Consider the following 144,179-nt stretch of genomic DNA (forward strand, 5'->3'; position numbering starts at 1 on the left):
ATTCTCTCACTTTTTTTTATCTCGAACCTCTCTTCCATTCTTCGATGTTTGTCTTTCTACTTATCTCCTTCAAATTCATCATCTCACACATTTTTTTAAAACAATCAGATCTTAATTTGAATATAAATATTTAGATATGTAAGAAGAAAAGGCAATAAAGAACAAGTACAAAAAGGAAAAAAAAAAAACTCTCACAAAGAAAAACACTCATGTTTGAACAAGATATATTCAAATATATCGAAATTAAAAAAAATATATATCAAAACATATGATTTGAATTTATCGTCTAACATTTTAATTTTTTTTTAAATTTTATGTATTTTTTAGTGTGGTGATAATATTTATTGTGGTGCCAATGATTCTATTTTGATTTGTCTATGTTATGCTAATGTATCTTGAGTCTAATTTTAAACTAATTTTTAATTTTTAATGTATCTAAATATGTAATTATTATACTTACCGATTTATAATTATTCAAAAATATTTACTAAAGTTTGATTTTTTCTCTATGCATTAAAATATTCATTAATCGAGTTTTTTTTTTAAATTATATTATTTTTGTTAAAAATCTAAGCAAATGTGCTTTAAATTTGCTCCTGACCTAATATATATATATATATATATATATATATATATAAGGCAGGGCTACCATGCCGCCCAATATTTAGTGTTGGGTGTGCAGCTCAATTATAATTTTTTTATTTTTTTAATATATTTAAATATTTTTAAAAAATAAAAAAATACATCAATGTAGTTAAAATTATTTTTTTAATTACTAAATAAAAACAATAAAAAAAAATATTTTTTATTTTCTAAACGATATACTTGAATGATACTGCCCAGACGACGCAACGGCATTTTCCCCACACACACACGCGTACATACATACTGTTATGTATGGATATGACATAAACGAGTACCCTATTGTGAACAGTAAAAAATGAATGGTGCCCAGAGTAGTAATTGAGAAGAGCTTTTTGGGCATGTTTTACTCTTGTCGTTTTCCTCAAGTCAAGAGCCAAACAATATGCTTCTTTAAATAAATGATTTCACCATTTTTTGTCAGCTTCTGTTACACAGTTCTTAGTGGAATGCTAATGATGCTTTTTGAAAGAAAGTAAGCAAATTACCGACAATTTTAAAAAATAAAAAATAAAAATAAAAAAACAGAGAGAATTAAACAGCTTTTTTTTTTTCTTCCAAGAAGAAAAGGTAACGTGAAAATTTGTCAGAATCTCTCTCGATATGTCGTGTTTTGTGATCTTGAGTATGGAATGAATGAACGTGTGGGTCATTCCTCTTCTACTTTGCCCACCAACCCAAAAAGAAAAAGAAAAATAATTGCTGAGAATCACGTGCAAAAACTCTTTAATGAGTCTGTTTTGATCCTAAAAAGGTTTGAAAATTTTACTTACGTGCTGCAATTATTTCGACTACCGGTTTATATGGCACATTTTCGATGAATTCTTCGAATAAATAAAAATCGAGAGACATATAATCGTGAAATATGTAAATATTATATAATTTTTTTAAAAAATATAAACTTAACTATTAAAAATTATTGTATATATTATATTTATACATTTTAAAAATATATATATATATAGTGTTTACGTACTCTATAATTATAAATATAATTTCTATTTTGTTAACATAAAGTAGATACAATATATCACATTTACAAAAAATGCAACCAATTTATAAGTTTAGTTTTGAATGAACAATGTTGAATATAGTCATGTGTGTCTATGTCCCGCGCATTCTCAAGCCTACCACGATAATATGGATTATTTTTTTTTGTGAATTTCATATTCATTTTAAGTTTTTTTTAAAGAAAGCGTGCGAAAATTTTACACAAATTATATATAACATTACAATTTTTAAAATAGGTAAGATCCAGTTCTTGAGTGTGTAATTCTTACATATTTTATTTAGAAAAAAAAGTAAGATTTATTATTAAAAAATTATTTTTCATGTATATTTCAGATTTATCCACTTTATTTAATGAGAATTTGTGAAAGTTTAACTACAAAGAAATTGCAAATATTATTTATTTTTTACAAATTTAATTATTTAATTTAAATTAATACTTCTTTCTTAATTTTTTAAATACTTTAGACACAAAAAAATTATATAAAAATAATTTAACAAGCTAATATAATTTAATGTGGTTCATTAAATTATAAAAATTTCTTCTATCACAAAATAAATATGATAAATCATATAAAACTACATTATTTTATAAAATTATTTTTATTCAATTATTTTATAGCTATATCACTTCTCGTATTTCTTTATTAGAAAATACTAACCATAAGTTAATTATATAAAAATAATCTCATAAATTAATATAGCATAATGTGATTTATTAAATTATAAAATTATTATTTATTATAAAATAAATTATATAAAATTATTTTTGTATTACTTTTCTTTCTATTACTTACGCAGTCGCAACAAAACCTAAATCACGAAATGCTAAAAAATATCTCTGTAAGTTTTAGGAGCGGCAACCGACACGTGGACAAATCACTACCGCAAGGCCCACACACGATGCGCCTCTAGTAGGACCTATGAAGATACGACATGTGTCCAATGCCTCTCTACCAAATCACCGCAACGAGACGAGACAAGAGCAGTGCACAAAGCACAACTGTTTTCGGTGCCGATTTATCGGCAACCACCACACTCCGACACCTCTTCTTCTTCTTTAAATCTCTCTCTCTCTCTCTCTCTCTCTCTCTCACGCTCCGAAATCCGACGAGAATTTCTGAAATAGAGCCTGCAAGCACAAAAGAAACCCTAATCTTCGAGACCCCGAGGGGCTTTTATTTTTTTAATTAATTTAGCGATATGCTGTTTTGGGTTAGAATAATATACTGAGAGACATAGAGAGGAAGGAGGAAGTATTTGGGTGAAGAAAGGAGGAGACATGTATCGAGAGAGAGGGCTGGGCAGCTCCAGGTCCGAGGTGGGACCCGCCGCCGATCGGAAGCACCGGATCAACGAGGCACTGGACAAGCAGCTTGAGCGTTCCTCGCCATCCACTTCCCGCCCTATTGTCAATGGCAAGGATAAGTCCGTCTTCATGTCTAAGCCTCCACCCGATCAGAGAGACACTCTCGCCAAGACCAACTTCTCCGATGGTCTGTGTCTCTCAATATTTTGAATCTTTGTTTTGCGTACTTGTCTATGGACATATCTTTGTATTGTAATATGGGTAGGTGCCTAGGTGGGACGGGTCTTAATATCGAAAATACTTTGGTAATCTTTGTTTTTGTCTTGTAATTGAAAAGATTAAGTTTTGGATTCAAGGAACGAAAAAAAATCTACAAGCTTAATGGCTGTTGGATTGAATTGATGTTATACTATAACCTATGTTAGCTCTTATATTATAAGAAGAAAAGAGTATTCTTTTAGTTAGTGGCTACTCATCCTCAGGGTGATGAAAAGGAGGTCTATTGTCCTTAAAGCCGAGCGCTCAATTTCTCAGTAAATTATTTTTTGGGTCATGAAGACAGTATCTATTACATATTCATTTGGATCCTTGTTACTGATGGTTTCTATGAGATTTTTACATGTTTACATTCGTTTATTAAGATTTCTTGGTGGTTTTTCTTTCATCTTTATCAAGCGATCAAAAAAGGAAATCTACATTTCTATCAAACTGCAATTTTAATTTTAATATGATGTTCTGGGGCCTCATACCTATGAAGATCACTTCTTGGGTAACTGAAGTTCAGAATATAGGCATTGGGATGGAAAGGTTACATCCTTGCATTTCCATGTTTTTGTTACTAGGACAAACATGGGGCAAAGATACGATTACATTGGCATTACTTCTTTTAAAGTTCTTTAAGAATGGGACCAAGATTGGAGAGGATGTATTGATAAATTAAGCAAGTGTTTTGATGTAAGATACCAGTATTGGCCTAAGTGCATTTGTGTGCTGTTGGTGCCGTAAGCTGTGGTGATGGACAATATGATCTTAGAATGTATAGAATGACAGAATAATATAAGTGGTCAAGCCAATTTAGTTGTGGTTAGGGGTTTTTTTCTTGGCTTGGGATTAAGGATCAGTTGAGTCCAGTTTTATAGTGAAGTTGCAGTGGAACTCCATATATATACCTCAAGAAGATACTTATAAAATATATATATATATATACCTCAAGAAGTTCCTAAATTTTATTCACTTTTTCAATTTTTACTTAAGTCTCTCTCTGTCTCCGTCTCTGTCTCCCTCCCTCCCTCTCTCTCTCTCTTGTTGTGAAAAACGATGACAATAAAGTGAAAAATAATATGGAACGAGAAAACAATCACACACGACACAAGATTTACGTGGTTCGGCAAATTGTTTACGTCCACTAGAGCTGCAGAGGATTTTATTATTGAGGAATCACACACTACAAAGATGGGGCGATCACTGTAAATCCACAATGTTCTGCCTTACTGTCATATGATTTAATAATCATATATATAGTCAAACGGCGGAAAAAACCCTAGATCTGTATAAAATACATGTTCGCTCGAGCGGCGTGTCAAGCGAACTTCCTTCCAGCATCTGCTCGAGCTCACTGTCGAGCTGACATCGAGCGTTCAACTTTGCCTGATTTCGCTCGAGCGGCCAATGCCTCCGCTCGAGCCGTGTGGACTAGACTCCACAATACTCAACAATTTTTCCACTTGGAGACTGGTACACTCGCTGTATCGCCATTTTCCTTAAACATGATATTCTCCACCTCTGCAACTCACTGCCGTTGTCTTCATGCTAGAAGACCAACTGAAGTTACGCACAACTTCAATTTCTCAAGTGTAACACTCTTCGTCAACATGTTAGCAGGGTTCTTGCTTTCACAAATCTTCTCAAGTAACAACTGTTCGTCATCTAACAATGATCGTATGAAGTGATACCTGATTTGAATGTGCTTGGTCCTGGAATGAAATGCTGGATTCTTGGTAAGGAATATGACACTCTGACTATCACTGTAGAGAGTGTCTTTCTGATTCTTTTTACCCAATTCCTCCAAGAAGTCCTGTAGCCATAGCATCTTCTTTGCAGCCTTTGATACTGCAATATACTCAGCTTCTGTAGTAGACAAAGAAACCGTTTTCTGGAGATCAGAACCCCATGACACTGCAATACTACTAAGTGTATAAATAAAGCCCGTGGTACTCTTTCTGCTATCAATATCTCCAGCTAAATCAACATAGCCCTGCACCTCCAAACTCTCTCCAGAGAAACACAAATAGGTTTCTGAGGAGCCTTTTAGGTACCTCAAAATCCATTTCATTGCTTCCCAATGTTGTTTTCCTGGGTTAATCATATATCTACTCACAACTCCCACTGCATGGGCAATATCCGGTCTTGTGCAAACCATATCATACATAAGTGAACCAATGGTTGAGGCATAAGGAACCTTACTCATGTAATCTTGTTCCTCCTCTGACTCTGGTGACTGATTCTTGCTGAGTCTGAAGTGACTACCCAAGGGTGTGATAACTGGTTTGGCCTTGTCCATATTGAACCTGCTGAGTACCTTTTTCACATACTCAGCCTTTGAGAGTTTTAACGTACTTCTGACTCTATCTCTGACAATTCTCATGCAAAGGATTTGCTTTACAGTTCCCAAATCCTTCATTGCAAAGTGCTCTGACATCTGCTTCTTCAGATTATTAATCTCATCAATACTAGCCCCTGCAATAAGCATGTCATCCACATACAACAACAGAATAATGTAAGAATTTTCAAAGTGCCTGACATAGCAATAATGATCTGCCTGACATCTGATATACTCTGCACTATGCATGAAATTATCAAATTTCTTGTACCACTGTCTAGGAAATTGCTTCAGGCCATACAAACTCTTCTTCAATCTACAAACTGAACCTTCATTTCCCTGTACCACAAACCCCTCAGGCTGGTGCATGCAGATGTCTTCTTCAAGGTTTCCATGGAGAAAAGTTGTCTTCACATCTAACTGCTCAACAAATAAATTTTCAGTGGCAACCATAGCCAGTACCATCCTGATGGTTGTGATCTTCACCACAGGAGAAAAGATCTCAGAGCAATCAATACCCTGCTTCTGCTGAAAGCCTTTTACAAGTAGTCTGGCCTTGTACCTCTTACTGCCATCATGCTCAGTTTTCACCCGGTACACCCACTTGTTGTGTAATGCCTTCTTCTTTGATGGAAGTTCTGTCAACTCCCATATCTGATTCCCTAATAGGGAATCCATCTCATCTTTCATGACCAGCTTCCACTTGCTAGAATTTTCATCTTACAAGGTTTCTTCATAACTTTGCGATTCTCCACCATCTGTCAACAGAATGTAATTCAAAGTAGGTGAGAAACGCTGTAGAGGACGTATAGTCCTAACTGACTTGCGAACTGTAGCTGTAGGAGTGGACGGCTCTGAAACTGACTGCGGAATAATAGGAATGGGTGCACTGGACCCACTCTCCCCATCACTCACATCTCTACACTGCATTGTGACCTCTAGTAGGTCATCCAATTTTACAAATTCGGACTTTGAGGAGCTACTATAGAAGTTGTACTAGACTTATCCTTGTACATAATTTTCTCATTGAAAATCACATTCCTGTTTTTTATGATCTTTCGACCCAAATCATTTCAGAAACGATAGCCAAATGCCTCATCTCCATAGCCAATGAAATAACATTTCTTTGACTTAGTCTCAAGTTTACTACGAGCATCAAAATCAATAAGCACATAAGAAAGACAGCCAAAAGTTTTAAGGTGAGAAAATTTGACCTCTTTTCTGCCCCAAACCTCCTCAAGCAATCCACAATCCAGTGGAACTGATGGCCTTCTGTTTATCAAGTAAACGGTAATGCTGACTGCATCTGCCCAGAAAGTGGGTGGTAGTCCAGCGTGTAACCTCATGCTTCTAACACGCTCATTAATGGTTCTATTCATACGCTCAGCAACTCCATTTTTTGTGGTGTTCCAGGAATGGTCTTTTCCATTTTGATGCCCAGAGCTGTACAATACTCCTTGAACCCACCATCAACATACTCACCACCATTGTCAGACCTCAAACATTTCAGTTTCAAGTTTGTCTCTGTCTCAACTATGACTTTCCAAATTTTGAACACATTAAATACATCAGATTTATGCTTCAAAAAATAAACTCATATCTTCATACTATGGTCATCAATGAACGTGACATAGTAACGAGAACCTCCAAGAGATGCCACTGGGGAAAGACCACACACATCTGTGTGCACTAGATCCAGTCTTCCTGTCTTAGGCGTTCTGCCATTTTTCGAGAAGCTGACATTCTTTTGTTTCCCCATAACACAACTCTCACACATACTGAGATCAACTGATTTTAGTTCTGGTAGCTTACCTCTAGACGGAAGTTCTTTCATACCCTTCTGACTCATATGGCCAAGCCTGCAATGCCACAAATCTGCTGTGCTCTCTGCAACGGTAGTAGAAATAGTGTCAATCAAACTAGTAGTCATATATAGTGTATCAGTTTTTTTACCCCGAGCTAGCACCAATGTCCATTTTGTGACCTTCCAGGTGCTATATGAGAACACCACTGAATGACCACATTCATCGAGCTGTCCAACAGAAATGAGGTTCTTCTTCAACTCAGGAATGTGTGTGACCTTTTGCAAGGTCTATTTGTTCTTGCCAGGGAGTGCAATATCAATGTCTCCCATTCCCACTACGCTCAAAGCCTCTCCATCAGTCAAATACACCTTTCCAAAATCACCTGCAACATAGTTCCGCATTAGCTCTCGGTGGGAAGATGTATGGAAGGAAGCCCATGAATCCAGTATCCAGTCATCAATTGGACTATGAACTGCAAGCAATAGTGCATCTTGTACTTCTTCAATTACCACATTAGCACTATCATTCTCGGTCTTCTTAGGGTTTTTGCAATTCTTTTTTATGTGGCCAGCTTTGCCACAATTCTAGCAAGTTGCCTGTTGACCAGGCCTCGACTTGCTCTTGCCTGTACTTTGATTTTGATCTTCCTCTGTTTGAGTTTCTGTCTTGTTATCTCCTTCGAGAATCAAAATTTAGAGCTGAACTCAAATCCGATGTCTCACTTGAATCTTTCCTGCGCACCTCCTCAGCCAAAATCAAATCACGAATATCATCATATTCAATTTAGATTTACTAGCAGAATTATTGACAGTCATTCTCATGGCTTCCCAACTATTTGGCAGTGAAGTCAATAGTATCAGTGCACGTATCTCATCATCAAATTCAATTTCAACAGACGACAATTGATTTGTGATAGTATTAAAATCATTCAGATGTTGTGCAACAGACATACCATCTGCCATCTTCAAATTGAATAACTTTTTCATCAAATGTACCTTGTTATTCGCTGACGGCTTTCGGTTGCTTTCCCAATAGTGGAAGATAAAGTTTCTTCCCATAGAGATAGTTTTCTATTTGCATCCTCCAGTATCCAAAATCTGTGCCATCAAACTTCTCGATCCCCGATGCCTTCACTTCATCTCCAGCCATCGTTTTTCCTCAGACCCGAACCTTGGCTCTTGATACTAATTGTTGTGAAAAACAATGACAATAAAGTGAAAAATAATATGGAACGAGAAAACAATCACACACGACACAAGATTTACGTGATTCGGCAAATTGCCTACGTCCACAGGAGATGCAGAGGATTTTATTATTGAGTAATCACACTACAAAGATGGGGCGATCACTGTACGTCCACAGTGTTCTACCGTACGGCCATAAGATTTAATAGTCATATATATAGTCAAACGGCGGGAAAAACCCTAGATCTGTATAAAATACATGTTCGCTCGAGCAACGTGTCAAGCGAACTTTCTTCCCGCATCCGCTCGAGCTCACTATCGAGCTGACATCAAGCGTTTAACTCTACTTGACTTCGCTCGAGCGGCCAATGCCTCCACTCGAGCCGTGTGGATCAAACTCCACAATACTCAACACCTCTCCCTCACACACGCACAGAAGAAAAAATATCACTTTAATATGATGGATCTTAACCATTTTATGTGTAGTTTAAAGGGGACAAAGGTATTTGGTAAACATTCTTCATTTTATGTTGGTGTTATGAGATAAGATTTCATTGAATGAAATATGCTAGATTGTAGCTAAACCATGTATAAAAGAGCCTTGTTAAATTTGGTGGTTATATTCAAGTAGAAGGTAGTGAGTCCAGCTCGGGTCCAGTAGCAGCTGGAGCCATTGGGTTTTTGCCACATGTCTCGTATATCTAGTTATGGACACGTGGCAATAATTTAATGGTTCTAGTTACAACTGGAACTGCACCCAGGCTGGTCAACTGAGATAATAATACTTCTCAAAATGGCTTAGAGGGTTTATAGTATTCTATAGCTTCTAATATTGTGTATTTGAGTATAGGATACCGATCCAAAAAAAAAATATTGTGTATTTGAATAGGGTAATTATACCCTTATACCTCATTTACTACTACTTTACTACTCAGCTATTGTTTTTTTCCTTTTGCTCTTTGAATCTAGATTAAAAATCCCAGAACATAACCTTCTTGCATAATCTAGAAGAAAATAAATTCAATTAACCAATATAATCATGTAATTTAATTAAAAATAAATTCAATTTTATAAAAGTATCTTCTATTTTAATATAAAATTATAAAAAAATTGTAAGTTTGATATTCTCCTTATAATTTACAATATGTATATCACACAAGTGCTACGAAAAGGGGCATATTTCTTTCTGACAATGTATTTGAATTCAAAGAGCAAAAGAAGGTCGATTTTTATAAAATTGAATTTATTTTTAATTAAATTACATGATTATGTTGGTTTAGTGAATTTATTTTCTTCTAGATTATGCTAGAAGGTCATGTTCTGGAATTTTTAATCCAAATTTAAAGGAAAAAAAAAAAAAAAACTGAATAGTAAAGCAGTAGTAAAGGCGATGTAAGGATATCATTACCCATTTATAGGATTGTTTCTTTATCATGTCAAACCCGTAAACTCTGCCTCAGTTATATGAATGATTGTTGCTTACACATTATGTCACTGTCGCTTCCCATCCTTGTTTTAAGTGCAACTTATGTATTTATTTATTTTTTGGAGTTGTCATCTTGGAAATTAATTCAGTGTCCTTTCAGCAACATTATTCTTGTGATTTATGTAATTCATGCTGCACTATTTTGGATTAGATTTTTGCAACTATGATTGGTTTTTGCACAATTTGCTCTGCATTCTATTAAGTCTGGTAGTTCGTGAAAGAAATCACCATCTTGTTGTTTGTGTATATGCATATGTATAGACATTCATACTCGGTTACACTGTATACTGTGTTTCTATTGGTTTTGTAAGCTTTTTTCATTACAAACTCATGATTTTAGGCTACCATTCTCGTCAATATTTGCTGATTTACATCTTATTTACATTTGTAGAGGAATCTGAAACAGACAGTGAAGAATCAGAAGTCAGTGGTTCTGATGGTGATGACACATCTTGGATGTCATGGTTTTGCAATCTCCGAGGAAATGAATTTTTTTGTGAAGTAGATGATGATTATGTACAAGATGACTTTAACCTTTGTGGGTTAAGCAGTCAAGTTCCTTATTACGATTATGCACTTGATTTGATTTTGGATGTTGAATCTTCCCATGGTAAGCCTATATTCTTGCTTTTAGAATTTGTTGTTCATGAGTGATATCTTGGAATAATGATGATCTCGTCATGTTGAAATTATGCACTTTAATGCTTGTACTTTGTTGGAAGCAGTTTTCGTGTTTACAAAAGAAATTAAAAGAAGAGCAGTCACAAAACAATACTATCATGAAATTTGCTCTTTTTTCGTGACTGCTCTTCCTGTATAATTATTATATTATTTTTTATAAGTAAGAAGATATTTTATTGATATAAAGATAATTAATTTTCTCTTTCTCCTTTTTTCCTGTCTTTTTATTCCCTGATAGTTAAAATTATATGGTGACATGTGCATAGCCAGAGTCATTCATTCAGTTCCCAATTTTGAATAATTGCTCTCACTTGGTTGGAATCTACAGGTGATATGTTTACAGAGGAACAGAATGAGTTGGTTGAATCGGCAGCTGAGATGCTCTATGGTATGATTCATGCCAGATATATATTGACAAGCAAAGGAATGGCTGCTATGGTGAGATTTAGTTCTTGGTATTCTATTTGACATTTCATGCATCCATGTCTGTAAAATTTGGGCTCTGGCTAGAATCACACTTTTGGAACTTTTTGCAGTTAGAAAAGTACAAGAACTTTGACTTTGGGAGATGCCCAAGAGTTTACTGCTGTGGACAACCCTGCCTTCCAGTCGGCCAATCAGACATTCCTCGGTCAAGCACGGTAAAGATATACTGCCCCAGATGTGAAGATATCTACTACCCTAGATCCAAGTATCAAGGTAGTATCCTTTATACAGTTGAATCTATACTTTCCACTGCTTACTGCATATATCCAGGTGGTTTCAACATATGCTTTTTTCCACCCCTTTCTACTCTTTTTTTTTGTCCGGCACTTTGCACTTATGTGCTGTCTATTGGTCGCACTAGAATGAGCCTTGTGCTGTTATTTCTTTTAATCACCTAGTGTTGTTATTTTTTTATTTATTATAATTATTGTTTAAAAAAACCAGCAATAACACTATTGTGGAGGTCCAATTCGTTTTTGGTGACCCAATATCGTCCCGGGGGATTTGCAATATTTCCTAAGTTTCTTTAACTCTTTCTAGACATTGATGGAGCCTATTTCGGAACCACATTTCCTCACCTCTTCTTGATGACATATGGGCACCTCAAGCCTCAAAAGCCGTCACAAAGCTATGTTCCAAGAGTCTTTGGGTTTAAACTTCACAAGCCATGATGCTGGAATTCCAAGCTTCCGTTGGGGTGAGAAGTGGTATTGCTCAGCTTCTGTATCTCCATGCAGAAGCGGTGGACTTCACAGGTCTCCCAAATTGATCACGACTGAAGCTTCTTTGTTTTTCTGTGTTTTAGGGAAAACTGTAAAGCTATTGCCAACCATGCAAAGCGAGTATTTTTTTCAATTTAGCTGCTTATCGGTGATCTTCTTCAATACTTTGTACTTTTCGGTAGTGTAGATACTGAAAATGGCTTTGTAGTGGATTATTTCATCTTTGGGTTTTGTACTTCTTTTAGCTTTGCAGTGTGATTGCTGGTAGTTAAAAAACTGTCCACTTATTTCCCTGATCCTCTCCAATGAACAGATTTTTATCAATTCTACATCATTTTTGTTTTTGAAATCAATTAATTTAATCTTTAATCTTTTTCTTTGTTATGATTCTATTACCATGTGAATATGGTATTTTATGTGGGTGATGTAGTTCTCTTTTCTTTGTTTTTAGTGTAGCTGTCCAAACATTCTGCTTGTCAATCTCATGTACAGGAGGGAAAAACAAGGCAGGACAAGAACTAGAATTGTGCTCAAAATACATAAAACTATGTATGTATGCCATTCCCAATTGTTCTCCATATTATAAACTACTAGCTTTACACGAGGAATCTCAGGAGCCATCCTGGTGCCACCAGGTCAAGGATCTATTGGATTTGGCACTGCCACTCTGTATTCCTCGGAAAAAGGGAGGATAAATGTTGGGCTTGCAGAAAAATCATGCAACTGTATCTTGCTGTTTTTATTGTCGAGATTAGATATCTTGATGCATGAAATCATATGAATTTTGGGCCAAAGAGAGATTTCCTATAAATAATGCTACCAGTGTCTTTAGCTCTCTTTCTCTGAGCCTTCTCAACTTCCAACTTGAATCTTGTGGCCAATTATGCAACTTCTCCCATATGATTCCCCCAAATTGAATCTTGGACTCTTCACAAACATGACATATACAATCTCCATAAGTGTTATAAATTATAGTTACAAAGACATCTTATAAAAATAAATTCATAAATTAACGTAATTTGATATTATACGTTATATTTACTTTATAATAAAACTACCTTTATAATATAAATTTACTTTTATATAATATTTTTGTGACTAGGAAGGGCTTTTTCCTTTACTCTTTTTTTTTTTTTTTTTTTTTTGACTTTTTGATTAAGACAATGAATATAAGAGGTTGTAGGACCTTTTCGAAAGGGAAAGGATGCCCTTTGCACCATATTCTTTGTGTCATTTGTTTTCTCCCCTTTGGAGAGTAATTTGGTTCCATTTTTCTTCCCTTTGGAAGGAGATGGCACCATATTCTTGGTGTCATTTTTGTCCCTTTTTGGGACATAAAAAATGTTGCATATCTATTTATTTTATCAGGAAAAAGCTGCCCCTTTTAAGTGCAAATGTCTCTTTCCTCGATCTACGTTTTATTTTACTATTATTTTTTACTTTTTTTAATTTTTTATTACTATTTATTATTATTTAATATTTTATCGATATTTTTTTACAGAATATTTAAAATCATCTCATTACCTCATTACCTACGTAGCTATGAGACTCTCTCTTTCCCCGCTATGGCATTTGGCAAGCCTGGGATTGCCCATGAAAAGCTTCATAGTGTTTTCTCTTTCCCGTTGTTCTAATTTCTTGGTTAAAAAAAAATAGCTGAAACGATTTCTTATCCCACTTACTTTTGATTATAAGCCATGTACTTTTATCCGTACTTGCACAGAAATTCCCTAATTCTCTGCTTGAAATGATGTATCGACCTATCTTTAAATTCATATAAAGAATTGAAAATAATCTCTATTTATTATAGGCTTGTAAGATTCTAATGTCTAGCAACAATAAAATTAAAAAAATACTTTAATTACAAAGTAATTATATAATAGGAATCTCAAAACTTATGTAACCTTGATATAGTTTGTTAGATTGTAAAATTATTTTTATTATAAAGCAAATATGATAGATCACATGAAATCACGTCAGTTTATAAAATTACTTTTGTATAATTCATTTGTAGCTGCACCACTAATAATAAAATTATCATCTTTTAGTCTATAACTACCAAGAAAATGGCATATTTGTCATCGTATTAATATATAGTGCTACACGCACAAATGGGTTATATAGAAATAAATTCACAAAGTGGTATGACTTTATCCAATCTGTTAGATCTACTATATGATAAAAATAACTTTATGAATTTACTTTTATATAATTATTTTGTGATTAAAGTATTTATCATAAATATATAATGCATCCTCTTTACCATTTAGCTTCCCTCTAACATGTGATTGATAGGAAATGTTTATTTTTATATAATCCCTTTATGATTAAAGTATTTATCATAAATATAAAATACATAATCTTTATGTAATTCGCCTTTACCTAACATGTGATGAGAATTATTATAGACACAAAGAGATTATACAAATCAAACTCGCAAACTAATGTGGATTAATTAAATTATAATAAAATTAACTTTATAATTTGATACAATATATCAAATCACATCAATTTATAAATTTACTTTTATATAATTTTTTTTAATTAAAGTATTTTCATTTTTAAGGTATGAGCAGGCCCGGTCCCATAATTTTGGGCCCTCTTTCAGACAGGAAGAATCTGTAACTTGAGCCTATCCCAAGAATGCCTCAAAATGGGCAGTCTTAGATTAATAAATCATATATATATATAAAAGTAGGACAAACTGACAAAGTGTACTTCTGGTCAGAATGTTGGATTTCTGACGAGGGTTTCGGCCTATTGATATGTATGTATGTATGTATATTCATCATCAAATAAATGGAGATGCCCCTTTGTCCCTTTATGTGGCAGTCTGTCCAATTTGAATTTACCCACTTGTTTGAGCCAATCCCTGTCCCTGTCCCTTTCAGCCAAATCTAGAATGCAAAATAACGTTGTGCTTGCCCTGGAATAGGATAAGGATATCATGCTGTGCCTTTCTGCTTTGTTCGATCTGGTCCCATATTGATTCAGTGACTTTTTTTGATAGAATAGTTTAGATTTGCACTAATCCTAAATGCATTGCACTCACCCTACTCTGCCTGTCCATGTAATCTTGAATCTTCATTAGGGTTTCTAACCCACAGAGAGAAAAAGAGAGAGTAAATTTGGTAAAGATCTATAAATAATATTTGTAATTTTAAAGTGTATAAATTTCGCGTACTTTAAAGTGGATAAATATGATACTCATATAAAAAAATTATTGGTTTATTGGTTTAAAGTGGTTAAATACGAGACTACCATATTTTAAAATTATATATAGCATCATTTTATGAAAAAAAAAAAAAATCATTTTCTAGTTATGGACCCAACATTTTTTTTTGGTCGTTTCTAGTCGTTCTTGATCTCCTTCTATAACCCATAATGAAAGAATTACGGAAGAGATAGGAGGAGGATGTGAAAAATGTGGTTGGAATTAGTTTAGAAACCCATAATACATTAGTCTGACCCACCTATACATGTTAAAATCATGATACTCAAGAACCTCAATCATTTTCATGCATCAACGTCACAGGCGATCTCAAAATTGCATTCAATATCTGGGCAAAGTGACATGCATAATTGTTTGTGGAACTATTGTTTGAATATATAGATGTTTAGATTCCTGGAGATGCAAAAAACCAAGTAGAAAGTGGGTATTATTCCAAGGTATCAAACAGCAAGATCCCATTTCTGTCAATGATCTATCGTACGTACACGCATGTATACTATTAATCGTCCATTCCTTATCTTTAGTCGCAATCTAATATATCTTCTATATAAATATAAATATATATATGTGTGTGTGTGTGTTAATGGACAGAACTACTGTCACATGTATAGATCAGTGAGTAATTGTCTTTGTTTTTTATTTTCCGTTTCTTGAAAGCGAAACTAATAGGACAAATTTTGGATAAGGACAAATTTGGATGTAGATATCATGATCAGCCGGCTGACTACCTCATCATATGGCATAAATATTTCAGCTATATGTAAGCTCCAAGTAACAATGATAGAGGAAATATCGGTTACAATTTTCCCATCTTTTTTAAAGTCTTGATCATCAAAATAGATGGATTAATGCCCAATTTGCGCCACCCAAGGTCGACCATCGTGTACCACCTTCACGGTGGCCTAGTTAAGACCACCGCTAGGTGGCTCTTGGGTAATTTGGTCTAAGTTACCTAAAGTTGGCTTGAGTCGGCCTTCTACCACACTTTCTTCCACGAGTGATTTTTTTTAAAGAAATTTATCTTATACGTAATAATAGGTGTCATCGACTGATTGGTGTTAGCATGATGTTTTTAATAGTTTATTTATAATATTTAATTAAGAGAAATGATATTTACAGTAATAGATCGAATAGATAAATACCGCTCACTTTTTTTAAAAAATATGAATAAATATAAAATTCTTATTAAAAAATTAATTTTTTTTAATGACGATACACATTAATTTAAGTACAAGTATGACCTCTTAATTAAAAAAGAAAAACACCAAACAAAGCAATAAGACGTGTGCATGTGAGTTTTGTCCTATGTGACATGTTCTAACATGAAAAGATGACTTGGTAGGATATATCGTTTTGTTTTTCTTTATTATCACAACAAATCATTGGCGCACAATAATTAATAAATTATCCAACTCAATACCTTCATATAATAAATAAAATATTTTCAATAATAAAAAAATTATTATTTAATGATTATATATACGGGATTAATGCATAAACAAATTGTAAAATAATTATGTAAAACTTGCATTTCTATCATTTTTCAGTACTCATTATTAATAATTGTATGTATAGCCTCCAATTTCTCCTTTCAATACTCTCTCTCAAACTTATTGACACTAAAATATGAACCCTAGAACATGCTATGATATCATGTAACATCTCTTCTGCAAATATTTGATTAGGATTTGAACTCAAAACCATTATATTTTAGGAATGGTCAAAAAGTAATTTTTATTAAAAATAATACTAATTTAAATTTTAAATATAAAAAAAATCAGTATTAATACGCAGATTAGTATGTAATTTTACTTGTACATAGTAAAACTCTATCTTTTAACATTGAAAATCATCAATCATTTCCAAATACTTAAACTAATAGGCTGTTTTTTAGTGGAATAAGACATGACACCTTAGTACATTAACCAGACAAGTATTTGAATTATTATTGGGCAGTCTACAATTTTGACTAATTCAATGACCCCTATGTTCATGAGTTCTATCATTAATATACATCTTATCTTAATCATTCATTTTATTGCTCGAATATCATTGTTTATTATAGTCAATATATCCAATCAAGTTGATCATCCAAATACATCAATAAGTGGGTTTGAAGTCGTAAAAATATAATCATTGGCGTGAAATCTTGGAAATTAAGATATGATAAATTAATAATTATATAATAAATAAATAATCAAAATATTTTATTTATATATCAAGCATACCACTGATTTGAATGTCCGTCATGTCATTTAGAGCAAAAATATTTATATTTTTAAGACACAATAACAAAATCTTCGTCAATTTTTCTCGTTTGATTACACAGATGAAATGAGATGAAATAAAAGTAAAAAATTAAATAAAATATTGTTAGAATATAATTTTTTAATCTATTTTTTATTTTAATATTTGAAAAGGTTGAATTATTTATTATATTTTGTGTTACAATTTAAAAATTTTGTAATGATTATATGAGATGAAATGAGATGAGATAGGAGTGTACAAGAACCAAGAGAACGAGCTGGCATCGATGGGAACTGGCCACTAGAGTAAGAAATCAGTGGAGAATCGGTCAGGAGGCGGTGGCAATTTGAAGAAACCGACATGCGCCGGTTTGGTCCCGGTATGAACCTGACCAACTGATCTAATATATATATATAAGTAAAATGATGCTATTTCACTTACTGATCTCATTTGGAATTAGGGTTCGAATAAACCCCTTTCCTCAATCTTCTTCTCCCTCCCAATCTCATTTCTCTCTCGCTTTCTCACTCCTCACTCTCTGAGCTTTCTGTTTCTCATTCCTCTCTCTCTCTCTCTCTCTCTCTCTCTCTCTCATCGCACCACTGATGATGCCAACGAACTGACCAGAAGAAAATCAAGACCAACATTGACTGCTTTCTTCCCCTTCACCGGTAGATTTCAATTGAGATAAACACATTTTCACCTTATCAATGCGGTTTCAGTTTTGGACCAAAACTGCACCATTTTGACAAATTATAGGAGATCAAAACATTTCCACGATGGTTCCTACTCTTGTGAGAACATTATGGCCAATTGTCTCTCCTTCCCACACCACTTCAAGAAAACTTCAAAAATTTTCATCCCAAAATGATTATCATCCTACATTGGAATATTGTCCTCTTTTTCTTCTATTTTTTTTTTAAAACAAAATTAATTTGGATTATAAAGTAAGAGTATATCATTATCCCGCATCTCTTTTCTATTTGTTCTTAACACGCAAAGTCTCGGTGAAATGGTGATAAAAGTATAATTATGATCATATTGATAAGATGTTCTCTTAAGTTACTGAAGTTCTTGAATTTTTAGTCCACCACAACAGATTTCAAGCCAAGACATGTTTCTACCTACACATCAAGCAACTTTTGACGATCATCATCATGTTACTGTATAACTTTTACTATTATTTGTCAGGTGTAATTATCAAATGCACGGCTAAGAAGCCTGTATAAAAAGAATAATGTTAGCATCATCCTTACACCACACCTCACACATAATTTGTTATCTTTTTATTATTTTTCCTTAATAAATATGTGGTATATAGATAATAAGTAAAATAATTTAATTAGTTCAGTAGGAATAAAATAAAAAAAAATTAAAATATATGTAATGTGCGTGGAATGACATTGATGTTGTATAGAATAGTGATTATTCTGCAGGCTAGTTACAACAAATAATTGAAACAGAGAAGATAAGAGATTCGTCTTCAACGCAAAATTTGGATCTAGGTACCCCATATCAAATTAGGTTTGTATAAGATATGTAGCAAAAATCCAAAAACGACCTTACAATTATTTATATATATATATATATATATATATTAAAAAATATAACTAACTTACATATTAGGGGGGTTCGGTCTAGTCCCGTCCCAAGGGGTTTTGTGGACAAACTAGACCTATTCGGTCCAGGATTTTCCCATCCTGGACCGGATTAAATAGCCATAAGGACCGGTCCGTTCGGTCCAACTCTGTTCCAAATGGGTCAATGGCCCAATCTTTATATCCCATATTTTTATGCCCAACAGTGAAAGCCCACTAACAATTTATTTAATTTTAAGCCAAAAATATCAAAAAAGAACTTGAAAGAAAAATAAAAATAATCACAAAAGAAAAATTGTCTATATACAATAAACTTGAATAAAAGATTTTACTACAAACAAACAAAAATTTTCTATATCCTTCCAAACAATTTAAACAAGGTTATCAATCATAGTATTTTATATTTATCATGTAGCAAACTAGCAACTTATTTACTATAACGATTAAATAATTTAATATATATACACATATAGTATAATATATATATGTACATATAGTATACTATGATATATATATATTAGTATAAATGTAATACTATTAGTCTATTAGTATATAGTAATAGTTATTGTTTACTTTAACTAATAATACTCTATTACACTAGTACTAATACTATATTAACTAATAACTATACTAGTAGTTTTACTAAAATACTATATGTTAATGATAAATTAGTGATACTATATTAAATAATAGTAATGCTCTTATTACTAATAATCTATGTAATTATAATAATTAAAACTGACATATTAAGTTAACTATACTAATACTATCATAAATTTATACTATAACTCTTTTAATATGTTAATATATTAATATATACTAGTACTATATATTATAGTTATACATTAAATAATATAATAATACATTGATACTAAATAAATATAATTATAAACTTATAGTAATTTAGTTCTTATGATTAGTATAACTATATAATAGTATTAATATTAGACTATTAGTATAGTTATATATTAATAATATTAGTTATAGTGAATCAGTGATTTAGTATAACTATATATTAGTATTATTATTTTTTTGATACCATATTAGACTCTTAATATTAGTACAAATATTAGTATTAGTTAATAATTATATAAAAATTATATAATTAATTTATACAATTATTTATATAAATAATATATAATAAAATTTATATATTTTTTATTTTTTATTCAGTCCGATCCAGTCTAACTCGGAGGAAAAACTACTAAATCGAAATAATGTTACGTACAGTCATAAAATGTACAAATGTCGCACAATCATTTTGAAAAAAAGTGAGGTCCACGATTAAAAAGTTATTTTTTTTAAAAGACTGTATGATATTTACATAATTATAATTGTAAATATCATTTTTCTATGAAAAAATCTGTCCACTAAATTGAGTAGGCTTTGCCTACTTCTTCCGTTTACTTTTTTTTTTTTTTTTTTTAAGGCTACTTCTTCCATTACATCGTTGAAAAGAAAAAGCTTGAGTGGCGTTTCCGTAAATTCAGTACGGAAGTGTACCCTTTCCCCTCTACTTTATTATTATGTCGATAGACGGAATAGTTAACTGTTAACGGGAGCTTCCGTTTTCGTAACGGCATACCGCAGTAAAGGATCTCAATTGGTAAGTGCCAAGTGGTAACCCGCAAGACGATTCAGTCCGAGTTGAAGGTAACCTGCAATACCTTTAGGATATTTACCCTTTTGAGTCTAACTCTATTTACAAAATTGCCATTCTACTTTCTGAAGATCTATCAATCTTCAACCTTTCCTCGCACAACGCCACCCCTAATTATGATCTGTTATATGTTTAAAGATTGGTCCAATAGTTGGCATCACAAGTTACAAGAAAATAATAAAAATATATTTAATAAGTCATGATCTAGAGTATATAATTAGAGTAATGTTAAATATAATATTAGATTTGAAAAAATATAATATTAGATTATTTCAAATCTTACGTGTTTTATTTAAAAATAATAATGAGATTTATTATTAAAAAATTATTTTTTTAATATAAATTTCGCATTTATTATTATTTTTAAATAGAGTGTAGAATTTACAAATCTTAAACATGCAATGAATAACTAGATGCCTTAAATGTCAAATTGAGTAGTTTAAACTTCAAAGACTTCTATATGGTTGGAGAAGTTTTAGGGCAGGTTTGGAAAGTGGGATGAAATATAAAATTTTTATCTAATCATTACAATATTTTTAAATTTTTATACAAAATATAATAAATAATTCAATTTTTTTTATTCTGTAATAATAATAATAATAATATTAAAAGATAATATTTTAAACATGCATCTAAAACTTAAAATTTTTATCTCATTAAAAATAATAATGAGAAACCCGACAGCCCTTCTAAGACAAACACAGAGTTGATGCACAGCATTTTTATTATATGCAATTGCATCAGAAAAAGCTTGAAACTCAGCATATCGGTAGAGAAAGCAGAGGCATCGCTTCGGATTTGAAACTAACGTACCCAAGCACTTTTCCTTCCTACCATCCACCATTAAAGAACCTTCAAATCCAAAGCCAATTGCAGAACCCAACAAAGCACCATCACCCACTTCAATAATTCCAACCAAACCAAACCCCACACCCTCATCTCACACTCCAAAACCCACCAACATAACCCCACCCAAAGGAGTTTCATTATCAACCCACTTCCAGCAATCCATCAGCTTCACAAACCCTTCATTCCTCGCCCCCACAAGATGCCTTTAATGACCCAAGCACCTTCCGTACTTTCCCACTCTCCTACACTGTCCTCTCTCGACAATTATCACCACATAAATTTAAATGTACAATCTTCATCACCATCTTTTCCATGCTCGAATACTTCATATACGTTTCCTTTTGCCAAACTATCACTGGCCCTCAAGTTTTTCCGCCACTTACGATGTGCTCGTTTGATACGAGCTCGTTTTAGTTTTCTTATTTTCCTTTGCTTGCCTACCCTCTACTTCTTCATCTCCAACCCTCCCCGCTCTTTTACCCTCGATTTCCTTTCTTTGCTAGCTGTCTCCGCTACCCTTTTGATTTCTCTCAATCTCGCACTCCCTCGCCTTCCCTCGATTCGATTGTTCCTTGGTCGGTCGTTCCCAATTACGCTTTTCTCATCTTCCTGTCCCTCAAGGCCATATCAGCCTATTCTTTGGTCAATCGGGTCGAAGCCCAAGACGGTTAAAAGGCCAAATTCGGGATCTTCGGTGAAAGTTTATAGTAATGGGGATGTTTATGAGGGTGAATTCCATAAGGGGAAGTGCTCGGGAAGTGGAGTTTACTACTATCACATGAGTGGCCGGTACGAGGGGGATTGGATTGATGAGAAGTATGATGGGTACGGGGTGGAGACGTGGGTGAAAGGTAGCCGGTACCGTGGGCAGTATAGGCAGGGCTTAAGGCATGGGATTGGGCTGTATAAGTTCTACACCGGCGATGTCTATGCCGGAGAGTGGTCTAAAGGGCAGTGTCATGGGTGTGGAGTTCATACTTGTGTGGATGGGAGCCAGTATATAGGGGAATTCAAGTGGGGTGTTAAACACGGGCTTGGTCGTTACCATTACAGGTAAAATATCGTGACTTTCGTTCCTTTTTTTTAATTTTTTTTATAATTAAGAAAATTTATTCATCCTCTTAATCAGGCATAGCCCAATCAACAGACAAAAAAAAGAAGCATACAAGTCATTAAACTATCCCCTCAAATACAATAGCCTTAGCCTAAAGTGACTTTCGGTCTTTTAGTTAATGTTTTCCCAACGGATTGTATTGGAGATGTATGATTTTTAGCTTATCCAAACTGCAGTGTTTACGAAATTTTAATTTCTTGATAAGCACGCCAGTTTTTCTTTATAGAGAGAGGTGTTAATTTGTGTTTTCTCCTTCAGTTAGGATTGTTAAATTGTAGAATCTCGTATTATGGAGTTAGATTTTGTGCCCTGGCTGATCGATTCATTGAAAGCAGTGTACGAAATATGTGTTTGCATTACATGCCTATATAGGTGGAATTAACATTGGGTAGATGGCCTAGATGATATTCTGCACATTTCCTTCTTTTAAAACTTCCCCGCATCTCCATTAAATTCTCTTATACTTATCAAAAAAAAAAAACTTCCCTAATTGAGAATGTCTTTAATAAAGAACATGGAAAGACTGTTTTGTTCAGGGCTACAGATTTAAGAGGTAGCTAGTTTATTGTAACAACAGATCAGGAATCTAGATCAAATTTTTGCTTTCATTCATGCAATGGATCCTGCACATATTTTGTAGACTTCCCTGTTTATGTAATTTTGAAAATTATCAGATCATCACTTTCGTTATCACCCACATATATGTTAGAACCCCCAATGTAAATGTTCTCTGGTTTTAAGCATTACTACTCTGGACTTTGTGCTCTTCAATTAAGTTTTCGATTACTTGAAATAAAAAAAGCATTCTTACACTTGACATTTGTTAACCGCTATTGCCATTCCCCCCACATATTCGTTGAAGGGAGTACCCATTTTTTCCTTTATGAGTTTTCACTTTTCTTTTCCTGCTTAACATGATTATGGTGATTGTCTGAGGTTTGAACTGGTTGCTGAAGTTTTGATGAGTGTTGTTTTGTTTACTTGATGAAGTATTCATTTTTTTAACATGCTGATTGCTGAGGGAAAATTATTAGTTGTTTTTTTTGTAAGTAGAAAACTATTCGGTTTTCTACACTGTTGTTAGTAGTAACTAATACTTAATCTTAATTAGTTTTTGTAACTACTCAGCAGCCGTTTTTGTTGTCTTAGACTAGTTTGTAATTGACTTTTAACGGCTTCTGAACTGATTGTTTGATACCTTCTACTGTAGAGAAGTGCTTAACATTATGCTATTTTCTACTTGACCTGCCCGTTCTTATCAAACATTTTCTGGGTCACAAACATTGAAGCTCTTTGGGGACCATATTTCAACTGTTGAGTGTTGGCATTTTTTGTTGCTTTTTGTTCATTTTGAAGATGCTGAATCAAAAAGCTTCATAGTTTCTGATACCAGCACCTCTCGCGGAATCCCAGATGGTCAAATTGCAATACGAGCACTTACATCTCATCATGGTGCAACATAAATGGATGGCCAAATGCAAATTATAATATGTATGATTGAGCATCTTGCTAATATGCTTTGTATGATAATGTAGGAATGGAGACACATATGCAGGGGAATATTTTGCTGACAAAATGCATGGTTTTGGAGTCTATCAGTTTGGAAATGGACATCGGTTTGAGGGAGCCTGGCATGAGGGAAGAAGGCAAGGACTTGGTTTATATACCTTCAGGACTGGGGAGACAAAATCTGGTCAGTGGAAAAATGGGCTTCTTGACATTCCATGCATGCAAGTTTCCCATTCTGAATCTTCCTATGCTGTCAACTATACCAAAGTTCTTAATGCAGTCCAGGTATCTGTGGTTTTTTTCTTGCGGTGAAAGGATATTCCTAAGCCATGAAAACTAGAATAATTGTTGTCACTGTTTGCACTCACCTCCACTGCTCTAGTTTTAGGAGTGGATTCCCCCAAAACATGAACAGATGTTCTCTCTCTCTCTCTCTCTCTCTCTCTCTCTCTCTCTCTCTCTCTCTCTCTCTCTCTCTCTCTCTCTCTCTCTCTCTCTCTCTGTGCCAATGCCTCCAACCAGTGTTGCCATGTGGAAAATTGCCAGAATAATGCGCCTGACCCTAAGCCCACTCATTTTTCAATTCCTGGTCACTAGTGGTAAATGGTTTTAATGATGCGGACAATGGTATGCTACTTTGAAATCATTATCTTTTTTTTTGGGCGATTAATAAGAAACTCACACATCCCAACTTGAACCATGAGCAAACCCTTTAACCCATTTTTACGAGGGGATAGAACACCATCTAGACCAAAGGCCATTGGAATTGTTAGATTGTTAATCAGGATATACTCTGTTGTGTATAGAAATCACCAAAATTGAATGCCAACCATAAAATTCATGTGGATGTTCTGTCAGTGTCCAATCTTGATGAACTTTGAGAATTTTAGCTTTATGTCTATTTTAACTCCAAATATGCTCCAAATGGGTGGGAAGGATTTGTACACTTGTTCGGTGAAAGGGAAATTCTCCCATTTTATTTTATTATATATGTTGCTCTACTATCACAATCTCAATTGTGTCCATGTTAATTTTAGATGCAGAATATATCTAGAGGCTAAGCTGAGATTAACATGCTGGCCGAGGTTAGAAGTTTTGGCCTCTACCCACTAGCTAACTGACTAGAAAGAATACAGTTGTGTTATTTGTCTGGTAAATGTGTATTGGGCAGTCGAGAAAGGCAGGACATATCCCTGGATTGTGGTGTTAGGTCTTTTCTGAACGACATTGAGATGATGATATTTGTCTAGATTATGCATGGTTTGTTTTACAATGAGCTAAAAATGGCTGACCTGACCTCCCATTAATCGTGGAGACGAGCCTATTAAACTTAGACAACCTTAATTATTAAAGTGTTATCAACTACTAATGGAGGTGTGTCATGAACAGGAAGCACAGCGAGCTGCTGAAAAATCATTGGATGTAGGAAAGGTGGATGAAAGAGTGAGCAAAGCTGTAGCAGCAGCTAATAAAGCGGCAAATGCAGCAAGAGTTGCTGCTGTAAAGGCCGTCCAAAACAAAGTGCATGTCAATAACGACATTGATGAGAGACCAATTGCTCCTGTCTGATTCTAAGTGACCTTTCCATGCTTCCACTACAAAATGCTTAACCCTGCATTAGCTTTTACAGCAGAGAAAGCAAGAGAAAAATACAGCAAAAAAGTTTACAACTGCATCTGTATTTGTTGCTCTCTTTATTTTGACGGTAATCCTTTTCAGAGCTGCATACGCCAGGTACCTGCTTGGAACCCCATTCAGTCACTGGAGTTGAATGGCTGATTGAGGAGCAAACGGGCCAAGCCATTTTTCTGGCTTCAGTAACAGCGTACATAAGACATTTTTAAGTTTACAAGTTAAGAGTAAAAACGGGTACTAGGTTGCCTGTGTATATATAGTATTAAGGTTTATCTCAGCAGCGCACTCGAGAGAATGGAAATTATTATACGCCATGTCTCTCATCCCACTTCTATAACATCGTTATGATGTGGTTGTAATTTTTACTTTTCAAGAAAACAAATAGCAATTAATGGGCAACACCATATTAGAATGTTAATGGGATATGACTATAACATATAGTACAATTTCCGAGAATATAGGGATTAAAAGGAACAAGAACATTGGCAACTACTTGTAGCCTTTAACTCTAGCTTGAAGTCATGAAAATTCAACTTTAAAGAGTTATAACATTACCAGAAACCACTCCGCCACAGAACAAAATGAAATTCTCATATTAAACTCAACTTCCATTTCGGAAAGAACGAAAGGTTAAAATAGTAACAGCCACAAATTTTAAAGTAGATTTTTCTCTAAGGTGCAGATATCCAAAATAAGATAGAATAGTCTGATTGCAGCTCAACTCTCAGTTTGTTCCCTCAGCCTCCGGATAGTGCTCCTTACGGTCACAGCACTAGCAGTGCTGTCAAGAAAACAGAAACAGCCATTGGATTGTTATCTACAAGTGTTAAAAAAGAACAGAAAACAGCAGACCATTTCAAGTTAGGATTCTTACTTCAACGTGTAGGCACCACCTGCCTTGACCTTTCCACAGTCTTTGCAGCCCCAAATACCCACAGCCTTCCTCTTCACTGCAAACTGTAACAGGAAATCAATAATCAGTAGTAGAACATGCCATCTGATAAAAGTGAAAAAAGGAATACATAAGAACTGATTGACACCTTACCTTCCCGCAAAATTCACAGAAATATTTGCTATGCTGACTGACTTCCATCTTCTTAATCTGCTTTCGCAGACTAGCACCATAACGGGTACCTACAATAAGAGGCAACATGCTGTATTAAAAAATCCCCCCACCAGAAGACATCCATAAGGTTAGAATAGTATGAATATTTTCAAACCGCAATATTTCTCATGTGTAATGCAAGTAACAATGGATAGTGCAAATCATAGATTTCAATTCTGTTCCGTTCCGTTCCACTTGGAATTTTCTATTCCGGTGTAGTACCCGGTACACTATACTTCTTCCGTTTTGTTCCAAATTTCAGCCCGTTTCAGCCATTCCGGTCAAATTCTGGCCAGAATTGGCATTCTGGACCGAAATATTATGTTCCAGTGCTTAAACTAGAATGATCACCAGAATGGTATTTAAAACATCGATGCAAATTTTCAGCTTACATTCTCCCATAAAGTAACTTGCCTATATATTCAGAAATTTATAAGAGGAAGACACACACACATAAACAGAGAGAGCAACTAAATACCGTGAAGAAACAGGACATCCAATTATCAATGACTAGTAGATAAGCTAGGTTGAATTTAACTTCAGTATAACCAAAAGCACAAAATTTACACACTTAATATAAAGCAAATGTCATAATTTCAACAATTCCAAATAAAAAGCACTCTGTACTTCAACATTAATGTAAAAACCATATATCCCACCTTTTAGCAGTGGGAATATGGTATACCCCACATGCCAACCATATAGCAGCCCGTAGCTTAAGTAGGCGCTAAAAACAATAAGATCAAAAAGCACTAGTAGAAGAGGTTCTTTTCTGCCCAGGATAATTGTATGTGAAAACTAAAAATATATTCAAGGATGATATTATAGACTAATTCTCAGTTCAGCCTTACGGCCAGTAAGTAGGAGGCACTTTCAAATCAAGAACATTGAATCAAAATGCAATCTCATGCTTACAAGGAAAAATCAATTCTGAGGCATATATGATTAAAAAAGTACACGTACTGAGCAAATCAATAAGAAAATTGAATGGCACTTACCATACTTTCCGACAATACCCGCCTTCTTAGTTCTCTTGGTCTGCATCATAAAAAAGCATCATTAAATGATTAGTCCAAAGATAGGTCAATAATTTGGATCTTTCCGTTGCAATCAAGTGTTAACCAGACTATATATTAGCTCAGTGAGCTAAAATAGGGGGCTTATGTGGCATAAACTACAGGCCATAAAAATCCTTGACACCCAACATTGAGCATGTCGCGAATTCATAATGATGTGAGCCAGAGAACCGCTTACTCAGAAAATTTAACAGCCTCACTTTATTAGATATCAAACATGCACCGTGCAGGCCGTCAAGGGGTAATGCCAATGACAGGTCCTAACAACCCAAGCCCTATCTCTTTCTCTCTAAAGCATCAATTATGTGCTTAATATTTCCATCTTAAACGCCAAAAAGATAAATTGCAAACAATAGATTTAGCTAAAAACCCAACGTGCCTACCAAAATTGTACTCCCTGAGATGATCCTACTGGTTGAACCCCAAGTAACAATGGCAAGCAAATTCGACATAACGAGCGAAACCGACGATACATTATGCATCTGGGACCATTTATCGTTTTGTTCTCTAGGTGCCATAGCATATACTAACCAAAAAACGATAAGAGGGATAAAAATAAAATACCAAATGAAGCATGAAATAAATCTCATCGTTCTTAAAACTGTAGCTAGTATTGGGGAACTTCGTAACAAACCATTTTCTGAAGAAATAAAAACATCCTTAGCTTCAAAATATGTACACATCAAGATAATAAAACGGTGTATTTTTCAGTGAAAACAATCAGAGCGTCGATGAACATATATGCCTAACATACAGCTAGAAGTGAATGAATGCGAGAGGGAGAAAGAGAGAGTACCATGATGGCTGGATTTGAAGGTACTCACTGACTGCGAAAGACAAGGAGCGGCTGATTGAGAGCGAGCAATTGGAGAAGCCTAGAGTTAGGGTTCTTGATTCGGTTTTATTCTAGTTTGTCAGAAATGTCTTGTTAACTATGTTTAATTATATTATTTTTGGTCAGAAAGAACAAATCCGTTGTAGTCTAGTTGGTTAGGATACTCGGCTCTCACCCGAGAGACCCGGGTTCGAGTCCCGGCAACGGAATTTTTTTATTATTATTAATTGTTAAGCGTTTACATAGATTGCTAAACTCATCTCTCATTCCATCGCAGGTTCAGGTTGATCCATTTTCTTTATTTTTAAATTTCAAATTATTTTAAAATAATAATAATAATCATCATACAACCTTTTTTTTTTTTATAAGTAATAATAATCATACAACTTTTGCCAAATGTCACCTTCCTTTCAAGAGCTGCTGGTTCATTGGTAATCCCGATGCCTAAATAAATGAAGGACCACCAGGAAGGCATCTCATCTCATAGTCACTGGTGCCTAAAATAAGTACACTTAGAGAGAGAGAGAGAGAGAGAGAGAGAGAGAGAGTTTTCTCATGAGTTGAAGAAGGATTTCTAATAAAGATTAAAAAAATCCAATTCCTGAGTCTTGATGTTCTTGACATAGAGCAAAGTAAAACAACATAATTTAAATTTATATTGGCCTAGACCCTAGAAAAATATGGAAAAATTAGAAAATTGTAAAAGTTAGGTAAGTTTGTTGAAGTTACTTCAGCTATAGGATTAAAAATAATCAGTCAGAAACTTACCTAAACAAAACTACAATTTTTTCCAAGGCATTTGGAAAGGTCAAATGCATGATATCCCTACTAATTTAAGCAGAACAAGAGAGAAATAATTGTAGACTGAAATGGTCTCTCTCTCTCTCTCTCTCTCACTCTCTCTCATTCTTCTTTGCCTACAACATATTCAACTCATCACATTACTGATGATCCAGAGTCACATCCCAAAAGTCATAATAGTTTTGTGTAGCTAAGCATAACCCAGAATCACAATCCAGTTCCACAATAAACTACATGCTAATGACTCAACTCATCACACGCACATGCATATAATTTCAGCACAAGATTTCAGCTAATTATCATTCGACAACGCAAATTGAACCATTCATTGAATCAGATCTCAAGAAATTTCTGGAGTGATGAAAATTGATTTTATCACTCCTACAAGTGAATGTGAGCACAGGGGAGATTACAGGTGGAACATTGATATCATGATATGCATCAAGCCTTTGAATAAGCTATAAATTGTGAAATCTAGTTAATAATACTCAAAAGTAAAAGAACTGAGAATCACCAAGTGTCGACTAGGAATGAAACATACCATTTCCATTATTTATGGTCAGTTTTTACAAAGATTTTCAGGAACTTCTAAATGCCACCGGACACTTGAACCAAAAAAAGAACGACTTCAGTTGCATGGACTAAATGGTGATCATATAACTGGTCTCTTCTCCAACAAGGTAAATGTTTCGATCAGTTTAGACTCTTTCTGTTGGTATGCTATCTTCTCAAAGATATGTTCAAGTTTCTCATGTTTAACCATCTCTTCCAAAATCTCATCTTGTAGATCTGTAGGTGGGAGTTTCTTCCGATCACCACTCCTGTCCGAAGGAGAGAATACCAACTCAGACAACCAGTCCTTCTCAACTTGACGATAATATTTCTCCTCTTCCTTTGTCCCGAAGACAATGAGATGGTAGACGTACACTACTTTTTCCTGCCCAAGCCTATGTGCTCGGCATATAGCTTGTCTTTCGACTGATGGATTCCATACAACATCCAGTAAAACAACCCTTGAAGCCCCAACCAGATTTATACCTTCAGAACAAGCCCTAATTGACGCAAGTAACACCCTTACTTCACTTGTTGGATCATTGAAAATGTTAATTGAGGACTGGCGCTGCTTTACATCTAGCTGTCCATCCATATACAACACCTCATTCCCTTCAGTCCAATTAAAATGAGATTTAAGCTGGTCCATTACAAAGATCAACGGGTCAAGATATTGGCTGAAAACCAAAACTTTTTCATTCATTGCCTCACTGAGTCGGATGAGTTCCATTAGAAACTTTGTTTTTACTCCAGCGTCAGGATTTAATCTTTCTAACTTATCCCTGTCAGAAGGAAACTTTTCTTCCCCACATTTGAGCAAGAGTGAAGGATGGACAGAGATCAAAGACTCGTAGTACTCAAATTTAAAATGGTTCGTCAAAGCACGATGACAGAGTTCATCAAAAAGGCTCTTCTGCAGTTGGGCTGGCTGTAATATAACCACAGAGTCCCTCAACCCTGGAAGTTTTTCTTGTAGGATGGAACCTTTGTGTACATGTACAAATGGCTCGATCATATCTCTAACCTTTTTCAGTTTCTCACATCTCATTCTATCATCAGTGGCTTTGGCAATTGAACTTGTAAGAGATCCCCATTTATGTCTTATGTTTGCGAACTGTGGCCTTGCCAAGCAGAGAGTATTATATAGCTCATCAAAATTATTTTGAAACGGAGTTCCTGAAAGAATAATGCGCTTTTCCGTTTTTATATTTGATAATGCCTGAAGGATATTACTGTCAGCATTACGGGGAATGTGTCCTTCATCAAGGACAACTAGACCAGGAAGCTCAAGAAGGACTTTCCTGAGCTGAGAATGTTCAATATTTAGCCCTACTTCACCCTTTCTCTCAACTTCTCCAGTAAGTTGAGCAAACAGTTTGTAACTTATCCCCAGAATGCTTCTATCCATTTTCCAAGAATATAACTTCAAGATACGGATATCTCTTTGGTCAAGATGTCCAACTTGCCTCACAATGTAGTCAGTCAACCTACTTTCCTTGCCAGACAACTCCGACTTGTTCAGATTGTGAAAAGGGATGTCAAACTTCCATTTATGAAACTCCTCTTCCCATGTCAGCAGCATGCTACAAGGAGCAACAATAATAGGCCTGCATGACGGATAGAACTCCATGTATGTTTGGAGAAAACCAATGGTTAAACGAGTTTTCCCTGTCCCAGGTGCATGAGAAATAATACACCCATTTCCACCATGAAATGCTGTTTGGTTTTCCAACTTATCAACATAAATTCCTCCAGCTATGTTCTTCCAAATAAATTCAAAACCATCACGCTGATGTGGATACATACTACTTTTTATACCAGGAACGATGTCCCACACTGTGCCTTCAGCATGAGCTCGGGTATCACAGTCAGAATAGGAATCGCAACCAGAATATTGAGAACCAAACTCATTGAAGATGGAGTGGTTCATTGCTCCTCCAGCGTCCCTCCTGTCTAATTTTCCACAAGAATTTGTACTCTGGAACATGCAAAACCACATTAAAGAAAAGAACAGTATTCTGATGCAATATTTTTTTTTTGTAAGTTCTGAAGCAAAAATTCTCTATCACAACTCACAAATTTTTTTGAAAAAAGGTTTGACACAGATCACCGCCCTTTAACCTTATTTAGAATCATAATTCTTATTATGGTCAGTGCAAAACCCAAATCAACATGTGCCAAGTTACTTCTGTACATATAGAACTCTGTGTGTGTGGGCGGGCGTGTCCTACGAGGTAACATCACTGAATATTTTCTTCCAGTACAGTCCTTTCCAATTCAAACAAGGAATTCCGTTATCAAGTCAATGCCCATACCATGTGTGTCCTGCTAGAAACCAATGTCTCGTGTCCAAGTGTGGCAGAACTTTTTATTTAGAAGTAGATGTGGCAGAGAGTTATCTTATGTTTATTTAAATTCAACATTTCCACTGTCATTGTACATTAAACCATCAAAACATATTAACGTAATTATATCTCATGGAACAGAGGGAGAGAATAGATAAACTAACATAAACAATCTTGATTATTACGAACACGACTAAGACAAAATTGCATGACTTACAAAAGATGGTAGAATATACTTGATCTCCATTTTCACATATGAGCAAAATGCACATCTAAGTCCAACTTGTTCATCAAGAATAAGCCGATGATTCCCTAGGTGACAAAGGGTAGCTCTATCAATATCATCTTCAGGAGGAAGGGCATCTTCATCTTCAACCTGTTGGTCAACATCTAACCTTTCAAGTCTCATTGAAACAAATACACAGATGAGGTGCTAAAAAATCACAGGTAGGGCAAAAAGAAAAGCAAAAAGAAAACCAAAAAAGAGAGATCGTCTAGATTAGAAATTGAAGAACCTGTAAATATGGTCATCATGTGTGCAAATAAGGCCAGGGGAAGGGGAACTTGAAAATAATACCAATAAATGTGCAAATTTTAACCTCATTTTCAAAACACATGCTTTAGGCTTTTTGTGAATTTGTTTAACCAGAAAATTTTATCATCCAAAAATTTTATCATCCATGGTGCTATGTTCATTTTCAAATCATGCCAACAACATAAGTCCAGTTATATTGGAATCTGACAAAATAAATACGAAACCGGCCTACCTATTATATGGCAGACGTGTCTTGGATATTTCTATTGGCCCAAAATGACTTTCCACCTACTGTGAATGCCGTGTCCATGGACCAACAGAATTAGCAAGGATGAGAATTTGTATCCATATGCAGTATAACAAATTTTGGTATTGGAATTTGATACGCTTGATCCTCAATACGAGGATGCATAGAACCAACCAAATATACTGACTAATCTGTAAGCCGTGCAAAACTTAGTCCCGACTCTTAGTTCTTGGCAACAATGTACATCGTGACTATTTCAAAACCAAATACTCAAATTCATGATTTCACCAAAACAGAGGTCTTTTACATATCATACCCATTCAGTATTTTTGATAGCCAAAATAAATAGGTTTCCTATAACGGATCATTGGTTAATCGATTAAATAAAACTTCATGCAGAACGGAAAGGAAAGCAAAGTTCCTGCAGCGCCTCATAAAAAGGTTTAAAGCAATATATGAAAGAACAGAATGAGTTGAAAAAAACAGCATTGTTTCTTGGCCTGTTCCTTCACAATACCACCATACCTTAGCAGAATCGACTGAACCAATTTCACTAGCTCTGAGAGCAAGCTCCAGCTGAGCCCAAAGTTCATCCATTTCTTTCTCGTCTTCTGATTTCTCTGGTGGACTCGACTCCTCAATTCCAAAAGTGAACTTCAGTGGTAGAGTTGTCTCGGCAACTGGTGGATTGCTTTCATCTCCGGAAATTTCGTTTCTAGAACAATCCAACTCTTCCAGAGGAAATTCTCCCTTCTCCAACATGGAATCTACAAGAATCTTCATAAAATCACAACTCTTTACCAAACGGATACATTTTCCCTCGGTGGGCATCCTCAGCTTGCCTTTGTTAGTCTTGCACTTCCCTCTCGTAGACGCAGCTTTCTTACCGCCAAGATAAGTCTCGTCATCACTCAAATCATCTTCATTCTCGTAATCAGACCCAACTTCCCCTTCATCACCACTATCATCACTGTCATCACTATCATCACTGTCATCACTGTCATCATGCCCAGATAAAGATTCCATTTCCTCCTCATCAAGACAAAAAGGGCGACTTAATGTTCCGAGCTCCATTTTTTTCTTTCCCCATTTCGAGGTAAAATGCGAACGAGTTCTTCCGGCCACACAATCGAACTCTTTACTGGGGTTAACAGAACAGCAGCCTTTGTCATTATTAATATTGCTATCTTTGTTGTTTTGAGAATTAAGCAACACATCTAACCCAGATTTTCTCTTCTTGAATCCATTGTCGATTCCCCTTGGCCTTACCCTCTTATGATTTCCTCTATTCTCGTTTTCCACGTAATCTTCCTCTTTCTCTTCCTCTTCAGCCCTGCTATCCGAGCTCGATGCTGCAAAATTATCACAGCTTTCCAATTTCAACGATATCTCAAATCCATCTGAATCAACTGAAACAACATTATCCCCGCCATCCTCATCCACATTCCTTCTCAATCCATCAGAGACAGTATTGCCATCACCATCCTCGTCCGTATTCCCTTTCGAACCATCTGAATCATCCGATACAGCATCAACACCACCATGCCCGTCTTCATTCCCTTTCAACAGTCCTAACCGTGACCAAGTCCTGTCATCACCACCATCCTCAATTTCATTCATTTTCAAAAATCCTAACCGTGACTGAGTCCTGCCCGTCACACCGCTACTCTTCCTGTCGGGCAAAATTAAGCAACCACTCTCAACCTTTCTTTTCAACGATGAAATCATTTCATCGTTATCTCTCTTGCCACTGGAATGTGGACTACCGCATTCAGTCACATGTTTCCCGCTCAAACCATTCCCATCGTCAACTTCAATGCAAACAACATCCTCGTCTCCCTGCACCCCTAATTTCAAACTTGAACAATTCGAGCTTACCCAGTCCAAACCTACCCCTTCAGGCAAAACAACCATCTGTTCGTCACTATCATCCACCATAATCTCCTCTATATTGTTCATTCCCTCAAAATCTGTCTTAGAGTTTTCGTCATCTTTCAACCCCATACTCTTCCTGCCCACAAAATCCCTCGATTCAGTTCTGCATCCTTCAACCGAATCATTCACGTGAATCTCTTCCACACTGGCCTCCTCACTTCTATCAGACACAGAAACAGTCTCAGTCTCTGTCTCCGCTCTACAATTAGTCCCTAATCTCTGAGAACCACAAACCCCTTTAATATTATCCTCCATTAATTTCTTCCGATTACCTCTACTGGGTCTGCGGGAACTGTACGAGTTAACCCCATTATTCTCCTCCCTCTCGTTCTTTCTCTTTTGCTCGGAGTACTCCTTGTAAATTAGGGCTTGCTTTTGCCTAGTTCTCCTCGCTATCGGCAAGCTATAGTCTATCATTGCGCCTCAACAAAAAGACGCAGTCTTTCTCAACGCAAAGCCTACAGCAAAAAAACGAATACGAACCCGAAATAAGAAATCAGGTCACCAAAGAAATAAAAAACACGCATATTTATACAACAAGTACATACATAGAAAACGTACAGAGTACGTCCGATTCAGGGAGAGAACTACCTTCAACAATCAAAGCCCGAGTTCGAGAGAGATAACCCGAAGAACACCGAGACGGAACAAAAGAGAACGACAGAGAAAAAAGAGAGAGAAAAAGGGCGCGAAGCTTGCATGCAAACAATGGTGAAAATGTGTTGGACTTTTGGCTTTTCCCTTGCGACTCAAGGACTTCAAGCTGGCAACTAGAGTCTACCGTCTGTCTGGAAAAACTTTTACTTTGTCTTTATGTATAGAATTGTCAACATTGCCCTTCAAACTTGGTGCCTGTTTCCACTGGGACCCGACAATCTGAGTGAAAATGTTGTCTTTTGGATGTTCCATGCCATGCGAACGATCCTTTTTATGAAGTGCGTGGATTATCCTATCTGTAATTAATTTTAAAAAAATTTATTCATTATTCTCATCATATATAATGTTTTAATTTTTTTATAAAATATATATGAGAAAAAAATTAAATTAATTTTAAAAATATATATTAAAAATAAATAAAATATATAATATATGGAGATGATAAGTAGTAAAGTCTATAAACTTTTCATATAATGCTACTCATCATTTTAATTTTTATCATATTTCTATTATTCCATGATGTAGTATTAGATAATTAAAAATTATTTATTATATTTCACTTGTAAATATATCATCTAATATCTTATCATGAGATGATGATAAAAATTAAGATGATGAGTAGATTTTTTCTTTTTTTAAATACAATTAACATTTCTCTTATAAAATTTAATTTCCAAAATTATACTATTAAACTTTTTGTTTTTCATATTTAGCTCGCTTTTTTTAAGAGAGTGTTTACTAATTACTATTCACGAATATTTAATAATTTTTTATTATTATCCACAACATATTTAAAATCATTTGCCTATTCAACTTTAATACACGTGTGACAATTCACTATAAATTATAGACGATGCGGACCCATTAATGATTGTGTTTTATTTTCCTCATCAGTTATCAAACTAGTAAAAGTTTGCAAATTTTGTGCAACTTTTCATTAAAAAAATGAATTTTAAATAAAATAATAGATTTAATTATACTATTTCATGATGTGATTTTTTTTTTTAAAGATCTGTTTAAAACGTGTATACTTGGACCTTGGTACTTGTTTAAATTATTATTCAATTTTAAAACCGGTCTTCTTTTTTGTTTTCTTTTTTATTTTATGAAGTTCATCCTTTTCAAGTTTTTTTTTTTTTTTAATTTATGTATTTTTTTTAAATGAAGGGCAAGTGCATCTTTTAAGCTGCCCATTAGGAGCTTTTTGCCTTTTGCCATTAACTTTTATTTTTTCTTTTGAACTTTCTCGATTAATGGAGTTGTTTTCAATTTCCTAAAAGACAAATAAGTTTTCATCAAGATGGCTATGCACATTATTGGGTTTGTGGAATCTAATTTATTAGTCTGGTGGCCCGACTTGAAGATCTGACTCGAATATAATTTGCTACATTTTTTGAGTGAATTTTTAATGAAAAATTTAGGCATTATTTTTTACTTAAGAAGCGCCAAGACAATATGTTCGCTAAACTTTCAACTCAAGTGAAAATTAGCTAAAAAATTTGCATGAGTCTCGTTCGATAGTATACTCGAGTGAAGTATAAACAAAGAGTTTGCTTGACTCAAAGCTCGAGCAAAAACCAAATAGAGTGTTCATTCGATGCACGCTTGATACTTTGCTTGAACAAATATCGTAGAAGAAAAGTGAAAATTAGAGTTTATGTCATGTAACCCTGTAAATATGCTTATTTTGAACAATATATTTGTTCTGAACAATGAAAAATCGTCCCAAAATGTATTTTGTGATTTTTCAATATAATAAAATACTCTGCAGTTCCGTGGACGTAAATACTAGGTATGTTGTTGAACCAAGTAAATTTATATCATGTGATTAATTGTTTGATTATTTTTTATTTACTTTTATTTTATTATTTTCGTTTTACGTAAGAACACGGATGTCTTGCACATTTATTGGAAAATCTAGAAAACTTACCCATGTTGGATATGTAAATCCAAATTTAGATAGTTCAGCTAAATGTAATTTTGGTGTTTTTGAATAGAAAAGTTTTGCACATCATTCTCATACACTACACATAATTTTTTTCTCTTATTAAATTTGTGGTATATAGATGATAAATAAAATAATTTACTTAGTTTATAAAGAATAAAATAAAATAAAAAACAAAATTAATAAATTAAAATAAGTGTGATTTATAGTATATGAGAATGATGAATAACAAAACTATAATAGAATATTAAGAATTCGTTGTACTTCATTTGTCTCTTCTTTTTCTTTCTCCTTCACATTGGGCAATAGAGCCTGATTCTTACTTTTGATGAACTTGTAAGAAGACATTTTATCCTTGAGTCTAACTTCAAATAGGTCGGGTGAATAGAGGAGATTTACACCCTCCAGTAATATGTTGACACGTCTGCATATTAAGAGGAGAAAAATACAACCGCCCTCACCTAACTATTGCCCAAACAATCCCCCAGCCCATCATCTCTCTTCCGCCCAAATGTTTGCTCTCTCTCTCTATCTCTCTCAAGTCTGAAGATCAGATTTTCTCCCCATTTCAAATTTTCGCGATGGACTTTATGGGAAAGAAGTTCCTTTCGCGACTGTCTTGGGTTTAGTTTGACGCCATCATCTATAAGAGAAAAATGGAGCAAGTTCTCTTTCTCTTTAATAATATCTTTTGAAGCTCTTCCACTAAACATTAAAACAAGCTAATCTTTTCTTGGGTTGGATATGGTAAACTAGAAAATATTGATTTATTTATTCTTTTTCAATTCTACGTGCTCAAATAATAATTTCAATATTTGATTCTAAAAACTAAGCAAAAATGTTAGAACTTGTACTTGCTAGACTGGGTGGACAGATAGGTTTTTTTGCCTATGGTTATTTTTCTAGATGTGAGTTGGATCTTGTTAACTTGGACCGTGGCTATGTATCAAATGATTTGCTAGGTGGGGGCACTTGAGCAACTTACTGAGGTCCGGATCCCACTTGACTAAGGGCAGAGAGAAAGTGATGGATGATGGCTTGTAGGGAGAGAGACTGAGTGGTGAGAGAAAGTGGGCTTCGACTAGCTTGAGGAGAGACAGAGAGAGAGGAAAACAATGGTGGGAGATTGTGTGGGTTCTATTTACATGGAGACAGTCATATTTTTCTTTCTCTTGAATTGTAAATGATTCATTGTATTATTGGAGGGTGTAAATTCCTTCTATTCACACGTGGCCCTAATCTCGCTGTTTATCCTTTTGAACTCACATGACGTACGTGATAAGATCATGAGAAATGCTATTATATACGTCTCTAATTTATATCACTTACTTTGCTTTTTAGCATAATACCACAGTATAATATCAAGTGACTTAGTAAAAAATTTAAAAATACAAACATAAAAGGGTAAAACAAATTTAAGATTTTAATTTTTTTAATGTATTTTTGTATGATATTTTGTTTTGAATATATATATTAATATTTTTTTAATTTTGTAATAAATCACGTCTAAGAGACAAAGTAAATAGCATAAGAAAAAATATAGTTACAAGTACAATTGTGTACTAATCTGTGTATCAATGTGATGTGATTGGTCAAAAAGTAGATTTTATTAAAAATAGTGTTAATTTAAATTTTAAGTATAAATAAATCAGTATTAGTATACAAATTAATGCACAACTATACTTGTATGTAGCAAAACTCATAGCATAAATTAGAAAGAATGTTAACATTACCCTTAAAGGTCATGTCGTGCGGTACTCTAATATCGCATGATTGGCTTTCTCAATGGCTATGATGTCATATATAGCCATCTACTTAATTCGAAGCCTTGTTATCACTTATAAAATTCAATTTCACTCGGTAAATAGTTAAAAATAAACTATTCATGAATAAGAAGTGCTATAAAGAGATTTTATAAAAATATACTTATAAGCTAACATCATTTTATATAATACGTTATATCTACTTTATATTAAAAATAACTTTATAATTTAACATATTATATAAAGTTATATCAATTTATGAATTTATTTTTATAAAATCTGATTATAACAAATATTTTCTCTTCAATGTATTTGTTAAGGTGTGTTTTGTATGTTGCCCACTAAAGGAGTGGTTTTCAACAAGCTACCTGCAAGAGGAAGCTTCCGATGCCGAAGCTGGGAAGCTTCTGATGTCGAAGTCAATAAATTCTCCTTTCGTTTCTTAATAATCTAGAGACAGAATATTGCTTACCTGTTTAATGTAACTTTCTACCTTTTTGATTGTTTTTATGGGCTTGCTTTTGCATTGCTCTTCGTGAAACATGTTCATCACGATCATTCTCCTCTTTTTGTAGTGACGGTCAGAAGCAATATTTAATGTGGCAATCAGCAATAGGCATTGGGCCCGATCTGATGAGAGGTCACTCAGAAGGGCATTTAATGCGGTTGATTTCTTGGTAGACTAGATCTTAAGTGGTCTTAATCCCATTAATGCACCGGGATGAGGAGAGGGGACGCGTCGCCGACCGAACCCCCCTCCTATGGTGGATGCCGTTTGGGTCCAATTTTTTTTAAATTCTTCTGATTTGCTCTTGTCACTAATGTTGGGCCCCATGGGAATAATATGGGCTTGGCCCAACGCGTTTAAATCTCCCTTCCAATATTTGTAATTGGCTGTATCACATTTTCAAACATCACCATGTTTATAAAACTTTATAAAAATGATATTTAAAACTTAAAAGGTTATTAAAGTATTTGACAAACTTAAAAAAGAAAGCTTACATAATACATGGAGCAGAAATGATCTACAATGACAGTGAAAGCACGAGGCTGGACTCCTCGTGGGTCCCTCCACCTCGTCCGGGTCGTCCCAGACATTTTTAGCGCCTTAAGCGGCCAAAATGTCGGTCTTTTTAATTTTTTAATTTTCGAGGATAAATCTCTCGCCCTTGATAGCCAACCTCCCGAGTCCCGCCCCAACCCCTTCAGACAAAAACTAATAATAATAAAAAGACGGAGGACGAGGAGCCCCTGTTTTGCAATAGTTTGTTGTGTTTTTTTTTTTTTTTTCAAATTTTCTAGATCGGCGATACTGGTAAGCGTTCGATTTTTCTCTTCATGGTCACTACAAGAACCTACATTGTCCTTATCGGATCCGATCCGAAATTCAGAAAGCTAACAAACGAATCTGAATTCGACTGGAACCGGGATTTGAGGCCGTTTTCTTTGGTTCCCATTCATTTTTCGCTGGATGCCTAACATTCTTGTTTTCCGGCTTTGTTTGAGTCCGCATTGAATGCGGATTGCGGTGTGTTATTCTTTACGGATCTGACTGGAGCTTCCCTCGATTGCTGCGGTTGGTTTAATCCACTGTGACTTGGTTGAATGCGGATTGCGGTGTGTTATTCTTTACGGATCTGACTGGAGCTTCCCTCGATTGCTGCGTTTGGTTTAATTCACCGTGACTTGATTGCTTTGGTGATTGAAATTGTCGTTTTGATTGGCATTTCTGTATATTAAAAAGCTAGTCTCATTTGGTATTTCCCTGGTTTAATCTTGCGAAACCCGAGATGGATCCTTTATCTACGATCAGCGAAGAGCTTGCGGAGATTGACGGACAAATCGGCGACATCTTCCGAGCATTATCGTAAGGGATCACGAGCTTCTTTTTTTATGTCTGCTTAGATTTTTTTGCAATCAGATTGCGGGACATTTGTAGTTTGCTTAACCTAATGTTCACCTGGAGGTTCCAGCTGTCGCAATAATTGCTAAGGAAGCGTTGGCTAAACTTGTTTTGGTGCTCAATTTGGATTTTAGAGCTACTATTGCCTTAGTTATGGATGAAATTTTAGCTAGGTCATATAAATGAAAAAACAAAGAAGAAAAAGGAGAAAATTTAGCTGGCTCATCAATATCATTTGTGAATTTTTTGACGCAATCTGTTTGCTCATGTCTGCTTGCGTAGTATAATGTGAAGTCACCAAAATGGTTTTCAGATGTTGAAGATTGTCTAGTGATGGATGAAAATTTAGTTAAATCATCACTATCATTTTGTGAATTTTCGGATGCAATACATTTTCTCATCTCTGATTGTGATATCACAGAAATGGATTTCAGAAGTTGGAGAAGGTTAAGGACTCTAATAGGCAAACTAGGCAGTTGGAAGAACTCACAGAAAAGATGCGCGAGTGTAAGAGGTATTTGACAGTGGACCTTTTTCTGTGTCTCTATGTAAATTCTGATCTGTAGGTTTCGTTTATAATATTTATAAGCAGCATTTACAAGCTCTACTTTGAATGTACTACTACACAGGTTTTTTTTTTTATTGTAGTGGGCTAAAAGTGATGTAATGCACTTCATGCTAAAGCTGATTGAAATTCCATGAGATTCTTGGCATCTGAAGATCATGGGCAATTAATTGAAGTATAGGATAAATGAAATTTTGAGGGTTTGTCTATGATAACTTTATAAAAAATAGTATGCTTAAGGAGTTAGGCCATGCTAAAACCTACAGATCATGTAATTTGCATATAACAATGGATGTTTAGTTTCTCACCAAAGTCAAGGTTGTACTTGACTTATCTGTCATTGAAAGTTGCAGCTAACAAAACTGGCCATCTGAGATAAATGTCTCATATAATGCAACTGCTGCTCTCTATGTGTGTTTGTATTTCAATTTCCTTTTGCCAATGGTCTTTAGATCAAATGGCATTTCCTTCCCTCTTAGATAGGTCTTCGGCTGAATCCCATTTGGGTGCTTGAGTTGAATCCACCTATAAAAGAAAATGTTTCCCCTTTCCTTTCTTTTTTTTTGTTCAATTTTCTTTTTCAGAAAGACAAATTTGGGTTGTCTTTTCAGGCTTATCAAAGAGTTTGACAGAGAAGTCAAGGATCTGGAGAGTAGAAATGATCCTGGCACTAACAAGATGCTGAATGAGAAAAAACAGTCAATGGTGGGTTATTACATGTATTTCTATTTAGCCTTTGGTACCCTAAAATTTTGCCAAAATTTTCTTGCTCATACCGATTGATTCCAAAAAAATGTGCTGATTGATGTTCATACTTTATGCAGATCAAAGAGTTGAATTCTTATGTTGCTCTCAAAAAGCAGTAAGTAACAACGGTTGAATTATTATTCAGTTCTCAAAGCACTAAGCAGCAAAAGACAAATCCATTCATCTACAATGCAATTGACATGTCATATATATTTATATATTACCAATATTCTTTTCTTTGTATTAGATTGCTTCCCTTTGTCCCAAATTGAGCTTCACACCTATTTGTGCATGCACACATGTGCTTTCCATGGCGTGTTGACTTGTAAAATTTTAAAGCATTGAAGTTTTAAACCTTTCCATATAATCTTATTTCAAATAACTTAAATGCACAAACCTTTATTGTTTTACTATGAGTGTAATTTTGTAAAACCACTCACTATAAGACATATAACGTGGCAATGCATTGAGCTTCTTGAATTTTGTTCTTTCTCAATCTCGAACATAATTTGTGAAATTGCGTTATTCATAACAGAATTTATATACATGCTAGCCTCTCCACTGATTCAGCTGTTCAAAAAAAAAAAAAAAAAAGCATTTTCTAAGTAACCTTTAGATGATACAAGTGTCATCGTTTGGAAAAATTTTCTCCAGTTAAAGTGAGGGTGGCACCTATTGTGCATTAAAAAGCCTTAATAAATGCACTATCATGAAATAGAGATTGCTCAAGTTGAACGAATGAAAGGGATTGGAGGGAGGAAAAAATAACGTGTGTAATGACATCATTTGTTCCGTTTATCGATCATTTGCATCATTAAACTATTTGTATGTTTCTGATTATTTCCTTAGGACTTAATTTTCATTTTGTTGAACATACAGATATGCATCCAATCTTGAAAACAAGCGAATTGATCTCTTTGATGGGGGTACTGAAGGACATGGGGAAGAAAATGTCTTGCTAGCTTCGTGTAAGTTTGTGTCCTTTCACCAACATCCTAATCTTAATTGATGCAATTCAGGAGTAAACAATGCATCGTCTTAAGTTTCATTCAGAATCAAACTGTGTTTGATATTTTCATACCTCGGGATGCACTTCAAAAGTTAATTTAGTGCAGTAAATATTTTTCCAATATAAAGTATAAGTGATGCTGACAGAGTCTTTATATTTTGCAGCCATGACAAATCAACAGCTAGTAGATAGTGGAAACCGGATGATGGACGATACTGATCAAGCTATTGAGAGGTCAAAAAAGGTTGGATTATCCCTTGAGATATTTTTCTTTTCTCCATTTGGTGAGGTGGACAGTGATAGGTTTTGTATGCTCTTTTATGGAGTGCTAATATTTTTCCTGTAATACTTGTTTTTCTCCAAAAAGGTTACAGTTGGACTATATCTTGTAGTTTCCCCACAAAAAAAGGGAAAAAAAACAAAGAAGGAAAGAAAGAAGATATTACACCGAAGTGAGTTCATATGTAAGACTGAAATTATAGCAAAGAAAAGTAACGAATCTCTCTGTTCATGACAGGTTGTTCATGACACTCTCAATGTTGGAACTGAGACTGCAGCAGCCCTAAAGGCTCAGGTGTGTAATTTGTCAGTTTTAAAGAAAATGGATGTCATGGAACTTTCTTGTACTGAATTTACTTCTCCCCCCCCCCCCCCCCCCCCCCCCAACTCTCTCTCTCTCTCTCTCTCGCACACACACACAATTTCTCACCATATTTATTTTTTATCTTAAAAAAATCTCAGTCCCAGGGTAACTAAAGATGTCTATTACTTTTATATTAGACTGAACAAATGAGTCGGGTTGTCAATGAGCTGGATTCTATTCATTTCTCAATCAAGAAAGCTTCTCAACTTGTGAAGGAACTTGGTAGGCAGGTCAATCTCCGAAAACTTCTTTTTCCTATTCTTGTCATAGATGAGTATTATTTGCCACTTTCAATACTGACCCCAATTTCATCAGGTTGCAACTGACCGGTGTATCATGGCATTACTCTTCCTTATTGTCATTGGAGTAGTAGCCATTATTATTGTTAAGGTAACATCTATATTTGCCTTTGTTTGGGCAACACCTTATTTTATCATTTATAACGTTTAAAGCATATAAAAAGAAAATCTCTGTTTGCCTTTGATTTAGTTTTCTCTAATACTAGATTTAGTTTTTCCTCATCTGGCTGGTAACCAAGTTCCTTCAATTTTTAGCTTCACAAGTACTCAGCCACTTTTTTCACTTTCTTTTGCAAGAGGCACTCAGACCAACTGTTTTAATATGAAATAGCGTCGTGATTTCTATCCTGCTCAACCTTCTTTTATTGTTTAATTAATAAGGTTGTTACAGTATGATGGCCTTAATATCCAAAATGTTGTTTGGTTAGCCTTTTGGGAGTTCTTTCATTCCTTTTCAAAGCAAAAGTTGTCTCATTTTACACTTAAAAGACAAGAAGTTACTTCAATAACGCCAAATGGTGCAATTAAATGTGGTGAATCTAAGTCAGTTTATCTTATTCCTTTTGATAAGTTATTAAAATTTCGCGAAAGGAAAAATACTTGAGTATATGAGGGATCTACTACAGTGTTGGCATTAGTAATGCACAGATTGTAAATGATGTCATCTTCAGGAGAACTCCATTCCCTTTCTCTCTGAACGGATTGCTTTCCATGACATGGATTGAGGAAAATAGTAATTTGAGTTTTCACGTATCAGTTTAATATAGTTTGATGGACACTCTGGATTTGGATAATTGAGTTGGCGGTGCGCCTATATGTTCTTCTTGGGGAAACAAGCTAAATTTACGCATAACATAGATAAAATTTTATAGTTTTTATTTTTCTTTTCTTAAACTCAAGTTGCACATAAGCTTGAGTTGGAGAATGGACTGCTTTTTCAAAATTTAGTGTCCAGAGGATGTATGTTTCATGGCCTTTAATATCAGTCTATACTTTCATGTTGACATGTCCAAACACTCTGTATAATGAAATGGTTTCTTAATCACAAAAAGATCACGTCTTTTGCAGTCTCTGCTTCCCTTAAAAAGCCATTAGTTTGTGAAACAAAATGTCAATATAATCCTTTGCAGTTTGCATTCTCTATGTCTATTGATCTGCTCAAATCTCTGCTTGTATATTTCAGCTTGTGAACCCAAACAACAAGGACATCCGGGATATTCCTGGTTTAGCCCCGCCAGCGATGACTCGGAGATTACTTTGGAATGCTAGTTAAATGTTAGAAAGGGATTATCACACGAGGTTGAGGATGATTTTACCATCTCATTGGATGGACGGATGCAGTTGGCGGCACCCATTAAACAGAATTGGTCTATTTGAGTGGTGGATTCATAAGTTTTCTCAAGAGTTTGGTCAACTTTCCTGAGTGCTAGGTAGTCCCTCAAAACTGTCGCTTATTAGGTTCGATTAGAAGTGTTCTATTTGATTATTTATTTGCCTTGACTAAAATATAATTTGTATTCAACAGAAACTCAAAAATGTGTAGATTTTGTTGTTTCAAACCATGTATTGTTACACTTGTAAGACTGTATTGGTCTGCTACACTATTTGTTCCTATTTTTTCCCTTTTTTTTTTAGTTGGTTATTCGGAAACATCATATGCAGCATTGAGACGTTCAAACGATCGCATAAATCCGACATGAAGAAATACCATTTCCCCGAGCAAAAACAATCCCGCTGATGACGTTTCAGTTTGTCAAAACAAACGTATAGAGACGTAAGAACGATGTAATCCCGAACTTGGTGGAATTGTAATCTCATGCATTTCTTTTGAAAAAAATGGGTAAATTGAAAATTTATATAAAATAATTATTTTTTAAATGATGAATTTCATTTTACACACCTTAAAATTGTATCCAAATTACTCTTATTATATATATATATATATATTGTAAAGATGGTAATGCTTTTAGAGCAGTGGGGGTTCAAATTCAGAAAAATCTTCTTGTAAGCACATTTCCTACATCAATTTGCACACTAATATTGATATATAAGATATATATTTAGCGAAACAATATGTATTAAAAGATGAAAATAATTTTTATGAAATAGGGAATTTTTTTTTTCTTTCAAAATTATATATATATATATATTAAATAAAAATGTTATTAATACACGAATTGATGCATGAAGTGCGCTTGTTCCTATCAAAACTCTTTAAAATACAAACCATCACCAATCAAGGTTAGAACATTGGGCCCACAAATCACGGCTTAGGATATTTGTAAGTCTTTTGTTTGTATTCCTAAGGGTTTGTCGTTAGGTAAGTCTTAAAAGTCAAGCACGAGAATTCCAACAAAACGACAGACATCATATGGAAATATATCTGTTAGGTGGGAACATAATTGTACCATTTTGACAACCTTTTAATTGAACATTTTTACAATGCTGGAACTTTCTTTAGGAAATTCCAAATGGAATTGAAGTCCAAGTACCTTATTATAGATAGGCTTGGAAACATAACTTCGGTCATATTGATGTCTTAATTGTGTATGCCATTGAAATTTCAAATGAAGTCACCAAACTTAGCTAGCTTGGGTACCAAGTCATGTTGACATTTTTATTTTTCGGTATCGATCATACGATTTGAAATAGGATTTCATTTATCTAATTAAAAGAAGGGAAAGAAAGCGGGACTATAAATAAAAGAAAGTCGCAACGACTTTGAAATGCGTTGTTTGCACGGATTAGAATAATTCAGAACTTCTGTCGAAACTTCAAAATCTAAAATAAATTAGAATACGCATTATTTATTATTATTTACAAGTATCTCACAAACAGATTGAATGGATCTTGATTCCATTTTTAAATATTTCATAATATTGGATTTGCATGCTTGGAGAAAGAAAGAGGGCTAACTTGCCTTTGATTTCTCATTTGATAAGATATTATGTGTTGGCAAGCGCGTGCGTGTTGGAAGGATAATCTTTCAAGTTTCGGTTGAAAAGACTAGGCTATCTTTTTTTGTGCCTTGAAACAGAGACTACAAAAAAATAATAGTCCCAATTAAATATTGGTCATCATGCATTAAATGTCACAACTTAGGTTATGGCTAAGATTCAACTAGATATGAAAATCTTCTAGTGTGCATTGAACAAGCTAGGGTTGGTTGTATGCTTAGTAATTTGGAGATTTTCATGGAAAGTCTTACAGTTAAGATATAAGTTTGATAAAGATAATAGAATAGAAATGTTTTAAGTAAAAAGAGATTTCACATAAATAATCTTACAAACTGATGTGGTTAAATATTGTATATCAATTTGTAAAGTAGATATAATATATCATATGAAGTCAAGTTAGTTTATGAATTTATTTTTATGAAATCTCTATGTATACAGTAGCACTTCGCATAAAAGAAAGGCCGATTTTAGTAAATACCCAGCTTTGGTAAATGAATAATAGTAGGGCAAAATTGTAAACCCTAATTCAGCCTTAAGGTTTGATTTCTCAGAATCTATGCACTTTTCTTTGGATTGAAGAACTAGAATGAGTCAATGAAATCCAAACCCCAATTTAAGTTTAACAAAAAACAAACATATACTTAATTCCTTCATTTCATACTATATTCACGTATCTTAGTGAATTTATTCTTGTCAATGGTCATGAACCTCCTCTTCAGCCAATGACGCACCAAGAATTTGTGTCACCCACTTCATAGACACAAAAAAATTTATAAAAAATAAAATTAAAGAAATTAGGACCATGGAGACCCCTTGCCAAGAGGCAAAAACAACTTAGAACTGTCCTCTGTACCAGAGTCAAAGGAAAACAAGAAAGAGCCATCATTATTAAACACTACGAACTATGAAGTTGTTGGAGGGCACCTAGACCTTCTTGGTTAAAAAAGTGAAAAAAAAAAGCAAACTGAATGATTGAAGATTGTTTATTATATTTTACTTATGAATCTATTATTTAATATTAGATCATAAAATGATAAGAGAATGTTAAAAATTAAGATGATGAATATATTTTTTCTTATATAAATCAGAGAAATGTTATTAGGATAAAAAGATTTTAGAAAAGTCAAATCTTAATTAAAAAAAATAAATTATTTAAAAAAAAGTCAAATTACCTCCTCGGACCATCTTCGACCAACGCCCTCGGTGGGTTAGCAACTTAGCACTACTCATTGGTTTTATATAACATAAGATTGTCTTTTCACCGCAATCTCCCATTTTCAATGCCGTCACTCACACGGATTAAAATACTAATCAGATCCAGACAATCGGTGCTATCTTTTGATCCTCTTCAACCTTCAATTCTACGTTGAACAATGTTTGAATTCTTTGGAATGAACCTTTACCAGTGTGAACACTATGACGACCCGAAGTATTCATCATCTATTTTTCTTTTATCATTATCTTATTATCAGATTAGATAATTGATTTACAAGTAAAATATAATTAGTCTTTAATTATCTAATATCATATCATAAGATTATGAGAGGATGATAAGAATTAAAATAATGAGTAGCATTACTCTTACTCTAAAACATGATCATATTTATCATATTAATCGGTCTGTCTCATATAATTATAAACATGGAAAATTGCCTAATGCTAAATATATTTAAGAAAAATTTATAACAAACTTAATTATTTGCATGTTAATTATTAAAATATGAGAAATGATATTTACAACTATAGAGTGTGTAAGTTTCGCATACTCATTTTGAAAAAAGTAAGTAAACATGATATCCATATAAAAAAATTATATTTTTTAATGGTGGGTTCCACTTTTTTTCAAAGGAGTACGCGAAACTTGCTTATCCTAGAACTGTATGTGACATTACTTTTAAAATATTAAAAATTATAAAATTTGAAATTCAAAACTTCAATTTAAAAAGAAAATTAATAAAATGAGTATTGTAAGTAAAATCGTAAATAAAATATAAGTACATATAACACTTATATTCTAAATTATCAGAATCTTACATTTTGCATCCTAAATTATTTTTGGGACGACGTTGACTAATGATTAGTCTGTATTCAGAGATGAGATAAGATGATTTTAGATAAAAGATAAAAGTTAAATAATATTCTAATAATATTTAAAAATAAGTTATAATATTTTAAGATAATTTTAAAATATTATTAGAATGTTATTTTTTAATATTATTAGTATTTAAAAAAATTGAATTGTTTATTATATTTTATATAGAAATTTAGAAAAATTATAATGATGAGATGAGATTAAATGCTATCTAAATCTAAACGAGACCTAACATGATCAATATAAATTAATCAAGCTATGTGGACCATTCTATAGTATTTAATCTTGAAAACAACGGGAGTGTAATTACCAATAAGATAAAATTTAAAAGCATGCTTGAAGTGCTTAGATTAATTTATATCTCTTAAATAATTAATTAATTAGAGGCCGTATCTCTCGTTTATAGTGTAATATCTCCCTTCTCAATTATATTAAGAAAGGGAAATGCTCAGCAGCCCTTTGGTAGCTTCCGCTGGGGTTTACAGCTGGCTTCTTCTTTATTTTTTTTAATGATTAAATAAGTATTTTTTAATAATATTATATTTTTAAAAAAATTATTTAAAAATATTAAAAAAATATATGTAAAAAAAAAGACAAAAAAAAAAAAAAACAACCATTACAACTAGTGATAGCTGTAGCGCTATTTTATTAAAAAAAAATTTTAAATATAAACTCACATATCATACACCATAATTTATTTTTATTTTTTTCTTTATCAAATGTTTGATATATATAAATAATGAATAGAAGAATTTAATTAGTTTAAGAAAAATAAATTTATAAAAAAATAAAAAAAATAATAAAAGTATGACGTGCGTTACATAGACTTATGAATAGTAAAACTCTTATATTAATATTACTTCATACAAAGTACGTAGGAAAAGAGTTGCACGCTGATGTTGCATGTCTTTGTCCATATCAATGACTTATCCATATATGCATAATTCCCATAATATTATAAAAATATTTAGCTATGGAACGAATGGTCGTGCAAAGAAAAATTTAAGGAGCTTGCGTCATCGTATTTAATTTGAAATTCAATACAAGCCTTCAATTTCAAAGTCTACGATCCAATGTATTCTGACATCAACACGTTAACAGGTAATTTTTTTAAAAATTATTTTTAGAAAGTTGCTAAAGTCAATAACAGATTTCTTACAAATTGACGTAAAGTTAGATATACATTTATGTTATAATAAAAAAAGAATAATGTTTTATAAATTTATTTAAAAAAAATAAATAAATATGAGACTCACGTGAAATAATTTTTAATGATAGATTCTATATTTTCTAAAAGGAATGCCCGGCACTTACGACTCATGCCATGTAAATTTGTTGATTTATTTTTGTAAAATTTTTTTATGGCTAAAATATTTTTTTTATTTTTAATATGATATTATTATTTGTTATCTATAATGCCAAATTAAAAAAATATATAAAAAAGGAACAATTTAAAAAAGGATAAATATAATATTTTTGGAAAGTTAAGTTCATATTTTTATGAATAAAAAATAAAAAAATTATTGCTCCACGACTAGCTGTTTTGTGATCTGTTATGCCCTCGTAATGGTCCAAGGATTGAAGATTTTTCAAGAAATAAACGGTCCAAGCCAAGGCAAACTGGGTACGAAACGCGGGAACGCGCTGCGTAATATGAATGATTCGATGGAAGCAAGGAGAGAGATATTGGGAAGTTGTTGGTCTTTGCCTTCCGTCGCTTTCTTTCGTTGTCGTTTACGTTTCATTCACGACACCTCTCTCTCTCTCTCTCTGGATATGGTTGTCTTTTTCGATCGTCTGGTTTTTGCCTGGTAGCTGAATTTGTTATTGGTTTATAAATTCCCATTTTTCAGCAGCACGGCTCTTCAAATTTCTAGTCCATTGTTGAGTTCCTTTTGTCTATCTTTTGTCTGTTTACAACTCTTGGGTGGGTTCGTGCCCTCCTATGCAAACTATCATGTGGAATTTCCTTCTATGGTCTTTATAATTTACTAGTTTTCCTTTGTTTTACATCCGGAGGAGGTCCATTTTCATTCAATACTTCTAGTTTCCCTTGTTTCCTTTCTGGGTTTTCTTTTATCTTCTGGGTTCACTTCCATCTCCACCTCTCTCGCTCGCTTGCAATACTACTACAACAATTTGAGTTTTGTCATTTGGTTTCAAAAGCTCAAGAAGATGAAGTGCTTCTTTCCCTTCAAGGACAAATTCAAGACCAAGAGAGGACCGAGATTCGCTCCAGAGCTGCAAAGCCAAAGTAAATCAGATGGTTCGGCTGCAAAGCGAGCAACCAAGTCTTCGAGTTCATTACCATCGACACGGAGCATACCCGAATTGTACAGAGAAAAGAAACACAATTTGAGAGTTTTCTCGTACGAAGAGTTGAGGGAAGCAACAAATGGTTTTAATAGGTTGCTAAAGATTGGAGAAGGTGGTTTTGGGAGTGTGTATAAAGGTACTATTAGGCCTCCAAATGGTCAAGGTGATTCAACTGTTGTTGCCATAAAAAAGCTCAACACTAATGGATTGCAGGTACTGGCTTTGCTAAATTTATTTATTATTTTTGTATGCTATTTTTGGCCTTAAAATATTGCATTCTGCACAATTTACTTCGGTGTAATAAGATCATGAATATTATCTGCTACCGGATTTTGTTCCTATGATAGTTAAGACCTTTTGCCAAAAAGACTTTAACTTGAATTAACTACTGTGTAATACGGGTATCAGGGGCAAGAGGTTTCCTGCCCTTTTAAATTTTCTTTTTGTTACTAGGTGAAAACTGCCATGATCTCCATACCTGCAGTCAACTAAAAGATCAATGATGACTCCGTTTGGAGTTGTACGAGTCAGGACTAAATGGCTAAAGAGTGGAGAAGCAGAGTTCTGTACCAATATGAAAGGCATTATGAATTATACTTAAGCTTGCTTCCAATAGTCAAATGCCCCTAGCCTTACGATTGATTAACAACACTTCGGGGTTTAGAATGTGCTGCAAACTTCTAATCTTACTTGGATATATATAGAGGAAGTGGATGAATTGAAGCTTCGAGAATTTGGTAAAATCTGATCTTTGTGTCATAAGGTTGATTCAAGATGCTACTTAAGAAAGCAACCTAATGCTATTGCTTTCTTTTATCCATGGAGTATAGAGCTTTCTTCCCCATATCTGCATTTGCAAAATTAACTCAATAAATAATAGTTATAATAGATCTGCTATAAATCACAGCATCTATGACTTCATAACCAATAGAAACTTGAGTTCAAAGTAGAGATATATCTAAATGGTTTTTTTCTCAAACCATGGTGCTGTTAAAATTAGTTGAATTTATATATTTTTCTTGTTTTTCCGAGTTCTATATTGAGCTTTCTTCAATAGGAAGCTAATGATGCACTTATGCAGTGATTCATTTGAAAAAGTGAATAACTTGTAGAGTCGTCTTGATAGAAAGGGGATATTCTAAGGGTGTATATTGATGGCTTATGACAAGGCGACTATTTGTCTTGTTATCTGTACCACTTAAAGGCACAATGCATCCTCTAAAATGTTGGTGCTGTAGACATTGGAGCAATCACTAAAAACTATTGAGTTGAAACTTGAATAAACTTCCTTCTATGAGATCCTAAAAACATCCCCAGACATGTCTCTGAAAGTATAGTCTCTTTCAAGTTTCAAATAATATGGAAAACGGATTGATGTTGCTTTTAGTGCTAATGGAAATTTTGATCTCAAGAATGGATTTTCTGCAGCCTTGATCCCCTTTCCCTCCACTCCCTTTTCTTTTCTGTTGGTTTATAGATGTATGAGCTTGTAGGCCCCACTGAATTCCCTGACGAGGAGAAAAACAGGGCTTTAAGTTGACTGATTGGTATTTCTATAAGGGCTGCTATTTGTATACACTTCTTGGCTACTCATAACTGGGATTATTGCCTTAAGATGATAAGTCATTTCTCTGTGCTTTGATGACCAAAGTTTTTTAATTTTCTGCTGCTCCATACACATCATGATAGACATGTTCCAGTTTAGTTGTTTGAGAAAACGAAAGTATAATCCCCTAGATATACTTCGTTCCAAACACACTTCTCAGTAAGTATCCATCTTTTACTTGTGATATTGGCATATTCATCCCTTGAGATTAGGATCGTATTGTTATTGTTCATCAAGATGTTTGTTTTATTTTGGTTGCCAAAATTATTATTAACCTGCACTGTCAAACAGATGAAAACCTGTTTCTTAGGGTTAATTTGTTTCTTGTACAGGACCGTCTTTTACTTGCAGTATTGGCATCACTTTCCTTATGTTAAGACTTGATCCAATATTCTAGTTTTAGTTTTTTTATCCGAGTTTTAATTGTATCTGATTGTGATTAGTTTGTCGTGCTGTATTCTTTGTTTTGGTCACTAAATTATTATAAATTATGCTGTTATGCCAATGAAAACCTGTTTCCAATGGTTACTTTATATTTTTTATAGGGTCATAAACAGTGGCTAGCAGAAGTTCTATTTCTTGGTGTTGTCAATCATCCAAATCTAGTGAAACTTCTGGGATACTGTTCTAGTGATGAAGAAAGAGGTATCCAGCGGTTGTTGGTGTACGAGTTCATGCCTAACAGAAGCCTAGAAGCTCATCTTTTCAACAGGTCATTGCCCACACTTCCTTGGAAAACCAGATTAGAGATTCTCCTTGGTGCGGCCGAAGGATTGGCTTACCTACATGGGGGACTGGAAGTCCAGGTACAATTTACTCTAATTCAGCTCATATAAATTCATGAATTTATCACTCATCAATGTGTGTGATATTGAATATTAAATGATGTAGAAAATCGAGCTTTAACTCCAATTTTGAATTCTTGCTTGTATTTTTGACTAGTGGGCACCATAAACGTATTCTAAGTCTTCATCCGAGAAAAGGGAAACAGAACATATTACAGCCAGTTGTGTAGTTTGTATCTTTAGGTGTTTTTGTGAATGCTCAATATTCGGTGGTTTGATCAAATTGGACCACTATTTATAAACCTACTAGTTGAAGTCTGATTCAAACCTCTCATAAAGATCAGATAGTCACATCTTATAAGGAAACTCAAATTTTGCCATCCATAGTAGCTCTATTGAATGGGGAATTCTCTATAATTACACCTGTAAAGCTCATAACAATATTTTAGCATTCTTCTACCCTTTGTAAAGAAGCATGGTTAATTCATTAACCAAAACTCCGTGTAGGGCTTACCTTCTTCAAATTTGTATGGTCACCGGCTATAGATATATTTAGGAATTCTTTTTAGTTGAAGGACGTCCAGGGTTCAAGGGGTTTGGTCTTCATTAATGAGGCATTGGGTAGAGCTCATTAAAGTGGTGGGTTCACTTGCTGTCTTTATAAGTTATGCTCATTGGAATGGTTGTATTACTGGGATACCTTTTCTATTGTGTCATGGATATGAAATTATATAACCCAATATGTGTAGCATCTGAAGGCGCCACTTCATTCTCTGGGAATTGAATTTTTTGCAACAAAAGATGGTATCAAATTGAGACAGCATTGTTTCTTGAGACTCCATTGTTGATAATATACATAATAGTGAACCGATGAATTTCAAGTGTTATAAAAAAAAATGAATTTCAAATGTTAAGCAAACTCCATTTGTGTGTAGTAAGGCACAGTGGAACCTTCGATTTCCATTGAACTAAATGATATTTTGTCCACATACTTATTTCATTTACCATCATCATATATTTGACTATTTCATGTAGAAGCTTATGAGGACAGGATCTTGTATAAATACACTGTCATTCATTTACTTAAATACTTTCATCCATTCTTCGTTATGCTTCATATATTCTGGTTCATCCATCTTATGCTCCCTACAGTTGACATTCCTGCTTTTACACCTTCCAAAATTGGAAACATATAGATGAATTAGATAAATTCATGGTTCGACACTGTAAGATTTAATTGAAACCGAGATAAGTTAGACCTTTCTTTGATTTTGATATATATAGATTCTTTATTCCTAATTTCTGCAGTACAGAAAAAAAATATTGTCCGAACCTATGTTTTATTTTAATTAGGTTTAAGTCTGACGAGAATAATATTCTACAACTAGCAATTCATTTATATTCAAACCGACCCATTTACTATCTATTATTTGATTGACTAATCCTTTATATTGGAATGGGTGAAGGGCCAAATGTTTTGGCAATTCCTCATGGGGGATGAATCAAGATAATTTTGAATCAAAGCTCTAGATCTTTGTTCATCCCTCGCTGTAATAATATCTTGGGGTTTGCAGCAATAACTTGGTATATCTACCATACGACCATTCACTAAAATATGTCTATGGTTAACCAATTGGCGGGCTTTGGGAATAGTTGAAGCCATACCCAATCGAAAAATGATGTTATCCAAACGCATTTCAAGTAATTGTAGTAAAACCTAACCTGTTGACCCTTTGGCTTTTCTGGCAATACGAACGTATTTAAGTAATTGTCGTTCTGTAAGACCATAATGAAATTGCAATTTTTGTTTTTCTTCCAAACGAATACGATATTGAGGGAGAAAGGAGTCAAAATACACCTACCATTAACTGTGATGGCCTTGAAGAGCCAAGTACAGTAGGAGATGCCTGATGCCTTGCTGTTATGGTGGTGGCTTAAAATCTAGTCTAATCCTTGGAGGTCTGAATTCTGTAGTCACCTAAATTTTCCTAGTCTTTGACTACAGAGCCCCTCTTCTCACTCTCTGCCTACATACTCTAAAAGAAAAGAAAAAGCAGCAGTAGATAAATCTTAGTAGGTTTTGGTCAATATTTTTCATTAAAGTGAAGAAAATACTCCAATCTATACTTTACTAAACGTCTAACTCATTTTTGTTTATTCTGGTTGAAAAGGTGATATATCGAGATTTCAAGTCCTCAAATGTGCTCTTGGATGAGGACTTTAAGGCAAAGCTCTCAGACTTTGGGCTTGCTAGGGAAGGGCCACGGGGTGACCATACTCATGTATCCACTGCAGTAAGTAACAGATGATATTCTTGAGCGGGATTCTTGCAGTCTGTAAAATCGGATAATTCATTGACTTGAAATACATAGTGTACAAAACCATCCTTAGTTGCAATCCTAGTTAATTTGGCTTAGTCATACTAATTTGGGTATGCTTTAATTTAAGAACAATGTATTAAATTATCCGTAGGGACACTTTGATGGCACTTGAGGTAAGTTTGTGAATTAAAAGATGTAACTAGGGGACAAATCAGTGACACATTTTTCTTCTTTATTTTTTTTAATACCTGCGGCAAGTTCTCTATGTCTATCTGGTCAGATTCATTGATATTAATCAAGTTCTAGCTAGCTGGTCTCATCTTATGGTTGCCAACTGCCCCTTGGCTCTCCAATTCGGGAGTTAGCATATATTTATCCAAAGACTGTGACAAGAGGCATGGCGTTGTTTGATCTCATTATTAAATACAAGTTGTATTCTGCTATCCTCACGGTGACTTTTTTTTTTTTTTTTTTTTTTTTTTTTTTTTTTTTTTTTTTAATATTGGGGATTGGGGAGGGGGATCGAACCCAAGACCTCTCTTATGGAGGCTGGGTCTCATGCCATCTGAGCCACAGGCTCTTGGCTATCCTCATGGTGACTTGACTTGACTTGTCTTTATCTTGTTATCAGGTAGTTGGGACATATGGCTATGCTGCTCCAGAATATGTGGAAACAGGCCATCTTACAACCCAGAGCGATATATGGAGTTTTGGTGTTGTGCTGTATGAGATCCTCACAGGCAGGCGAGCATTGGAAAGAAACCGTCCCACTTCGGAACAGAAGCTTCTAGATTGGGTGAAACAGTTCCCGGCTAACAGTCGCAGATTCAGCATGATAATGGATCCAAGAATCAGAAACCAGTATCCTCTTGCTGCAGCTCAGAAAATTGCCAAACTTGCAGATAGCTGCCTAAACAAGAATGCTAAGGATAGGCCAACAATGAGCCAGGTAGTAGAGATCTTGAAGGAAGCAACACAAATCCCAGAAACTACTCCCGGGAATAGTAGTTCTAGCTCATCTGGATCTAAAATTTTCCAAAGAAACCAAAATAGGATTATCAAATGAAGTTTGTGACATAGAGCCAAAGAAAATAAAGAGTAGTTCTAAATCATCTGGGTTTGGAATGTTAAACTGATTAGACTCGATTAAACCAAGCAAACCCTGGTCCTCGCTCAATCATCTATACGTTTTGTCCTCATATTTCAAGATTTTTGTATTGATGGAAGGAGGAGGTGTATAGATTGGTATGTGGAATGGTTGTAAATCTCTATATTAAAATTTTGCGTTCCGATTCTTTGGAGTTCAAATTTCAATATTATGATTTATAAGTGGAGCAATATAATGACTTGTAATGATTGGTTCTTTTCATTTCTAGTGTGAAAACTCTCATCCCTCCCACCCCTTGTTAAAACACGTTAGTCCTCAAAATTAGGCCCTCTTTTTTGCTTATGGATGTAATGTGAACTTCCTTGTTTCTTTGCAATAGATGAATGAGGGAAATGGAGAGAGGCTTCTGAGGTCATACGCTGTCTCCCAATATCAGTTCTCATACTCATGGATTAAACATCTTCAACCAACTCTTCCAATTTATTTGTTTGATCAAAATTTTATTGTTCCAACCGTTTTCTCGATAAACGGTTTTACTTTCTTTCTAGTCAACTCTCTGGCTTCTTAGATAAAGTTGATGCACTCTCTCCATTCCTAATAGGAATGAACAATGCTCAGCGTATAGAAAAAGAAAAAGAGTAAAATGAAAAGTTCCGACCTGCCGGATTCGAACCAGCGACCTAAGGATAGCTTACAGGATATTCCCTACTACAGTCCTCCGCTCTACCAACTGAGCTAAGGTCGGCTCACGTCTTGTTCGTATGCATATTTATATTTGTAGTTATTTTGACTCTGAACAGTTTCTTCTTTCCCGAATTCGTATAATTTACATCTGGTAGGAGGTGGAGCATGAATCATTACTCATCTTCGATGGTAGATGTTGGTAATGCGAATATGGGATTGAAGTTGACATTGTTATCGGTATGTAAACATTAAACCCAGTGGAGAAACCCAATTTCAGCAATCCGTCTCAGTGGGTAGGCGTTTACGTTAAGCCCTTTCTCTGTAAAGCCCCAACTTTTTCTTCTTTCGTTCCATAGAAATATAATTGGAATCGGGTAATAGAAGGCAAAAAATGGGGAAAAGCTTCACTCTGATTCAGACAGTCACCACCGCCGGAGCCTTTTCTGCCGTTTCCTTCTGGTAAATCCAAACTTCCGCATCTTCCTTCTCACCTTTCCGTCACTTTCTCGGGAAGTTAAGCTCTATGCAAACTCTCTCAGGTACGGGTTCATGTTCGGTCGAGAGTCTGCCCGCAAGGAGCTTGGCCACTTGATTGAAAATCTCCGCCGCGGAAACACTGATTCTGCTGCTTCTTCGCCTCCCCATTCCTAAATGGTATTCCTCTCTCTCTCTCTCTCTCTCTCTCTCTCTCTCTCTCTCGGTTCAAATTGCATTGTGGGTATTCTTGTTTTTTCAGTTTGATAGAAAACTTAAGCTAATTGGTATCTCAAAAAATGGTTCTTTTGCTTTTCTTGATTGTGTTTAAGGAGTATCACAATATATTGTGATGGAAGTTTGGGATGAGCTTGAATCTCTCTCAAGTTTTGTTTGCCGATAAAAAAAAAAAAATGGTTTGGGATGGGCTTGAAGTGGGTATTATTTGATTTGCAACAATGCTAGAGTTCTCTATATCGGATCTCACTCTGCAAGATTGAGTCCTGGCGATAAAGTGACGATAACATCATAACACAGAATGAATGTGATGGAATCATTATGTTGTGATTTGAATTACCTGGTTTATATTTTTAAAGGGTAAATTACCTGTTAGATTCTAAAGTAATTGTAATCAATCTTAGACCTTTTCAAAAAAGTAGCCTGTCTTAAGTTACAGATTAGGTTTTCCTCTTGGTTTCTCGGATTTTATCTTTCGAATTTGACCCATTTGTGGAAATCTAGAAAACCAAGTGAGCCTCTCACAACGTCATCCTACCTTCTTTTCATAAATTCAAGCGTTTGCACTTTTGTTCTACCCATGTATATTCTCATGAAAGATCTCAGTTTTTATGATGTTCCCTTCTAGGTTAATTGTTGGTCTTTCCGTATCATGGGTCTTAACTTCCTTTAAGATAACAAAAAGATCCTAGGCGAAAAATGAAGGATTTTGTCCTCTTTGAAGCAGATAATCTGAAAAAGAGTTTTCTTTTTTAGTTGCTCTTTAGTCGATGTTTTTTAATGGTGGTAGTGCTGGTGGCAAACTAGACTTGTTGCACCCAAAATTAAAGGATTTATAGGTTTTGTTTTGAGGTTTTGATCTATGTTAGCTTATGAATTAACATACTTTTCGTATACCTCATGTGTACATAGGCTATGCCTATTTCATTTGTATCAATAAAATTTACCTCTTACTTATATAAAAAAAAATGAATTAACATACTTTTCAATGGATCTTATGGTAGCAAAATTCATCGTCCTCTTTTCTTGAATTTCTGGGTGTTTACTAATGTCATGAACACACACTAGAAACCTTGTGGTGTGAAAATAATTGTATCAACCAAATCAATTTTATCTCATTGTTGCTACTAATAGTGACTGACCTGTTGAGAGGATCAAGATAATAATGCAATGTTTCATTTTTTTTTTGTTGTGCACTTATTTCCCTAGATGTGGATGAAGTCCATGACAAGTTATCAAAAACCTGTAGAGTTTTGAATCTCTACTTATCTAAGAAAAAAAAGTAAAATTTGAATCTTGGCATATTCAGATGCTTGGTCAAGGTCTACAGCATCAAGAAGGCAGAGGAGTAATTTCATCCCTAAAGCTTGAGCCTTGTGCTGATCCACAAATCCCTAAGGTATTAAGGCATTTGTTGTAAGCGATCTCTAGCCATCTTTGGCAGCATTTTTTTTTTTTTTTTATCTTTGCCTTATGTAATCCTCGAGGAGTATTTTGCCCTATAGATGGCAATTCTAAAACCTTGGCATGTTAACCTCACTCTGTGGATGTCTTCTAAAGACTACAGTTTCACAGATTACAGAATTGGCATCAATAGAAGTTATAACCCAATGTTTGTTAGTGAAAAGCATTCTGAATTCATGGTGTATTATTTTTTAATTGTTTAATTTATGGCCCAACGTCTAATTTATGATGCATGCTTAATTTTGTTTGGTAAAATGGGTTAACAATATTGCATTTCTATCCATGTGAACCACTTGGCTAAATTGTACCTTTAAGTAATGGTATCTTGAGCGTCAGCCTTTGTGCACTATTTGCACCTAATACGGAAAAAAAAATGTCCTCTATTTCATTGAACTATTACATGTATATGAGGAAATAACTCCATTTGAATTAAAATTCCCAGAGATAAAAAAAAGTTGGATCTCACCTCAAAGAACAAAATGGAAAATTTAGACAGCATAATAAAGCTTGAGCTTTTGATTCGAGGTGTATATATGCACAATCTAAACAGCTTAGACCTTAGCATTGAGAAGAAAATAATAATGAGAAAAGTCACAAGCAAATTAGTTGTTTGTCAAATGACTACCATGTTGTAGCCACGAGACAACTCAATGCCCTGAAAATTTTTTGGCCCCAAATTTTCCCAACATTAGCGTATTGCAGATCTCTTAACCTTCTCAGACCTAAGTATAGGAGACTGAAGTTAAAGTCTATATGTATCTTAGTTTTTTCCCATCTGTTTTTCTTTTTTGTCTACACTATAGTAGACTAAGCTATGGATTGTTACAAATGAACACACGCATATGCTCTTTAAACAAGAGCAACCTCTTTAATATTCTTCCCAGTCTTCTTTTTTATGAATCCAACGTAAAGGTTGCTCCCACTAGAGTCACACTCTGAAAGCTTGGTGTCTCGACCACCTTGTGACATGCTTTTTATGAAGTGAACTAGGTGCCTCCAATTCTCCCCTTCAAACAACTTCTTATTCATTCTTAAATATGTGAATGCACACAATCCGTTCCCAGAGTTTGACCTACTTGTCTCCAAAACTTGTCCATATGCACTTGCATCATACCTCTCTAGTGCATTCTCCCCTGCAAGTTCTATCCTAGCACTCCTAGTTGCCATCTTTACTTGCCGAACTAATCCTTCTGGCGAACTGTTTGCATTGCCGGGCTGTTCTCCATCTTTCATTTCCATGCAAGTGAAGTTAAATACGACTCCATGTTTGCCCATCATTCGGGCTATTGGAAGGTAACCATCTCTATGCCTAGTATTATAGTATCCAGCAGTTAGTTCAGCAGCATGTGACCTTGTTCTATAATGCCAGTGGATTCCAGCTACTTTTCCAGAAAGTTTTGCTCCAGTTCCTTGAAATATTCCTCTTGCAGCAAGAAGGATTCTATCACCATGCTCTAATAGCTTTCCTGAATACCACTCGAGAAAGAACTGTGCATACTCGCTGTTCCATGTTCCATCCCTACGGAAAAATCCAGTATCCTCGGGAAATTGATTATACTGGCCACAATCATGGGGTCCACTTGTTCCCCAGTCTCTTTTCCCAATCGCTTCTGCTGCTGCTTGCAGGGAAGTTCTCATATACTGCATGATATATATAGAAGCTTGTGTAAGAATATAACAGTGCTTAATTCTGTTCTGTTCACACATTTGTACTATGTCTCATTATCTGTAGTTACTTATCCAAAAAAAAAAATTTGTCTCATTATCTGTAGTTCTTTCTTTTCTTTTCAATTAGCTTTTGCGTAAATGGAAAAAACAAGCATGGTTGAAGGTAAGGTACTAGATTTTTTTTTTTACTGAATTGAGGGAGATCAAAGCGAGAATGGTAAGAACTCCATAATTGGGAAATTGGGATATACAAGGATTTAATTTCTTGAATTTTAGGTCATCATCAGAAGCTATTGTGTGCCACCACACCCCCCCCCCCCCCCCCCCCCCCCCCCCCCCCCCCCCCCAAACATCATGATTCATAACTTATGACAGTTAAATTTATGAGTCATTTTGGTGCAATGTGTATGAACTTATCCTTTTTACTATTTTAAGTATGAAACATTTACCTTGTCATAGCATTGAAATTCTCCAATTCCAGGAAACCTCCAAGTTCCATTGCTCTCTGGATAAGATGGATATCTGAGCTCCCCACAAGGACCCATTCCCACTTGAATTTCCTGCCAAAAGAAAAAAAAATGAATTTGAGTTCCTAAAACTGAAAGAAATGATTTCATTATTTGTACTGTTGGAAAATGGATGGACTAGATTAAGCATTCAGCTCCACCAGTGTCCCAAAAAGGATCAGAATTTTTAAATTTCTCTAAAATAACTTTGTTTTTCTTAAATTTAAATCCACAATTCTCAATCTCCCCAATTTCCACATAAATCTGAAACAGGTAATTTAATTGGTGTTTCCGATTAATTAAATTTGGATTTTTATTTTTTATTTTTATTTTTATTTTTCTAAGAAAGCAAATTCAAAGATAAACTAAGTGATTACATGATACAAGATTTAATAGGGTGTGAGTCTCTCACAATCATCCAAAATCAAATAAACGCAACACCAGTGATAAAAAAAAAGAAGGATATGGAGTAAGTAATTGACTCTCACTCATTTCTCATTAATGGGAAGCGGCTCGAAACTGTTTTTGAATAGTCAATGAAAAAAATAGAAAAAGAAAGATTAATATATGAAAATATTAGTTTCTTATATGTTCTTCTGAAACTAGATAAAAAGAACCTACCAAAAAAGGATCCCCCCAAAAAAAAAAAAAAAAAAACTAAACTTGATAAAAAAAAAATGTAATATTTTTCTTTCCTAATACTGTTTAAAATCACTATTCAATTTGCAGAATAATTAGGCCCAATAGGTATTAGTTTGTAAATATGTCTGTAGAAGGACGCTTACCACAATAACCTCGCCCAAGAAATCTCTGAATCTGTCACGGAAACTCCTCATGTAGTCGCTGTAGACCTGAATGGGTGTTCTTCCTGCAAGAACAGGCAGTGAATCACACCCCAAGGATATGTACTCAGGATTCCTCCTGCCTGATCTGTCTGTGTACACAAGCTCAGGGTTCTTCCTGATTTCTTCCAGCGCCCATGGAGGTAGAGGAATGCTGCAAAATTCGAGATAAAACTGGTTATTATTAATTGAAATTTATAACACCATCTCAAAGAAGGGAAGACCACTACTTAAAAACCTTTATCACTCGCCCTACATGTGACGAAAACTTAAAATAAATCAAGACCCACAAATATTCAAAGAGATACGGATAAAAACAAGATATAATTAATAAATCCCAATTAAAAATTAGATCCTACCTGCAAGAGTCTCCAACATTTCCTCCACACTGATGAAAGGACATAACAACTTGGAGCTTCAAGCCATGCTTTTGAACCATCTGCACGAGCTCAGCATACCCTTCCCAGTTGTACCTCAGAGGTCCATCTTTTTCCACCAATCCCCACCATGCATCCACCATAACTCCTTCCACTCCTGCACTCTTCAGGGCCATCAAGCTAGCATTCATTGCTTGAGGCTTTTTCAGTTTCCCTCCGTGCGTTACTGTGTCAAGCGGCAGCATCACAAACACAGGGACCCTTGCATCATTTTCCATGCAATGCATACCTGAGAGTGCATGAAGCTGCTCCGGCTTCTCACTTCTCCGGTATCCTTCGGTCTTAGAAGCCTTCGAGAACGAGAGCTGTGCTTCCTGCATCGAGTTCCTGATCACTCGAATACGGCGTGATGGCTTGATTTGAGCAAAGCAAATTGTGCCAGAGAAGTACTCGTCGGGAGTTTTCAGGCTTTTGGTGTCTTTAAGATTGATAAAAGAAGCTGAGGAACGTAGTGTTAAAGTCATTGTTTTTTTTTTTCCTTTTGTTTGGTGGTGTTTTGAGAAATATTGGAGAGGAAAAAGAGAGATGTGAGGATGGATGAAGGTAGCTGTGGTGTATATTTATAGAAGAGAACCTCTAGTTTTCAAGAAAAGGAAAAAGTGCAAAAAGAACTCAAATCTAGTCAGCCCCCTTTTTCCAGATTAAAGGTCATTTTCACTATACGCGCGGTTACCGACAATCTGATCGAGACGAAAAATGAAAGGAGTTGGTTTTGAAGTTTCATTTATTAGTAATGGCACTAATATATCTAGTTAGTATATTTTTATGAGTGTTATATATATATAAAGAGAATATATAAAAGTGAATTCATAAACTGACGTGATCTAATTTATATGATTCGTTAGATCTATTTTACAATAAAAATAATTTTACAATATGACGTATTATATCAAACCACCGTATCAATTTGTAGGTTTACATTTATGTAATCTTTTACGCCAAAAATATTTCTCTATTTCTATATATCTAGAAAAGACTAAGAAAAATGAAAACGTACACACGTATAGTACTAGAATAAGAATTGATTACAGATCATCATTCAAAAATCAGTTTCATTAAAACCCTTTTCTTTTAGCTAGCCTGCATGCCCTGGTATTTAGATTCAAATACATTCTGAACTACTAATGGAACTCATGAATTTTCCTTTGAATGTCGTAGGTAAGTACCTATACTAAGCACAAGTACTGATACTACCTAGCTAGGTCCCAGCAGGAAATTATAAGTGTAATTAATTAAGCATTACTTATAATACATAATGAACCAGATGAGTTGAAATATCTAGAAGTACGTACTGGTGTAAACCCTTCGATATTTGACTCAAATATTGCCATATATGTCAATTAGTTGTACCTCATGTCCTAGTCAAAGAGTTGTTTGTTTACGCAAGCTCACCAGTCAGGCAACCCCACAGGAAGAAAATAGCATTTGTATATATATATATATATAGTAAATAATTAGTCCACAAAAATAAGTTAGGTTCTCCTTGCTCTACGTACGTGTTGTGCTGTGCTGTCCGTCCTAGATAATGGCCGAGACCATTTTATGTGGATGAAAAATAATAATAGCAATAATAAGAAAAGATAAATTTTCTTGGTTCTGTGTTTGCAGCTTGCTTGCTTAGGATAAGAAAGACCTTAGCTGCATGCAGAAGGAGCTAGGCCGGTTCCCTTTCGGTCGTTGGGGCTGCATCTCAACTTACGTTGTAACCAAGTGATCTCTTTGCTTTCATAATTTTCAATATTATTGAATAGTTGTGCTGTGTCTTTTTGTTTGCTTTTTGAAGTTTGAACTATCGGCCGGCCATTTCCTAACCTCCCTATGAAGGATCGCCATACACTTTTTGCTAATAGTCGCTTGATGGGCTCCACTAATTAGAATATTAAAAAATTTCAATATATATTTTTAGTCCTCACTTTGCAATCTTCCACGTTTTACTTGTCAAAAATATTTTTTGTCCTCACCGAAGTAGGAAAATGCCTGCCTCAAGGCAAGCAAGCCTTTAATTTCTTTTTGAATTTGGTTTTTTAAAAAAGTAATATATGTCAAATGAAAAATCGGCGGATTCCTCTTAAGTAATTGTGAGATTTTTTTTTTCTCTCAAGTAATTGTGAGAGTTTTTTTTTTTTTTCTTTCTAAGCAAGCGAGTGAACTTCATTAAAAAAGTAGAAAATATGATACATGAGAAGAGGATGAGATTCTCAACAAACATTCCAGAATAATAACAACAGTATAAAAAGATAGATAAAAAAAAATAAAAAAGCAGGTTTTAGTGTGCGATTTTCACCCAAATCCTAACAAGAAAATGCCATCTTAAAATAAGACAATAAAACTTCGGCTAAGTAATTGTGAGATGCTTTATAAGGCATGCAATTAATATGCTTTCATATTATTTTTTTTCCCATATTTTTTGTATGGCTTTTTATATATAGTGATCATGATGATCATGATCTAGAAGATCATTGACTTCTGAGTACAAAGTTGTTGAAATTCTAAATTAAATCAATGTTGATCATGGCTTTTCAGTCGACTTTCGGCCTTCGATCTGCCATGTTGCTTAGAGTCGTACGTAGATTATCATACAAAGTAAGAATATATTGTTAGGTTTGCACGATAAGCATTTTATAGCAAAATTAAATATTTTTTTCATTAATTGCATGCATGCATGAAGTATTCTTCTTGATTAATAAATGGCGATGATCTCATGTATTTGATCTCCTCATGTCATTCGAAAACCTTATTAGTCAAAGTACCATATCATGATCACCATTCATGAGTACTCATGTCTCCGATGCCGATCATCAAAAAAGACAAAAATAATACTCTTGCTGCATTAATTAATCTGCATATATGTTCCATGCACGCAGTACCACTCGGCCAGACAATATAATTAAGTTCCGGCCATTTCAAGTAGAAGCAGGCCGAAGATGGTGATGCTAATCAATTTTATAATCTAGTGATTTGTTGTGAATTAGTGTCGATTCGTGGGTACTGATCATATATATATATATAGCTGAAATTCATAGATTGGAAGAAAACGATCGAGCTTTAATTAATTACTTACATGATGCATGGAATTAATTAAAAATGAGCACGTGGCTCCTAACGTGTGTATATAATGTGTAAAGACAAATATTTAGGGAATCTTTTTGCCTCCTTTCATAATATAGATAGTTTAGTCTTTATGCAAAGGCCATGGAGGGTTAATTTTGGGCTTCGCTGTGGGCACGACGTACGTAGTACTTCTTCTTAGGTCTACCGTCGTCATAACTTTTGTGTGTGGAGGATTTCAAAATCATATCTCTTTCATTTTCCGTCTATTTCATCCTCGATCTGATCCGTTCATTGCATGAACACTAGGAAGAAAAAGAAGAAATAGAAAGTGAAAGATCAGAAAAAGAGATCAAGGAAGAATTAATGGATCGAGATCAAAAGGACATATTTGCATTTTAGGACCATAAATAAATAATAATATTGTTATTGGAAATTCTCATTTAATTGAGGAGGTCAAGTGTTGGGCGCGCGCCTGTTGGCTGCATGATCTTTGAAAACATGACACTGCTTATAAATGTTTGTGACATTGAATGGCTCTCCCACCAAAAAGCTTAAAAAAAAAAGAGAGAGAACAGAAAAGAAACCCCACAACGGTCAATTAGGGCAACAAGCAACTTGTAGATGTTTGAATCGATCCATGATCATGACTACTTCCCATCATGTGCAGGTTTTGCTAAAAAACAAAGTGGTGGGCTCAATTATAATTTATATAGTAGTGCATGGTACGTGGAAACATGGGCATCTTAATTCTATTTATCATCATATATATTATATATATATATCATAGATTCGTGTGTGTATATATATATATATATAGTGTTTAAATTAACCTGCATGCATATATGCATATGGAAAGAAAGACAAGGCAGTATCATCCAACCAAAGAGAGAAAAGAAGGGGAATTATATATGAGAAATGATACTTGCAGTCGTGAGTATACAAGCACCACACAATCATTTTGAAAAAAAAAAGAATAGATATAAGAGTAACATGAAAAAAAGAATTATTTTTTTAATAATAGATTCACTTCTTTTCAAAGCGACTGCATGACGCTTATCACTTCACGACGTTAAGTATCACTCATTATATTAGATTGATCATGCCGTCACTCACGGTTTTGAATTTGGAATATTTGAATATATAGACGATAACATGCATACAAATAAAAAGAACATGTCAACTTCTATCGATTGGTAATACTCTCTCTCTCTCTCTCTCTCATTTGAATCCAAAAGTGCAAAAGTGGGATCCACTTTTGGAGGGAAGCTGGAAGTATTAAATTAAAAATTTTTAAGAAAATCTTTGATGTTTTATACCCGCAATATTGAGTATAATAAAATAACTAAGAAATCATGAAAATATTGACTCTTATGTCTATTAATATTAAAAACTCGGTTTGATTGTCAACGAAGGATTAACCTTACAATTTTTATTGGAGGAGTGCTATAGTAATAGTTACAAATTAACGTGGTTTCATATGATTCGTTATATATACTTTATAATAAAAGTAACATTACAATTTAACGAATCATATTAAATTATATCAGTTTATGGGATTATTTTTGTGTAATTTCTAATTTATAGTTAAAGTATTTCTCTTTTAATTCAGATCAATGTCTTTTGATGGCCGTTAGAATCACAAATTAATTAACCCTTGATATAGATATCTATATATTAAATACGTTTAATTTGCTGACTATTTATAAGGAAAACCCTAAAGTTGTTTTTATTTGGTACTTATCTAACATAATCCAAAGTGTGTGGGTCATCTAAAATGATCGATACTCTTTCATAAAGTTCACAGCCATGAATTGCAAAAGGGAGATAGTGAAATGCTTGATCAATTGGGGACAGGTTATTTCGCAACACAAGCGGCGGCTGCTAGCTAGCTACTTGGACAAATAATGACAATCATGTCCGCATATATAGTTTTCCAAGCGCGCTGTCATGATCGATATTCTCTTGTTAATTATCTGGCTTATGGTTCACCATTTCTGAATTGTATTAACTTCAAACAAATTATAAACATAAAACACCTCACTGCCACGAGACCAGCAATAACTCTCTCTCTCTCTCTCACACACACACACACACACACACACATATATATATATAGCACACTCAAAAGGCTCATCATGTGGAAGTCGCGTGTATTATATAATGTATAGAATATATACTAAAATGAAAAGTCGAAGTAGTTTCGGTTTAATTAATTAACTAGGTTGGTTGGATAAAGATCTCGGCATCTTTATCCAAACTCTAAAACTTAAAGTGAAAGAAAGACATATAAATAAAGTAAGGTCATGTTAGTACTCATCATCCGGCCCATACCATATAACATATATATTTAAAATATTTTTTTATTTTATTTTTACTAAATTATTGAGTTGTTCTAATTATTATCTATAAACTATATACTTATTATAAAAAAAGTAAAAAAAATTAATTTAAAAACAGTGGAATGTGCGTGATGCTTGCTTGTGTGGAATGATATTTTAAAGAGAAATACTTTTTGCAGTCGGCAGATGCAGTCGGCTGTAAAAAAGTAAATTAATACAGGACCTATATGAAAAAAAAATTTATTTTTATAACTTTTTTTTATTCATGTAGGTCCCCCTGAATATAAAAAAAAATTTTTATAATTTTTTTTTTTATTTATTCCGTACAATCGACTGCACGCCAACTGCATTTACCGATTGTACGTAGCAAAGCCATGGGGGCGTAGATAGATGAGCTCGGATAGGAACCATATCTATTATGATACATTCCAGGCCCAATTTGCTTGCCTTCTGTCCCTATGACTAGCAGTTCATGATAGATAGATATATATATATATACTATACTTATATATATATCCTCTATGTGTGTTTTATAATTGGTATTATAAGAGTAATGTTAAGTATAAGTTTTAAATAGATAAATGATTTCGTATAAATATTTTGTAAAAATGTAGGTCCTACTAAAAATAAATAGATTTTTTTTACATTTTTTCAAGGTGGAATATACTTTTTTACAAGAACCTACGCGAGACTTATCTATTTGAGATTTATACAAATCATTAACATGCATGATCATGATCATATATATATCATAATTAGCTTCTTGGTTCACCATTTTTGGGCATTCAATATTCTGTGTTATGGAATTGGAATTTATCTCAGGTTCTCACATGTTTGAACTGAACATTTGTTTTACACAGCATTAAATATAATTTTTTTGAATAATATGTATAATGTTTGATGTGGGATGATGAGTAGGATAACCCCACACAAAATGTAGATGCATGTATCCTTCTTAAAAATATCTCCCACCTTTAAAGATATTTCAAAAATTGGGTAACTTCTTCATAATTCTACTCTTGGAAGTTTCTGACGTACGGATATTATGAGAATATAGGATTCTCCAATCTCGCAGAAATATGCGTGCTTCTGCATCTTTTTTTATTTTTTTTCTTTTTCCCTTTCCCTTGTCAATGACTTTGCATAAACCATTCTCGACCTATAACTTAAACTGAAAATGTAGTTGCTGGAAGGTGAAAAAAAAAATGACATGGAGGAAGAAATCATCTTTATTGAGTAGAAAAAGTACCAAAACTTGCAGCCAACGCCATTACTGTGTAAAAATGAATGGAAATTACCTGTAACTCTTGTACTTATTAATTCAGGATAACTGGAATGATATAAAAAAGGAAAAAATTAATTCAGGATAACTGGAATGATATAAAAAAGGAAAAAAAGAGAGGACCTTAGATGCATTTGCATATCCTAAAAGCATCAAAGAATAAACCATTTCCCTAGATGTTAAATGCCACAAATGATGCCAAGATCAAGATAACACAAAATGATCATGAGAAAGCAGCATGAATTCATGCGTAGCATCAAGACATATGCAAGTACTTGGAGTGCTGTATATATAATGCTTTTTTGGTGAGATTAAAAAGCAGATGATGCAGCAGCTAGCATCCTTTTTCAATATTAATGGAATGCCTTCCTTCAGGTTTCAGTTTATATCAAATAAAGAAATCATCCATAAAAATAATGGCTTCCATCATAAACTTTTCTCATACACTCCCAAAACTCTCTTATTGATTCATATATAACTGGATTCTGCCACCAGATATTCAACACTCTGCAATAGGAAATGCAGACCTTATTGATCTGTCTCCCAGACGATATATAGCACTTGATATTAACGGGATATGGGCCCAACTGAATATGACTGTCCTCTCCACCCCAATAGAAACATAGGCCGATACTATATAATGCAATTTCAACTTCTGGGCTGTGGGCTTTACTCCAACCAAAGTGCTTGATACAGATTTGAGAACCCCATTCCATTCAAACTCATGAATTGTAAGCAACTGGGTGTCGGAGTCTGGCTGCAGGTTGGAATAAGTAACAGAAAAGATTGTTGAAACAATTTATATCCCCATTATCATTTCCAATTTTTCTATCGAGATCTGTTCCCAATCCATGATAGTAAGTGTGAGCTACTTCTATTTCTGGCAATTTCCTGGATAACTACTTACCAGTCACCTTGAGAGTCTCCTATGGAAGTAGTTTACAATTAGATTCTTTGTCAGATATCTGGAGGGTAGTCATGTTAGTGTTTGTAGTATATATTCTATATTATGAGGGCGACTATTTAACTTCTTATTCTGGATGTTAATATATTATTAGCTAGAGAAGAAACCCAAGTTCTAGGTCTATTCTATTTATGATAACCTGGTTCCACCTTTCATTTTCTCTCTTTTCTTAGCTTCTATAATCATCAACCATAATTTGCACCTATATATTTAAGATGCATGCTTAATTTTTTTTGGAAAAATGGGTTAACAATATTGCATTTCTATCCATGTGAACCACTTGGGCTAAATTGTAACTTTTACATGTATATGAGGAAATACATCAATTTGAATTGAAATTTCCAGAGATCAAAACAGTTGGATCTCACCTAAAACAATGAAATGGAAAATTAATTTAGACAGCATAATAAAGCTTGAACTTTCGATTCCAGAGGTGTTTTATTAATATAAGTAAATAGGCATTACCCAAATACATAGGAGGTATATACACAAAAGCATACACCTAGCTAGTTACATTATTCCAGAGGTGTATGCACAATTTATACAGCTTAGACCTTGGTAATTGGTGTATACTGAAAAGAAAATAATAATGAGAAAAGTCACAAGCAAATTAGCCACGAGAAGTACAATTCACTGCCTGGAAAAAATGTTGGCCCCAAAAATTCCCAACATTAGCAAGCGTATTGTATATCTCTTTAACCTTTCTCAGACCTAACCATAGGAGACTGAAGTTGAAGTAGATATGTATCTTAGTTTTTTCCCATCCGTTTTTCTTTTTCTCCACACTATAGTACACTAACGCGTGGATTGTTATAAATGAAAACACGCATATGCTCTTTAAACAAGAACAACCTCTATAAGATCCTTCACAGTCTTCCCTTTGATGAATCCAACGTAAACGTTGCTCCCACTGGAGCCACGCTCCAAAAGCTTTTTAGTGTCTCGACCACCTTCCGACATGCTTGTTACAAAGTAAACTAGGTGCCTCCAATTCTCAGCTTCAAACAACTTCTTATTCGTTCTTAAATATGTGAATGCACACAATCCATTCCCAGAATCCGACCTACTTGTCTTCAAAACTTGTTCATATGCACTTGCATCATACCTCTCTAGAGCATTCTCCCCAGCAAGTTCTGTCCTAGCACTCCTAGTTGTCATCTTTACTTGCCGAACTAATCCTTCTGGTGAACTTTCTGCATTGCCTTGCTGTTCTCCATCCTTCATTTCCATGCAAGTGAAGTTAAATACGACTCCATGTTTGCCCATCATTCGTGCTATGGGAAGGTAACCATCTCTATGTCTAGTATTATAGTATCCAGCAGTTAGTTCAGCAGCATGTGACCTTGTTCTGTAATGCCAGTGGATTCCAGCTACTTTGGCAGAAAGCTTTGTTTCAGTTCCTTGAAATATTCCTCTTGCAGCAAGAAGGATTCTATTGCCATGCTCTAATAGCATTCCAGAATACCACTCGAGAAAGAACTGTGCATACTCGCTGTTCCAAGTTCCATCCCTACGGAAAAATCCAGTATCCTCGGGAAATTGATTATACTGGCCACAATCATGGGGTCCACTTGTTCCCCAGTCACTCTTCCCTCTTGCCTCTGCTGCTGCTTGCAGTGAAGTTCTCATATACTGTATGACATACATAGAAGGTTGTGTAAGAATATAACAGAGCTTAATTGGGATATACAATTTCTTAAATCTTAGGTCATCACCAGAAGCTATTGGAGTATGAAATTGTCCTTTTACCAATTTTAAGTATGCAACATTTACCTTGTCATAGCATTGAAATTCTCCAATTCCAGGAAAGATCCAAGTTCCATTGCTCTCTGGATAAGATGGATATCTGAGTTCCCCACAAGGACCCATTCCCACTTGAATTTCCTGAAAAAATAAATGAACCTGGTATCAGAATTTTTAAAATTCTCTAAATTAACTTTTTTTCTTAAATTTAAATCCATACTTCTCAATCTCCCCAATTTCCATAGAAATCTGAAACAGGTAATTTAATTGGTGTTCTCGATTCATTAAATTTGGATCTTACATGAACTACGTGTATTATACTCGATGGGAAAAATGGAAAGAGAAAGATTGATACATGAAAATAGTAGTTTCTTATATGTATGTTCTTGTGGAACTTGATAAAAAGAACCTACCAAAAAAGGACCCAAAATAAAAAACAAAACTTGATAAAAAAAAAAAGTAATATTTTTCTTTCCTAATACTGTTTAAAATCACTATTCAATTTACAGAATAATTAGCCCAATAGGTATTAGTTTGTAAATATGTCTGTATATGAATGCTTACCACAATAACCTCGCCCAAGAAATCTTTGAATCTGTCACGGAAACTCCTCATGTAGTCGCTGTAGACCTGAATGGGTGTTCTTCCTGCAAGAACAGGCAGTGAATCACACCCCAAGGATATGTACTCAGGATTCCTCCTGCCTGATCTGTCTGTGTATACAAGCTCAGGGTTCTTCCTGATTTCTTCCAGCGCCCATGGAGGTAGAGGAATGCTGCAAAATTTGAGATAAAATTGGCTATTAATCGAAACTTATAATTCCATCTCAAAGAAGGAAAGATCACTACTTAAAAACCTTTATCACCCACTAAATGTGACGAAAATTGAAAATATATTAAGACCCACAAATATTCATAGAGATACAGATAAAAACAAGATCCAGATTTCATAATTAATAAATCCCAATTAAAAATTAGATCCTACCTGCTAGAGTCTCCAACATTTCCTCCACACTGATGAAAGGACATAACAACTTGGAGCTTCAAGCCATGCTTTCGAACCATCTGTACGAGCTCAGCATACCCTTCCCAGTTGTACCTCAGAGGTCCATCTTTCTCCACCAATCCCCACCATGCGTCCACCATAACTCCCTCCACTCCTGCACCCTTCAGGGCCATCAAGCTAGCATTCATTGTTCGAGGCCTGTTCAGTTTCCCTCCCTGCGTTACTGTGTCGAGCGGCAGCATCACAAACACAGGGACCTTTGCATTATTTTCCATGGAATGCCCACCTGAGAGTGCATGAAGCTGCTCCGGCTTCTCACTTCTCCTGTAACCTTCCATCACTGAGGGGGCCTTCGAGAATGAGAGCTCATGTACTGCTTCCTGCACTGAGTTTCTGATCACTTGGGTACGGCATGATGGCTTGGTTCGAGCAAAGCAAATTGTGCCAGAGAAGTAGTCGGCGGGAGTTTTCAGGCTTTTGGTAGTGTCTTTAAGATTGATAAAAGAAGCCGAGGAACGTAGTGTTAGGGTCATGATTGCTTGTTTTTTTTCCTTCCTTTGCTGGAGAGGAAAAGAGAGATGAATATTTAGGTAGTGGATGTGGCATTGTATATTTATAGAGGGGAGACTCAAGTCAAGTTGCTTTTACCAAAGGTCATTTTCACCATACGCGGTTACTCTTATTAATAATTTGTCAATCTGATCGACATGAAAAATGAAAGGAATTGCTCGGAAGTTTCATTTATTATTAATAGCACCATTAAAATATATTTATATTTTTTTCAAAACAAGATACTTTCATTACATAAAAGTTCAGAATACAAAACCATTCAAATATTTTATATGTGGAGTTATTGAATTGTTATTCATCATTCTATATTATATATTTTAAAACAAATTTTTATTATTTTTTATTTTATTTTATTTTTATTAAACTAATTGAATCGTTCTACTTATCATCCATATAACACATATTTATTATAAAAAAAATAAAAAAAATTATGATTTATAATGCTTGAGATGATAAACAAAATTATTTTAAAATTATTTTACTCAACTATCATATACCATATATCTCTTAAGTAAAAGAACTCTTTTATTTTTTCTCTTGATATGTTGGGTAAGATTGCTGAATAGGTTTTTTTTTTTTTTTTTTTTTTTTTTTTTTTTTTTTTTTTTTTTTTTTTTTTTTAAATGAAAAATTAAGATAAAAGGGATATATATATATCGTGATACACATGCATCCGAAAATCCATTTACACAAATAACACTGATTTTTTTCTCAATTTAATAAATGCAAATGAATGCATCATGCAATGCACACTTCAAGATACAAATCATCCAACCAAATCACAAAATCAACAATAACAAACAACTCCGTCCTCAATCTATCCGACTCTCGACTCCTCGGACTCAGTCCGGAATTAACTAACCAGTCAAATAATTAATTGTAAGAACAATAATATATATATATATATATATTTACATATATAGTAGATCAAGAAGAATTGATTACAGATTCAAAAAATCATTTAAAAAAAAAATCCTTTTCTTTTAACCTGACCTAATAATTAGACTCAAATTCATAACTCTGAACTAATTGAATTCATGAATTTGCCTTTGATTATGGACATCTGCATGCTTTATCATTGATTTTCATTTCCAATTAAACACTTTAGTAGGTAGTGATACTAAACACAATTGATATATACTAAGTCCCTTGAGAGTGTAAATTAAGGCCTTTTTTGAATACTCAAAACATTTTCAGATATTCTAAAAATTTCTCTTAATTTCGTTTCTAATAATATCACTAAATTATAAAATACTTTTTAATTTTTAATTTTAAAATTTTTCATCTAATCATTAACCAAACATAAAATTCAATACAATTTTCTCAAATTTTCAAATAAAACATAAAAAATAATACAACTTTTTCAAAGTTTAAAATAGAAATAATATTAAAAATGATATTTAAACAATTTTTTAACTTTATAATATTATTTTTATTCAATTTTTTTCTCTCTTATTTCTTAAAATCTAATAGAATATTTTAACTCAAACTATTTCATTGTTATTCACAAATTATTTTACTATTATTTACAAGTTATTTAATTAATATGCACATAATTATGAGATATTTGAAACCAGCCCATTACTAATTACGATATAACTAGCTAGATAGGTTAACTGAAATATCTGCAAGTGGTGCAAATGAACTCTTGCATGATATTTTGACTCAATTGCCAAGTGGGAACAAACTCTTGATATTTGGACACAAATATTTCCATGTTAATTGGCTAGCTAGCTGTAGCTGTCCTAGTCAAAGAGTTGTTTGCTTATGAAAGGCAACCCCAAAGGAAGAAAATAGCATATAAAATGATCGACTTACGTTGTAACCAAGTGATCTCTCTCTTTGCTTTCATTTTCAATATTGAATAGTTGTGCTGTCTTTTTATGTTTGCTTTGAAGTTTGAACGTCGACTATCCATTTCCTAACCTCCCTAGCTATGAAAATTAGAATCGTCGCTCGCCATACACTCTAATTTTGCTAATAATCGCTTGATGGCGGCTAGCTCTATTAATTAGAATATTAATTTTCACCATTTCCATAATATGTATATATTCTTAGTCCTCATGCTTTGCAATTTTCTAATTTTTAATTGTCAAAAATATTTTAATTAGTCTTCATTGAAGGAAAATCTCTCGAAGCAAGCGCGTTTCTTTTACTTTTGTCAATGAAAAATTATTGGTGGATTCCCCTTACTAATTGTGAGATGTTAATTTAGGAGCACATGCTTCCATATATCTAGATTGACTTCTAAGTACAAATTTAGTTTGAGATTTTAAATCAATGGTCATGGAGTGCAACTTTCCTTCTGTGTAGGGGTGGGCAGTGAGTGCTCGCCACTAGCTACACCGACCTGTTTGCCCCACCCTCGTCTGGGTGGCAGGGGATCCGCCCCGCACAAGGGAGGGCAGGGCCCCCTGCCTGTAGAGGCGGGGGACGGAGGGGGCTCAGCCCCGCTTGGTAAATCCCCTGCCCAGCCCCTGCATATATAAGGGGCCCCCAAACTCTGTTCTTCCAAACCCTCTAGCCTCTATCTCTCTCGATTAAACCCTCTTCATAGTTTGCACATAATCTCTCTCGATTTCTCATCTTTGAGTTTGAGTTTCTGTAACCAAATCGTAAATGAGCTTCAACTTCATGGCTTAAAAAAGACGTTGCATGCTTCTTCTTCCATACGCATCATTTCAATATCCTATATGAAATGCCCAATTCCTTTCTATGTCTTATTTGCCCTAACTCTTTGATATCCTTCTTCCCGAATCAAGCTTCCACCTTTTCTTCTTTTTCTATAACCTAACTCCTCTCAGCACCATGACACTCTACCCCTCCGAGATAGATGAATCTACTGCTTCAACCCTCTTTGTTTTCTTTTTCAAAATATCTCCTTCACCAGTTTCGTTTGCAAGTGTAACAGATGTCGGCTCATATGGGGGGAGGAGGAGGGGAACGTCGCTCAGCTTGGAAGGAGACAAGATGAAGAAGGAAGAACAAGGTTGTTTCACTCCTTTGCAAACTTTCCAAATCTTCAAAGTTCAAACGAGGTTGTTTTGATCATTCAGGTTCGTTCTTTCTGGTTTTTGTTTTCAATCTCATTTCATTGGCTGGTTCGATTCAGTCAGCGAGTTATGGTGTTTGGGTTTGTTGTTATGGTTAAAAAAATGGTGGACATTGGACACAGTAGTAATCGATTGGCGAGGGGAGGGGAGGGGAGGGGAAGGGCAGGGGACGGACGGCTGGAGGGCACCCTCGCACCCCCTGCATAGATGGGGGGCGGAGAAGGAGTGGCTCTGCCCTGTAGGGGTGGGTAGCACCCATACTTCTGCGTATTGCTTAGATCAGTCGTTGATACAAAGTAAGAATATATAATAGTTGGTTATATATGACACTATTCGTGAACTTGACACGAATACGATATGATATGAAATAAGCGGGTTTAAGTTTGATATGAATGTATTTGAGTCAAAATGGATTAACTTGATAAGATATGATTAATAAACAAGTCAATTTCGGGTCAACCCGCGAAACTTGCCATCAACCCTGTAATACGAATAAATTATATTTTTAAATTTTATAAATGCCTGGTCTTATATGTCATTTTATTGTTGAGAATATCTAATATTAGTATTAGTATTTAACTACTCAATATATCAAACTATTAAAATTTTTTTGATAACATGTAATTTTATTTTAAGAAAATATTAATTTTCTTATATATATATAGATATATTATTGGTTTGGATATTGATAATAAAATTATGAATTTAATTGTAATTGTGAATGATTTATATAGTTATCCTTATATTATATATAAAATTATATTAATTGAGTTAAAAAATAAATATATGGGTTAGCTCAATTTATTTATATAAAAATTAATGAAGCGGGTTAAATTAGTTGAAATTGATTAGATCAATTGTCTCCAATAAAAGTTAACCAAATAAAAGTTAACTACTGAATGGGTTAAGCAAATCGTATTTTGTTGTCCATTAGTTATATGATATTGACTCATATAATTTAATACTCATGATTCGATACAACACTAACATAATAAACTATAAGAAGAATCATTTCAACTAAAAATGAAAACATCAAGAATCAAATATACTTGGCGAAATATTTATAATATTTAATTTCAATATTATAAATTCTAGAACCCAATTGACGAAATATTTATATAATAACCCTCAAAGTTGTGAATTCCTTGATATACTTGCAAGAGTAATTAGTCATGCTCATCATTCTTCTTTCTTACAGTAACTTTAGGGTAGCAAAAAGATATGACCGACTAAATTATAGGGAATCTTTTTGCCTACTTGCATGATATAGATAGGTTCATGGAAAGGAGGGTTTCTGGGCTTAGCTGCAGCCACGTGGCTCTTAGGTCTACCTCATAATTTTGTGCGGAGGATTTCAAACTCATATCTTTCAATATTATTCGTCTCTTTCGTCCCCTGAACCGTCCATTGCAGCACTTGAACTTTACCTCAAATCTCATTGAGGACGTAAAGAACCTGTCAACTTCTCTCTCTCTCTCTCTCTCTCTCTCTCTCTCTCTCTCTCTCTCTCTCTCATTTGAATTCAAAAGTGAAAAAGTGAGATCAACTTAATTTAGGAGGGAATTAAGAAGTATTAAACTAATAATTAAAAAAATATTTGATGTTTTCTACAACAATATTGAATATAATAAAATAATTAAGAAATCATGAAAATATCTGATTCTGTGTCTTAGAAATTTGATTTGATTGTGAAGGTTCAAAGGTTAATTCAGAATATCGTACTCTTCTTATGGTTAGAACCACACAAATTAACACTTGATGATCTATATACTTGATCAATATCTTAATTTGGTGACTATCGCGGAAACCACATGAAATTTTGAGGCTGGAATGTAATCATCGTATGGATACAACTAGCTAGCTGATCACCAGTGGGCACAAAAATATCTACTCCCCATGGCATGCACTTGCAGGCTCCCAGCTTCCGTGATTAGTGGGATCTAGCTAGGAAATTTCCTGTTGACGTACACTGTTAATTTTATTTTTTATTATTTTTTACGAGAGCGAGGATCTCCAGTAATATTTTAAATACCGTGTCGGTCAAAATATTGAAATAAAATATTTTGATATTGGTACCATTTCGTGTATCATTTCGAAATAATTGATATATGAATAAATTATATATAAATATATATTAATTATATTCTAAAATAATAATCTATATATGTATAAATTATATATAAATACATATATATAAAAATTATAAATAGTCTGATTTGAATTAAGATAAAAAAATAAGCTTGTAATTTCAAAAAAAAAAGAAGCAAAGGCCAAAATACTAGCCGGTACGTAGACCGATATATGTCGAAATATCAGCTGGTATAGTCGGTATTTAGATCAATATAAAATAAGTACAACTTTTATACTGGACCAATAACTGGTACGACATGTACCAGCTGGTATAATACGAAATTAAAAATAGTGATCTCGAGTCCAAATTGTCTATTTAGAGATCTGAATTATATATCAATATTAAGTCGTCAAGCTCTTGAAAGTAGACGGACACAATTAAATTCAGATACATGTATCCCTTCTTAAAAGTATCTTCCCCCATTAAAGATATTTCTAAAACGGGATGTGACTTCTTCACAATTAATCCTCCTTTTGTAAGTTTCTGAAGTACTGATATTTTGAGAATATACATAGGATTCTTCAATATATCTCGCAGAATGCGCGCTTCCGCATACTTTTTTGTTTTCTTCACTTTTATTCTTTCCCTTTCAATGACTTTGCGTAAGCCATTCTTGATCGCTAAAAATGAGAATGTAGTTGGTGGAACGCGATAAGTAAAAGAGTTTTGCTACATATAAGTATAGTTGTGCACTAATATGTGTATTAATATTGATTTATATATTCATACTTAAAATTTAAATCAACATTATTTTTAATAAAATTTACTTTTTGACCAATCACATTATATTAGTGCACAATTAGTATACAGTTATACTTACAACTATATTTTTCCTAAGCAAAATGACATGGGGACCGAAAGAAGTCATGATCTTTATTGAGTAGAAAAATCAAAACTTGCAGCCAACGTCATTACTGTGCAAAAATTCATGGAAATTACCTCGAACTCTTGTACGTATTTATTAATTCAGGTTAACTGGAATGATAAAAAAATAAAAAATAGAAGAAAAAAAGAGGACCTTAGCTGCAATATTTGCATATCCAAAACGCAATATCAAAGAATAAACCATTTCCTTAGCTGTTAAATGCCACGAACTAATGACAAGAAGATAGCACAAAATGATAAGAAAGCAGAATGAATTCATGCGTCGCACCAAGACATGTCAACTTGAACGTAGTGCTGTATATATAATGCATTTTTGGTGAGATTAGAAAGCAGATAATGTAGCATGAGCTAGCATCCTTTTTCAATATTAATGGAATGCCTTTCCTTCAAGTTTCAGTTAAATCAAATAAATAAATCCATAAAAATAATGGCTTCCATCATAAAGTTTTCTCATACACTCCCAAAACTCTCTTATTGATTTATGTATTCTCTTGCATGTAAGTCATGCCTATGCAGACAAATATATAACTGGATTTTGCCACCAGATATTCAAAACTCTGCAATATGAAATGCAGACCCTATTCTGTCTCCAAGACGATAGCACTTGATATTAACTGGATATGGACCCAACTGAATATGATTGTCCTCTCCGCCCATATAGAAACATAGGTATACAATGCAATTTCAAATTCTGGGCTCACTCCGACCAAAGTGCTTGATACGGATTTGAGAGCTGCATTCCATTCGAACTGAATTGTAAGCAACTGGGTGTCGGAGTCTGGCTGCAGGTTGGAATAGATAACAGAAAAAATTGTTAAACAATTTATGTCCCCATGATCATTTCCAATTTTTCTATCGAGACCTCTTCCCAATCCATGGTAGTAAGTGTGAGCTACTTCTATTTCTGACTATTTCCTGGATAACTTGCCAGTACTCACCGTATATGTAAAGCGACACATTCATTTTCATAACTGCCAGAATCACGAGGTTGATTTTTTAGTGGATCTGATTCATCATATTGGTAATATTGAGATTATATATTCTAGGGGATTTGCTTAATCAAATCACGACAAGGTTAATTTATCTGTATATAAAAGTACGTACTTAATCTAACCATTACTTAGTTGTAAAGCACTTAATAACCTGGTAGAGCAAGATGAAAAGTTGGAAGTACTTCCGTTGATAAATGCATATATTAATATCTACCCAGGAATTTTACAAAATAAATTTACAAATTTATGTAAAGTTATTTTTATTGTAAATTATGTCTAGTCTGTCACATGAAATCATGTCTGTTTGCTAGTTTACTTTGGAAAAATCTCTTTATAGTTATAGCGGTTGAGATAAATTTATTTGTATCATACTCGTCCAACTATGGCCTTTGTAGTTAATACAGCAACTCAGATCATGCAGTCACCTTGATAGTCTCCTATGGAAGTAGTTTACAATAAGATTCTTGATCTGTCTAATGCAGGAGGGTTGCGTTAGTGTTTGTAGTATTCTAAATTATGAGCGTGATTAATATATATTTAACTTCTTATTCCGGCTTCTCACTTCTCCGGTAACCTTCCATCATTGAGGGGGCCTTCGAGAATGAGAGCTCATGTACTGCTTCCTGCACTGGGTTTCTGATCACTCGGGTACGGCATCATGGCTTGGTTCGAGCAAAGCAAATTGTGCCAGAGAAGTAGTTGCGGGGAGTTTTCAGGCTTTTGGTACTGTCTTTAAGATTGATAAAAGAAGCTGAGGAACGAACGTACGTAGTGTTAGGGTCATTGCTTCTTTTTTTCCTTTGTTTGGTGGAGAGGAAAAGGGGGATGAATATGTAGGTACGGACTGGCTGTGGCACTGTATATTTATGAAAGAAAACTCAGGTCAAGTCGCTTTTTCCAAAGGTCATTTTCATTACACGCGGTTACTCTAATTAATAATTTGTCAATCTGATCGACAAGAAAAATTAAAGGAATCGCTTGGAAGATTCATTTATTATTAATGGCACCATTAAAATATCCTCTATATATATATATATATATATATATGAAGAGTTAAGGTTTTGTTTGGTCATTGAAAATTTTTAAATGAGAATTTGGAGTTTTAAGATTAAATGTTAAAATATTATATTTTAATATTATTATTATTTTGAGATTTAAAAAAGTGAAGAAAAAGTAGAATTATTTATTATATTTTGTATGGAGATTTGAAAAAGTTGTAATGATAAGATGAGAATTTTATATTTGAGATGAAAAATTCCAATGACCAAACAATACCTATTCTTTTCTCGGTAAGCATCCTACCCAAGTATATAGTGTAAAGCTGCTAAATATAATTTTTATAAAAATTCTATGAATGATTGAGACAAAAGATATATATATATATATATATATATATATATATAGATGAATAAGAATTGATTACATATTGATCTAAAAATCATTTTTTTAAAATCATTTTCTTTTAACCTGGCCTAATATCTAGACTCAAACACATGAATTTGCCTTTGATTATGGATATCTAGCTTCATGCTATATCATTGATATTCATTTCCAAACAGTTTTGAAATTTTGAATGTTGTAGGTACCAATACTAAACACAATTGATTTATACTAGGTTGTTGGAAAGTGTAAATTAAAGCATTTTTTTGGACACTCAAATATTCTCAGATATTCTCAAAACTTGTGATCATAATTTATTTCCTAAACATCATTCAAATATAAAATATTTTTTAAATTCAAATATTTAACTTTTTCATCTAATCATTACCTAAATAATCATTATCTAAATACAAAACTCGGTACAATTTTTCTAAATTTTTAAATACAACACAAAAAAATAATATAAAATTTTTAAATTTTAAAACAAAAATAATATTAAAAAAGTATATTCAAACAAATTTTTAACTTTATAATATTTTTACTCAATTTTTTCTCTCTCATTTTTTAAAATTTAATAAAATATCTTAACTCAGATTATTTCATTATTATTTATAAGTCATTTTATTATTATTTATAAACTATTTCATTAATATTTTGATAATTATGAGATATTTCAAATCAGCCATTACTAATTATGATAACTAGCTAGATAAGATAAGTGAAATATCTGCAAGTGGTGCAAATTATTAACTCTTGCATGATATTTGGACTCAACTTGATATTTTGACTCAAATATTGCCATGTTAATTGGCTGTACTGTGCTAGAAAAGAGTTGTTTGTTTATGCAAGGTTCATGAGTCCAGCAACGTCCCCACAGGAAGAAAATATCATATAATATTATATCTTAATTAAGAGTGGTTTAATTTCTTTTGCCAAAAGGGCATAAATATTATATATAATATTGTAGCAAATTAATTAGTCCAGAGCTGTATAATTAAGACAAGTGGTTCTCCCTCATTGCTAGCTCTACGTACGTGCTGTCCCGTCCCGTCCGTCGAAGATCATAATGTTGATGAAAATAACATTATCATCAACATTTTGATGATAATGTTGATGAAAATAATAATAATAATAATAATCTGTTGATGATAGCTGGGCCTTTTATCATGTTGATGAAAATAATAATAATAATAATAATCTGAGAATTTTCATAAATTTTCTTGGTTCTGATTTTGGCAGCAGCTTGCTTGCTTAGGATAAGAAAGACCCAGCTGCATGCAGAAGGCTGGCTCTATTCCAGTCGTTGGGGCTATGCATCTGAACTTACGTCAATGTAACCTAGTCTCTTTGCTTTCATTTTGATCATTCATAGTTGTGCTGTGTCTTTTTGTTTGCTTTGTAGTTTGAACTATATATTTCCTAACCTCCCTAGCTATGAATTGGGATCATTCCCCCATATACACTTTTTGCATTGCTTATGGTCGCTTCATGGCCTAGCTAGCTCCATTAATTAGAATATTAATTTTCACCATTTCCATATATATATATATATATATATGATCTAGATTGACTTCTAATACAAAGTTTGAGATTCTAGCAAAATCAATTTTCATAGCTTTTCAGTGCAACTTTCCTTCTGCTGTATTGCTTAGAGTCGTTGATCCAAAGTAAGAATATATAATAGGTGGTAATATATGACATTATTTTCCTGATATAGACACAAACACATACAAAATAATTAAGCAGGTTTGAGTTTGATATAAATATGTTTGTGTTAAAATAGGTTTATTCGATAAGACATGATTAATTTTGTTTGGAAAAATGGGTTAACATTAATATTGCATTTCTATCCATGTGAACCACTTGGCTACATTGTAACTTTTACATGTATATGAGAAAATACCTCCATTTGAATTGAAATTTCCAGAGATCAAAACAGCTGGAACTCACCTCAAACAATGAAATGGAAAATTTAGACAGCATAATAAAGCTAGAGCTTTCGAATCCTGAGATGTTTTATTAATATAAGTAAATAGGCATTACCCCAGTGCATAGGAGGTATATACACAAAACAACATCCACCTAGCTAGTTACATGATTCCAGAGGTGTATGCGCAATCTATACAGCTTAGACCTTGGTATATATTGAGAATAAAATAATAATGAGAAAAGTCACAAGCAAATTAGCCACGAGAAGTACAATTCACTGCCTGGAACAAATGTTGGCCTCAAAATTTCCCAACATTAGCTAGCGTATTGTAGGTCTCTTTGACCTTCTCTGACCTAACCATAGGAGACTGAAGTTGAAGTATATATGTGTCTTAGTTTTTTCCCGTCTGTTTTCATTTTCTCCACACTATAGTACACTAACCGGTGGATTGTTAATATAAATGAAAACACGCATATGCTCTTTAAACAATAACAACCTCTATAACATCCTTCACAGTCTTCTCTTTGAGGTATCCAACGTAGACGTTGCTCCCACTGGAGCCACGCTCCAAAAGCTTATTAGTGTCTCGACCACCTTCCGACATGCTTGTTACAAAGTAAACTAGGTTCCTCCAATTCTCCGCTTCAAACAACTTCTTATTCGTTCTTAAATATGTGAATGCACACAATCCATTCCCAGAATCCGACCTACTTGTCTTCAAAACTTGTCCATAAGCGCTTGCATCATACCTCTCTAGAGCATTCTCCCCAGCAAGTTCTGTCCTAGCACTCCTAGTTGCCATCTTTACTTGACGAACTAATCCTTCTGGTGAACTTTCTGCATTGCCCTGCTGTTCTCTATCTTTCATTTCCATGCAAGTGAAGTTAAATACGACTCCATGTTTGCCCATCATTCGTGCTATGGGAAGGTAACCATCTCTATGTCTAGTATTATAGTACCCAGCAGTTAGTTCAGCAGCATGTGACCTTGTTCTGTAATGCCAGTGGATTCCAGCTACTTTGGCAGAAAGCTTTGTTTCAGTTCCTTGAAATATTCCTTTTGCAGCAAGAAGGATTCTATCGCCATGCTCCAATAGCTTTCCAGAATACCACTCGAGAAAGAACTTTGCATACTCGCTGTTCCAGGTTCCATCCCTACGGAAAAATCCAGAATCCTCGGGAAATTGATTATACTGGCCACAATCATGGGGTCCACTTGTTCCCCAGTCACTCTTCCCTCTTGCCTCTGCTGCTGCTTGCAGTGAAGTTCTCATATACTGCATGATATACATAGAAGGTTGTGTAAGAATATAACAGAGCTTAATTGGGATATAAAATTTCTTAAGTCTTAGGTCATCATCAGAAGCTATTGGAGTATGAACTTGTCCTTTTACCAACTTAAAGTATGCAACATTTACCTTGTCATAGCATTGAAATTCTCCAATTCCAGGAAAGCTCCAAGTTCCATTGCTCTCTGGATAAGATGGATATCTGAGTTCCCCACAAGGACCCATTCCCACTTGAATTTCCTGAAAAAATAAATGAATTTGGTATCAGAATTTTTTAAATTCTCTAAATTAACCTTTTTTTCTTAAATTTAAATCCATACTTCTCAATCTCCCCAATTTCCATAGACATCTGAAACAGGTATTTTAATTGGTGTTCACGATTCATTAAATTTGGATCTTACATGAACTACGTGTATTATACTCGATGGGAAAAATAGAAAAAGAAAGATTGATACAAGAAAATAGTAGTTTCTCATATATATGTATGTTCTTGTGGAACTTGATAAAAAGAACCTACCAAAAAAGGACCCAAAATAAAAAAAACGAAACTTGATAAAAAAAAAAAAAAAAAAAAGTAATATTTTTCGTTCCTAATACTGTTTAAAATCACTATTCAATTTACAGAATAATTAGGCCGAATAGGTATTAGTTTGTAAATATGTCTGTATATGAATGCTTACCACAATAACCTCGCCCAAGAAGTCTTTGAATCTGTCACGGAAACTCCTCATGTAGTCGTTGTAGACCTGAATGGGTGTTCTTCCTGCAAGAACAGGCAGTGAATCACACCCCAAGGATATGTACTCAGGATTCCTCCTGCCTGATCTGTCTGTGTACACAAGCTCAGGGTTCTTCCTGATTTCTTCCAGCGCCCATGGAGGTAGAGGAATGCTGCAAAATTTGAGATAAAATTGGTTATTAATCGAGACTTATAATTCCATCTCAAAGAAAGAAAGATCACTACTTAAAAACCTTTATCACCCACTAAATGTGACTAAAATTGAAAATAAATCAAGGCCCACAAATATTCATAGAGATACGGATAAAAAAAAGATCTAAATTTCATAATTAATAAATCCCAATTAAAAATTAGATCCTACCTGCAAGAGTCTCCAACATTTCCTCCACACTGATGAAAGGACATAACAACTTGGAGCTTCAAGCCATGCTTTTGAACCATCTGTACGAGCTCAGCGTACCCTTCCCAGTTGTACCTCAGAGGTCCATCTTTCTCCACCAATCCCCACCATGCATCCACCATAACTCCCTCCACTCCTGCACCCTTCAGGGCCATCAAGCTAGCATTCATTGTTCGAGGCCTGTTCAGTTTCCCTCCCTGCGTTACTGTGTCGAGCGGCAGCATCACAAACACAGGGACCTTTGCATTATTTTCCATGGAATGCCCACCTGAGAGTGCATGAAGCTGCTCCGGCTTCTCACTTCTCCGGTAACCTTCCATCACTGAGGGGGCCTTCGAGAATGAGGGCTCATGTACTGCTTCCTGCACTGAGTTTCTGATGACTCGGGTACGGCACGAAGGCTTGGTTCGAGCAAAGCAAATTGTGCCAGACATGTAGTCGGCAGGAGTTTTCAGGCTTTTGGTAGTGTCTTTAAGATTGATAAAAGAAGCTGAGGAACGTAGTGTTAGGGTCATTGCTTGTTTTTTTTCCTTCCTTTGGTGGAGAGGAAAACAGAGATGAATATTTAGGTAGTGGATGTGGGACTGTATATTTATAGAAAGGGAAACTCAAGTCAAGCCGCTTTTTCCAACGGTCATTTTCACTTTATGAGGATCGGGCTCTTGTAATTAATAATTTGTCAATCTGATCAACATGAAAAATGAAAGGAATTGCTTGGAAGTTTCATTTATTATTAATGCTACTATTAAAATATTTTATATGTAGAGTTAGAGGATTGCTAATCATCATTTTATATATTTTCAAATAATTTTTCATAATTTTTTATTTTATTTTTATTAAACTAATTAAATTATTCTATTTATTATTTATACATCACATATTTATTAAAAAAATAATAATAATTAAAATAATTATAATTTATAATGCGTAGGTTGATAAATAAAATTATTCTAAAATTATTTTACTCAACTATAATATACCATATATCTCTTAAGTAAAACAACTCTTTTATTTTTTACTTTTTCTCTTGATATGTTGGGTAAGACTGCTGAATATAGATATATTTTTTTTAATGAAAAATTAAGAGAAAAGGGATATGTATATATGTATATATATATATATATATATATATTTTTTTTTTTGATAGGAGGGATATATATATATATATATATAGTAGATGAATAATAATTGATTAATACAGATTCAAAAAATCTTTTTTGTTAAAAAAAAATCCTTTTCTTTTAACCCGGCCTAATAATTAGACTCAAATTCATGACTCTGAACTAATTGACCTCATGAATTTGCCTTTGATTATGGATATCTGCATGCTACATCATTAATGTTCATTTCCAATTAAACACTACTAAACACAATCGATATATACTAAGTCTCTTGAAAGTGTAAATTAAGGCCTTTTTTGAATACTCAAACATTCTCAGATATTCTAAAAATTTATTTTAATTTTGTTTCCAAATATCACTAAAGTATTAAATATTTTTTAATTTTAAATCTTTAACTTTTTCATCTAATCATTATTCAAACATAAAATTCAATACAATTTTCTCAAATTCTCAAATAAAACATAAAAAATAATACTACTTTTTCAAATTTTAAAATAGAAATAATATTAAAAATGATATTCAAACAATTTTTTAACTTTATAATATTATTTTTATTTAAATTTCTCTCTCTCATTTCTCAAAATCTTATAAAATATTTTAACTCAAACTATTTTATTATTTTTTATAAATCTTTTTACTATTATTTACAAACCGTTTAATTAATATTCACTTAATTATGACATATTTGAAACCAGCCCAATACTAAAAATTAGCTCAATCTATTTATATAAAAATAAATGAAGCGGTTTAAATGAGTTGAAATTGATTAGATCGGTTGTGTCCAGGTCAATTCAATAACAGCTTTGCTACATACAGTCGTTACATACAGTCGACGTGCAGTCGGCTGTACAGAATGAATAAAAAAAAATTATAAATTTTTTTTTATATTCAAGGGGATCTACATGAATTATAAAAAGTTATAAAAATAATTTTTTTTTCATGTAGGTATCGTATTAATTTTTTTTTTACAACCGACTACACGCCGACTGCATCTTCCGACTACAAAAAATATTTCTCATTCAATAAAAGTTAACTATTAAATGGGTGAAGCAAATCGTGTTGGGTTGTCTATTAGTTATATGATCTCGATTCATATTATCTAATACTCATGACTTACAACACAAATATGAAAAATTAAAAAAAAATCAATTCAATTCAAAATGAAAATATCAAAAATCAATTTTATTAAAGATTTTTGAACTCAAGAGTACTTTTTTAATTTCAATATTATAAATTCTAGAACCCAATTGGCTAAATATTTAGATAATAACCCTCAAAGTTATGAATTCCTTCGTATACATGCAAGAGTAATTAGTCATGCTCACCATCCTTCTTTTTTACATTAATTTTATAAAAAAATTATTTGCTGTTATTTTTATATATATTTTTAATATAATTAGTTATATTTTAAAAAAAATTAATATAATTAATGATTATACTAATAAATATATAAAAATAATTATACGTAACATTATCTTTTAATATTGTAAAAAAAAAATATGACCGACTAGATTATAGCGAGTCTTTTTGTCCACCTGCATGATATAGATAGTAAAAAAAAAAAATGACCGACTAGATTATAGCGAGTCTTTTTGTCCACCTGCATGATATAGATAGGTTCCTGGGAAGGAGGGTTTCTGGGCTTAGCTGCGGCCACGTGGCTCTTAGGTCTACCTCATAATTTTGTGGGGATTTCAAGACTAGAAATATTTTTTACAGTCGGTAGATGCAGTCGACGTGTATTCAGTTGTAAAAAAATAAATTAATACAGGACCTACATGAATAAAAATAATTATTTTTATAATTTTTTTTATTCATGTAGGTCCCCCTGAATATAAAAAAATTTTTTTATAATTTTTTTTATTCATTCCGTACAGCCGACTGGATGTCGACTGTATGTAGCAAAGCCCACCTCAAAAAAATCTCAATGCAGACGTGAAGAACCTGTCGACTTCTCCCTCTCTCTCTCTCATTTGAATTCAAAAGTGAAAAAGTGAGATCAACTTAATTTAGGAGAGAATTAAGAAGTATTAAACTAATAATTAAAAAAAATATTTGATGTTTTATACAACAATATTGAATATAAAAAATAATTAAAAAATCATGAAAATATCTGATTCTGTGTCCTAGAAATTTGATTTGATTGTGAAGGTTCAAAGGTTAATTCAGAATATCGTACTCTTCTTATGGTTAAAATTAAGCACACAAATTAACACTTGATGATCTATATACTTGATCAATATTTTAATTTGCTGACTAACGAGGAAACCACATGAAATTGAGGCTGGAATGTAATCATCGTACGGATACAGCTAGCTAGCTGATCACTAGTGGGCACCAAAATATCTAGGTCCCATGGCGTGCACTTGCAGGCTACCTTCAGCTGCCATGCAGCTTCCGTGATTAGTGGGATCTAGCTGGGAAATTTTCCTTTGACGGACACTATTTTTAATTTTTTCTTTTCATACAAGGAGTGAGGGGTTTTTGGATCTAAGTTATCTATTGAAAAAATTGAATTATATGCCATTATGCGGTCAGGCTCTTCGCAATAGACGGACACAATTAAATTCAGATGCACGAACATATATATCCCTTCTTAAAAGTATCTTCCACCATTAAAGATATTTCTAAAATGGATGTGACTTCTTCACAATTAGTCCTCCTCTTGTAAATTTCTAAAGTACTGATATTTTGAGAATATACATAGGATTCTCCAATCTCGCAGAATGCGCGCTTCCGCATCTTTTTTTGTTTTCTTCACGTCTATTCTTTCCCTTTCAATGACTTTGCCTAAGCCATTAGTGATCGCTAAAACTGAAAATGTAGTTGCTGGAAGGCGATAAACAGAATGACATGGGGATCGGAAGAAGTCATGATCTTTATTGAGTAGAAAATTCAAAACTTGCAGCCAACGTCATTACTGTGTAAAAATTCATGGAAATTACCTCGAACTCTTGTATTTATTAATTCTGGTTAACTGGAATTATAAAAAAATAAAAAAGGGAAGAAAAAAAGAGGACCTTAGCTGCAATATTTGCATATCCAAAACGCATCAAAGAATAAACCATTTCCTTAGCAGTTAAATGCCACAAATTAATGCCAAGAAGATAAAACAAAATGATAAGAAAGCAGCATGAATTCATGCGTCGCACCAAGACATCATGTCAACTTGTACGTTGTGCTGTATATATAATTCTTTTTTGGTGAGACTAAAAGGCAGATAATACGGTCTTTGTTATAAAATTAAAAGAAAAATAATATTGTAAGAGAGAAAATATAATTATAAGAGAAAGAATTGTTATTCAAATGTAAAATTTGATCATATATAAGTGAATGATACCCATATATATAGGAGTATAAAGGAATAGGTATGACTCAATGATCTTAGTTGTTGGCTAAAAATAGGTCTTAATTGATGGTTTCAATGGTCTTAGTTAATGATTAAGGATAGGTCTTAATTGATTGCTTCAATGGTTTTAATTAATGGTTTCAATGATCTTAATTAATGGCTATATAGGGCCATACAAATAAGTTTATATATAACACTCATCTTTTGGATGGCCATACATAAAAAATATGCATAATTAAAACCTTGCCAAGGAAAAATCCAGTAGGAAAAAAATTAATGGCAAAAGAAAAAGAGTACAATATTTGTATATATCGCTAAATGCTTTAAGATTGTCTCATTAAAACTTTGTAAGGAAAAATCCAGTAGAATAAAACCTTAGCGAAAGAAAAAGAGTACAATCAACACAAATTTTCAAGACATTACTCCCCCTGAAAAGTGCATGATAATAGGTTTTCAAGTCTCTGCATTCTAATATTCTGCACAATCTTAAATGTTGCAGTTGGTAATGTTTTTGTGAATAAATCTGCCAGATTATCACTTGACCGTATCTGTTTGACATTAATTTCACCTTTCTCCTGAAGTTCATGGGTATAAAAGAATTTAAGTGAAATATATTTGGTTCTATCACCTTTGATATATCCTCCTCTAATTTGAGTAATACAAGCAGCATTCTTTTCGTATAAAATTGTTAGACTATCATTAATTACTGAAAGACCATACTTTTCTTGAATATGTTGAATCACTGATCTTAGCCAAATGTATTCTCGACTTGCCTCATGAATTGCAATGATCTCTGCGTGATTTGAAGAGGTAGCAGATAGTATTTGCTTGACAGATCTCCATGATATAGTAGAATTTTTATAACTAAATACATATCCAGTTTGATATCTACTTCTGTGTGGATCTGAAAGATAACCTGTATCCGCATATCTAACTAATTGTGGACTTGAACTATGTTGATAAAATAATCCCATATCAACCGTACCTCAGAGGTATCGAAGGACATGTTTAATGCCATTCTAATGTCTTCTAGTTAGTGTGGAACTATATCTTATAAGTAAATTAATTGAAAATGCAATATCAGGCTGATTGCAATTTGCAAGATACATTAGGGCTCCAATTACACTAAAATAAGGTATTTCAGGATCAAGAATTTCTTTATTGTCTTCACAAGGATGAAATGGATCTTTCTGCATATCAAGTGATCGAACAACCATTGGAGTACTCAGGAGATGAACTTTGTCCATGTAAAAGTATTTCAAGACTTTTTCTATATAATTTGACTGATGAATGAGAATTCTATTTTGCAAATGCTCGAGCTGCAGGTTGAGACAAAATTTTGCTTTACCAAGATCTTTCATTTCAAATTCATTCTTTAAATATGTAGTGGTTCTTCTGATCTCTTCAGGAGTTCCAACAAGATTTAGATCATCAACATAAACCGTAATAATAACAAATCCGGAGTCTGATTTCTTAATAAAAACACATAGGCATATTGGATTATTCTCAAATCATTTTTTCAATAGATATTTGCTAAGGCGTTTATACCACATGCGTTCGGATTGTTTTAACCCATATAAGGATAATTTGATAGAATACATATTTCTGGATGTATTCATATTAGAAGCTTCAGCCATTTTATATCCTTCAGGGATTTTCATATATATGTCATGATCTAATGATCCATATAAATATGCAGTGACCACATCCATCAACTGCATATCCAATCTTTTTGTAACTACCAAACTAATAAAAAATCTGAATGTGATTGCATCCATAACAGAAAAGTATGTTTCCTCATAATCAATTCCCGGTTTCTGCAGGAAACCTTATGCAACAAGTCGTGCTTTATATCGCACAATTTCATTGCTCTCATTACGATTACGTATAAATATCCATTTATATCCAACAGGTATTACACCCTCTAGTGTTTGTACAATTGGTCTAAAGACCTCTCGCTTTGCTGGTGAGTTTAATTCAGTTTCAATAGCTGATTTCCATTTTGGCCAGTCGTTTCTACGTCGACATTCTTCGACAGTTCTTGACTCAAATTCTTCATTACTTCTGGTAATGTCGAATACCATTTTATATGAAAATATGTTGTCGACAATAATTTTATTTCTATTCAAAATTTCTCTAGTACTCATGAAATGTATCGAGATCTCGTTATTGTCAGGTATCTATCCCTCTTCAAGGGAAGACATTTAATTAAATACCTCTTCAAAAAGTTCTTTTTTAGGAGATTTAGTCTCTTTATGAGCATCAATTACTCTTATGGCCAGTGTTGTGGGTATAGACTCTTCAGGAGTACCAAATTCATTTTGTATTTTTCTCTTCCTAGAAATTTTGTCCTTAGCACCAATAGGGCATCCACGCTTCAGGCGTATTTTAGACTCACCTATTGCTGTTTTGGCAACTTGTCCTTCAGCTGCAATCCTTGCTGGAACATTAACAGTAGGAATTTATAATTTTACTACATCTTTAGTATCAGTAAATAAATCCAGTAATTGATTTGCAATACTTTACAAATGAATAATCTTTTGAATATCTAGTTCACATTCATTTGTACGAGAATCAAATTGGAAAAGTTTTTTATTTTTTCAAATAATTTCTTGTCGTACTTCATGCACTGACTTCTCATTATTCAATGTTGGAAAAATAGATTCATTGAAATGAGAATTCTCAAAACGTGCCTTAAACATATCACCTGTAAGAGGCTCAAGGTATCTAATAATAGATGAAAAATTAAACCCAACATATATCCCAAGTCTACGTTGAGGGCCCATTTTTGTACGTTGTGGAGGTGCAATTGAAACATATACTGTACATGTAAAAATACGAAGATGAGAAATATTTGGTTGTTGACCAAATGCAAGGTGTAATGGAGAATATTTGTGATATGCTGATGGTCAAACTCGAATCAACGATGCTACATGAAGTATAGCATGTCCCTAGGTAGAAATAGGAAGTTTTGATTTCATGAGTAAATGTCTAGCGATTAGTTGAAACTTTTTAATTAATGATTCAGCTAAACCATTTTGAGTGTGTGTGACGCCCCCAAATTCCCACGCATGGACACGGAAAAATCGAGACATCCGAATGATGACATCACGGGTCACCACCCTATCAACAAGTACCAAGTGTGTGTATAAGCAACAAATATGCACGAAGAAACACGCAGCGGATAACAAAGTCATAAAATTAAGTACCAGAATTTTTCTTAGTTTAATACAAAGCTGATCAAAACATATAGAATAAAATATTACAAACTACAAATATTGTTCAAACCAACAACAAGCTTAAACTTCAACTCATTACTCCGGCGGAGCCGCATCCTCGGGCTCAGCCTCCTCCTCTTTCTCCAACTCTGCACCAAAATTTACGGTACCAAAAATGGTACTGCAGGTAAGTAAGATTCAAACACCACTAGATAAAAGCATATAAAACTCAAATAATATGCATGAAAGAATGCAAACACACACGTCCATGAAAATCACATTTTTTCATGCACGCCAAAAACCCATTTGGCCCAAAAACATTACCATTAAAACCATTTTTCACCATTATCCTAGATAATGGTCCAAATCAATAAACCACCATTTTCTCAGAAAATATTTTCTCAGAAAATGGATCACATAGCCTCAAAACCAAATCTCGCCATTTTTCCAGAAAATGACCCGTAACCAAAACCATAAAATCAATCCAATTATGCATGCACCATGATTTCTCCTAGGGATCATCCGTACACTCTGGCTCTGTGCCACACCGCAGGTAACGTCTACGCATGTGACACTTAAACGAGTGATGCCCAGTACTCGCGCCCAGCGCGTCCCTGGCTAGGCCATCCTCTAGTCCCCGCCAATTTAGGGACCACGGAGTCGACACGACAGCGTTACCGTATCGTGCGATCTGCTCATCGCCCTGCGACAACCTAGGAGATGTCACTCAATATTATCCACTCCCGAGTGACTAGAGGAGCTCCACCAAGATAATACCTCATCCCGGCTTGGGATTGTGATACACAATCACCCGAAAATCCATTTATGCTAACAAAACATGATTTTCTCAATTAAATAAAATGCACGTGCATGCACCATGTAAATGCAATCTCAAGGCACAAAACAACCAACCAACCACAAATCAACAAGTCAAGCAACTCCGTCCTCAATCCATCCGACCTCCGAACTCCTCGGATTCAGTCCGGAATCAACCAACCAACCAGATAATTTATTGTAAGAGCAAAATATAGTTAAATCTAAAAGTAGAGTTTGGAAAATACTTATAGCGCTATATGAAATTTTTTGAAAGCTCGCGGTGTTGCAAAAGGTGGAAGAAAAGTAACATAACAATGTATTTTACACTGTGGCCGTGGGTAATAAATTACCCACTTTCGAACGAGGACAAACCAAGACACGAAATTGATAGGAAATGGCCTTGAGATATTTATGAAGCTAAAGGAGGTGAGTTTTGGCGGTGGGTGGAGGTGGAAACGGTGGTGGAAGCGGAAAAAGTTGTGAAGAGGTAGTGGCCGGAGGTGGAATGACGACGTCGGAAAAGCTCAAAAACCGTGTGGCTTGGAGGAGCTCACGGCGGTTAACGGTGGCGCAGATGGAGGTGAAACTTGGTAGGGATGTTCACAGGTGGGAGGGAAAGAAAACTGGGTGGGTGGTGTTGGCCACGTCCCCAGCGGGCAGCGGTTCTGGGCTGAAAAAGCAACCGGCGACAGAGAGAGAAAGGAGAAATGGTGTCGTGACTTCCAGCCGTGCGTGGCGGCTAACGGCTGCACAGATGGCCTTGAAAATTGGTGGGGATGATCACTAGTGGGAGGGGAAGATTTTAGTATGGGTGGTGTACTACACGGCGGCGGGATGGCTGCGAACTGGGCGGCCGAAGGGTCGGCGACTGGAAAGAGAAAGGGGCAGCTCGGGCACGCGGGAAAGAAGAGAAAAAGAAGAAGAAAAAAGAAAGAAAGAAGAAGGAAAGAAAAGGGAAAAGGAAAAAGGAGAAAGGGAAAAAGAAACAAGAGAAAAAAAAAGAAATGAGGTCCAATCTTCACTCCCGGAAACCAAAAACTGATCAGCTGAAAACGATTTAAAAAAAAACATAAAACGACTAAAATAAATTAAACACAACATCAAATAAATTAAGACCAATATAAAATACAATAATTTAAAATAAAAGAACTACCATATTAATTAAATTAAAAACACATTCAGTGAAAATATACGTAAAAGCGGGTCATCACAGTGTGTATGTGGCAACTGGATGTTCAACATCTATTCCTATCGACATGCAATAATTATAAAAAACTTGAGATGTAATTATCAATCGAATAGTTTTAATTAGATAGTCAGGGGATTGTGCTAGTAGTTTAATTATTTGAGTAAGAAGTTTAGCAAATATAATATTTTTAGTGGAAAGAAAACAAACATGTGACCATCAACTTGATTCATCAATTAAAACCATAAATTATCTGAACGGTCTATTTGATGGTTGAATGGGCCCACATATATCCCCATGAATCCTTTGTAAAAATGATGAAAATTCAAAAACAACATTTGAGATAGATGGTTTGATAATCAATTTACCTCGAGAACATGGAGAGCATGGATATTCATTGAGTAAGATAATCTTCTGATTCTTTAGGGGATGCCCATACGAATTATCAATTATTCATCTCATCATTATTGATCTCGGATGTCTAAGGCGATCATGCCAAGTCATAAATATTTTGGGGTGGTCAATGCACTTCTGATACATTATAACATATGATTCAATTATTCTCATTTCTGTATAATACAATCCAAATGAGAGAGCAGATAATTTTTCTAATACGAGCTTCTAGCTCGAAATTTTTTTAGTATTGAGAAGATGCTCTTTATTGTCTTCGTTAGTGGTTTTAATATGACAACCATTACGACGTATATTCTTAAAACTCAGTAAATTTCTTCTGAATCGTGAAAAAAATAAAGTATCATCAATACAAAATTTGATGTCATTAGGCAACACAATATAAGTTTTTCTAGGCCTTCAATTAGATTCGATGAATTAGATATGGTATGAACATAGGCCTTACTCAATGTTAGATTTTGAAAATATTTTTTATCCTTAAGAATTGTGTGAGTTGTATCACTGTCAGACAGACATACATCTTTATTATTCATTTCAGAGATAGAAAGTTCATAAGTAAGACTTATGATTCTACAAAATATATAAAACTTTCATTACTACAAAACATTGTAAAAATATAAAAAAATATTTTATAATAAAATAAAGACAATACATTAATTAAAAAGGAATACTTCCATCACCAATTAAATGATCAACTCTATCACTAGAATCTTCAAAGAAATCAGAAACAACAAGGCTTGTAATATCTTCTCCATATATAAAATCTAAAGCATCTAATGGCTCAGCAAAATTTGTTTCAAACTTTTTTGTTTGCTGTACAACAGGTACGAGACCAATGTCCAGTCATACCACATCTGTAGCATCCATTTTCATCTTTTTTTAAAAATTTGTTTTGAGGACCTTTGCTCTTCTCTGAGTTGAACTACTTCTTGTGGTACGGTGTACATCTATTATTATCCTTTTTAGTGTGGTCGCTTCTAGGATCTCCACTTCTATAGTTTTTCCTATCACGTCTACATCCTCGGTTTATTTAAAAAGATGCACTATTTGCTTATGAGAATGCTTTAATCTAGTACCATTCACTTCAGAAAATGATATAGAACCAGTAGGATGTGATTGATGATTTCTTAACAAAATCTCATTATTTTGCTTAGCCAATAGAAGACAAGATATAAGTTCAGAATATTTTTTGAACTTTCGCTCTCGATACTGTTGCTGCAGGAGCACATTCGATGCATGAAAAGTAGTATATATCTTCTCTAACAAATCATCATCAGTGACTTTTTCACCATATAATTTCAATAGTGAGCTAATTTTAAAGAGTGCAGAGTTATACTCACTAACACTCTTGAAATCTTGCAATCTTAGATGCATTCAATCATAATGAGCTTTTGGGAGGATTACAGTTTTCTGGTGCTCGTATCTCTCCCTTAAATCATTCCACAAAATAAGTGGATTTTTCATCGTTAGATGCTCAGTTTTTAATTTTTCATGAAGATGGTGCCTAAAAAAAATCATTGCCTTAGCACGATCCTGCCGGGACCTTGATTTCTTTCTTTAATTGTATCTCCCAGATTCATCGCATCTAGATGGATCTCAGCATCAAGGATCTAAGATAAATAATTTTTTCCAGAAATGTCAAGAGCAACGAATTTTAATTTTGTAAGATTTGAAATTTTCTACACATATAAATCAGGAACATAAGTATGTTTATATTATAAATAAGAAATACATTCACAAACTGAAGAGAATAAATATAGAGTTTTCATCAATTAATAATAAGTAATGTAACATTTCATATTCATTTTAGAAACTATAAAAATATATTGAAAAACTTACTTGAAGTAGAAGATTACTAACTTCAAAATCGTCATAACGTTCGTGCTAATAACATGTTATGAAACTAAAAGAGAAATGATATTGTAAGAGAAAGAGTTGTTATTTAAATGTAAAACTTGATGATATACAAGTGAATGGTACCCATATATATAGGAGTATAAAGGAGTAGGTATGACTCAATGGTCTTAATTGTTAGCTAAAGATATGTATTAATTGATGGCTTCAATGGTTTTAGTTAATGGCTAACGATAGGTTTGAATTGATGGCTTTAATAGTCTTAATTAATGGCTATGTATGGCCATACAAATAAGTTTATATATAACAGTGTTATATTTATTATAGATTGTGGTATTAAATATGTGAATTTATTTAATGTGAGTTACTATATATTTTAGTGAACTATTATCTCAAAGAAATGTATTGGTTTAGTGGTAGTGATGTTTTAAATGAAAGGGTAAGAGTTTGAAACTCCACAAATGCACTTTCATTTATTTTGTGAAATAAGTGAAGTGTTAGATTTGGGGCGGGTCGAAAAGGCACCATGCATGGGTCAAACTAGCCCGTGTGAAATCTCACTTGGTGTGCTTCAAAATAATTTCAACAGAAATGTTGAATAAGTGTGGTTCAAACCAGCGACCTCCCTTCAGGGAGAGAGGTGTTCAACCACTTTACCAGGCATGTTCTCTGGTCTCTAAATGAAACAACATGATCTTTAAACTATAACTATCAGTTGAACAGTCACAAGTTAAGAGTTGTGATTTTTCACATGGTGTCATTTCACCCTCTATAAATAGAGGATGAGACCCACGAATTTATTCATTCCATTCTATTATTTTTTCAGTCACTTACACAATTTTGTAGAGTAACTTAAAAAAAAAGACTTCAGTATTGCTATTTGCAGTGGATAACTTTATTGTATCTTGGAGGTGAATTGCTTGTAATTCAGTAATAAACTCTTTTGAGTGAAGGTAATTATCACCTTAAAAATAATACTCTACACACCTCAAAATCACATTTATTTTTTCAAATTACGATATTCACACAACTTTCTTCAACATACAGCAGCTAGCATCCTTTTTCAATATTAATGGAATGCCATGCTTTCAGGTTTCAGTCAAATCAAATAAATAAATCATCCATAAAAATAATGGCTTCCATCATAAACTTTTCTCACACACTTTTGAAACTCTTATTGATTCATGTATTCTCTTGCATGTAAGTCATTGCTATGCATACAAATATATAACTGGATTTTGCCACTTGATATTCAACACTCAGATGCAGATCCTATTCCGTCTCCAAGACGATAGCACTTGATATAATCAACGGGATATGGACCCAACTGAATATGCTTGTCCTCTCCGCCCATATAGAAACATAGGGTATATAATTTTGTTGATTGAAGGGCTGCCCACGTGGGGCAGACCCATCTTTTTCATTTACCTAAAGCATGGCTTTAAGCCATGCGTTACATGCATGCAAATTAAGGCTGGCCTTAAAGGGGGCTATAAATAGCCCCCCCTCTGGTGATTCAGAGATACGATCAGAACTCAGAAAACTCTCTCTCTCTTTTATTCTCTCTTAAGGTAGTATTTAGGCAGTGGATTGTTAAAGCGTTACTCTAGTTTTACACTACGTAGTACGCTTTACCACCAAGTGAAAATTCTTGTCAATCTGGAGAAACTTGTGGAGCAACTTTATAAGCTGGGCTTGAGGTACTTTCCGCTGTGCTTTCTAACATTGGTATCAGAGCAGTTATAATTGCTTCCAGTTTCTTTTCGGCATATGCATGTAAACTGTAAACTGTGTTTTTTTTATTTGCGCATATATGGTGCTGCAGTATTTTTTTTTAATTAAAAAAAAATATTTTGGTCGAAACCGCTGCAGTGCTCACCACCCACACACGGTGGTGCAGCTCGCACCACCCCTGCACCTGGTGGTGCAGCGCGCACCGTAGGGTGCTGCGCGACACCACTGCAATGGTGCTGCGCGCACCACGGTGCCGCAAGCACCCATGGAGCCCATGGTGCATGGTGCACCGTGTAGGCACCCAGTGGTGCTGCGAGCACCGCCTGGGTGCTGAGTAGCACCGTGCGCACCCGTGGAGGCACCAGCAGCTCCACCTCGGTGCTGGGCGCATCAGTGAGGTGCTGCCAACACCGGCTCGGTGCTGCGCGCACCAGAGTAGCGCTGGCTCGGTGCTGCGCCAGAGCAGCACTGGCTCGGTGCAGCGCGCACCAGAGGGGTGCTGCTAGCACCACCTAGGTGCTGCGGCAGCACCTAGCTTCCTCTGGAAGCGGTTTCCGGCCAACAGTGGCGCCGGTGACCTCCAAATATGGCAGCAAAAGTGATTTTTTTTTTTTTTTTTTTTTTTTCCCGAGGCTGAAGGAAGAAGATGACTCTTAGGTCATCTGCTTCCAAATGGGCTTGGGTTGTTTTTTTTTCAGCCCACTGTTTCAGCCCACTGTGTTTTTTTTTTTAAATGAAATGGGCTGGGCCTTTCGGCCCATTTGTTTTCTGTTTAAAAAAAAAAGAAAAAGAAAAAAAGAAAATAAAAATAAAAATAAAAATAAATTTCTTTTGGCATGATTCAATATATGCTTGGATATATTGATATATTACATGTGATCTTTTGTTTAATATTTTAGATTAAATATGATAACATGTGAATATTTGGTTATATTCATGCTATTTTTTTTTTCCATAATGTTATATTACATGTGATGTTTTATTTAATTTTAAGATTAAATGTGATAACATGTATGTGTGTATTGAACATGTGAAAATATGATTATTTTATCATCTATGAAAGTTAGACTTGAATGTTTAGACATTGGTCTTTATTTCTTTTAGTGATAAAATAGAAAATCCCATTAAGTAGTCTTAGTTAGAATTGTCAGTGTAAATGATAGGCTGAAAGAATTGCAGTGACTCCAGTAAGAACTGTAAATGCACTGTATAGCCAAAAGACCATGGTGACCCCAGTAAGAACTGTAAATGCATTGATGGAACAAGAAAAATGGACTGTAATGGTCTCATATGAACCATCTTTGTAGACTGGCCCAACAGGTTACCATGGTCTGGGTAACTGTCCTTGTAGACTGGCCTAAAAGGTTACTGCAGCTTTTAGTAGGTTATGTCTTTACATGTGATTAGGTCTAGATGACAACTTAAGATAGTGGGAGTATGGTTGAGATTTATGATGATAAATTCTCCTATATTCATTTTTTTTTTTAAATTTGTGCGGGAATTGAGCTAGAAATCTAATAATTGGATATTGTGGCGCAATAGATGATTCTGAAGCCTAGCGATTTTTCGATCTTGCGACATGTCTAAATTATTTTTTTTTCTAACTTGAAAGGACGTGGCAGATTTCTTAGGTGTGTGAGTAACATCCCGTCTTTGCGTATTGTAGTGAAATGACATCCAAAAATATTGTTGCCGACTTAAACAAAGGGGAGAAATTAGATGGGGAAAACTATGACATATGGCATCGCAAGATCCAATATGTCTTAGATGAGCAAGAGGTCTTGGAGGCCTTATCTCACACCCTTACTATGCCCGGGGAAGGGAACTCTAAACAACACAAGATAGATCAACAAGCCTATACCCAATGGGCTAAGAAAAATCGGTGCGCGCTCATAATTATGTTAAGCAGCATGCACAATGATCTAATGTGTGAGTTCGAGGTCTATGACACTGCCCAAAGCATGTGGGAGGCTTTAAAGTTGAAGTTTGGTGGAACTTTAGCCACTAGGTTGCGTGGATTAACCATGAGGTTCGACTCCTATAAGATGCGCTCTGACCACACGATGAAGCAGCATCTTAGGGCTATGTCAACTATGATCCGCGAACTTAGGTCGGCAGGAAACAACCTGACAGATGAACAGCAAGTACAGGCAATGATAAGATCACTACCGAATTCTTGGGAGAATATGAGCCAGAACTTGACGCATAACGAGAATACCAAAGACTTTGATGATGTCTCGCGTCACTTGGAATTGGAGGCTGAGCGCCTAGAGGCTGCTAAGCCCAATCATACGGCCTATGTGGCTAATGCTGGTCCGCGCAAGGCATCAAGGCCTAAGCGTAAGAAGCCCAAGAATGGAGTAGCTGCTGGACATATTAAAAAAGTGTCAGGAACTTCTCAGCGCACCAAGAGGGGCAAGCGTGGGAAAAACAAGTTAAAATTAGAGTGCTTCAACTGCAGAAAGATTGGCCACTTCGCTCGTGACTGCACTGAGTCGAAGAAGGTACACTCTGACTTTTCTCGCATTGTTTTTGTAACTAGCCATGTGATGGTTGCTGAATCTTATCCTTTGTGGACTGTTGATTCAGGAGCGACCGAGCACATAGCGCGAGATAGAGTCGGATTTGTGGAGTATCACCGGATTCCAACTGGGAGTCGTGATATCAAGGTGGGGAATGGAGCTAGCATAAAGGTACTGGGACTTGGTACCTACAAGCTGGACTTGCGGGGTGGCCGCACTCTTTTCCTCCATAATGTGCTATACGCTCCCGAGATCTGACGAAACTTGCTTTCAGTTATTACTCTATTAAAACTTGGTTTTCGGATTGTTTTTGAAAACAATTATGTTTCCTTATATTTGGGCCATGTGTTTTGTGGCAATGCTTTTCTTCAAGACGGTTTTATGATATTGGATTTGATTTATTCTAATATAAATGAATCTATTGCTTTTCTTTCTTCATCTATTGATAATTTGGATTCATACACATGGCATGCTAGGCTTGGCCATATAGGGCAAGGTAGAATGACTCGATTAGCTAGAGAAGGCCTAATAGGCAATTTCGCTAAGGTCATCTTGCCCACGTGTGAACATTGTCTAATGAGAAAAGTTAAGAGAAAATCGTTTGGAAAAGCCACTAGGGCATCTTTTCCACTACAATTAGTCCACTCAGACATCTGTGGTCTAATGAGTGTGAGGGCAAGACACGGAAGTGTCTACTTCATCACTTTTATAGATGATTTTTCACGTTACGGTCATGTCTACTTAATCTCCCATAAGTCTGAAGCATTGGAATGTTTTAGGCGATATCTAAGAATGGTCGAGAATCAGTTAGATAAGAGTTTAAAGACTCTAAGAACTGACCGAGGACGAGAATATCTCTCTGAGCAATTTAAAAGGCTCTGTGATGAAAAAGGAATCAAAAGACAGTTAACGATGCCGAATATGCCACAGCAAAATGGCGTGGCGGAAAGGAGATATCGAACACTGCTTGAGATGGTTAGGTCAATGATGGCGCAAGCAAACCTACCAATTTCTTTTTGGGGGGATGCACTTTTGACTGCTGCCTACATTCTTAACCGAGTGCCCTCCAAATCAGTAACTTCCACACCATATGAACTATGGACCGGCGAGAAACCCAATTTGAGTAACTTGCGGCCATGGGGTTCAACAGGTTTTGTTCATGATCTTTCTCATAAGTATGGGAAATTAGGCCCTAGAGGGAAGAAGTGTTTCTTTATAAGGTACTCAGAACACTCTAAAGGGTATGTGTTAATAGGTGAACAAACTGATGGAAGTGTAACTGAGATTGAATCACGAGATGTGGACTTCATTGAAAATGAATTTCCAAGTAGAGGTGAGGTTGATAGGAGTTTAGAACTTCATGAGATTGTGGAACAAGAGGAAAGTGCTCCAAGGAATTTAGTTGAGAATGAGGAAGAAATTCTTCAAACTCCTACAAATGATAAAAAGGACTTAAATCCGAGTGGGAGCACACCGCTTGTCAATCAATTACAACAACCTTAGCTGCGTAGAAGCACACGTGAAAGTATTCCCCGTCGTCATTTTGAGATTGAAGGGGAAGCTTTTATGGTAGCTCCGCATGATGATGATGAGCCTAGGACAATCCATGAGGCTCTCTCATCTTCTACTAAAGATGAGTGGATGAAAGCTCTTAATGATGAAATTGAGTCTATGAAGACAAACCAGGTCTGGGATCTGGTTGATCTACCAACAGGGCGTAAGACTATTGGGAACAAATGGGTTCTAAAAGTCAAACGCAAGTTGGATGGATCAATAGATAAGTACAAAGCTCGCGTAGTGGCGAAAGGATATACCCAGCAGGAGGGTATAGACTATGAGGAAACTTTTTCACCAGTGGTGAGGTTTGCTTCAATTCGCTTGATTCTAACTATAGTAGCAAATATGGATTTGGAACTCTACCAAATGGATGTTAAGACAGCATTTCTTAATGGAGAACCAGATGAGGAGATCTATATGGATCAACCAACGGGTTTTGAGGTCAAAGGTCAAGAGCGCAAAGTGTGCAAGCTCAAACGATCAATATATGGCCTAAAACAATCATCTAGGCAATGGTACCTCAGATTCTATCGAGCCGTTCTTTCAAATGGGTTTACGATGATCACAGAGGACCATTGTGTCTATGTCAAAAGGTCCAAGAAGAGTTTCATTATGTTGTCATTATATGTTAACGACATACTAATAGCTGGAAATGATAAAGGGTTGATAGTCGCCACAAAAGAATGGTTATCCTTCAATTTTGAGATGAAGGATATGGGTAAAGCAGAATACATTCTTGGAGTTAAGATCTACAGAGATCGCTCGAAGAGACTTTTGTGTTTGTCCCAACAGACTTACATAAAGAAAGTCCTCGAGTGTTTCTTAATGAATGAATGTAAACCCATTGACACCCCTGTTGCAAAAAGGGAGAACTTATCTAAAGAATTGTATCCTAAGACTCAAATAGAAAAGGAAAAGATGGCCCGTGTCCCATATGCTAATGCTGTGGGTAGCCTGATGTACGCAATGATGTGTATTCGGCCTGACATATGCTATGTTGTTGGCTTAGTGAGTAGATTCCAATCTAACCCCGGACTGGCTCACTGGAAAGCAGTCAAGAGGATTATGCGATATCTCAAGGGAACTGTAGACTATGTGCTGTGCTATCAAGGTTTAGATTTGCAGCTAAAAGGTTACAGCGATGCCGACTGGGGTAGTGACCTAGATGAGCGTAAATCAACCACTGGGTATGCCTTTCTGCTCAACAATGGCGCCATTACATGGAGCAGCAAGAAACAATCCTGTATAGCTTTATCCACCATGGAGGCAGAATACATAGCTTGTTCTGCAACAGTTCAAGAAGCTGTTTGGTTACGAAGATTCCTCAAGCATTTAGACATTGGCACGGATTCTTTAGATCCGGTGACAATATTCTGCGATAGCACGGCTGCTCTTGCATATGCTAAGGACTCTAAGTACCATGGAAGAACCAAACACATAGATATCAGATATCACTACATCAGAGACATGGTAGCGCAAAAGGAAGTGGTTCTGAAACACCTCTCTACGAGTCACATGGTTGCTGATCCCTTAACGAAGCCCATAGCAAGAGATGTCTTTGAGGCTCATGTTAGGGATCTAGGACTGCGTAGATTGTAAATGTTTTTTTTGTGTTTCAAATGACATTGAGATGTAACCTTTCCTTTGAGATATTAATACAATATGATTCAGTTATTGTCTTTATCGTATTGTCTTTCTAATTCACACACAAGATATGTCAACAGGCTTAGATCGGCTCACTCACACGAGCGATCGCCTTTAGCGCTTGAGAAACGAGTAGAGATGAGACATTGTGTTTTTTACATACTTGTCCAAATGGATAAGTTAGTTGACACAAAGATATGTCGATTTTAGTGGGAGCTAAGATCAGGTCCAATGAGAGGACTATGCATGGGTTAACCCACAACCTATGTAGCCTGTGGTTAGCCAGATGTGAGATCCTCTTTGAAGCCTTGGAGGCGAGCAAATAGAGGAACTCGGGTTAGACGCTTAAGAAGCGGCTAGACTAAGATCTGTACGGTGTTGATATAGACATATGCTCTTTGAGAAAGAGAAATCCACCATAGCATGTGTTTCATACTACATGTGCTTATTCGACCAAATGAGTAAGTGAGTAAATGGTTCCCCTCTTTCTCACTGTGTGAGTCTCATTTTTTTAAGTGTCCTTGATGAAGGTTATAATGTCTGCTACTTTGGCATGTTGTCTATGACCATGATTAATACGGTCTAAAGAGGCATTGCTGGGAAAGCGGTTTGACCAAAATTGAATGATATGAGTGCAAAAGAAAGATTCTTCGATATCGCATCTTCGATAGTGTTTGCTAACGTCAAACTATGACGCTATATACTGGTAGCGACTAAGGTTGTGAACATATTGAAATGATTTGGAGATAATCAAGCATTGTTCTGAGTTTTTCTGAAACTCAAGAGGGTTTCGAAAATGCTTGAACTGATGCGATTGAGTGAGTCTAGGACATAACCAAACACTTTAGGGATGTTACTATGCTAGTCTTCTCTGGGAGAGATTTAGTGTATGTACTCATACCTTTCTATATATATGCTTGGTGGTCGCACGACCTATTTACTTGTATGAATAAGATCGAGAATATTAGATAGATGTTGACCTGGGGTCATACCCACTGTGTGCGAGTGGGAGATGTTGATTGGAGGGCTGCCCACGTGGGGCAGACCCATCTTTTTCATTTACCTAACGCACCATGCGTTAGATGCATACAAATTAAGGCTGGCCTTTAAGGCCAGCCATGTAGGGGGCTATAAATAGCCCCCCCTCTGGTGATTCAGAGATACGATCAGAACTCAGAAAACTCTCTCTCTCTTTTATTCTCTCTTAAGGTAGTATTTACGTAGTGGATTGTTAAAGCGTTACTCTAGTTTTACACTACGTAGTACGCTTTATCACCAAGTGAAAATTCTTGTCAATCTGGAGAAACTTGTGGAGCAACTTTATAAGCTGGGCTTGAGGTACTTTTCGCTGTGCTTTCTAACAAATTTAATTTCAAATTCTGGGCTCACTCCATCCAAAGTGCTTGATACGAATTTGAGAACCCCATTCCATTCAAACTAAATTGCAAGCAACTGGATGTCAGAGTCTGGCTGCAGGTGGGAATAGATAACAGAAAAAATTGTTAAACAATTTATGTCCCAATGATCATTTCCAATTTTTCTATCGAGATCTCTTCATATTGGTAACATGGAGATTATATATTCTAGTGCATTTGCTTAATCAAATCAAGACAAGGTTAATTTATCGGTATATAAAAGTACGTACTTAATCTAACCATTACTTAGTTGTAAAGCACTCAAGAACCTGGTAGAGCAAGATGAAAAGTTGGGAGAATATGGGAGTACTCCCATGGATGAATGCATATATTAATATCTACAAAGCAATTTCACAAAAGTGAATTTACAAATTTATCAAAAATTATTTTTATTATAAAATATATTTAACATATCATATAAAATAATGTCAATTTGTTAGTTTATTTTTGAAAAATTGCTTTGTGGCTATCGCCGTTGAGATAAATTTATTTGTATCTTACTCGACGTCCAACCATGGCCTTTGTAGTTAATACAGCAACTCAGATCATGCGGTCACACCTTGAGAGTCTCCTATGGAAGTGGTTTACAATAAGATTCTTTATCTGTCTGATGCTGGAGGGTTTGCGTTAGTGTTTGTAGTATTCTATATTATGAGCGCGATTAATATTTAAATTCTTATTCCGGCTTCTCACTTCTCCAGTAACCTTCCATCATTGAGGGGTCCTTTGAGAACGATAGCTCATGTACTGCTTCCTGCACTGAGTTTCTGATCACTCGGGTACGGCATGGTGGCTTGGTTCGAGCAAAGCAAATTGTGCCAGTAGCAGTTGTGGGGAGTTTTCAGGCTTTTGGTACTGTCTTTAAGATTGATCGAAGAAGCTGAGGAACGTACGCACGTAGTGTTAGGGTCATTGCTTGTTTTTTTCCTTCCTTGGGTGGAGAGGAAAAGAGAGTCGAATATTTAGGTATAGAAAGCGATACTCAGGTCGAGTCGGTTTTTCCAAAGATCATTTTCACTATACGCGGTTCATCTTATTAATAATTTGTGAATCTGATCGACGTGAAAAATGAAAGGAATATCTTGGAAGCTTCATTTATTATTAACGGCACCATTAAAATATCCTATATATCTCTGAATAGTTATCCTTTTCGGAAACGCCTAGGCCTAGTAGGCCTACCCATGCCACATATGGGTAGGGATGGTAAGTAGAATGGAATAGGAAATTTTTATTTTAGGATTATAATGTTTTTAAATTTTTTTATAAAATATAATAAATAATTTAATTTTTTTAAATTTAAAAATAATAATATTATTAAAAAATAATATCTTAAACTTTTATCTAAAATTAAAAATTCTCATCTCATTATCTAAATCTAAAAATTTTCATCCAAAGCTACTAAATAGAATTATTATTTTTTAAAATATTGAGGCAAAAGATATATGTAGATGAATAGGAATTGATTATATATTCAAAAAATCATTATAAAAAAAAGAAAGAAAATAAAAAGCCTTTTCTTTTAACCCGGCCTATTGTTTAGTCCGTGGTAAGTGTAAATTAAGGCCTTTTTTAGACACTAAAATATTTTCAGATATTCTCAAAATTTTTCATAATTTATTTCTCAAACACTTTTCAAATACAAAATATTTTTTTATTTTTAGTTTTTAATTTTTTCATCTAATCATTATACAAACATAAAACTCAATACAACTTTTCTAAATTTTTAAATAAAACACAAAAACCAAGAACTTTTTTTTTAATTTCAAAACAAATTAAAATAATATAAAAAAGCTTATTTAAACAAATTTTGAATTTTATAATATTTTTACTCAACTTGTTTTTTTAATTTCTTAAAATCCAATAAAATATCTTAACTTAGATTATTTCATTATTATTCATAAATTATTTCATTATTATTTACAAAAAATTTCTATAATATTGACATTAATTATGAGATATTTTAAATCAGCCCATTACTGATTATGATATATATAACTAGCTAGATAAGTTAATTGAAATATCTGCAAGTGGTGCAAATTAACTCTTGCATGATATTTTTGACTCAATGGCCAAGTGGTACAAACTCTTGAGATATTTTGACTCAAATATTGCCATGTTAATTGGCTCATGTGCCGTCCTAGTCAAAGAGTTGTTTGTTTATGCAAGGTGCATGGTTTGGATTGGTCAACGAAAATTTTTAAATGAGAATTTTAAATTTTAAGATGAAATATTATTATTATTATTTTAAAATTTAAAAAAATTAAAAAAAATTTGAATTATTTATTATATTTTATATGAGAATTTAAAAAAATTATAATGATGAGATTAAAATTTTATATTTGAGATAAGAAATCTTAGTGGCTAAACCGAACTGAGTCAAGCAACCCCACATGAAGAAAATAGCATATAATTAATAATATGATCAATGCCATACAATTAACCAATATATCAGCTGATCTCTCGATCGATCTGTCTGATTATAACTTAATCAAGAGTGGTTTAATTTCTTCTGCCAAAAAGGCATAATACCATATATGATGTTGCATTAGTCCACAAAATGCGCTGAATAATTCAGACTAGTAGCGGTTCTTGATCCTTAATTCACTGCTAGCTCTACGTACGTGCTGTGCTGTCCATCCGTCCAAGATAATGGGGCGCCCTTTATCGTGTCGATGAAAATAATGATAATAATAATTTGAAAATTTTTATAAATTTTCTTGGTTATGAGTTTTGCAGCTGCTTGCTTTTTATTTTTATTTTTTTAAAAAGGATAATACCTCAATTTTATTAATAATCTTCATTTTTAACAGAGAAAAATTATGGTTACAATAAAAAATTACATAAAAAACCAAAACCCTTGTGTCAAAATATCAGTATTTCAATGCAGCAAAAGTACAAGACCAAGACCAAGACCAAGACCAAGGAACAAAAACCACTAAACACCTGCAAAAAAGAACAAGCAAGCATAATAAAATCAAACTTAGATAAAACGAAAAACGTACCAATGACTACAGTATATGCAAATAGGGAAGACTAATTTTGTCCATACGAAAAAGACCTTGGAGCTGGTCGGATAGATTATCATTAAAAGACCAATCTATATTTAAACCTTCAACTCCCCATTTGGTTAGAAAATCAGCCACAACATTATCTTCATGAAAAACGTGTTTCAAACGATATTCCAGACAACCCAAAATATTGCAATTCCTCCTAGAAATCCTCCAAGCTCCAAATATTACACTCACACTTAGTAATCCAACTGACAATCAGTTGAGAGTTGAGCTCAATCTCAACCCTACTAAAATCAAACTGATGGCACCTCCTAATCCCTTCTAACAAACTTCTCAGCTCAGTTATTAGATCCCTGACCCAATAACACTGAATAAGCAGAATGTAACAAACCAAAATTATCACAAATAAACAGCACCAGCCAGCCCAAGGTTCCCTAGGCTACTACCATCAGAATTAAGTTTCATCCAACTTTGTGGAGGTCGAATCCACCAAACCACACAAACTTGCCTAGGCTTAGGAGATAAAACCGAAATATCTAACCTTTGTAGAATAGCAACATCATGGGAAGAGATCCTAGATACTTTCATAAATAAGGAAACAATCATGCGAATCCACAGCTTAATAAAATGCCAAACTGATTGAGCTGAATCCACCTTATCCTCAAATCGAGCTTTACATCGCCTATCCCAAAGCTTTCAAGAGACAATAGATGGGAGAAGACAAAAAATAATCCGTAATTAAGAAGACTTACCAGCAAGACGGAACCAGAAATTGATTTGCTCTTGCCATGTTTGGAAAACAGCCATATGAACACCTAAATGAGTCACAACCAAACGCCAAATTTGGCTAGCAAACCCACTAATACAAAGCATGTGGTTTAAATCCTCCATATGTACCTTGGCACAACAATTGCATTTAAAAACTATGGGGATGCCAATTTTCTTGATCTTATCATCAACACTCAAACAATTATGAGAAGCCTTTCACATCATGATAGAAATTTTCTTAGGAAGATTAGTATGCCAAATCCAATGAGCCCAAGGTAATGAAGGAGCTCTAACACGGATGCAATCTCAATCACTATTTGTAGTAAAATTACCAATATTGTCCTAGTTAAATAAGGACATTTTGGCCATCCTTCCTCCTAGCCAAAAATTGATAAAATTCTAAAACTTTTTGTTGACCAACTAGTATTTCCAAGAGGTGGATATCCCACCCATTATCAATCTGACACTCTTTGATTTTCAACAAAGTCTCTTAAGGACCGGGTAATGTTTACTAATAGGACCACCATCCACCCAATTATTATGCTAGAAAAAGATATTTTCCTCTTTCACCAACCATTGAGAATTACTCAGAACCTCCATAATACAACAAGACAATAGCTTTCCAAAACCGAGTACTCTTATCAGGGTTCAGAAGGGATAAATGACTACCCTGAACATACTTGCTTCTAAAAAATTCAGCCCACAAAGACTAACGCTGAATAAGACGCCATGCAAATTTCATATGTAAAGCCCTCTGAATATCCCTAAAATTCCTTATACCCAAGCCACCTTCCTTAGTAGGATAATAGATATGTTTCCAGGCCACTCACTTTTGTTTACCTTTCCCCCCAGAATCACCCCAAAAGAAGGAACTCATAATCCTATTTGAAGTTGTAGACATCCCATTAGGAACATGTAAAACAGCCAGGAGATGAGTGGCCATGTTCGATAACACATTACGTAAAAAAATCACACGACTCCTAGCAGAAAACAGTTTCATCTTCTACCATGTAATTTTCTTATTAACTTTCCCAAGCAACTCACCAAAATCATAGACCTTAAGTCTACCCACCACTATAAGGATGCCCAAATATTTAAAAGGAAAAGAGCTTTCCAAAAAACCAGTCATATGAAGAAGAGAGGACTTTTTGGGAGCCGAAATCTTTTTAAAGCAAAAAATAGCACTTATTTTTATTAAGAATTTGACCCGTCCAACGCTTATAAAGATGTAAGACCTCCATCAATCCTTTCATAGACTTCTTCCCACCATAAGCAAAAATAACAATATCATTAGCATACATAAGGTGGGAAATAAGGAGGGTACCTCTAGCTCGAATAAAGTGCCCAATTTTTCCATTCTCAAATGCTTTCTTAATTAGAAGCCGAGATAAGACCTCTTGCATAATGATAAATAGGTAAGGTGAAAGCAGGTCACCTTGCCTCAAGCCACGCTCACCTTTAATGAAACCTAAAGAGGTACCATTCATCATAATAAAATACCAAGGTGAGGAGATACACAAATTGATCAAATCACAAAACTGAGGAGAAAAACAAAAAGAATCCAAAACATGAATAAGAAAGCTCTAATTCACTCTATCATAAGCCTTAAACATATCAAGTTTAACCAAGACATTTTCCCCTTTAGAATTTTTATTAATAGAATGGACCATTTCTCGAGTAAGACTAATATTTTCAAAAATGCTACGACCAGAAATAAAGACCCATTGCTCATGGGAAATCATCTTAGAGAGCAAATTCATCAGATGACCCACAATGATCTTAGCACAAATTTTATAGACCACCGAGTAAAGACTAATAGGCTTAAACTTATCAAAACTAGTAGGCGAATCAACCTTGGCAATCAACACAATGAAAGACGCGGTATAATATCTAGGAAGCAAATGATGTTTAAAAAACCAAGAAACGGCTTCTAATAAGTCATCTTTAACAATATCCCAGTAGAACTTGAAGAAACTAAAACTAAATTCATCCGGACCAGGACTACTATCAATAGAAATACTAAACAAAGCATCCTTAATATCACTAAGAGAAGGGGTACTACAAAGCATCAAGTTATCTTCCTTAGTAATCATTGGAAGAATCAGATCCCATAAATTGGGAAACTCACAACTACTGCTCTCACTCAAAAATTGCTAGAAGTACTCAATGGCTGCCTTTTGAATATCGAGAGGGGTATTTAAATGTGTACCATCAGCAAGACACATGTCTATGACCCTCTTTTAATTCTTAGCATTCAAATATGCATGGAAAAATTTAGAGTTTTGATTCCAATCTTTAAGCCAACTTTTTGGCCATATAAGAAAGACGAGTGTCTTCACGACCCCTCCAAGTTAAGAGTTCCAATTTAGTAGCCAAGAGATCATTATCATTCTCAATAGAGAAAGAATTTTGAAGGTGATTGTCCAGGCTATCAATACGATGCTCAAGCTCACTAATAATCACATTAGTCATCCCAAAAATACGCTGATTCCAATCCCTAAGCACCACCTTAAGCCTTTTTAACTTAAAGGATAAATTAAGAAACCTAGAACCAAACCCAACTTGACTTGATTCCACACCCCCTTCACAAAACTAAGAAAATCTACATGACTAGTCCACACAAATTGGAAATGAAAGGGGCTAGGCCCATACCTGAAGGAATCGTCACCCATTTGAATCACTAAAGGAGAGTGGTCCGAAGTAGTATGAGGCAAAACCTGAGAAAAAATGTTAGGAAAAAAATCAAGAAAATTTGAATCAAGAAAACATCTATCTAACTTTGCCCAACTACGAGTCAAACCGCTTTGACCATTGCACTAAGTCATCATTGCGCCTTTTGTGCACATATCCAGCAAACCACAGTTTTGAATTCATAGGTTAAAGTCTTCCATAGCAGTAAAAGGACGGACAGGGATGACCACCCATTCTTTTATAATCATCTTTGATAATGTTGAAGTCTTCATAAAGAAGCTATGGAAGATTCCCATTACTAGTAGCAACCAGGCCCTCCCAAAAGAGTTTTCCTCTTTACCAGATTACACTTAGCATAAACTATAGTAAGAATAAAGGTGAACCCATTCTCCTTAACTTTTATAGACACAAATTGATTAGACCCCACCAGCCACTAGACTGAAGCCATTGAATTCCATAACAACCAAATTTTCCCTTTTTGCACTTCATTTGTGACAAATAGATCACAATTAAAATTCTGCAAAAGGGCTAGAATTTTATCTTCCATTAAAAAAGGCTCAGCTAAAGCTACAATATTAGGCCTAAACTTTTTTATAATTTTCCTCAAACGTAACTTAGAGGAGCAACTCCCCTTATATTCCAAAAAAGAATGGGGCTAATCATAAATTAAGCTTGTTAGGGCGAATAATAGCCCGTGTGGAATTCCTTTTCTGAAACTTACCGACTATTTTGCTCGTTCTTTCCAAATTAGTGCAATATTCTTTTTGCATATCTTCTTTCATGCTATCTCTCTCAACTTCACAGTCAGAATGTGACTCATCAACCCTTTCTTTGACACCACCAACATCACAGCTGTTAGAAATAAAATGTTCCAAAGGTTCCCTATCATTAGTCGGTAGCAACATCTCTCATTCAAGCTAGACCCATCCTTAGTTAATTCCAAGACTTCAAATGAAGGAATATCATTAGGTCTCTCTTCACACTTATTGACCAGGCCCAATACCATAGCCTCACATTGCTCCACACATGGCTTGCTAAGCATTGCCATACCACACGCAGGCTCATGTCCCTTAGGCCCTGTAGAAGAGCTCGGCTCCCCTACATCAACTAGATCGGTTTCAAGTGGTATCCCTTGAGTTTGAATTCCAGATAAGGCCCTCAGCCCAATCGAGTGATCAATGCATTTCCCTCTTTAGCCTCCATAGGTTTCTTCCCAGCAATATCGACATTCCTCTTTGCATTATGCTCGATTGTTGCAGCAGCTTCTTGTTGCACGAGACCTTCCTGTTGCACTACTTTCTTCTTAGACTGATCCAAGTTCTATAAATCTGCCATTACCACCCTTGCATTTGTAGGCTTAATAGCCTGTTTTACCCACTACTTTTCTCCCTTCGTCTGTTTTTTTTGGTTAGTGGCCTTATGGCATGTGCGAGAATTATGGCCTTGGCACTTACACGAAGAGCAATAAGTAGGCAAAATCTCAAACACAATCTCCTGCCACCTACTTCTTGGTACCCAAGGTTTGCCTATCCAGAAGTAAGTGATTGGCTCCTTTGAGGAATCAACTTCAAGACATACTCGAGCCCCATTTGTTCATGTCGCATAGGTTGTGGAATTATCGCAACATATGAATTGTCCTATAGGTGGTGTGAGCATTTTTAACACAGAAGGTTGATAAAAATTTGGTGGAAGTCCAGTCAAAAACACCCATACCAAGACACATGGTAGTTCATAGTTTTCATCGAAATCTGGCGTCCATGCAAACAGTCTTTAGAAAACTCCATTAACCTCACATGATTATTTGGACAACGCCTTATTAAAGTCTAACTCATTAGCCATCATAACAAATACATGGCGTGGACGTTGCATAGCAGACACCATAGGCATGTTGGACAACCCCTAATAGTTGCGAATAAGGGATCTCACGGCGTCTAAAGAAGGCCTTTGCAGAAGGAATTTCAGGACAATGGAATAGTAGAACGGCTGGGCCAATTTCGCAATCTCCTTCACTGAAAACGTAAACACCAGTTCCCCGTCTATATATTTCGACTGATGGAAAGAGACCTCCATCTCCAGCAATGCTTGCTCAGGATAAGAAAGACCTAGCTGCATGCAGAAGGCAGGCTTTCTTCCAGTTGTTGGGGCTGCATCTGAATTTACATTAATGTAGCCAAGTCTCTTTGCTTTCATTTTGATAATTGAATAGTTGTGCTGTGTCTTTGTGTTTGATTTGAAGTTTGAAGTTTGAACTATATATATATATATATATATATTTCCTAACCTCCCTAGCTATGAAGATCATCCCCATACATTTTTTGCTAATGGTCGCTTGATGGGCTAGCTCCATTAATTAGGATATATTAATTTTCACTTTTTCCATATACATATATTTAGTCCTCACTTTGCAATCTTCTAATTTTTACTTGTCAAAAATATTTTAATTAGTCCTCAAGGAAGGAAAATGCCTCAAAGGTAGCCTTTTGTTTTTTTTTTGTTTTGTTTTTGTCAACAATAATGTCCAATGAAAAATCAATGGATTTCCCTAATTATGAGATGCTTTAGGTGTGCATGCTTTCGTGTGTGTGTGTGTATATAGACATATATATGATGATCTGGATTGACTTCTAAGTACAAAGTTTGAGATTCTAGCAGAATCAATTTTCATAGCTTTTCAGTCAACTAATCTTCTATAAATTGTTGGGTCTAAGAGTAAAGCTCCATCAAATTGATTAAGCTTTCAATTTTGTTCTATTGGAAACTTTACAGGTCGTGCTTCAAGCATACTAGCATTTTCAATAACATCTAAGGCATACTTCCTTTGGCATATAGAGATTCTTTGTGCAGAACATGCAACCTCCAAGCCTAAAAAATATTTCAGATTCCCCAAGTCTTTAATCTTGAATTCATCATCAGGTTTTGCCTTCAATTCAGAGATGGTTTTTAAATCATTTCCAGCCAAGATTATATCATCAATATATACTAACACTAACATTACTATAAAATGATCTTTAGAAGACTTGATAAACAGGGAGTAATGTGACGCCCCCAAATCCCCGCGCCCGAACACGGGGAAAAACGAGACGTCCGGATGGTGACAACCCGGGTCACCATCCTATCGACGAGTGCCAAGTGTGTGCAAGGCAACATATGTGTACAAAGAAACACGCAGCGGATAACGAAAGTCATAACTAAGTACCAGAATTTTTCTTAACGTAATACAAGCTGTTTAAAACATACATAAATAAAACATTACAAAAACCCAAATACAGTTTTAAAACAAACTATAAAGCATAACTTCGACATCAAAACTCCGGCGGAGCCGCATCCTCGGGCTCAGCCTCCTCCTCCTCCTCGAATCCTGCACCAAAATCTACGGAACCAAAAATGGTACCGCAGGTAAGTAAAACCCAAACACCACCAGATAAAAACACATAGAACTCAAACAATATGCATGAAACATGTCCAATGCACAAAGCCCATAAAACACGATTTTTCCACACACGCCAAAAAAATCCATTTGGCCCAAAAACACATCCTTTCCGAAAAACACGCCAAAAGTCACATTTGGCCTTTATCCATCTCAAACCATTATCCATATTAACCGTATGCACCATGACCTCCCCTAGGGGTTATCCGCACACCCTGGCTCCAGTGCCACACCGCAGAGTACCACCACACATGTGACACCTAACGAGCGATGCCCAGTTCCGTGCCCCGCACGTTCGTAGCCAAGCATCCTCTAGCCCTCACCAGCGAAGGGCCATGGAGTCGGTGCGTAGAGCGATGCCCGGTTCCGCGCCCGGCGCGTTCGTAGCCAAGCAACCCCTAGCCCCCGCTCCCGTCGTCTAGCGACAACTCAGGGGACATCACTCAGTTTATTCCGCTCCCGAGTGACCAGAGGAGCTCCACCGGGATAATACCCCATCCCGGCTTGGGGTCGTGATACACACGCACCCGTAAGACCACTTACGCCAATACACAGGCTTTTCACACTTAAACAAAAACACACATGCATGCACCATGCAATGCCATAACAATGCATAAAAATAACCAACCAACATAAATCAATAAAATAAGCAACTCCGTCCTCCATCCATCCGACCCCCGAACTCCTCGGACTCCGCCCGGAATCAACCAACCAGCAGATAAAATAAATTGAATGAGCAATATATATTTAAATCTGAAAATAGGGTTTGGAAAATACTTACAGCGCTATACGGTATTTTTAGAAAGCTCGCGACGTTGCAAACGGCGGAGGAAGAGCAACGTAACAATGTAATTTACACTGTTGCCGTGGGTAATAAATTACCCATTTTTGAACGGGGACAAACTAAGGCACGAAATTGATAGGGAATGGTCTTGAGATATTTATGAAGCTAAAGGAAACGAGTTTTGGCCGTGGGTGGTGGTGGAAATGGCGGTCGAGGCCAAAAAGGGGCTGAACGGAGTTGAGCTCGTGGGAGCTGCTCCAGCAACGGATCGAGGCCGGAAATGGGTGGTTTAGGTCGGCAAGAGGTAGGGGAAGAAGTTGTGAAAAGATGGTGGCCGGAGGTGGTGCGACGGTGCCGGAAACGGTGAAAAAACGTATGGCTTGGAGGAGCTCGTGGCGGCTAACGGTGGCTCGGATGGAGGTGAAACTTGGTGGGGATGTTCACCGGTGAGAGGGGAAGAAAACTGGGTGGGTGGTGTAGGCCACGCCGCCGGCGAGCGGCGGTTCTGGGCTGCGAAAGCAACCGGTGACAGGGGCAAAAACAGAGCAGGTGCAGTGACTTCCGGCGGCTCTCGAAGGCTAACGGCTGGTCCGATGGCTCTGAAAATTGGTGGGGATGATCTCTGGTGGAAGGGGAAGAGAATGGTGGTGACGGTGCACTAAACGGTGGCCGGACGACGGAGAACTGGCCGGTCAAAGTGGCGGCGACGGGAATGAGAAAAAGGGGCAAACGTGCGTACATGGGAGAGGAGGAAAACGGGAAGAAGAAGAAGAAAAGAAAGAAGAAAAGAAAGAAAAGAAGAAAAGAAAAGGAAAAAGGGAAAAAAGAAAAAGAAAAGAAAAGAAATGAGGTACAATCCTCACCTCTGGAGTCCAACAACTGATCCAACGAAAATAAGTTTAAAAGCAATAAAACTAAGAAAATATTTTAAACACAACGTAAAGCTAAAATATAATAATTAACTAGTAAAAACAAACTATTTAATTTTAAATCCAAAGACAAGCTAAAATAAATTAAACAACAATTTAAATTCAACAGCAATTAAAATTCAATTAAAATCTGATAATTTAAAATAAAAGAACTATTATATTAATTAAATTAAAATATTCCTTCAGTGAAAATATACGTAAAAACGGGGTGTCACAAGTAATCTGACTTACATTGCTCAAAACCAAGAGAAGTAACAAAGCTGGACAATTTAGCAAACCATTGTCTAGATGCTTATTTCAAACCATACTGTTGCCCAGATGACTAACACAAGAGGGGGGTGAATTGAGTTGTATTTAAAAAAAAATAACAATTATAAATCAAATATACAATATAAAATATAAACAAAATACGAAACAATAATAAATATAAAGAGTAAGGGTAAGAGAGAAGCAAACTCAGTATGTTAACGAGATTCGGCCCCACTGCCTATGTTTTCGCCTCAAGCTACCCCTCGAGGATCCCCAAATTCACTATTCAACCTCCTTCAGGTAGAGATAAAAACCTATTACACCTTTGAACAACACTGCTACAAAGGATCCGTGTAGAACACCCTCTACACTTGCAATCACCTTACACGTGGTGATTCAACCATTCCCTGTGTAGAACACTTTCTATATGCACAAGAGTTATACACACCCTTTTACTGATGTAAGAGCTGATAGTGGGTAGGTTATCAGAAAACACTCCTCAATGAGTAAAATAAGAACAATACAGCACAAACTATATCTCTCAAAATGAATAAGGATTAAGGCCCAATGCTTAGAAAAGAGAGAATGAAAGCTTTGAATGAATGTTGTATGCTCTTGGTATTGTGAATGTGAAGCTCTCAAATAATCTATTTATATGCGTATGAGACTTCATATTCAAATTTAAAAAGATTCACATGTCAAAGACAACATCATTCACTTTTTCAAAAAATTCAAATAAAAGGTTCTTCTTTTTCAATTGTCAAAGATAACATCATTCATGTTTCAAAAACTTCAAACCTAATCTTTTACTTTTGGCATATGACAAAAGGAGTACACTTTACTTTTTCAAATATTTTAAACCTAATCTTTTACTTTTTGCGTATGACAAAAGGAGCACACTTTACTTTTCAAATTTTTCAAACCTCATTTTTTAACTTTTTGCATATGACAAAAGGAGCATACTTTACTTTTCAAATATTTCAAACAAAAACATCTACCTTTTGCATAAGTAAAAAAAAGAAGTATTAATCACTTTTGAAAATATTCAAATAAAACATGCACATATGAAAGATGACAATCAATCATCTTTAGTATTTTCAAAGTTCAACCCTTTAATCAAGGTATGCATATGTGAAAGATGACAATCAATCATCTTTTAAAATTTTCAATTTTAATTTTCAAAAAGTTCATGCACATGTGGAAAATGTATTTAATACTTTATGATAAAATATTAATTTTGAGCCTTAATCCTAATTTCAAATTTTTAAGAGATTTACAACATTACTCTATAATTTTAATGTGAACTTGTTCCCTTCTTGCTCATGCTTGTTTCCTTGATGTGCTTGACTCCATTATGTAGACAACTTGAGTTTGAAACTTCTTTATTCTTTGAATTCATTTGTTATCATTAAAATCCATGTGTAGATATATAATTACACAAAACTTGAAATCTTGGGTTCAACAATCTCTCCCTTTTTGATGATGACAAATACTTGATAGAACCTGAAATCTGTATTAATACTTAAGCACCCCCTGAGAATGTGCGTTAGTTTTTCAAGCAAAAGTATAAATATAATTCCAAGTATATATAATAAGTTTAGCAATTCAAACAATGCTAATATTCTAGTCTAACACTTCTCCCCCTTTTGGCATCATTAAAAAGGATCTGTAACAAGTAAATGGACTGAAGAAAATGGTGCGTTAGTAAACACTGTAGATAATTGAAAAAAAATTGGATTCGTCTGTGACCCGACAAGTGTGGCTAGAGATTTGAAAAAATCGCCTGATGTTGTTGACAAACGAGATTGAAGGCTCCGAGTTTCTAAAAAATATCATTTTTACCGATCAGAAAAAAAAATCACATTGCTCTTTGACTTAGATGATAGCTCGTCTGGTTCTTTATGCTATCTCTATAAAATCAGTCTTAAAGTTCATCCAATCTGCATCAAGTTTTCTTCTCATCTCTATAACTCATCTGCATTCCTTCAACATTCTCGTTTTAAGCATTCTATTCTTTTCTCAATGGCTCATTCTTCTAACATTTCTCTAGATCCATCTATGAGGCATTCTGCACCTTAACCTCCTGTCCTTTCTCCAGCTGTCATTGATGCTATGTTGCAGCAAGAAAATAATAATTTGGCTAATAAGTTAGATTCTGATGTTATCTATGATTTGGTGAGTCTTGAGACTCGCTACTCTTCCTCTATTGTTGCTTTTTTCCAGCAGCTACAAGCCAAAAATCATGAAGTTGAAAAGCTCAAAGAAAAAATTGTTGTACTTCAACGAATTGTTCAAGAGTCTCACACAAGGGAAGGAATCATTCGATAGAAGAATAAACAATTGAAATTTTTATTAGAGTCTTCATTCCGCTTGCCAACTCCCATGGATAAGAATGACATGATATTATATGAAGAGAATGAGTGTCTCAAATATGAGGTTAAGAATCTCAAGTTTATTTAAAAGTATTTAAAAAATTTATCTCTATTTTTATTGACTCTGGTTTATCTTTTAAGAGATATTCATAGCATGCATCATACCTATTTCTCTTCTAATCATACATAATCTATCTTCTGGTAAAGGTTTTGAGAAAATATCAGCTAACTAATCATGTGTGTTTGTAAACTCCAGTACTATATCGTCTTTCTGCACATGATCTCGAAGAAAATGATATCTTATTTCAATATGCTTAGTTCTAGAATGTTGTATTGGGTTCTTTGAAAGATTTATAGCACTTGTATTATCACATTTGATTGGAATGTGATTATACATGAGTTTAAAATCTTCAAGTTGTTGCTTCATATAGAGAACTTGAGCACAACAACTACTACCCGCAGCAACATATTCTGCCTCAGCAGTAGATAGTGCAATAGAATTTTATTTTTTACTAAACCAGGAAACTAGTGCATAACCTAAGAAATGACATGCTCCATTAGTGCTTTTTTGATCTATTTTATAGCCAGCATAATCAGAATCTGTGTAGTTGATTAGATCGAAAGATATGTGCTTAGGGTACCATAACCCTAGGTTAATTGTACCACTAAAATATCTAAGAATGCCCTTAACTGTAATTAAATGTGATTATTTTGGAGATGATTGAAAGCGTGCACATAAGCACAAACTAAACATAATATCTGGTCTACTGGCTGTTAAATATAATAAGCTACCAATTATACCTTGATATATTTTAGAGTCAACTGGCTTACCGGATTCATCTTTATCAAGTTTAGTTGATGGGCTCATTGGTGTTCCAATTTCCTTAGTACTTTCCATCCCAAACTTTTTCAGTAATTCCTTAATATATTTTCATTGATTGATGAATGTCTCACTTTTTACTTGCTTACTTTGTAATCCTAGAAAGAATGTAAGTTCTCCATCATGCTCATCTCAAATCCTTCCTGCATAGTCTTAGCAAAAACTTGACACATATTTTCATTAGTAGCACTAAATATTATATCATCAATATAAATTTGAATCAAAAGAATATTATCATTTTCATATTTAATGAAAAGAGTTATGTCGATTTTTCCTCTTGAAAAACCTTTTTCAATCAAGAAACCACTGAATCTCTCGTACCAAGCTCTAAGAGCTTGATTAAGTCCATATAGTGCTTTTGTGAGTTTGAAAACATGATATGAGGAAATATAATTTTCAAAACCTGGAGGTTGCTCAACATATACCTCTTCATTTATAAAACCATTTAAGAAAGCACTTTTAACATCCATTTAAAAAAGTTTGAAATCTTTATAACAAGCATATGCAAGTAGCATTCGAATAACTTCTAATCTTGCGACTGGTGCATATGTCTCATCATAATCGATTCCTTCTTCTTGATTAAAACCTTGGACTATAAGTCGAGCCTTATTTTTAGTAATGACTCCGGACTCATATTTCTTATTTCTAAAAATCCATTTTGTGTCAATAATAGTATGATTTTTGGGTCTAGGAACAAGTGTCCAAATATCATTTCTTTCAAATTGATTCAACTCTTCTTGCATAACTAGAATCCAAGATTCATCAAGAAGTGTGTCATCAATATTTTTGGATTCAATCTGAGATAGAAAAGCAGTATGATTGTAAATATTTCTAAGAGATGATCGAGTACTTACACCTCGTGAAGGTTCTCCCAAAATTTGTTCTACTGGATGATCTTTCACAAATTTCTACTGTTTGGTTGTATCTTGCATTAAATTTTGATGATCTTTCCTGATAGTTCCATCTTGAACTTCTTCTATTGTGTTCTCTTTGTTGAGATTGAGACTTTTCGTATTATTTATACTTCCTGTTTCTTCATCAATAGATTTCTTGGAGAGTGAAGAATTAGATTTATCAAATACTATATGCATAGATTCTTGTACAGTTAAAGTCTTTTTATTGAATACTCTATAAGCTTTAGTATTAATAGAGTACCCGAGAAAAATACCTTCATCAGATTTTGCATCAAACTTGCCTAAATTATCTCTATCATTCAAAATAAAATATTTGCATCCAAATAGATGAAAGTAACCAATATTGAGATTTTTCTCATTCCAAAGCTCATAGGGGGTTTTATCTAATTTAAACTTTAGCATAACTCTATTTATAACATAACATGCAGTACTTACCGCTTCGGCCCAAAAATAACTAGGCAAGTTGTTCTCATTGAGCATTGTTCTTGCCATCTCTTGAAGAGATCTATTTTTTCTCTCGATTACCCCATTTTGTTGAGGAGTTCGAGGAGCAGAAAAATTATGTACAAAACCATTTTCATCACAAAATGTTTCAATATTTTTATTAATAAACTCTTTTCCCCTATCATTTTGGATACTTGAAATAGTATAGCCCTTTTCATTTTGAATTCTATTGCATAACTTGGTAAAAGCATTATGTGCCTCATCTTTATGGGCAAGAAAGATGACCTAAATATATCTAGAGAAATCATCAACAATAACAAATGCATAATATTTTCCTCCTAGACTTGCAACTCTATTTGGTCCAAAAAGATCCATGTGTATCAGTTATAATGGTCGAGTAGTGAAAATATGTTTCTTGATTTTAAAAGAAGTTTTTATTTGTTTACCAAATTGGCATGCATCACAAATTTTGTCTTTAAGAAAATATGTTTTTGGTAAACCTTTCACAAGATCATTTTTTGAAAATTTAGAAATAAGTTTCATGTTGGCATGACCTAGTCTTTTATACCATAACCAAGTAGTTTCATTTTGAGCTGAAAAACAAATTGCATCTTGTGAGGTAATTTCCTCAAAATCGATTGTATAAACATTGTTGTTTCTAAAAGTATTAAAACAAATATTACAATCATGATCATTCAAAATAATGCATTTATCCATTTTGAAAGTAACTGTAAATCTTTTATCACATAATTAACTTATGCTCAAAAGATTATATTTTAGACCTTCAACAAGTAGAACATCTTCAATTATAAGAGAAGATTCATTACCAATTTTATCTATTCTCACGATCTTCCCTTTCGAGTTATCTCCAAATGTCACGTGTCTTTTTTCTTTAGATCTAAGATAAAAAAATTTAGTCTTGTCTCCTGTCATGTGTCTTGAACATTCACTATCTAAAAACCATTTATTTTTACTTGTAGATGACTTCATGCATACTTATAAAAATAATTAAAATGATTTTCTTGGTACCCAAATTCTTTGGGTCCTTTATTTATTAATATTAGAAAAAACAAGATTTTTAGGTACTCATATGACCCTAATAGTCATTGTATGATTTCTTCTAATATGATAGTATGATAATTATGACCATTTCTATTACAGAAATTGCAAATAGCATATGCCATATATAAAGAACTCGAATGATTATAATAATATCCTTTTTTGATATAATTATTTTTATGAAAAGAATTTTGAATATTGGTCTTTGATGTAGAAGGATTATCAAAGAAATTTTTATAAGGTTTGTATTTTTGTTTTGGCATATATCTCATGCCTGCCTTGTCAAAAACACATCTTTGACTACCAAGAAGTTTTTTAAAATTTCTTTTTCCATTCTGAAGTTTTTAATAATATTTTCTAAATCAGTTTTCTTCTTATTCAACTCAAGATTTTCATATTTCAAAATGATACTTTCTTTTCTTAAAATATCAATTTCGTTTGTTAAAGAAAATTTTTTCTTTTTCAAAGCAGTATACTTGATATCCAATTTTTCAAATTCTTCATATACCTCTTCTAAAACATTTTGCAATTCTTCATATGAAGGATTTTCAATATTATCAAGATTTGTTATCTCAATTAGGCCTGAAAACCGACATTCTCGGTTCGGTACTGCGCCGAATCAACTGTTGACCGACCAACATTTTTTCTTAATTTTGCCGACTGAGAACCGACTGTTCAAGGGGCTGGAACAGGCCGGAACCGATTCAGCGGTTTGGGCCAATTTGGGCCTCTTTTAGGCCCCTTTTCAGAAGGCTTTTTTTGCTCATTTCAAAATTTTTGGGCTTTTTCTACTCAATCTAGTGAATTTGTTAGTCAATATTCATAATATCCATAATTTTTCTTCTTGTATTTTTAAAATTCATTACTAATTTAAAACAATAAAACTAATATTGTTTTAGAAACTAATAATAGTAACTAGTAAGTAGTAATTACTAAATAATACTTTAAAATCTAATAAGTTAGTTAATAACTAATTACTAAGTAATCAATAAAAGTATCCACTAAATGAGTAGATGTTTAATACAAATACAAACCAACACAAATTGTTTTAAGCAATAAACAAGCAACTAACACAAATTAAACATTAAAATCTTGGATCTTTAATTCTTCATTCCATATTCAAAAAGTCTTCAATATTCAATAGTTGTGACGCCTGATTGTGCTCCCATTTCTATATAAATATGAAAAAAAAATTAAGATTAAACATCAAATATTAATAAATTTGGATAATCAATAAATAAATGAAATTAACTTATAAAAATAAATTAATATTGAATGAATATATTACCAGATTCTACTACAAAGCTCTCCATATTAACCATGGCCTCTCGAAGATCAATTGGCGCCGATGGATGTCGTAACCAATTCTGAGTACAAATAAGTGCCTTAACTATTTTCGGAGCAAATGAACTTCGAAACTGATAAAGTACACGCCCTCCTGTACTAAATGTTGACTCTGAAGCAATAGTGGAAACATGCATGGCTAACAAATCTCGTGCAATCCTTGCAAGTATAGGATAATTAACCTCATTCTGTCTCCACCAGATCAACAAATCAAAAGATGAACTGAGTGCCTCACAACCATCTGATAAATATTGATCCACCTCTATTTTAGCAGTAGTTGATTCAATCTCATTATCTGGCTCATACCAATCCATATACAAATGTGACTCTTCTTCACTTTCTATTGAGGGTATAGATGTCGAAGCGAGCACATATTCTCGACTACTCGAAGTAGAACCAAATGTAGCATTATACTCATCGTATAAGTCGAATAGTAAATGTCTCACACTAGACACCAAATGTAATCCTCGAGTCTCATCATAAATTTTTCTCAAGTTGCGGGTGAGAAGGCCTAACTTATTTCGAGGATCAAGCACAACGGCAACCAACAACAACAAGTTCAGCTTATCCAATGAACCCCAATACTTATCATACTTCGTTCTCATGCTTATGGCCATATTCATCAAACAACTATTAGAACTCTGACTCAACCTAACTAATTCTTTTTGAAACATGCAAATCTCCACAAAACTTGTATTTGTCGTGACATGAAAGGACCCAGAAAAGCGACAAGTGGCATCATAGAACATCTTCAAAAATTTCACAAAAACCCGTACTGTCTCCCACTCATCAGCTCTAGGAGGCCTTATGTGTCCCTCATTAAAGTAAGATAGAAAATTGTAATCCTCACTCTCCATCCGCCTAAAAGCCCTTTCAAATTTCTCAGCCGCATCCAACATTATGTAAGTTGAATTCCATCGGGTTTGCACATCAAGACACAACAATTTTTTACAATCAATTTTTTCTTTTTCTGCACACTTTTTAAACTTGTCTAATCTAGCAGGGGAGGAGCGCACATATCTAACTGCATTTCTAACCATTGTGATGGCGTCATTACACTCCTTCAAACCCTCATTCACGACAAGATTTAAAATATGAGCACAACATCTCAAGTGCATATACTTCCCACCCAACACATTCCCCGTCAAAAAATACTTCAAGTAAGAAATTGCAATATCATTTGAGTTAGCATTATCAACAGTGACAATAAATATCTTATCAATACCCCAATCAAGGAGGCATGATTCAATATATTTTCCAATTATATCTCCTCGATGATTAGGGATTAAACAAAAATTTATGATTTTTTTCTTCAACTTTCAATTATTATCAATGAAATGGGCAGTTAGGTACATATAATTCAAATTTTGTATCGATGTTCATGTATCAGTAGTCAATAAAACTCTCACCTCCCATTCTTTAAACAACTTTCTAAGCTTGACCTTTTCAGATGTAAACAATTTCATATAGTCTCTTGCAACTGTAACACGGCATGACACTTTAAATTTTGGTTCAAGTAACCAAATCAACTTCTTAAATCCTTATCTTTCAACAATTCTAAATGGCAATTTATCAATAATTACCATTTTCGCAATGGCCAACCTCACTGCATCTTCATTATATTTGTGGGTTACAAGATTTCTTACCACGCCACTACCATTCTGTCCAACTTTCTCACCCGCCAATGTTTGTTGATATCTATCTAGAGGCCCGCGTTTATGAGGATTTCTTGGACATGCAGATAAGTGGTTTTGCATAGTTGAAGTCCCATTCCTCTTTGAGTGACAAGCATAAATCTTGCCACAATAGTTATACTTAGCCTTCGGATCATCTACGGGACAACCCTCAACTTTCGTAAAATGATCCCAAACAACTAACGGGTCCTTCCCCTTCCGTTTCCTAGGAAGTGGACAAGTACTATTAGGGGCACTTGAAGGTTTTGGTGTTTGGGTCTCTCCCAAATTTACGGTTTGTTCATCATTATTAAGATCAATTGGAGTTGATGAGGAATCCATCTAACATATGAAACATTAATTTTAAAATTAATTAAGAAACATAGTTGATACAGTAAAATATATGGTGATAAAAATAACAATAACTAATAATAGCATCAACAAGAGAACAAAGTTTTGCCTATATCATTCACGGCACCAACAAAATAATATATAAATTCCCCCATCAAAGGTGTATGTAAAATACCCTGAATGGGAAAAATAAAATAAAACTTCTGGCATGCATACAGATATAATATATACTTGCCATATGACAAGAAGTCACTTATTGAGAATGATGATAAGAAAAATATACAGGTTCATGCAATTAGAGATAACTGAGAGAAACTAATTATTTAGTTCTCTTGATCTGCATCATATAGTTTTTCTTTTCCTTTTATCCATCTTTTTGTTTTGTTTTTATCAATGTTAAAAAATTTGTCTGCAGCGCACACTTTTGTATTGTTTCATTTTAATTTTCTATGTTCATGTTTTCTTCCCCTGATATCACATTATTTATGCTTCATGATTATTTGGTAGGATGAGTATGTCAAGGCTTACTATGCTGCTTTACTCAAGAAACAACAAGAGATAGAAGAAGCTGCTAAGAAACATGATTTGTCAAATTAGAAAGTTGCTATGCGATGTATGCTCAGTGGTGTCCGATGCAAATTATGACAAGTATATATTAACTTCAAATATATACTTCAATATATTAACTTCAAACATGATGAGTTCTTGTTAGCTTTTAAGGAGGTCCATATTGTTAATGCAAGTAACGTAGGATCTTCACGAACCTGATCATTTGCACATGGGAGACTATCTCTCTTTCGTTCAAATCACTTAAACAGATATCATATTCAGGACTATATAACACTAAAAATAAACATTAATCTAAATTAAATTAGAGCTAACTCATATATAACCCAAATCCAACTTAGTAAAATGTAAATAGCAAGATCCTATAAAAAAAAAAAAAAAAACTTGGTAAATACTAAATAGCATTATAGGCTTACAGCCATTACTTACACAGATAGAGGAAGGGGCGTCGCACCGTCGAGCATAGGCTGGGAAACCGAGAGAGGGCCAGACGCAAGGAGCTGAGCAGTGACCTGGAGAGGGCCAGACGCAGGGAGAACGGGAGAAGCTGAGAAGCGATCGGCAGCCGTATGGAGGATTGGGGGTTTCTGTTTTCAGAAACTTGGAAGGCCAGACGGAAATAGAAAGCCGAAGGGGAAGGGGGGTATTTTACCCTAATACCAAACGACGCCCTTTGGCTTAGCCGTTTATATTTAAACTTAACGTCAGAAAACGACGCCGTTTCAATTATTTAAGTGAAACGACGTCGTTTTATATGTATAAAAATGAAAAAAAATATATAACTGAGCGGTCGGTCGGTTTAACAGTTTATTTAGCCCTAAATCGCACGCCGAACCGACCGATGTCGGTTCATGATAAATTCCCTCGACCGCCGACAGGTTCTTGGCCGGTTCCGATGTCCTGAGGTCGGTTCCGGTTGGTTTGGGGCGGTTTATCGGTTTTCTGTACACCCCTAACCTCAATGTCATCTTTAGCCATAAGATAAAAATTTGCTAATTCTTCATTGCTTACTTCACTATCTGAGCTAATCATCATCCCATGTAGCCTTCATTGCTTTCTTGCCCTTGTTTCGATCTTTCTTTAGCAGAAGACAATCTGACTTGATATGATTAGCTTTATTGCATTTATAACAAATTAAAGTGTCATTTTTACCTGAATCTTTCTTGGAAAACTTTTTGAGACATTTCCTCGGAGGAGTTTTATTTTTCTTTAAGAACCTCTGAATTCTTCTTTTTATCATCGCAACTTCTTCATCTTTGTCTTCATTTTCCTCATTGTCATCACTTTCACTTTCATGAGGAATAGCTTTAAGTGCGAAGCTCTTCTTTGGCTTTCCTTCTTCTCCTCCTCTTTTCCATGTGTACTCATGGGTGATAAGTGACCCGATGAGTTCATTCATTTCAAGCATCTTGAGGTCTTTAGTTTCAAGAATCGCTGTCACTTTTGATCCCAGCGTTTTGGTAGAAAGTTGAGAATTTTACTTACTATCTCCACTTTGGAATAAATTTTGCCAAGAGCTATCAAGCTGTTTATGATGTTAGTAAAACGAGTATGCATACTAGAAATAGATTCATCATCATTCATCTTAAACATTTCATATTTATGAGTAAGAATATAAATTTTTGATTCCTTGACTTGCGAATTTCTTTCATAAGTAACTTCCAAGTTATCCCAAATTTCTTTTTCCGTAGCATAAGTCATTATTCTATTAAACTCATTTCCATTGAGAGCATTAAATAATAAATTCATAGCAGTTAAATTCAAAGTATAGAGTTTATCGTTTTCACGATCAAACTCTTCTTCTTCCTTTTTAACCTTTACTCCATCAACCACTTTTGTTGGAATATAAGGTCTATTTATAATACATTTCCAGATTTCTCGACTTGAGATTGAAGGAATATTTTCATTCTAACTTTCCAGAATGAGTAATTATCTCCACAAAAGAGTGGAGGCCAACTGCTAGATTGACCTTTACTAAATGAAGCTGCAATGTTAGCCATAAGATCTTAACTCAAAAGATAGTTAATCTTATAATAGAGCTCTTAGCTCTGATACCAATTGTTGCCCAGATGACTAACACAAGAGGGGCGTAAATTGAGTTGTATTTAAAAAAAATACAATTATAAATCAAATATACAATATAAAATATAAACAAAATATGAAACAGTAATAAATATAAAGAGTAAGGGTAAGAGAGAAGTAAAATCAGTATGTTAACGAGGTTCAATCCCACTGCTTACGTTCTCGCCTCAAGCTACCCCTTGAGGATCCTCAAATTCACTATTCAACCTCTTTCAGGTAGAGATAGAAATCTATTACACCTTTGAACAACACCGCTACAAAGGATATGTGTAGAACACCCTTTACACTTGCAATCACCTTACACGTGGTGATTCAACTATTTCCTGTGTAGAACACTTTCTACACGCACAAGGGTTATACACACCCTTTTACTGATACAAGAGCTGATAGTGGGTAGGTTATCAGAAAACACTCTTCAATGAGTGAAATAAGAACAATACAACACAAACTATATCTCTAAAAATAAATAAGGATTAAGGCTCAATTCTTAGAGAAGAGAGAGTGAAAGCTTTGAATGAATGTTGTATGCTCTTGGTGTTGTAAATGTGAAGCTCTCAAATGATTTATTTATAGGCATATGAGACTTCATATTCAAATTTAAAAAGATTCACATGTCAAAAACAACATCATTCACTTTTTTAAAAAATTCAAATAAAAGGTTCTTCTTTTTCAATTGTCAAAGACAACATCATTCATTTTTCAAAAATTTCAAACCTAATCTTTTACTTTTGGCATATGACAAAAGGAGCACACTTTACTTTTCAAAATTTTCAAACCTAATCTTTTTACTTTTTGCATATGACAAAAGGAGCACACTTTACTTTTCAAATATTTCAAACAAAAACATCTACCTTTTGCATAAGTAAAAAAGAAAAATATCAATCACTTTTGAAAATATTCAAATAAAACGCACATGTGAAAGATGACAATCAATCATCTTTAATATTTTCAAAATTTAACCCTTTAATCAAGGTATGCATATGTGAAAGATGACAATCAATCATCTTTCAAAATTTTCAATTTTAATTTTTAAAAAATTCATGCACATGTGGAAAATATATTTTAATACTTTATGATAAAATATTAATTTTGAGTCTTAATCCTAATTTCGAATTTTTAAAAGATTTATAACATTACTCTATAATTTTAGTGTGAACTTGTTCCTTTCATGCTCATGCTTGTTTTCTTGATGTGCTTGACTCCATTATGTAGACAACTTGAGTTTGAAACTTCTTTATTCTTTGAATTTATTTGTTATTATCAAAATCCATGTGTAGATATATAATTACACAAAACTTGAAATCTTGGGTTCAACACATACAAAGACTTGTCTAGTCTATAAACTTTAGACTCCCCCTCTTGAGCAAAAGTATGAGGAATTTGCATGTAAACCTCCGCAACTAAATCACTATGTAAAAAAGTATTGTTCAAATCTAACTAAAACAAATTGCCTTTGTTTAATTGCAGCCACATCAAGAATAACACGGTCAGTGGTAATCTTAGCTACTGGAGAGAAAGTCTCTAGATAATCTAAGCCCTTTTGTTGTCTAAAACCTTTAGCAACAAGCTTTGCCTTGTATCCCTCGATTGAACCATTAACTTTATATTTCACCTTGTAAACCCATTTACATCCTATGGCTACTTTACCAAGAGGTAAGAATAGAAAGAGACCATGTGTGATTAGTTTCAAGGGCTTGAATCTCACTAGCCATGGTAGCACGCCAATGTGCATACTTAACAGCTTGAGAAAATGATTGAGGTTCATCATGTGAAGAAATGGAAGCAGTAAAAACTCTATGTAACGGAAAAAGATAAGTATGTGATAAAATAGAAGACAAAGGACAAAGAGAAGAATCTAAACTAGAAGAAACATTGTCCAGGGAAGAGACTGTATGTGCAGAAGAACACAAGAGATTGCAATGATACTGCTGCAAGTAAGAAGGAGGATGACGAATGCTAGAAGACCTTCTAGGTCGATCAAATTCAGGATTAATAATTGATGGCACAGAAGTAGAATTAGGTTGAGGAGTAGTCTGAGAAGTAGTACCACTATTATCACAAGAAAGAGGAATTGGAGGGGGAAAAATAGGAGTAGACAAAGGTGAGGAAGAAGTAGAAGGAAGCAAAGCTGAAGAAGAAAAAGGAAAAATATTCTCATGAAAGATAACATCCCGAAAAAGGAAGACTATATGAGAAGACAAATCATAAAGCTTGTAAGTTTTGACACAAAAAGGATATCCAAGAAAAACACAAGATTTAGCTCTTGGATCAAACTTAGAATGAGAATGAGAAATGGTAATGGCATCGCATAAACAACCAAATACACGTAAATGAGTGTATGTAGGAGAGACATAAAATAGGAGTTCATGTGGGGACATGTTAGAGAGAGTGGGAGTGAGAATTCGATTTATTAACTAAGCAACATGTAAGACACAATCACCCCAAATTGTAAGGGCAAATGAACTTGAAAATGAAGAGCTCTAGTCACATTTAGAAGATGTTGATGTTTCCTCTCTACAATACCATTTTGTTGAGGAGTGGCTACACAACTCTTTTGATGAATGATACCACGAGTAGAATAGATATCAAGCATAGCAAATTCTGGTCCGTTATCAATTCGAATGATTTGAATTTTAGTATTGAATTGATTCTCAACAAGATTACGAAAAGAGCAAAGGATAGACCTAGTGTTAGATTTGCATTTCATGAAATAAATCCAAGTAGATATGGAAAAATCATCTACAATGGTGAGTAAATATTGAGAACCATTAATGAAGGTGGTGTTAAAAGGACCCCAAATATCGCAAGCAATGAATTAGAGCAAAAATACAAGTAGAAAAAGAATGACTTTGAGGAAAAGGTAATTTGTGTTGTTTGGATAATGGACAAACTGAACAATGGAAATCATCAGTAACTGTAATTGTAGGTACAGACTTATGTAATAGTTGCAATGTGACGCCCCCAAAATCCCCACGCCCGAACACGGGGAAATTGAGACGTCTGGATGGTGACAACCCGGGTCACCATCCCATCGACGGGTGCCGAGTGTGTGCAAGGCAACAGATGTGTACAGAGAAACACGCAGCGGATAACGAAAGTCATAACTAAGTACCAGAATTTTTCTTAACTTAATACAAGCTGTTTAAAACATACATAGATAAAATATTACAAAACACAAATACGGTTTTAACAAACAAAAAAATAGCATCAGCAACTCGGCGGAGCCGCATCCTCGGGCTCAGCCTCCTCCTCTTCGTCCTCTAACTCTGCACCAAAAGCTACGGAACCACGAATGGTACCGCAGGTAAGTAAAACCTAAACACTACCAGATAAAAACACATAAAACTCAAACAATATGCATGAACCATGCCCAATGCACAAAGCCCAAAAACACCGGTTTTCCACACACGCCAAAAACCCTTTTGGCCCAAAAACACATTCTTGCCGAAAAACACGCCAAAAGTCACATTTGGCCACCAAAAGTCCATTTGGCCCAATATCTCGCCAGAAGTCCATCCGGCCCAATATCTCGCCAGAAGTCCATCTGACCCACGCCAAAAGTCCCATTTGGCCTCATAAACCATTATCCAATTTTAACCGTATGCACCATGACCTCCCCCAGGGGTCATCCGCACACCCTGGCTCCAGTGTCACACCGTAGAGTACCACCACGCATGTGACACCTAACGAGCGATGCCCAGTTCCGCGCCCCGCGCGTTCGTAGCCAAGCATCCTCTAGCCCTCGCCAGCGAAGGGCCACGGAGTCGGTGAGTAGGGCGATGCCCGGTTCCGTGCCCGGCGCGTTCGTAGCCAAGCATCCCCTAGCCCCGCTCCCGTCATCTCTCTCGACAACTCAGGGGACATCACTCAGTTTATTCCGCTCCCGAGTGACCAGAGGAGCTCCACCGAGATAATAACCCATCCCGGCTTGGGCTCGTGATACACACGCACCCGTAAAACCACTCACGCCAATACACAGGCTTTTCACACAATTCCACAAACACATGTGCATGCACCATGAAATGCCATATCAATGCATAATAAAATAATCAAACAACATAAAACAATTAAACAGACAACTCCGTCCTCCATCCATCCGACCCCCGAAACTCCTCAGACTCAGTCCGGAATCAACAACCAACAACAGTAAATAAGTGAATGAGCAATATATATTAAAATCTGAAAATAGGGTTTGGAAAATACTTACAGCGCTATACGGCAATTTTAGAAAACAAGCGGCGTTGCAAACGGCGGAAAAACAGCAACGTCACAGTGAAAATTCACTGTGGCCTGGGTTTGAAAAATCCACTTTTGAACGGGGACAAACTAGGACACGAGATTGATAGGGAATGGTCTAGGGATGGTTGTGAAGCTATTGGAAGTGGCGAACTGCCGTGGGTGGCGGCGGAATGGCTGGATTACCCAAAACGGAAACCAAGCTCGTAGGAGCTGTTCCGGTGGTCGTTGGAGGCCGGAAATGGGTGGGTTAGGACGGCAAGGAGTCGGTGATGAAGTGGTGAAGAAATGGTGGCCGGAGGTGGAGCGATGGCGGCGGATTGGAGCAAAATCCGTGCGCCCTTCTTGGAGCTTTTCCGGCCAAACGGCCGGCCGGTTGGGGATGGGTTTTGGAGGGGTGGTGCACCGGAGGGAGAGGAAGAGAATGAGACTGGTGGGAGGCCGGATGGTGGCCGGACGGCGGCGGTAGGGGCTGGAGAAGGTGACGCCGGTGTGAGGGAGAGGGAGGAGAGAGAGAGAGAGAGCACGGGGGGGTCCGGATCGGGGAGAGAGAAGAGGGAAAAGAAAAAAGAAAAAAAAAAGAAAAAGAAGGAAAAAAGGAAAAGAAGGGAAAAAGAAAAAGAAAAAAGAGAAAAAGGGAAAAAAGATGTGAAAAGAGATGAGGTCCAGTCCTCACTCCGGGAAAACGAAACAAACCGCCAAAAGATTAAAACCACAAAACAACTTAAAGAAATAAAACACAACCTGAAATAAATTAAATTAAATTAAAACCCAATTTTAAAACGCAAATAAATTAAAATCAAATAATTGATATATTAATTAAAATAAAAACAACCATTTAAGCGAAAATACACTTAAAAGCGGGTCATCACATCCTCCCCTCCTTAAAAACAATTTCGTCCTCGAAATTGCAAATCAACCACCAACTTAAAGCAAGCCACATAAACGCTCATAAACCAACTGAGATCAAGATTAAAATACATACCTTCATCATTCGAACAAATACGGGTACTGCTCCCTCATGTCCGCTGCTCGCTCCCAAGAGAAGTCTTGAGCTAACGGATCTCCCCAAGCCACTTTAACTAAAGGTATCGTCTTGGACCTCAACTGTTGCTCCTTCCAATCCAAAATCTGCGACGGAACAACTTCGTAAGTGAGATCCGGTTGCAACTGAATACCTGCTGGGTCGACGAAACGTGGCTCTTGCTGCCCAAAGCTCTTCTTCAGGGATGATACGTGGAAGACATCATGAACATCCCCAAAATAATCTGGCAAAGCAACCCTATAGGCGACGGACCCTACTCTCTCCAGAAGCTGAAAAGGGCCGACGTACCTCGGATCTAGTTTCCTTTTCTTACCAAAACGCTTAACACCTCTCATGGGAGAGACTTTAAGATAAACCCAATCACCCACTTCAAATGACAATTCTCTCCTCCGGGTGTCAGCATAGCTTTTCTGGCGACTCTGAGCTGCCGCCATTTTGTCTCTGATGATCCGGACTTGGCTTTACATTTCTTGAATTATTTCGGGTCCAATTATCCTACTCTCCCCAACTTCATCCCAACACAAGGGCGACCTACACTTTCTCCCATAAAGAGCTTCATAGGGAGCCATCTGAATGGTCGCATGGTAGCTGTTATTGTAGGCAAACTCAATGAGCGGCAAATGATTTTCCCAACTCCCTTGGAATTCCAGGACACATGCTCGCAGCATGTCTTCCAGGGTCTGTATGGTGCGCTCTGACTGGCCGTCTGTCTGCGGGTGATAAGCAGTGCTGAACTTCAACTTAGTACCCAAAGCTGCCTGCAAACTCTTCCAGAACTGCGACGTAAACCTCGGGTCTCGATCCGACACTATACTCTTTGGTACGCCGTGTAGTCGCACTATCTCTTTGACATACAAACGGGTCAACTTACCCAAAGAGTCGGTGTTGTTAACAGGCAGAAAATGAGCACTCTTCGTTAACCGGTCCACAGAATTCTTCCCACTAGGCGTCCTCGGCAAACCCACTACGAAGTCCATTGTGATGTCATCCCACTTCCACTTAGGAATAGGGAGGGGTTGGAGCATACCTGCAGGTCTCTGATGCTCGGCCTTTACCTGACGGCACGTGTGGCATTTCTCCACATATAAGGCAACGTCCTTTTTGATTCCATCCCACCAGTAAGTTTTCTTCAAGTCTCGATACATCTTTGTACTGCCGGGATGAACTGAATACGGGGCCGCATGAGCTTCCGCCATGATCCGTTCTTTGAAATCTGAGTCCTTTGGGACCACTCTGCGATCTCGGAACCGAAGTATCCCATCACTGTCCATGCTATAGTGCAACGGCCCTCGAGATTTTCGGACTCTTTTCCTGATGTTCAGCAGCTTCGGATCCTTTCTTTGGAGAGCTTTCAATTCTTCAAAGTCAGTTACCCGAATATCAAGAACTGAAGACAAAATCTCTACTTGCTGCGAACTCTCTACAAGGAGCCTTCTCATCCCATAAAGTAACGAATCCATTTCTGACGGTTCGGCTTCATCCTCCAAATGAGACTTCCGGCTCAAAGCATCAGTAACTATATTAGCCTTCCCCGAGTGGTACTTGATCTCATACTGATAGTCACTGATTAGCTCCAGCCATCGCCTCTGCCTCATATTCAGATTTTTCTGGGAAAACAAATGCTTCAAGCTCTTATGATCAGTAAATACCTCGCAAGCTTCCCCATACAAGAAGTGCCGCCAGATCTTGAGTGCAAAAACAATCGCAGCCAATTCTAGATCATGCGTCGGATAATTCTTCTCATGGTCCTTAAGCTGACGAGATGCATAGGCTACAACCCGTCCTTCCTGCATAAGGACACAACCCAAACCGAACTTAGATGCATCACTGAAGACTACGAATGGCTTATGCGGTTCTGGGAGTGCTAACACTGGTGCCGTTGTCAACCTGTTCTTCAATTCCTGGAAGCTTCTCTCACACTTCTCTGACCAAACAAATTCTGTATTCTTCCGAGTCAAAGTTGTGAGAGGTCCGGATAGGCGAGCAAAACCCTCTACAAACCTTCGGTAGTAACCGGCGAGTCCCAAGAAACTCCTGATCTCACGTACTGTAGTCGGGCGTGGCCATGACAAAATGGCTTCTACCTTACTAGGATCAACTGCCACTTCGTCCCGGGAAATTACATGCCCAAGAAATTTAACTTCTTCGAACCAGAACTCACACTTGCTGAGCTTGGCGTATAGCTGGTGTTCTCTCAATCTCTCAAGTACCAGACTAAGATGATACGCATGCTCTTCAACATCTCGGGAATAAATCAGTATATCATCAATAAATACTACCACAAAGGAATCTAGGTAAGGTTGAAACACCCTATTCATTAAATCCATGAACGCTGCAGGGGCATTAGCTAACCCAAACGGCATCACCTTAAATTCATAATGCCCATACCTCGACCTGAAAGCAGTTTTAGGCACATCCTGGTCTCTGATTCTCAGCTAGTAATATCCCGACCTCAGATCAATCTTAGAGAACACGGCTGCTCCTTGAAGCTGGTCAAACAAATCATCAATCCGCGGGAGAGGGTATTTATTTTTGATGGTCACCTTGTTCAATTCCCGATAGTCAATGCACATACGAAGGGTTCCATCTTTCTTCTTAACAAATAAAACTGGTGCACCCCACGGCGACGTACTAGGCTGAATAAATCCCTTCTCTACCAGTTCTTGCAACTGAGTCTTCAACTCTTTCAATTCAGCCGGTGCCATGCGATAAGGAGCTTTATGCACAGGAGCCGCTCCAGGTTCCAAATCTATGACAAACTCCATCTCCCGAACAGGGGGTAGTTCGGACAAGTCATCCACAAACACATCGGGGAACTCTTCCACAACTGGAATGTCTGCCAAAGACTTCTTCTCAGACGGCGTGGACACCATCTGCACCAAGAATGCATCCGCTCCCCATGCAATCTCTCGTCTTACCTGAATCGCCGATATAATTATCGGTTTCTCCTTTAATCTACTCCCCACAAATTCCAGACAATCACCATCTGGAAGCTGAAAGCTAATTATCCGACTTCTGCACTTAATACTCGCAGAATATCGGTATAGCCAATCCATTCCGAGGATAATATCAAAACCCAACAGCTTGAACACCACCAAATCAGCATCCAAGAATCTTCCCTCAAAATTTAACGGGCATCCCAAAGCAACCTTAGAACACCACACCATCTCGCCATCGGGTAGCGCCACTACCATAGCCTTCGGCAACGGTTCCGTGACCAAGTTACACACCCGAGCAAACGTGGAAGACACAAACGATCGTGAAGCACCGGAATCAAACAAAGTACAAGCATAAAACTCATACAAACGGACTCTTCCTGAACCAAACACACAACCCATGAAATCCAAAAAACAACAAAGAAACCAAATGCACCAAAAATTAAATCCAACTTAAAAATTAAATTAATCCATACCTGTGATTACTCCAGCATCATGGGTCGCTGGTGCCTCATCATCCACCTCTCCGGGTGTGACAGCATAAACCCGGGCTTGCACTGCTTGTCTCGGGTTGGTTCTTCCACCGTGTCTACCTCCACGGCTTCCTTGAGCTCTAACGGGGCAATCCCGAGCAATATGCCCCACTTGGCCGCACCGATAACACTGGGGTCCGCTACTCGTCCGACACTCGCCCTCATGAGCTCTATTACAAACTCCACAAACAGGCATACGTCCTCCCATGCGAACACTTGAGGATGCTTGAGGTCGAGTTCCTGTCCGCTGAACAAACTTCTGAGGCGAACCCGAGCTGCTTCCTTCACCAGAAAAACTCCGCCTCTTTTGCCCTGAAGGGGAGCCCATACTCAGATTATTTTCCCGCTCTATAAGGGTGGCCACATCCACTAACTCCTGAAAAGTGGATATCCGATGGCTGACCACCATACGGCGTATGTCCTGACGCAGCCCCTCCTGGAAACGATCTGCTCGCATCTCCTCAGTGGCGACAAGGTGAGGAGCAAACCGCTCAAGTTCTATGAACCTCCGGGCGTACAGCTCCACTGTCGCGCCCCCTTGGACCAGATTGGAGAACTCTCTTGCCTTTTGCTTCCTTACCGATGCGGGAAAGAAGCGGTCATTGAACTCTTTCTTGAAACGCTGCCAGGTCACCGCAGCGAAAGATCCCAGTTCAGATTCCAATAGCACCCTTTTGGTATCCCACCAATCAGAAGCGGTACCTTGCAAGAGGTAGCTGGCGTAAAGTACTTGCTGTGCCTCAGTGCACCCACACACCTCAAAAGTCTTCTCCAGATCTTTGATCCATTTTCCAGCCTGAATTGGATCCTCATTTCCAGTGAAGTGTGGAGTCCGATGCGCTAGGAAGCGCTCATAGGTGCATCCGGCTTGCACCATGCTGCTGGACCCTCCTGGATACATCCAAGGCCCTCCCTGATATGGCCAGGGACCTCCTGGTTGTGGCCAATACCCTCCTTGTTGCGGACAAGGTTCTCCTGACGGTGGATAAGGTCCTCCTGATGGTGGACAAGGACCTCCTGATGGTGGCCAAGGACCCCCTTGTGGTGGCCAAGGTCCTTGTGGTGGCCAAGGCCCTGCCTGTTGGGACCTTGCACTCTGTTGCATAAACTCCGTCATTTGCCGAATTGCTTCGGCTATGGAGTCATCTCTGGAGGTATTTTCTTGCGGTTCCTGAGTATTTTTCCTTGGTCTCCCTGGTCTCCCCATATTCCCGTCACAACACTACTCTTGACCCTCCTTTAAGAAAACAAATAAAACCATCATAAAACCAACAAAAAACAAAAACAGCACTACACAGCAAGAAACAAAAGAAACCAGCATGCCAAAACATAACTAAATAAATAAAAACAAACAAACAAGCTCACACAAATAAAACAAATAAACCAACTATACTTAACATAATTTTCAAAACACAACTTTAAAAACATTCTGGTACTACCTACGGGACATGTGGTTTTACCCAGAGCCAAACCGCTCTGATACCACCTGTGACGCCCCCAAAATCCCCACGCCCGAACACGGGGAAATTGAGACGTCCGGATGGTGACAACCCGGGTCACCATCCCATCGACGGGTGCCGAGTGTGTGCAAGGCAACAGATGTGTACAGAGAAACACGCAGCGGATAACGAAAGTCATAACTAAGTACCAGAATTTTTCTTAACTTAATACAAGCTGTTTAAAACATACATAGATAAAATATTACAAAACACAAATACGGTTTTAACAAACAAAAAGATAGCATCAGCAACCCGGCGGAGCCGCATCCTCGGGCTCAGCCTCCTCCTCTTCGTCCTCTAACTCTGCACCAAAAGCTACGGAACCACGAATGGTACCGCAGGTAAGTAAAACCCAAACACTACCAGATAAAAACACATAAAACTCAAACAATATGCATGAACCATGCCCAATGCACAAAGCCCAAAAACACCGATTTTCCACACACGCCAAAAACACTTTTGGCTCAAAAACACATCCTTGCCGAAAAACATGCCAAAAGTCACATTTGGCCCAATATCTCGCCAGAAGTCCGTCCGGCCCAATATCTCGCCAGCAGTCCATCTGACCAACGCCAAAAGTCTCATTTGGCCTCATAAACCATTATCCAATTTTAACCGTATGCACCATGACCTCCCCCAGGGGTCATCCGCACACCCTGGCTCCAGTGTCACACCGTAGAGTACCACCACGCATGTGACACCTAACGAGCGATGCCCAGTTCCGCGCCCCGCGCGTGCGTAGCCAAGCATCCTCTAGCCCTCGCCAGCGAAGGGCCACGGAGTCGGTGAGTAGGGCGATACCCGGTTTCGCGCCCGGCGCGTTCGTAGCCAAGCATCCCCTAGCCCCGCTCCCGTCATCTCTCTCGACAACTCAGGGGACATCACTCAGTTTATTCCGCTCCCGAGTGACCAGAGGAGCTCCACCGAGATAATAACCCATCCTGGCTTGGGCTCGTGATACACACGCACCCGTAAAACCACTCACGCCAATATACAGGCTTTTCACACAATTCCACAAACACATGTGCATGCACCATGAAATGCCATATCAATGCATAATAAAATAATCAAACAACATAAAACAATTAAACAGACAACTCCGTCCTCCATCCATCCGACCCCCGAAACTCCTCAGACTCAGTCCGGAATCAACAACCAACAACAGTAAATAATTGAATGAGCAATATATATTAAAATCTGAAAATAGGGTTTGGAAAATACTTACAGCGCTATACGGCAATTTTAGAAAACAAGCGGCGTTGCAAACGACGGAAAAACAGCAACGTCACAGTGAAAATTCACTGTGGCCGTGGGTTTGAAAAACCCACTTTTGAACGGGGACAAACTAGGACACGAGATTGATAGGGAATGGTCTAGGGATGGTTGTGAAGCTATTGGAAGTGGCGAACGGCCGTGGGTGGCGGCGGAATGGCCGGATTACCCAAAACGGAAACCAAGCTCGTAGGAGCTGTTCCGGTGGTCGTTGGAGGCCGGAAATGGGTGGGTTAGGACGGCAAGGAGTCGGTGATGAAGTGGTGAAGAAATGGTGGCCGGAGGTGGAGCGACGGCGGCGGATCGGAG

The 144,179-nt window shown here is 35.3% G+C and overlaps 10 protein-coding genes and 2 non-coding genes across 17 annotated transcripts; 6 read left to right on the forward strand and 6 right to left on the reverse strand.

The window, feature by feature from the left end:
• Positions 1 to 2,616: 2,616 nt before the first annotated feature.
• Positions 2,617 to 12,216, forward strand: LOC122290016 (casein kinase II subunit beta-2). 3 transcript variants are annotated; one of them, XM_043097525.1, is made up of 5 exons: positions 2,617 to 3,146; positions 10,425 to 10,643; positions 11,043 to 11,152; positions 11,251 to 11,413; positions 11,645 to 11,745. In XM_043097525.1, the coding sequence occupies exons 1-5, from the start codon at positions 2,933 to 2,935 to the stop codon at positions 11,728 to 11,730; spliced, it is 792 nt and encodes a 263-aa protein (XP_042953459.1). In that variant the 5' UTR covers positions 2,617 to 2,932; the 3' UTR covers positions 11,731 to 11,745. The 3 variants fall into 3 exon arrangements, with proteins under 3 accessions (XP_042953459.1, XP_042953457.1, XP_042953458.1); XM_043097523.1 differs by having other exon boundaries at positions 2,618 to 3,146; positions 11,251 to 11,416; positions 11,741 to 12,216; XM_043097524.1 differs by having other exon boundaries at positions 2,618 to 3,146; positions 11,741 to 12,216.
• Positions 12,217 to 21,333: 9,117 nt separating this feature from the next.
• Positions 21,334 to 26,184, forward strand: LOC122289669 (phosphatidylinositol 4-phosphate 5-kinase 5-like). Its single transcript, XM_043096866.1, has 3 exons — positions 21,334 to 22,561; positions 24,158 to 24,416; positions 25,521 to 26,184. Exons 1-3 carry the CDS (start codon positions 21,708 to 21,710, stop codon positions 25,698 to 25,700), a joined length of 1,293 nt encoding a protein of 430 aa, XP_042952800.1. The 5' UTR covers positions 21,334 to 21,707; the 3' UTR covers positions 25,701 to 26,184.
• Positions 26,185 to 26,340: 156 nt separating this feature from the next.
• Positions 26,341 to 28,866, reverse strand: LOC122289670 (60S ribosomal protein L37a-1). Its single transcript, XM_043096867.1, has 5 exons — positions 28,744 to 28,866; positions 27,870 to 27,909; positions 26,812 to 26,900; positions 26,641 to 26,723; positions 26,341 to 26,547 (listed from the first exon to the last, which is right to left on the reverse strand). Exons 1-5 carry the CDS (start codon positions 28,744 to 28,746, stop codon positions 26,484 to 26,486), a joined length of 279 nt encoding a protein of 92 aa, XP_042952801.1. The 5' UTR covers positions 28,747 to 28,866; the 3' UTR covers positions 26,341 to 26,483.
• A 52-nt stretch (positions 28,867 to 28,918) lies between these two features.
• On the forward strand, positions 28,919 to 28,991 carry TRNAE-CUC. The gene has a single exon. It is a non-coding gene; the product is annotated as a tRNA-Glu (tRNA).
• Positions 28,992 to 30,037: 1,046 nt separating this feature from the next.
• LOC122290436 (SNF2 domain-containing protein CLASSY 4-like) lies at positions 30,038 to 35,945 on the reverse strand. Of its 3 annotated transcripts, none has more exons than XM_043098113.1 (4): positions 35,789 to 35,945; positions 33,788 to 35,655; positions 32,698 to 32,856; positions 30,038 to 32,113 (listed from the first exon to the last, which is right to left on the reverse strand). In XM_043098113.1, the coding sequence occupies exons 2-4, from the start codon at positions 35,612 to 35,614 to the stop codon at positions 30,236 to 30,238; spliced, it is 3,864 nt and encodes a 1,287-aa protein (XP_042954047.1). In that variant the 5' UTR covers positions 35,615 to 35,655; positions 35,789 to 35,945; the 3' UTR covers positions 30,038 to 30,235. The 3 variants fall into 3 exon arrangements, with proteins under 3 accessions (XP_042954047.1, XP_042954048.1, XP_042954049.1); XM_043098114.1 differs by having other exon boundaries at positions 35,759 to 35,913; XM_043098115.1 differs by having other exon boundaries at positions 35,746 to 35,890.
• A 4,760-nt stretch (positions 35,946 to 40,705) lies between these two features.
• Positions 40,706 to 46,327, forward strand: LOC122288997 (novel plant SNARE 11). The gene is made up of 10 exons (XM_043095861.1): positions 40,706 to 41,429; positions 41,887 to 41,979; positions 42,642 to 42,735; positions 42,855 to 42,892; positions 43,657 to 43,745; positions 43,951 to 44,030; positions 44,304 to 44,360; positions 44,567 to 44,659; positions 44,745 to 44,819; positions 45,912 to 46,327. Exons 1-10 carry the CDS (start codon positions 41,353 to 41,355, stop codon positions 45,999 to 46,001), a joined length of 786 nt encoding a protein of 261 aa, XP_042951795.1. The 5' UTR covers positions 40,706 to 41,352; the 3' UTR covers positions 46,002 to 46,327.
• Positions 46,328 to 51,440: 5,113 nt separating this feature from the next.
• On the forward strand, positions 51,441 to 58,099 carry LOC122288999 (probable serine/threonine-protein kinase PBL19). The gene is made up of 4 exons (XM_043095863.1): positions 51,441 to 52,306; positions 54,245 to 54,505; positions 56,656 to 56,778; positions 57,437 to 58,099. Exons 1-4 carry the CDS (start codon positions 51,953 to 51,955, stop codon positions 57,869 to 57,871), a joined length of 1,173 nt encoding a protein of 390 aa, XP_042951797.1. The 5' UTR covers positions 51,441 to 51,952; the 3' UTR covers positions 57,872 to 58,099.
• A 144-nt stretch (positions 58,100 to 58,243) lies between these two features.
• On the forward strand, positions 58,244 to 60,947 carry LOC122289000. Of its 2 annotated transcripts, none has more exons than XM_043095866.1 (3): positions 58,244 to 59,056; positions 59,137 to 59,251; positions 60,518 to 60,947. In XM_043095866.1, exons 1-2 carry the CDS (start codon positions 58,989 to 58,991, stop codon positions 59,246 to 59,248), a joined length of 180 nt encoding a protein of 59 aa, XP_042951800.1. In that variant the 5' UTR covers positions 58,244 to 58,988; the 3' UTR covers positions 59,249 to 59,251; positions 60,518 to 60,947. The 2 variants fall into 2 exon arrangements, with proteins under 2 accessions (XP_042951800.1, XP_042951798.1); XM_043095864.1 differs by having other exon boundaries at positions 60,618 to 60,947.
• On the reverse strand, positions 58,566 to 58,658 carry TRNAY-GUA. Its single transcript has 2 exons — positions 58,622 to 58,658; positions 58,566 to 58,601 (listed from the first exon to the last, which is right to left on the reverse strand). It is a non-coding gene; the product is annotated as a tRNA-Tyr (tRNA).
• Positions 60,948 to 61,269: 322 nt separating the features above from the next.
• LOC122288998 (beta-amylase 3, chloroplastic-like) lies at positions 61,270 to 64,749 on the reverse strand. Its single transcript, XM_043095862.1, has 4 exons — positions 64,148 to 64,749; positions 63,732 to 63,942; positions 62,890 to 63,000; positions 61,270 to 62,413 (listed from the first exon to the last, which is right to left on the reverse strand). The coding sequence occupies exons 1-4, from the start codon at positions 64,687 to 64,689 to the stop codon at positions 61,622 to 61,624; spliced, it is 1,656 nt and encodes a 551-aa protein (XP_042951796.1). The 5' UTR covers positions 64,690 to 64,749; the 3' UTR covers positions 61,270 to 61,621.
• A 7,519-nt stretch (positions 64,750 to 72,268) lies between these two features.
• LOC122289555 (beta-amylase 3, chloroplastic-like) lies at positions 72,269 to 75,194 on the reverse strand. The gene is made up of 4 exons (XM_043096676.1): positions 74,589 to 75,194; positions 74,169 to 74,379; positions 73,635 to 73,745; positions 72,269 to 73,493 (listed from the first exon to the last, which is right to left on the reverse strand). Exons 1-4 carry the CDS (start codon positions 75,140 to 75,142, stop codon positions 72,699 to 72,701), a joined length of 1,671 nt encoding a protein of 556 aa, XP_042952610.1. The 5' UTR covers positions 75,143 to 75,194; the 3' UTR covers positions 72,269 to 72,698.
• A 10,423-nt stretch (positions 75,195 to 85,617) lies between these two features.
• LOC122289556 (beta-amylase 3, chloroplastic-like) lies at positions 85,618 to 88,541 on the reverse strand. The gene is made up of 4 exons (XM_043096677.1): positions 87,939 to 88,541; positions 87,519 to 87,729; positions 86,968 to 87,078; positions 85,618 to 86,826 (listed from the first exon to the last, which is right to left on the reverse strand). Exons 1-4 carry the CDS (start codon positions 88,490 to 88,492, stop codon positions 86,032 to 86,034), a joined length of 1,671 nt encoding a protein of 556 aa, XP_042952611.1. The 5' UTR covers positions 88,493 to 88,541; the 3' UTR covers positions 85,618 to 86,031.
• Positions 88,542 to 144,179: the final 55,638 nt, after the last annotated feature.

This window comes from Carya illinoinensis, chromosome 12 (assembly GCF_018687715.1).
Source record: "Carya illinoinensis cultivar Pawnee chromosome 12, C.illinoinensisPawnee_v1, whole genome shotgun sequence".
Classification (NCBI taxonomy): Eukaryota; Viridiplantae; Streptophyta; class Magnoliopsida; order Fagales; family Juglandaceae; genus Carya; species Carya illinoinensis.

Excerpts from the sequence above, each read along its gene's own strand:
- LOC122290016 (XM_043097523.1), top strand. The coding sequence starts at position 2,933 with ATGTATCGAGAGAGAGGGCTGGGCAGCTCCAGGTCCGAGGTGGGACCC. Across the intron at positions 3,147-10,424 it reads CAAGACCAACTTCTCCGATG|AGGAATCTGAAACAGACAGT; the intron begins GTCTGTGTCTCT and ends TTACATTTGTAG. Across the intron at positions 10,644-11,042 it reads GGATGTTGAATCTTCCCATG|GTGATATGTTTACAGAGGAA; the intron begins GTAAGCCTATAT and ends TGGAATCTACAG.
- LOC122289669 (XM_043096866.1), top strand. The coding sequence starts at position 21,708 with ATGCCTTTAATGACCCAAGCACCTTCCGTACTTTCCCACTCTCCTACA. Across the intron at positions 22,562-24,157 it reads CTTGGTCGTTACCATTACAG|GAATGGAGACACATATGCAG; the intron begins GTAAAATATCGT and ends ATGATAATGTAG. Across the intron at positions 24,417-25,520 it reads AAGTTCTTAATGCAGTCCAG|GAAGCACAGCGAGCTGCTGA; the intron begins GTATCTGTGGTT and ends TGTCATGAACAG.
- LOC122289670 (XM_043096867.1), bottom strand. Across the intron at positions 26,901-27,869 it reads GGGTATTGTCGGAAAGTATG|GTACCCGTTATGGTGCTAGT; the intron begins GTAAGTGCCATT and ends CTCTTATTGTAG. Across the intron at positions 26,548-26,640 it reads GGTGGTGCCTACACGTTGAA|CACTGCTAGTGCTGTGACCG; the intron begins GTAAGAATCCTA and ends TTTTCTTGACAG.
- LOC122290436 (XM_043098113.1), bottom strand. The coding sequence starts at position 35,614 with ATGATAGACTATAGCTTGCCGATAGCGAGGAGAACTAGGCAAAAGCAA. Across the intron at positions 32,857-33,787 it reads GTTCAGTCGATTCTGCTAAG|GTTGAAGATGAAGATGCCCT; the intron begins GTATGGTGGTAT and ends GTTGACCAACAG. Across the intron at positions 32,114-32,697 it reads AGTATATTCTACCATCTTTT|AGTACAAATTCTTGTGGAAA; the intron begins GTAAGTCATGCA and ends TGCATGTTCCAG.
- LOC122288997 (XM_043095861.1), top strand. The coding sequence starts at position 41,353 with ATGGATCCTTTATCTACGATCAGCGAAGAGCTTGCGGAGATTGACGGA. Across the intron at positions 43,746-43,950 it reads AAATGTCTTGCTAGCTTCGT|CCATGACAAATCAACAGCTA; the intron begins GTAAGTTTGTGT and ends TATATTTTGCAG. Across the intron at positions 44,031-44,303 it reads CTATTGAGAGGTCAAAAAAG|GTTGTTCATGACACTCTCAA; the intron begins GTTGGATTATCC and ends TGTTCATGACAG.
- LOC122288999 (XM_043095863.1), top strand. The coding sequence starts at position 51,953 with ATGAAGTGCTTCTTTCCCTTCAAGGACAAATTCAAGACCAAGAGAGGA. Across the intron at positions 54,506-56,655 it reads ATGGGGGACTGGAAGTCCAG|GTGATATATCGAGATTTCAA; the intron begins GTACAATTTACT and ends CTGGTTGAAAAG. Across the intron at positions 56,779-57,436 it reads ATACTCATGTATCCACTGCA|GTAGTTGGGACATATGGCTA; the intron begins GTAAGTAACAGA and ends TCTTGTTATCAG.
- LOC122289000 (XM_043095866.1), top strand. The coding sequence starts at position 58,989 with ATGGGGAAAAGCTTCACTCTGATTCAGACAGTCACCACCGCCGGAGCC. Across the intron at positions 59,057-59,136 it reads TTTTCTGCCGTTTCCTTCTG|GTACGGGTTCATGTTCGGTC; the intron begins GTAAATCCAAAC and ends AAACTCTCTCAG.
- LOC122288998 (XM_043095862.1), bottom strand. The coding sequence starts at position 64,689 with ATGACTTTAACACTACGTTCCTCAGCTTCTTTTATCAATCTTAAAGAC. Across the intron at positions 63,001-63,731 it reads TCTTGGGCGAGGTTATTGTG|GAAATTCAAGTGGGAATGGG; the intron begins GTAAGCGTCCTT and ends TTCTTTTGGCAG. Across the intron at positions 62,414-62,889 it reads AATTTCAATGCTATGACAAG|TATATGAGAACTTCCCTGCA; the intron begins GTAAATGTTTCA and ends TATATCATGCAG.
- LOC122289555 (XM_043096676.1), bottom strand. The coding sequence starts at position 75,142 with ATGACCCTAACACTACGTTCCTCGGCTTCTTTTATCAATCTTAAAGAC. Across the intron at positions 74,380-74,588 it reads AATGTTGGAGACTCTAGCAG|CATTCCTCTACCTCCATGGG; the intron begins GTAGGATCTAAT and ends CAAATTTTGCAG. Across the intron at positions 73,746-74,168 it reads TCTTGGGCGAGGTTATTGTG|GAAATTCAAGTGGGAATGGG; the intron begins GTAAGCATTCAT and ends TTATTTTTTCAG.
- LOC122289556 (XM_043096677.1), bottom strand. The coding sequence starts at position 88,492 with ATGACCCTAACACTACGTTCCTCAGCTTCTTTTATCAATCTTAAAGAC. Across the intron at positions 87,079-87,518 it reads TCTTGGGCGAGGTTATTGTG|GAAATTCAAGTGGGAATGGG; the intron begins GTAAGCATTCAT and ends TTATTTTTTCAG. Across the intron at positions 86,827-86,967 it reads AATTTCAATGCTATGACAAG|TATATGAGAACTTCACTGCA; the intron begins GTAAATGTTGCA and ends TATATCATGCAG.